The sequence below is a fragment of the Crinia signifera genome, chromosome 4 (genome assembly GCF_055691185.1).
Source record: "Crinia signifera chromosome 4, ASM5569118v1, whole genome shotgun sequence".
NCBI lineage: Eukaryota > Metazoa > Chordata > Amphibia > Anura > Myobatrachidae > Crinia > Crinia signifera.
In genome coordinates, this window is record NC_139220.1 from 87,286,614 (window position 1) to 87,422,262 (window position 135,649).

General features: G+C 46.1%; 1 protein-coding gene and 1 long non-coding RNA gene across 4 annotated transcripts; both read left to right on the forward strand.

The window, feature by feature from the left end:
* Positions 1 to 27,235: 27,235 nt before the first annotated feature.
* Positions 27,236 to 33,022, forward strand: LOC146074143 (uncharacterized). The gene is made up of 2 exons (XR_014473372.1): positions 27,236 to 27,488; positions 32,781 to 33,022. It is a non-coding gene; the product is annotated as an uncharacterized LOC146074143 (long non-coding RNA).
* A 30,099-nt stretch (positions 33,023 to 63,121) lies between these two features.
* CCNI2 (cyclin I family member 2) lies at positions 63,122 to 116,964 on the forward strand. 3 transcript variants are annotated; one of them, XM_083181943.1, is made up of 7 exons: positions 63,122 to 63,502; positions 65,938 to 66,096; positions 82,372 to 82,506; positions 82,922 to 82,996; positions 101,822 to 101,962; positions 104,661 to 104,891; positions 116,723 to 116,964. In XM_083181943.1, the coding sequence occupies exons 2-7, from the start codon at positions 65,983 to 65,985 to the stop codon at positions 116,786 to 116,788; spliced, it is 762 nt and encodes a 253-aa protein (XP_083038069.1). In that variant the 5' UTR covers positions 63,122 to 63,502; positions 65,938 to 65,982; the 3' UTR covers positions 116,789 to 116,964. The 3 variants fall into 3 exon arrangements, with proteins under 3 accessions (XP_083038069.1, XP_083038070.1, XP_083038068.1); XM_083181942.1 differs by lacking the exon at positions 116,723 to 116,964 and adding an exon at positions 114,783 to 115,048 and having other exon boundaries at positions 63,125 to 63,502; XM_083181944.1 differs by lacking the exons at positions 101,822 to 101,962; positions 116,723 to 116,964 and adding an exon at positions 114,783 to 115,048 and having other exon boundaries at positions 63,123 to 63,502.
* The last annotated feature ends 18,685 nt before the right edge of the window (positions 116,965 to 135,649 follow it).

Sequence of the window (135,649 nt, forward strand, 5' to 3'; positions counted from 1 at the left end):
TATCAGGTCCCTCTGCCCACTTGGATTTAGCCTACTTTTATAAAATGGGCTGGAATCAAGTGGCCTAAAGGACCTGGTCCTTTACACCAGATGCTCATAAAATATCAGGTCCCTCTGCCCACTTGGATTTAGCCTACTTATATAAAATGGGCTGGAATCAAGTGGCCTAAAGGACCTGGTCCTTTACACCAGATGATCATAAAATATCAGGTCCCTTTGCCCACTTGGATTTAGCCTACTTATATAAAATAGGCTATAATCAAGTGGCCTAAAGGACCTGGTCCTTTACACCAGATGATCATAAAATATCAGGTCCCTTTGCCCACTTGGATTTAGCCTACTTATATACAATGGGATATAATCAAGTGGCCTAAAGGACCTGGTCCTTTAGACCAGATGCTCATAAAATATTAGGTCCCTCTGCCCACTTGGATTTAGCCTACTTTTATAAAATGGGCTGGAATCAAGTGGCCTAAAGGACCTGGTCCTTTACACCAGATGCTCATAAAATATCAGGTCCCTCTGCCCACTTGGATTTAGCCTACTTATATAAAATGGGCTGGAATCAAGTGGCCTAAAGGACCTGGTCCTTTACACCAGATGCTCATAAAATATCGGGTCCCTTTGCCCACTTGGATTTAGCCTACTTATATAAAATGGGCTATAATCAAGTGGCCTACAGGACCTGGTCCTTTACACCAGATGCTCATAAAATATCGGGTCCCTTTGCCCACTTGGATTTAGCCTACTTATATAAAATGGGCTATAATCAAGTGGCCTACAGGACCTGGTCCTTTACACCAGATGCTCATAAAATATCGGGTCCCTCTGCCCACTTGGATTTAGCCTACTTATATAAAATGGGCTATAATCAAGTGGCCTACAGGACCTGGTCCTTTACACCAGATGCTCATAAAATATCGGGTCCCTTTGCCCACTTGGATTTAGCCTACTTATATAAAATGGGCTATAATCAAGTGGGCTGAAGGACCTGGTTCTTTAAGTGAGTCTTTTAGACCACTAGGACATAGCCTAATTTTATTGAATTGGCTAAATCAAAGTGGATAGAGGGACCGGTCCTTTATCCCACTAGGAAATAGCCTAACTTTAATGAATGGGTTAAATCAAAGTGGATAGAGGGACCAGGTCCTTTAACCCACTAAGAAATAGCCTAGTTTTATTGAGTAGGCTAAATCAGTGTGAACAGAAGGACCTGTCCTTTAGCCCACTAGGATATAGCCTATTTGTATTGAGTGGGCTAAATCGTAGTGCCTGGAGGGACAAGGTCCTTTAGCCCACTATAAAATAGACTCAACCGATTATTTTCTGGAAATTCCGTACTGGCGGGGGGCGGGGCCTGTGTGGGGGAGTCACAGCCGGCCACCGCGGTGTTATGGGTAGCAGTGACCAGCTCCTGTGCGTACAGACCGGAAGTCTGTGCATCAGGTCATCTGGCACTGCAGTCGGGGCTTCCCTGAGGCTGGGCCCGCCCCCACACTCAGCTCCGTGTTACACAGACCAGCAGCTCTTCCTGCCTCTCCGCCTCCCTCCCTCACCACATGGCTGGTTCCCTGCAAGTCCCTGACATGAGCCCTCAGCCAGGTGAGTGCTGTGTGCACTGAGGAAATGGGGGCTGGTGTATCATGTGTGTGTACTGCGTGTAATATGGGGCAGCTATGTATAATTGAATATGTTGTGTGCAATGTGCTGCATGTATTAGCTGTGTGTAATGTATTATGGTGTAATATGGGGGAGGGGGTGCTGTGTATATGTAAATACGTGTAATATGGGGGGGAATATGCATGTAATATACTATAGTGTTTTGTACAATGTGCTGTGTGTACTGTGCAGGGTGTAATATGGGGGAGGGGGTGCTGTATATATGGTAATATGGGGGGGGGAATCTGCATGTAAAATACTATAGTGTTTTGTGCAATGTGCTGTGTGTACTGTACAGGGTGTAATATGGGGGAGGGGGGTGCTGTGTATATGTAAATATGTGTAATATGGGGGAATCTGCATGTAATATACTATAGTGTTTTGTGCAATGTGCTGTGTGTACTGTGCAGGGTGTAATATGGGGGAGGGGGTGCTGTGTATATGGTAATATGGGGGAATCTGCATGTAATATACTATAGTGTTTTGTGCAATGTGCTTTATGTACTGTACAGGGTGTAATATGGGGGAGGGGGTGCTGTGTATATGGTAATATGGGGGAATCTGCATGTAATATACTATAGTGTTTTGTGCAATGTGCTTTGTGCTTTGTACAGGGTGAATATGGGGGAGGGGGGTGCTGTGTATATGTAATGGGTGTAATATGGGGGGAAGCTGCATGTGATATATTATGGTGTTTTGTAGAGTGTTATATATTATATGTGTACAGGGTGTAATATGGGAGGGGGGTGCTGTGTATAATGTACTATGATGTGTGACTGAGTACCCCGGTGGCCTGCAAATTGAAGCGCAGCTCCAGAAATACCCTTAGCCGCCTCCTTTCACAATCCGGACTGTGCATGCACAAAAAGAAGGCTGGTAGTACTGTGGGAAGGGACACAGCATGTGGCCCCAGCCCAAGCACCATGTCTGTCACCATGTAGCTGAGATATCAGTGTGTGTAGCCAGTACTGCACTTTGTACTTTACTTTTTACTTGCCACTGCAGGGCACACCCCTGAGTGACAGTAGACACGCCCATGGGTGGAGATAGACACGCCCTTTGGGTAAAATGTGGTACTCTCCCCCTCAACGGCACTCCATACGATGCCCTACAGTGTGATCTATAATCTCCCTGAAACTACTTTTCAAAAGTAGGCAAGTATGCAGACTCTGACCACGGAGACCAGGCCCCTGCTGCATGAATAGATGGTCAGAGATCACGCAGCTGAGCCTCCCCATCTCCAAGCACGCTCACAGTCACAGGCAGCCTTTGACCAGGGACACCTGGCGCGTCCGCTTCATGAGCAGAGACGCGGAGCAGTAGTTGAGGTGGGGATGCAGAGCCGCGCTGGGTCCTAGTGCCTGCCGGCTCTTGCTTGTCTATATGCAGCCCAAATAAAATGTTTCTTAGCAACAGGGGGGGAACGTGCCCGGGTGCCCCCCCCCCCTAAATCCACCACTGCATACATACTAGTTACCTGCCTGTCACAGAACTCCCAGCTTATTACATACAGTATATACTAGTTACCAGCCTGTCACATAACTCCCAGCCTATTACATATATACTAGTTACCAGCCTGTCACAGAACTCCCCCCTTATTACATACACACTAGTTACCAGCCTGACACAGAACTCCCAGCTTATTACATACATACTAGTTACCTGCCTGTCACATAACTCCCAGCCTTTCTCTTTCAATGGTCCTGGTGACACAGCTCAACACTGGGATGTAGGAGGGTCCGAAGGAGCCAGGCACCTATCCTAAAGTTTTAGAGGGTAGGCTCCTCCCCTACTGCATCCCTGGACTCTTCAGTTCGTGTTAGGTGCCCACTGGAGTGGGTGCTATTCTAAAGGGCTGCAGGAGCAGCCGAAGAATTAGAGTAGTTAGGGGATTTTTATTATTTTATTAACATTTTACCCTAGCTAGGTAGGCACAGTGTGAGGATTCTCATAGTGAATCCTCACACTGCTTGCGCAGCAGGAGCTGACAGAAGCGCGTCCTGTCAGCTCACTGTGCACAAGGGAGACACTGTCTGGTCCCCCTGTGCAGCGCTTATAGCCTTTTCTAAAAGGCTGCCTGGGCTCCGGAGTACCCTGAAACCGGCTCCACGTTTAGGTGGGGATCATGGGGGACAGGCGCTCCGTGATGGCGGCGGCCATTTTATGCGGAGCTTACACGCTGAGCTCCTAGATGAGAGGACAGCAGCGTTGTGACAGGCATGTTCCAAGTGATCCCCATTTGAGGGGGAGACACTGGAACTAGGAAATCCTACCTAAGGAGCGGCTTGCTGGGGGTGGTTGGCGCCAAAAGGTCACGGACCCCGCAGCAGCAGGGACCTGTGGTCTCTTCCTTCACTCTGACTTTGGCGCCTTTCAGAACGCTTGCAGCGGAGCTGAGCTGGCTTACTGATCCTGGCAGAGTGACTTGGATTTCCTGGGCATCGCTTCCCCGCAGTTGAAACCAACAGACAGATAAGTGATTGGGTGCATTGCCTCTGTATAAACGCTTGTACATTGTTTGCACTGTGTATACTGATAGATATACATTTATCACTTGCATCATGTCTGAGCATCAGGCTGCGGTTTTGGGGGAGGGAGCCCTTAATGCACTGAGCGCGTGCAATGTTTGCACACAAAAGTTGGTCCCTGAGCAGATGGCCAAGGGGGGCTTATGTATTACTTGCGCTGATGTGAGACCCATGGGCAGTGATCCCCATAGGGCAGAGCATATGGAACCTGCGTGGGCCAGGGCCCTAGGCAGGTCAGTAAACGCTTTGGTGCAGCTTTTGGACAGGCAGAGTGATGGGCTGGTAGAATCACAGAGACCTATGCCATCATCTCAGCAGTCGTCTGGCTCCTTGCCTCTTACCCAGGCAGATCCTGCACTTATCCAGGTGATGCAGGATACTGCAAAAGGGATTAACAGGTTCAGTGAAATGCTGGACAAAATGGACGATGTGGCAGGGACCCCTAGAAGGTCTTATGCTTTAACTACTGTGGTAGATGAAGAGGAAGGAGAGTATACTGACATCCCCTGGGATCAGGGTGATGATTTGGAAGAGAACTCTGCTGCTGGTATAGAGGATCTCATTGTAGCTGTGAAGCAGGCTTTAAAGCTGACTGTGGAGGATAAGACTCCTGTTAAAGGTGTTTTTAAGCGACAGCGAAAGGAGGCTGTTACTTTTCCTTCAGATGAGGGGTTACAGGAATTGTTAGAAGGGGCTTGGAAAACTCCTGATAAGAGGCTTCAGATGCCAAAACGATTCCTAAATCTGTACCCCATGCCAGAGTCTCATGCGGAGCTCTGGGAAAGGGTCCCAGTTGTGGACGCTTCAGTGGCACGTTTGTCCAAGGCTACTGTATTACCAGTACAGGGCGGTGCAGCTTTTAAAGATTCTGTGGATAAAAAGCTGGAGGGAAACCTCAAGGCTATCTTTGAAGGGGTGGGGTTTACCTTACGACCCCTTATTGCTTCAGCCTGGGTTTCTAAGGCCATGATAGAGTGGGCTGGTGAATTATGCACCATGCTGCAGGCTGACCCGGGTGCATTACTGCTTGCAGAAAAGATTAAGGCAGCAGCAGAATATGCAGTTGAAGCAGAGGAGGAAGCTATTAAAATGGCAACCCGAGTGTCCACAGTCTCCATTAATGCCAGGAGAGTGCTTTGGCTTAAAGCCTGGGAAGCAGACAATGAGTCCAAGAAGGCTCTGGAAACATTAGCCTTCAAAGGAAAGGTACTCTTTGGTACCGAATTAGAGGAGATTATAAAACAGGCCACAGGCGGCAAAAGTACATTCCTGCCGGCCTCCTCAGCAAAGCAGACGTCCAGATTTTCTGCTTTTAAGCCGTCCTTTCGGCCCTCCCCTAGAGGTGGTGCGTCCTTTCGAGGACAGTCTTTCAGGGGAAGGTTTCAGCCCTCTAGAGGCAAGACACAAAAGTCAAAATTTGGCTCTTTTCACAAGAAGCCTGCCAATAAAGGAGAGGATAAACCCTCTGCATGACTGTCAGGGGCTTTGCCCGACAGTGACAAAAGTGGGCGGGCGTCTCACACTCTTCAGGGACGCTTGGGCTTCTCTAGACCAGGATGCCTGGGTGCTAGACATCATAACACAGGGTTACAAAATCCCTTTCAGAGGGCCACCTCCGAAGAGGTTCATTCCCACATCCTTACCAAAGGAGGCACGGCTGCGTACAGCTCTTGTGAGAGCAGCGCACTCCCTTTTGGAAAAAGGGGTGGTGACACTAGTCCCCAAGACAGAGTGGAAGAAAGGCTTTTACTCCACGCTGTTCCTGGTGCCCAAACCAGACGGGTCTTTCAGACCAATACTAAATTTGAAGTCTCTAAATGTTCATTTATGGGTAGACCATTTCAAAATGGAGTCTCTACGGTCAGTACTTCTGAGTCTGGACCAGGGAGAATTTTTGGCGTCCATGGATGTCCAGGACGCATATTTGCACGTTCCTATACACCCGGAGCATCAGACCTTGTTGAGGTTTGCCATAGGAGACCTGCATTTACAATTCCGGGCGTTACCCTTTGGGCTAGCAACCGCGCCAAGGGTATTCACAAAGATAATGTCAGTAATGGCGGCGGTGCTGAGGCTCAGGGGAATCACAGTAATACCCTATTTGGACGATCTCCTGTTCAAAGCAGAGTCAGCAGCCATGCTGCAGAGTCACTTGGCAGAGGCCATCAGTTTTTTGCAGGCTCACGGCTGGATTTTAAATTTGCAAAAATCTCAGTTGGTACCGTCACAAAGGCTCCAATTCTTGGGAGTCATACTGGACACCCATCTTCATCGGGTATTCCTCCCGGAGGTAAAGGCCAGGGATCTGGTCACCCTAGTCCAGGAGATTCTCAGGGCTCAGAGCATTTCAGTATGGAGGTGCCTCAAGCTCCTGGGGAAGATGGTGGCGTCATTCGAGACGCTTCAATTTGCCAGGTTCCACTCTCGGAGGTTCCAATGGAACATTTTGTCAGCTTGGTCAGGAGACACTTTGACCATGAAATCCGAGATGATAGTGCTGTCTTCGGACACCCGAGAATCCTTGAAATGGTGGACAGAAGTAGATTCCCTTCAGTGGGGTCGGTCATTACAGACCTGGGACTGGTTGATAGTAACTACCGACGCCAGTCTCAGGGGCTGGGGGGCAATAGTCCTGGATCTCAGGCTTCAGGGCCTGTGGACGGCAGAGGAATCAGCGTTACCAATAAACATCTTGGAGCTGAGAGCTGTCTGGAAAGTCATTTCCTTGGCGGGAGACAGGTTACAGAACCTCCCTTTGAGGATTCAGACCGACAATGCCACAGCTGTGGCGTATCTGAATCACCAGGGAGGTACACGCAGCAAATTGGCCATGTGGGAGGTGTCCAGAATCCTCCTATGGGCGGAACAGAATGTTCCAGCTGTATCGGCTATATTCATCCCAGGAATAGAGAATATAGAAGCCGACTTCCTGAGCAGGGAGGAGCTCAAGGAAGGGGAATGGAGCTTACACCCTCAGGTGTTTCACCAAATCACTTCGATGTGGGGAACTCCGGATGTGGACCTGATGGCATCCAGGATCAACTGTCAAGTGCCCAGGTTCTATGCCAGAACAAGGGATCCACTAGCGGAGGCAGTGGATGCCATGACTATTCACTGGCAGGGAGATCTCCTTTATGCATTCCCACCAGTACCAATGTTGCCGAGACTTCTGAAGAAAATACAGGGGCAGAAGGTTCCAGTGATCTTAGTGGCCCCGGATTGGCCAAGGAGATCCTGGTACTCGAGGCTTCAGAGGCTGTCTGTGGACTCATGGCGTCTACCTCTGAGACCAGACCTTCTAAGACAAGGCCCATTCAATCACCTGGATTCAGATCGATTGATTTTGACGGCCTGGCTATTGAAACCACCATTTTGAAAAGAAAAGGGTTTTCTGAGGCAGTAGTACAGACTATGATAAAAGCCAGAAAAGCTGTATCTTCGGCAAATTATTATAGAGTCTGGAAGACTTACATTCGATGGTGTGAGAGAAGAAAGGCTCATACATCTCATTTTAAGTTATCAAGAATGATGGAATTCTTACAAGATGGTTTTTCATCGGGCCTAAGCCTTCAGTCACTGAAGGTGCAGATTTCGGCCTTGTCCATCTATTTCCAGAAAAAGATAGCCATTTTGCCGGAAATTCAAACCTTTTTACAAGGAGTATCCAGGTTGAAACCTCCATATAAGCAACCAGTAGCACCTTGGGATCTATCACTGGTTTTGGAATGCCTTCAAAAGGCACCTTTTGAACCTTTAAGGTCGGCTGACTTTAAGTTTCTCACGTGGAAGCTAGTGTTTTTGTTAGCAGTAGCATCTGCTAAAAGAGTGTCAGAATTGGGAGCTTTGTCATGTAAATCTCCCTTCTTAATTTTTCATGATGACAGGGCTGTTTTAAGAACAGTGCCTCAGTTTTTACCGAAGGTGGTATCTACCTTCCATTTAAATCAGGAGATAGTTCTACCTGTGTTTCAACCCCCAGAGGGTTCTAAGAAAAGGGACAAGTTGAGAACTTTGGATGTTGTGCGTGCCTTACGCATATATGTGGACAGAGTGAAGAGTGTCAGGAAGACTGACACATTGTTGGTATTGTACGACGTACACAAAATTGGTTGGCCTGCATCTAAGCAGACTATTGCTAGGTGGTTGCGGTCTGTGATAGCCTTTGCATACACCAAAGTGGGTAGACCAGTACCGGCCAAAATAAATGCGCATACCACCAGGTCAGTTGCCACCTCTTGGGCGGTTCGACATGGGGCCACAGCTGAGCAGGTTTGCAGAGCTGCCACTTGGTCATCTGTTCACACATTTGCCAAATTCTATAGATTCCATGAGTTCGCGTCGGAGGACGCATCATTCGGGCGAGCAGTGCTGAGAGCTGCAGACCTGAGCGTACCCTCCCAAAGGACCGGCTCTGGAACGTCCCAGTGTTGAGCTGTGTCACCAGGACCATTGAAAGAGAAAAAGGGATTTTTGTAAGAACTTACCGTTCGAATCCCTTTCTCTGATATGGTCCTGGTGACACAGCGATCCCTCCCTTACGCTCAGTAAGTATGCCAGAAGTTTCATGATGTTCATGTTAAAATGGTTAAAAGTTAACAGTTTTCTGTTATAAAATGTGCATATAATATGTGCAGGCGTTTGTACTGAGTTAATGTATTCCAGTGGCTTTGAAAGATGAACTGAAGAGTCCAGGGATGCAGTAGGGGAGGAGCCTACCCTCTAAAACTTTAGGATAGGTGCCTGGCTCCTTCGGACCCTCCTACATCCCAGTGTTGAGCTGTGTCACCAGGACCATATCAGAGAAAGGGATTCGAACGGTAAGTTCTTACAAAAATCCCTTTATTACATATATACTAGTTACCAGCCTGTCACAGAACTCCCCCCTTATTACATATATACTAGTTACCAGCCCGTAACAGAACTCCCAGCTTATTACATATATACTAGTTACCAGCCTGTAACAGAACTCCCAGCCTATCACATATATACTAGTTACCTGCCTGTCACAGAACTCCCAGCTTATTACATATACTAGTTACCTGCCTGTCACAGAACCCCTGGCTTATTACATACATACTAGTTACCAGCCTGTCACAATGACGGTACAACATAACGGTAATGTTGGCACCACCGGTGCGTGCGCCCGAACAAAGCAACACTAGAATAAGAAAAGTGATCAGTAACAAGCAGCCCATACATAGCACCTGGGGGAAACTTACCATCAAAGGGCAGGTAGGAGGCCACTTGCTCCGTGATGGCTGCTGATACTGCTGCTGCCACATTCGTCTCTTGGGCCAGCCTGGTGTCTGGCTTGGCTGGCACTTTGCCGGGCAAGGGGGGCCGCGCACTGGTGGGGGGCATATACATCAATCCCGAATAGCCACTGCTGCTGCTCACAGTATCATCTAAAAATGAGAGACAGAATCTGATTGATTGCTTTGGCAACATAACCTCTTTTCATTGTAGTATATGTACCCCGTACTGTCTATGGACTCTATGTAATAGGGTGTGAGTTCTGTGTGGAGGCGCAATCTCCTCTGTAGTGCTCCCGAACATAGCAACACTAGAATTAGAAAAGTGATCAGAAACAAGCAGCCCATACCTAACATCTGGGAGTAGCTTACCATCAATAGGGAAGTAGGATGCCACCACTTCATGTATGGCTGCTGCCACATATGCCTCTCGTGCCAGTTTAGCGTCCAACTTAGCTGGGAGATCACCAGACACATTGGCGCAGGGCACGGCAGGATGCACACTGGTGGGGGGATGCACGCAGGTCGGAGGCTGCACGCTGGTGAGGGGGTGCACGCAGGTCGGAGGCTGCACACTGGTGGGGGGGTGCACGCAGGTCGGAGGCTGCACGCTGGTGAGGGGGTGCACGCAGGTCGGAGGCTGCACGCTGGTGAGGGGGTGCACGCAGGTCGCAGGCTGCACACTGGTGGGGGGGTGCACGCAGGTTGGAGGCTGCACGCTGGTGCAGTGCATGGCCTCTCCATTAAGCCTCGCAGACTTGCTTGGCTGTAAGGAGCAGGGGAAGAGACATCATGAGCTGTGACTACAGAACTCTCCACAGTACAAGGACTTTCTACCATGGAAGCAATAGAACAGATCAGGGCAGTGGAACCAGCTGTAACGTCACCAGTGTGGCTTATAATTTATTGTTATAACTATTAGTACCGGCGTCAGCAGTTATAATAATATTATAGCAATGTATAGTGACTGAGAGAAGGTCCGCTCAGCTTTCTTACTGTATATTCACTAAGTTTCATATACTGTCAGTAATATATAACCATTGTTAGGGTAACACTCGCTGGAGGGACCAAGTGACCATGTCCCTTGGCACCAGGGGGTATGCACTAGCACACAAAGGGGGGTACCCAGTAACTAGCACTCCTCAGATTTTCCTTTAAACATCTGTGCTCACTTCGGCAATCAAAGTCCCGCCCATCACAGCATAATTTCATGAGTAGCGGGTCTGTGGTCATTATCCCCAATAGGACTCAAGGCACTTATCAGAACCCCTCCCACTGTGCAGGGGAGTGACTGTCATAGATTCAGAGCAGCAGTGCTAATTGGACGACCACTAGATGAATATGTATATATGTGTGTGTGTGTATATGTGTATATATATATATATATATAATGTAAATACCTTCCAACTTAGATCAGACAAATTGCTCTGTTTTTGGACTAGTTTAATTAGGTATGACCATCGGTGTGGTTGCCAACGATGGTGAAATTGCATGTGGTCATCAATGGTAGAAATCTACAGTATGTATTTGTGGTTTCAACAACCCATGGTCATCCCTTTTATGTGATTGATGGGCTCATGGACCAATCAGTACCACAGGAAGGGCATCACAGGTTTTGTGTTGCACCATCGATGAAGGCAAACCATTTGATTCTCCATCGATAGCAAAAATGTTCTATTCTAAATCAGCCATAAACCATCAATCACTATGAATCATCGATGGTGGTTGTCCATTCCTGCTCTTATTTTAGGATTACTATCACCTTTCTTAACAAGTAACAGCAAAGGGGACAGCAATCATAATATCAGAGAGAAGCCCAGGAACAGAGCATTGTGTCCCTCCTGGAATGGGTCATGTTGGGAGAAACCCCCCTCTTACATCCTGCGTTTCCCCTGGTATGAGGGTCACCAGCAGGGGTGCCAGATCATCCCGTTAATGAGCACACATATGAATTACACAGGTCCCAGGGGTCAGAGGTCATACCAACTGTCATTACATCTGATCAGCAGTCAAGATACTTTTAACACAGGTCTGGGGCTAAATTTGACTGCTAATTGGACATAATGAGAGTTGGTATGAACTCTGGGACCTGTGTATTTCATATGTGCGCTTATTACAGGGATGATCTGACAACCCTGGTCACCAGGGCGCATGGGCAGTTAGTGGCAGTTAGGGTCAGGCACGAGGAGAATGGGCAGGAGGCAGCTACTGGCAGGAGAAGGAGCACACTGCACACAGCCAAAAATGTGATAGGGGGTCTCCAGGGGGAACCTACATGTACAACCGCAGCAGAAGTGCTTGCAGAACTACAAAGCCCAGCAAGGTGGGGAGACGGACGCTTCAGTGCTAATAATGTGAGAGCTTGTGAGGCTAATGGTGAAACGTGAGTGTTATTACACAACATGCCCACATTATGTGACACTGCTGCCTGGGAATTGTGCAGGGGAGGGTACAGGAGAGGTACATAATGTCACCCACCCATGTACCCCGTAATGCTACATACAGGGAGCGTCACCCACCCATGTACCCCCTATTGCTACATACAGGGAGAGTCACCCATCCATGTACCCCCAATGCTACATACAGGGAGTACCCCTAATGTTACATAACAATAATGTTCCATCTAGTGGTCGTTGGCATGCAAAACACTTGAATTGACCCTATTTTTATTTACATGGATGTTCAATACATGTAAAAAAAAAAACAAGTAAAAGTGTGGAAATTTGTGCACATCGAGAATAACAATATAATACAATATTCCTATCCCCCCATCTAGGCTACAGAACTGGACAAATCACCCCCATATCTTGCCCAGATACACCCAATATTGCGTGAGCTCCCCCTATTGCGGCCTGTGATAATCCTCTATATGTAATGTACAACCCATAAATATAACAGCGCACTTACCTCCCTCCTGGGTGCAGGGATGCACATTTTGCTGCAAAGACAGCCCATAATATCACCTGTAACCGCCAAAATTTAAGCAAATAAGCAAGAGAGCATAAAATGCACGTCTTGTCCTGACATCTCCAGAGTCTCAGGTGATGAAGTCCCTGTGTCACAGAGCACTTGTGATGTCATAATGATATTGAAAAAAAAAAACTTAAAGCAAAAGAGTATCAAATTATGTTTAGGGATAAGTGGGGGCAGAACAGCGCACATCCCAACTGTCCTTATTCACAGGCCTCAAAGGGGAACAGGGAAATGTACAAATAATCACCTTTGCCTGCGATTTTACCTCCAAACCTATGGATTTATTATTCAGTGGTTTGGAGAGTAATTGGCGGGTGGATGAAGGGGATTTGTAACAATTTTAAGGAAAATGAGTTTTTATAATGGAGGAAAGTTTTATGGGTACTTATATGTTAGTTGGTCGCCCGTTACGTAGTTTGCGTAGTGGTGTATTGAGAATACCAATACACCACTATGCTGGCTACGTAAACTACGTAACTTACGCAAATTACGTAACTGGAGCCCTGCTAACACATAAAGAGGGAAATTTACCAAAATCGATTCGTAAAAAATAGGTGTATTCGTAGGCAGAAATACACCTATTTTTTACACATTTGTATTTTCGGGATTTACAATCCCGAAAATACAACAATTCGTATTCCTAAAGATGGAACATTCGTATTTGTATTTACAATCGATACACCATCGATAGAATACGACAGAAATCACCATTCAAAAGAATGGTGGTTCCTGATTTAGTAAGCAGCCGTATTGATAATACGGCTGCTAATTGGTGTAAAACAGGCACGCAAATACGACAGGAAAATACACCTTGCTTTCCCTGTCGTATTTGCTTTAAGCCTGCATGGATCAGTCAGATCCGTGCAGGCTTTAGTGTAAAAAAAATACATGTATGTATATATATATATGTATGTGTATGTATGTGTGTGTGCGCCATATTATCTGTGTAGGGAGGATCTATGTAATGTACTATATTGGGGGCCTATGTGCTGCACTATTTGAGTGGGGGGACCTATGTAATGTATGTTATTGGGGGCCTATGTGCTGTACTATTTGAGTGGGGGGACCTATGTAATGTATGTTATTGGGGCCTATGTGCTGCACTATTTGAGTGGGGGGACCCATGTATGTTATTGGGGGCCTATGTGCTGCACTATTTGAGTGGGGGGACCTATGTAATGTATGTTATTGGGGGCCTATGTGCTGTACTATTTGAGTGGGGAGACCTATGTAATGTATGTTATTGGGGGCCTATGTAATGTATTATATGGGGGGGGGGGGGCTATGTGCTGTATTATTTGAGTTGGTGGGACCTATGTAATGTGTTTTTATTGGGGGCCTATGTGCTGTACTATTATCTGAGTGGGGGACCTATGTAATGTATTATATGGGAGGGCTAAGGCGAATCTAAGGGGTGCACCAGACCACCTAGTCTTAAGGTGTGTACAGACGGCAGATATGCCGTGCTATGCGAGTCCCGATACGATCAGCTGGTATCCGGACTCGCATCGCACGGCATGCGGCAGGGACACAATTTAGACTATATAGTGCAGATCTGCCTGCCCTCACTATATCGCTGCAGATTTGTGCTCACTTGGGAGCATGTATCGGCAGCGCATCGGGCTCGTTAGCCCTAAAAAGCCACCAATCAACATGCGATATGGCTTCCGATGTTCACTAAATCGGGAACATCGGAATCCATATCGCCCCCGTGTGTACACACCATAAGGAATTGCTTGTTGCCAAGGAGGATGTCTCACGCCGCTGAATGCACCTAATTGAAATAAATGACATCCGGCAGAGAGCGCTGTGCGCTGCCCGGCTGTAGTCTAAGCAGTGGCATGGATATTTTCAGTTTTCCCTTTGGACCGCCGGCAGCCAATCATAGGTGGTATTGGTAGCTACTCCTGATTGGTGCCGGACCTCAGTGCGAGAACTAAAAATATCGATGTTACTGCTTAGACTACAGCCGGGCAGCGCACAGCGCTCTCTGCCCGGCTGTCATTTATTTCAATTAGGTGAGTCCAGCGGCGTGAGACATCCCCCTTGGCAACAAGCAATTCCTTAGATTAAACAGCCGGCTCTCTGCCCGGCTGTCATTTCTTTAGGTGCATCCAGTAGTATGACATCCTCCCTGGCAATTAGCAATTTCCTCCCCACCTTGGCAACGAGCAATTCCCTCCCCCAATGGGCATTACGTTGTGGTCTAAAGTGTAATACCACGCACAATTTTATGATGCCACGCCCCATTTTCGCTGCGCGGGTACGCCGCGCAAAGGTCCCCCTTACATGTGGGTTTGGATTTGGGAACAGCCATTACCATATTTCTACATTCACCTATTGGGGGGGGGGGGGGTGGCGTGCGCCCCTATGTGCTGTACTATTATCTGAGTGGGGGACCTATGTGCTGTATTATGTGTGGGGACCTACCTGTGTGTGGAGGACCTATGTGCTGTATTATATGTGGGGGGACATACGTGCTGTACTATTATCTGTGTGTGGAGGACCTATGTGTTGTAATATCTGGGGGGGTGGTATTTGCTGTATTATCTATGGGACCTATGTGCTTTATTATCAACGTGGGGGATTTATGGATCAAATGTCAAACACCTGTGATTTTGGGGCAATTTTGACCGATTATCGGCCCAAAGTGCAGAAATCGGATGAAATTGGCCCAAAATTCTATAGTGTATAGCCACTCCTCTCTGGTCAGATGACCACACCCCTTCAAAAAGACCACGCCCCTTGGTGGGCCCCTGTGAGTGCATTTCCCTGGTGGGCCCTTCGTGCCCCAGTCCGACACTGGGCACCGTGCGTCGCTATTGACAGAAGATGCAGATACTGCATGCAGTATAAATCAGGTCATCACCTGTGTTCTCTCTATTGAGAACATGGGCAGTGACAGATCGCTCAGCACACAGCACTGGTGCTGCGCTGTATGCTTAGCAATCAGTACTGAGCAATCTAGCATCGCTCAGATCACTGACAATATCGCTACGTGTGTGTAGGCCCCATAATTTACATGGCTTAATTTCTCCTGCTGTAGCATTTCTCCTATTACATTGTTACACTCATTAGTATAATGATATATACATGTAGGTCATACTAGTAGGATACCAGCCCATCAGCACTGTGTGTGAGAACTTGTATAACGCCCCAGCTGCAGCAGATATGGAGATACCGGTTCTACATCACAGCATGTGTGTAAGACAAGAGACCTGAAATCTACCCCAGCGACCAGAGCAGGGAGGACGCGCACATTGTGCCGGCAACCTACCCGGGAGAGGAGTCACTGCTCGCAAAAGAGCTGGTGTCAGCGCTATCAGGAGACGTTGTATCATCTGAAAATGAGAGACAGAATCCGATTGGTTGCTGTGTGCAACATCACCTCTTTTCATTGTAGTAAATGTACCCCGGTAATGTCTATGGGCCCTATGTAATAGGCTGTGAGTTCTGTGCGGAGGCGCAATCTCCGCTGTAGATATAAAGCCGTATAATGTATAAGGCAGAATCAGACTGGTGAGATAACAAGCTCCTGTCCCCTCACAGAACTCCCAGCCTATTACATATATCATGGGTCTTCAAACTGCGGCCCTCCAGATGTTGTGGAACTACATGTCCCAGCATGCATTGCCACATTTTTTCCTATAAGAGCATGCCAAAACTGTCAGGGCATGCTGGGACATGTCGTTCCACAACATCGGGAGGGCCGCAGTTTGAAGACCCATGACATATATACTAGTTACCAGCCTTTCACAGAACTCCCAGCTTATTACATACTGTACATACTAGTTACCTGCCTGTCACAGAACTCCCAGATTATTACATACTGTACATACTAGTTACCTGCCTGTCACAGAACTCCCAGCTTATTACATATACAGATGGAGCAGGCCTTATTCTTGCTGGCGAATTGCCAGCAGCATGCTGCTGGCGATCCGCCAGCAACACGGCGGCTCCATCTGACTGAGACGCTCGTGTGTCCCCCACGCATGCGCGTCTCAGTATCCGGGCGGCCGAGCGGCGAGGCGGATGCAATACTGTCCGCCTCCTGCTCGAGGGGGGCTGGGGGGACCCGGGGAGGCTGCGGGGGGGTGCGGTCGCCCGGTGTGGGCACCGGGCGAAGGAGGGCAGCACCGTCGGAAGGGGACGCGCGCGCACCTCGTGCGCGCGCTTCCCCTTCCGACACACAGATGGCGGCAGGGGATGGCGATGGCGACGCCATCGCCATCCCCTGCAAAGATGAATCCCGCTACATCTGTATACTAGTTACCTGCCTGTCACAGAACTCCCAGCCTATTACATATATACTAGTTACCAGCCTGTCACAGAACTCCCAGCTTATTACATATATACTAGTTTCCTGCCTGTCACAGAACTCCCAGCCTATTACATATATACTAGTTTCCTGCCTGTCACAGAACTCCCAGCCTATTACATATATACTAGTTTCCAGCCTGTCACAGAACTCCCAGCTTATTACATATATACTAGTTACCTGCCTGTCACAGAACTCCCAGCCTATTACATATATACTAGTTACCTGCCTGTCACAGAACTCCCAGCCTATTACATATATACTAGTTACCAGCCTGTCACAGAACTCCCAGCTTATTACATATATACTAGTTACCAGCCTGTCACAGAACTCCCAGCCTATTACATATACAGTATACTAGTTACCTGCCTGTCACAGAACTCCCAGCTTATTACATACAGTATATACTAGTTACCAGCCTGTCACAGAACTCCCAGCTTATTACATATATACTAGTTACCAGCCTGACACAGAACTCCCAGCCTATTACATACATACTAGTTACCAGCCTGACACAGAACTCCCAGCCTATTACATACACACTAGTTACCTGCCTGTCACTGAACTCCCAACTTATTACATACATACAGGGGCGGATTCAGGAAAATATGACAGGGGGGGGGCACCAAAAAAGGGACAGGGGGCGGGGGCAGGGTGCGCGCCGGAGGCGCGCAGCAAATTTTGGCGGCGTCTGCCAAAAAGTGGGCGTGGTCTATACTTGCAGCTCTTCTGCTGCTGTGGGGGCATGCCCAGCAGCTCTGTAAACTGCTGGCCAGACTCTCTGCCTGCAAGAATAGACGCTGTGTGCATCTCTCTCTACTGCCTCCCCCCACGCCGCGGGACACTGCCGGCCGCAGGAGGGACGCGGGAACGATTATAGGGACAGTTGGGAGGTATGCTATGCTGCAAGTTAATGAAAGCGGTACTTTAAGCGTGCCGAATGCGCATGTGCAAATAAAATAAAAAAAGAGATGTGGCCACTCAAAACGAGGGAGCGTCTGCATAATAAACTGCCCGTTTCTTGTCACCCGTAGCAATACTCAATATTCTTTTCCAAATACACCTTACCTAAATGTTGGTTTCACTGCAATGGGGAACCTCTAAAGACATGGATCCTCCCTGGGCAGACAGCATCTTCAGTCACAATTCACTATTCATGTAGGGGACATGCCTGTTTGTTCAGGAATATAACCAATGTCACCATCACACAAAGGTTCAACCAGACCAATGCATTGTGTCACCTCCTGCCTCCTTCAACCTCCAGCCACCCTATGTCCCTCAGCCTTCTCCTCTCATTTAGGGGCAGATTTATTAAGCTTGTAGAAGAGATAAACTGGAGATAAAGCGGAGAAAAGGTAAAAGGAGATAAAGCACCAGCCAATCAGCTGTGTTTGAAAAAGACAGTTGGCAGCTGATTGGCTGGTGCTTTATGTCCTTTCACCTTTTCTCCGCTTTATCTCCAGTTTATCTCTTCTACAAGCTTAATAAATCTGCCCCTCAGTCTCTCAGCTTCCCCCTCCCATTCCTGTGCCTCCAGGCCTCCCTCCCTTGTGTCTTCCAGCCTCCTCTGTCTCTCAGTCACACTGCCTTGTGTCTCTCAGCCACCCTCTTTTTCAGACTCCCTTCCCTGTGTTTTTCAGCCTCTTATATGTCTCTTGGCCTCCCTATCTACTCGCGTCCCTCCCTGTGTCTTTCATTCTGCCTCTGGGTCGGCCTCCCTTCCCTGTGCCTCCAAGCCTCCCTCCTTTGTGCCTTTCAGCCTCCCTGTGTCGTCTAGCCTCCTCTGTCACTCAGTCACCCTTCCGTGTGTCTCTCTGCCTCTCTGTCTTTCAGTCCCTCCCCTGTGTTTTTCAGCCTCCCTCTGTCAGCCTCCCCATGGCTTCCATCCTCCTCTGCCTCTCAGCCTTCCTCTCTTTCAGCCTTGCTCTGTCAGCCTCCCTCCCCTGTATTTTTAAGCCTCCTTGTGACTTTAGTTCCAGCCTCCATCTGTGTTAGCCTCCGTTCCTTGTGCTTTCCAGCCTCCCTCCCTTGTCTTTCAGCCTCCTCTGTCTCTTGACCTCCCTCTCTTTCAGTCCCTCCCATGTTTTTGAGCCCCCTCTTTTAGCCTCCCTCCCCTGTGTCTTTCAGCCTCCCCATGACTTCCAGCCTCCTCTATGTTCCTCAGCGTTCTGCTTTATCAGCCACCCTCCCCTGTGCCTCAGCCTCCATCTCTTTCAGTCCTTCCCCTGTGTTTATCAGCCTCCCTCCCCTGTATATTTCAGCCTCCCCATGACTTCCATCCTCATCTGTCTCTCAGCCTTCCTCTCTTTTAGCCTTGCTCTCTGCTCTCTGTCATCCTCCCTCCCGTGTGTCTTTCAGCCACCCTGTGACTTTCAACCTCCTTTATGTCTCTCAGCCTCCCCTCCCTGTGTCATTCAGGCTCCTTTTGTGTCAGACTCCCTTCCTTGTGCCTCTCAGCCTCTTTGTGTTCTTTAGCCTCTTCTGTCTCTCAGCCACCCTCACGTGTGTCTCAGCCTCCCTCTCTTTCAGTCCCTCCCTTTCTGTCAGCCTCTCTCCCCTGTGTCTTACAGCCTCCCCATAACTTCCAGCCTCCTCTACATCTCAGCCTCACTCTCTGTTAGTCTGTGTCCTCAGGCTGTAGCATTATCTTTAAATCTCTTAACATCCCCCTCGTCTGCACACACTAACCTACGGCCTCTGACCACGGAGACCCGGCCCCTGCTGCTTGAATAGCTAGTCACATCGTGCGGCTGAGTAATGTGAACATGCTCACCCAGTGCCGGACTGGAGCATTAAGGGCCCACCAGGGAAATGTAGCTGCAGGGGCCCACTGAAGGGGTGTGGTCAACCACTGGTAGGTGTGGTCATCAATGTGAAGGGCGTAACCACAAAGGACACATATTATGCATTCTCCGATTTAAGTACAATGCATACGCTGCTGCTCTCATTCATACATACATACATACACTGATGCTCCCATTTATACATACATACACTGATGCTCCCGTTCATACATACTGTACATGCACTGACGCTCCCATTTATACATACATGCACTGACGCTCCCATTCATTCATACATACACTGACGCTCCCATTCATTCATACATACACTGACGCTCCCATTCATTCATACATACACTGATGCTCCCATTTATACATACATGCACGGACGCTCCCGTTCATACATACATGCACGGACGCTCCCATTCATACATACATGCACTGACGCTCCCATTCATTCATACATACACTGACGCTCCCATTCATTCATACATACACTGATGCTCCCATTTATACATACATGCACGGACGCTCCCATTCATACATACATGCACGGACGCTCCCATTCATACATACATGCAGTGACGCTCCCATTTATACATACATGCACGGACGCTCCCATTCCTTCATACATACACTGACACTCCCATTCATTCATACATACACTGACGCTCCCATTTATACATACATACACTGACACTCCCATTCATTCATACATACACTGACGCTCCCATTTATACATACATGCACGGACGCTCCCACTCATGCATACATACATGGACGCTCCCATTCATACATACATGCAGTGACGCTCCCATTTATACATACATGCACGGACGCTCCCACTCATGCATTCATACATGGACGCTCCCATTCATACATACATACACTGACGCTCCCATTTCTACATACATGCACGGACGCTCCCACTCATGCATACATACACTGACGCTCCCATTCATACATACATGCAGTGACGCTCCCATTTATACATACATACACTGACACTCCCATTCATGCATACATACACTGACGCTCCCATTTATACATACATGCACGGACGCTCCCATTTATACATACATACACTGACGCTCCCATTTATACATACATGCACGGACGCTCCCACTCATGCATACATGCACGGACGCTCCCATTCATACATACATGCAGTGACGCTCCCATTTATACATACATACACTGACACTCCCATTCATTCATACATACACTGACACTCCCATTCATACATCCATACACTGACGCTTCCACTTATACATACATGCACGGATGCTCCCACTCATGCATACATACATGGACGCTCCCATTCATACATACATACACTGACGCTCCCATTCATACATACATACACTGACGCTCCCATTTATACATACATGCACTGACGCTCCCACTCATGCATACATACATGGACGCTCCCATTCATACATACATGCAGTGACGCTCCCATTCATACATACATGCACGGACGCTCCCATTTATACATACATGCACTGACGCTCCCACTCATGCATACATACATGGACGCTCCCATTCATACATACATGCAGTGACGCTCCCATTTATACATACATGCACTGACGCTCCCACTCATGCATACATACATGGACGCTCCCATTCATACATACATGCAGTGACGCTCCCATTCATACATACATGCACGGACGCTCCCATTTATACATACATGCACTGACGCTCCCACTCATGCATACATACATAGACGCTCCCATTCATACATACATGCAGTGACGCTCCCATTTATACATACATGCACTGACGCTCCCACTCATGCATACATACATGGACGCTCCCATTCATACATACATGCAGTGACGCTCCCATTTATACATACATGCACTGACGCTCCCACTCATGCATACATACATGGACGCTCCCATTCATACATACATGCAGTGACGCTCCCATTCATACATACATGCACGGACGCTCCCATTTATACATACATGCACTGACGCTCCCACTCATGCATACATACATGGACGCTCCCATTCATACATACATGCAGTGACGCTCCCATTTATACCTACATGCACTGACGCTCCCACTCATGCATACATACATGGACGCTCCCATTCATACATACATGCAGTGACGCTCCCATTTATACATACATGCACGGACGCTCCCACTCATGCATTCATACATGGACGCTCCCATTCATACATACATACACTGACGCTCCCATTTCTACAAACATGCACGGACGCTCCCACTCATGCATACATACACTGACGCTCCCATTCATACATACATGCAGTGACGCTCCCATTTATACATACATACACTGACACTCCCATTCATGCATACATACACTGACGCTCCCATTTATACATACATGCACGGACGCTCCCACTCATGCATACATGCACGGACGCTCCCATTCATACATACATGCAGTGACGCTCCCATTTATACATACATACACTGACACTCCCATTCATTCATACATACACTGACACTCCCATTCATACATCCATACACTGACGCTCCCATTTATACATACATGCACGGACGCTCCCACTCATGCATACATACATGGACGCTCCCATTCATACATACATACACTGACGCTCCCATTCATACATACATACACTGACGCTCCCATTTATACATACATGCACTGACGCTCCTACTCATGCATACATACATGGACGCTCCCATTCATACATACATGCAGTGACGCTCCCATTCATACATACATGCACGGACGCTCCCATTTATACATACATGCACTGACGCTCCCACTCATGCATACATACATGGACGCTCCCATTCATACATACATGCAGTGACGCTCCCATTTATACATACATGCACTGACGCTCCCACTCATGCATACATACATGGACGCTCCCATTTATACATACATGCACGGACGCTCCCATTCATACATACATGCAGTGACGCTCCAATTCATACATACATGCACTAATGCTCCCATTTATACATACTGTACATGCACTGACGCTTACATTCATACATACACTGTTTCCTTACATATACACATTCCACCCCACCCCTGCGCCAAGGCACACTAAAGGCCCCCCATCCACTAGCTAACTCACCCAATGGCTCCCTCTTCTATTGCCGGCTCATGGAGCCTTTGGTGTGCATGTGCAGCTTGCTGTTGGGAGGGGTACTGGTAAGTAATGACTTCACTTTGGTGCCACCAGCTCAGTGCTGTGCTGCTGCACCAGCTAGCAGGAAGTGAGAGTGTGTTGGACTCCATAGCAAGAGCACACCCTGCACACCATCATGATTTAGTTACACCACTGGTGATGACCACCAGGCTCCTTACATAATTAGGCCACGCCCCCTGCAGCAATTTACCGCGATTCGCGGGCCTGTGGGGAGGCGGAGCCAGGTTAATTCAATTAAAATTGCATCAAATCATGTTTGTCATCAACCCACAGGCCTGCGAATCGCGGTAAAATGCCGCAGGGGGCGGAGCTACGATCGCGGTAGAATTACAAAAAACCCTGTGGTCTATCAAGAGTACCTAGGTACTCATCAAACACACACCCCCTCCCTCCCCCACCCTGCGTGCGCTACTCACACATACATGCTGTGCTCAGACAGCCTGTTTCACGGCATCTCGGTGGCCCAGGCGGAGTCTGTGCTCACCCCCCTCGTCACTGTCAGCTCCCCCCTGCCCAAGTCCTAGTGAGCACACACTCACCTGCAGCCTCTGACCACGGAGACCAGGCCCCTGCTGCATGAATAGATGGTCAGAGATCACGCAGCTGAGCCTCCCCCATCTCCAAGCACGCTCACAGTCACAGGCAGCCTTTGACCAGGGACACCTGGCGCGTCCGCTTCATGAGCAGAGACGCGGAGCAGTAGTTGAGGTGGGGATGCAGAGCCGCGCTGGGTCCTAGTGCCTGCCGGCTCTTGCTCGTCTATATGCAGCCCAAATAAAATGTTTCTTAGCGACAGGGGGGGCACGTGCCCCCCCCCCTAAATCCGCCACTGCATACATACTAGTTACCTGCCTGGCTGTCACAGAACTCCCAGCTTATTACATACAGTATATACAAGTTACCAGCCTGTCACATAACTCCCAGCCTATTACATATATACTAGTTACCAGCCTGTCACAGAACTCCCCCCTTATTACATATATACTAGTTACCAGCCTGTCACAGAACTCCCCCCTTATTACATACACACTAGTTACCAGCCTGACACAGAACTCCCAGCCTATTACATACACACTAGTTACCTGCCTGTCACTGAACTCCCAGCTTATTACATACATACTAGTTACCTGCCTGTCACATAACTCCCAGCCTATTACATGGTACTTGTTTCCTATCTGGGCGCCCAGGTTTTCTACGTACGGCACCGTAATGAAATCGGATCGCATTGCATCGGATTCGGTACTCGATGATGTACGATGGTATACGATGCGATGCGATCCGATTTCCCATAGGAAACAATGTGAAATGGCTCAATTTAGCCAAATTATCATAGGAACAATAGTAAATGGGCCAAAAACACCCCTGAACATTGAAATGTCCCCCCAAAAGTAGTTGACGCCACCCCGCCATCAACGTGAACCCGAAGCGTGGCGAGCGCAGCGGTACGCGTCCTCCGACCTTTTCATGCCCTACTATCCACTAGGGCGTGGAGTGAGAATAGAATAGTGTGGCGAGCGCAGCGAGCAACCGAGCCCGAAGCGTGGCGAGCGCAGCGAGCCCCGCGAGGGGACGCGGATACCTTCACAGGTATACGCGTCCCCTCGCGGGCTTCCCAGGTGTCCATGGCGACGCGGACACCTGGGAAGCCCGCGAAGGGACGCGTTTACCTGTGAAGGTACCGCGTCCCCTCGCGGGGCGCGCTGCGCTCGCCACGCTTCGGGCTCGGTGGCTCGCTGCGCTCGCCACACTATTCTATTCTCACTCCACGCCCTAGTGGATAGTAGGGCATGAAAAGGTCGGAGGACGCGTACCGCTGCGCTCGCCACGCTTCGGGTTCACGTTGATAGCGGGGTGGCGTCAACTACTTTTGGGGGGACATTCCACTGCTCTGTGGTTTTTTTTGGGGTTTCTGGCCCATTTACCATTCTTCCCTATGCTGATTTGGGTAAATTGATCCATTTAACATTGTTTCCTATGGGGAATCGAATCGGATCGCATCGCATTGTTCAATATCGTGTATGTGTATTTGTGGTATCCGATGCGATGCGATCCGATTTTTATACGGAGAATAGCATGGTGCGCAATTAACTTAGCGGGCGCCCAGATAGGAAACAAGTACCTATTACATATATACTAGTTACCAGCCTGTCACAGAACTCCCCCCTTATTACATATATACTAGTTACCAGCCCGTAACAGAACTCCCAGCTTATTACATATATACTAGTTACCAGCCTGTAACAGAACTCCCAGCCTATCACATATATACTAGTTACCTGCCTGTCACAGAACTCCCAGCTTATTACATATACTAGTTACCAGCCTGTCACAGAACCCCCGGCTTATTACATACTAGTTACCAGCCTGTCACAATGACGGTACAACATAACGGTAATGTTGGCACCACCGGTGCGTGCGCCCGAACAAAGCAACACTAGAATAAGAAAAGTGATCAGTAACAAGCAGCCCATACATAGCACCTGGGGGAAACTTACCATCAAAGGGCAGGTAGGAGGCCACTCGCTCCGTGATGGCTGCTGATACTGCTGCTGCCACATTCGTCTCTTGGGCCAGCCTGGTGTCTGGCTTGGCTGGCACTTTGCCGGGCAAGGGGGGCCGCGCACTGGTGGGGGGCATATACATCAATCCCGAATAGCCACTGCTGCTGCTCACAGTGCTCACAGTATCATCTAAAAATGAGAGACAGAATCTGATTGATTGCTTTGGCAACATAACCTCTTTTCATTGTAGTATATGTACCCCGTACTGTCTATGGACTCTATGTAATAGGGTGTGAGTTCTGTGTGGAGGCGCAATCTCCTCTGCAGTGCTCCCGAACATAGCAACACTAGAATTAGAAAAGTGATCAGAAACAAGCAGCCCATACCTAACATCTGGGAGTAGCTTACCATCAATAGGGAAGTAGGATGCCACCACTTCATGTATGGCTGCTGCCACATATGCCTCTCGTGCCAGTTTAGCGTCCAACTTAGCTGGGAGATCACCGAACACATTGGCGCAGGGCACGGCAGACTGCACACTGGTGGGGGGGTGCACGCAGGTCGGAGGCTGCACGCTGGTGAGGGGGTGCATGCAGGTCGGAGGCTGCACACTGGTGGGGGGGTGCATGCAGGTTGGAGGCTGCATGCTGGTGCAGTGCGTGGCCTCTCCATTAAGCCTCGCAGACTTGCTTGGCTGTAAGGAGCAGGGGAAGAGACATCATGAGCTGTGACTACAGAACTCTCCACAGTACAAGCACTTTCTACAATGGAAGCAATAGAACAGATCAGGGCAGTGGAACCAGCTGTAACGTCACCATTGTGGCTTATAATTTATTGTTATAACTATTAGTACCGGCGTCAGCAGTTATAATAATATTATAGCAATGTATAGTGACTGAGAGAAGGTCCGCTCAGCTTTCTTACTGTATATTCACTAAGTTTCATATACTGTCAGTAATATATAACCATTGTTAGGGTAACACTCGCTGGAGGGACCAAGTGACCATGTCCCTTGGCACCAGGGGGTATGCACTAGCACACAAAGGGGGGGGGGTGGGGTACCCAGTAACTAGCACCCCCCAGATTTTCCTTTAAACATCTGTGCTCACTTCGGCAATCAAAGTCCTGCTCATCACAGCATAATTTCATGAGTAGCGGGTCTGTGGTCATTATCTCCAATAGGACTCAAGGCACTTATCAGAACCCCTCCCACTGTGCAGGGGAGTGACTGTCATAGATTCAGAGCAGCAGTGCTAATTGGACGACCACTAGATAAATATGTATGTGTGTGTGTGTGTGTGTGTGTGTATATATATATATATATATGTATGTATATATATATATATATATATATATATATATATATAATTTAAATACCTTCCAACTTAACTCAGACAAATTGCTCTGTTTTTGGACTAGTTTAATTAGGTATGACCATCGGTGTGGTTGCCAACGATGGTGATATTGCATGTGGTCATCAATGGTAGAAATCTACAGTATGTATTTGTGGTTTCAACAACCAATGGTCATCCCTTTTATGTGATTGATGGGCTCATGGACCAATCAGTACCACAGGAAGGGCATCACAGGTGTTGTGTTGCACCATCGATAAAGGCAAACCATTTGATTCTATATCGATAGCAAAAATGTTCTATTCTACATCAGCCATAAACCATCAATCACTATGAATCATCGATGGTGGTTGTCCATTCCTGCTCTTATTTTAGGATTACTATCACCTTTCTTAACAAGTAACAGCAAAGGGGACAGCAATCATAATATCAGAGAGAAGCCCAGGAACAGAGCATTGTGTCCCTCCTGGAATGGGACATGTTGGGAGAAACCCCCCTCTTACATCCTGTGTTTCCCCTGGTATGAGGATCACCAGCAGGGGTGCCAGATCATCCTGTTAATGAGCACACATATGAATTACACAGGTCCCAGGGGTCAGAGGTCATACCAACTGTCATTACATCTGATCAGCAGTCAAGATATTTTTAACACAGATTCTGGGGCTAAAATTGACTGCTCATTGGACATAATGAGAGTTGGTATGAACTCTGGGACCTGTGTATTTCATATGTGCGCTTATTACAGGGATGATCTGACAACCCTGGTCACCAGGGCGCATGGGCAGTTAGTGGCAGTTAGGGTCAGGCACGAGGAGAATGGGCAGGAGGCAGCTACTGGCAGGAGAAGGAGCACACTGCACACAGCCAAAAATGTGATAGGGGGTCTCCAGGGGGAACCTACATGTACAACAGCAGCAGAAGTGCTTGCAGAACTACAAAGCCCAGCAAGGTGGGGAGACGGACGCTTCAGTGCTGATAATGTGAGAGCTTGTGAGGCTAATGGTGAAACGTGAGTGTTATTACACAACATGCTCACGTTATGTGACACTGCTGCCTGGGAATTGTGCAGGGGAGGGTACAGGAGAGGTACATAATGTCACCCACCCATGTACCCCCTAATGCTACATACATGGAGCTCACCCAAACATGTACCCCCTATTGCTACATACAGGGAGAGTCACCCATCCATGTACCTCCAATGCTACATACAGGGAGTACCCCTAATGTTACATAACAATAATGTTCCATCTAGTGGTCGTTGGCATGCAAAACACTTGAATTGCCCTGATTTTTATTACATGGATGTTCAATACATGTAAAAAAAAAAACAAGTAAAAGTGTGGAAATTTGTGCACATCGAGAATAACAATATAATACAATATACCTATCCCCCCATCTAGGCTACAGAACAGGACAAATCACCCCCATATCTTGCCCAGATACACCCAATATTGCGTGAGCTCCCCCTATTGCGGCCTGTGATAATCCTCTATATGTAATGTACAACCCATAAATATAACAGTGCACTTACCTCCCTCCTGGGTGCAGGGATGCACATTTTGCTGCAAAAACAGCCCATAATATCACCTGTAACTGCCAAAATTTAAGCAAATAAGCAAGAGAGCATTAAATGCACGTCTTGTCCTGACAACTCCAGAGTCTCAGGTGATGAAGTCCCTGTGTCACAGAGCACTTGTGATGTCATAATGATATCATGGGGCAAGATGGCTGCCATAAAAAAAAAACTTAAAGCAAAAGAGTATCAAATTATGTTTAGGGATAAGTGGGGGCAGAACAGCACACATCCCAACTGTCCTGATTCACAGGCCTCAAAGGGGAACAGGGAAATGTACAAATAATCACCTTTGCCTGCGATTTTACCTCCAAATCTATGGCTTTACTATTCAGTGGTTTGGAGAGTAATTGGCGGGTGGATGAAGGGGATTCGTAACAATTTTAAGGAAAATTAGTTTTTATAATGGAGGAAAGTTTTATTGGTACTTAAATGTTAGTTGGTCGCCTGTTACGTAGTTTGCGTAGTGGTGTATTGAGAATACCAATACACCACTATGCTGGCTACGTAAACTACGTAACTTATGCAAATTACGTAACTGGAGCCCTGCTAACAAATAAAGGATCATATGGCCACTATCCACGTTATAACCCCAGTGTCAACGTGGCCGTGGAGTTAATTATATAAAGTGTGGCGAGCCACCGAGCCCGAAGCGTGGAGAGCGCACGCAGATACGCGTACGCTCGCCACGCTTCGGGCTCGGTGGCTCGCTGTGCTCGCCACCCTTTATAACATTAACTCCACGCCCACGTGGACACTTGGGTTATGACGTGGATAGTGGCCATATGATTGAGTAATGTGTGTGCATGATACTCACCATCCCGGCAGCTTCGACACTCGTCTCCCCGCAGTCCGGCATGCAGCTATGTACGCTATTAGCGTAGTCACTGCTGGGGGAGCTGGGAAACCATGTGATGCTCCCACAGCGGTGACTACGCTAAATCGCCGCCATTGCTCCCCGCCGCCTAGAGGTTTGGATGCCGCCTGGCTGCCGCTGATTCCCTGCCGCCGCCCCGCCACCAGGACAGGGTAAGTTTTTATGTTAGCAAAAACATAACATTGTCCCATAGCTATTTTTTGATAAACAATATGGTATTTGTGTAATTTCACGCCGGCAGCTTACGCCGTTAGCGTAAGCGTAGTGCATTGCGGAATCCTCTGCGTTAGTGCCGGGCACAACGCTGTCATACATGTCATTGGTCTGTGGTGTGAGGCGACAGCTTATGCAGAGCAGTCGGCAGTTACTCATGGGCACAGATAGGCCGAGCGACGGGCATCCCTTGTAGGTAACAGAGAGGATAAACGAGGAGGAGATGGCACTATTACTGGGGTACCCTGCTTAGCACCACAACATACAGCCGTGCCCACTCTGCAACACTAAATACTAATACGAAAAACTAGGTTTTTCATATTAGTAAATTTCCCCCCATGTGGCCACAGTTACCTGTTCCATACTTACATCGGCACAGTCTTATACTGACATCATATGATCACAGTTACCTGTTCCATACTTACATCAGCACGGTCTTGTACTGACATCATGTGACCACAGTTACCTGTTGCATACTAACATCGGCACAGTCTTGTACTGACATTGGATTGATCCCCATCAATCGCTGGCTGGCTTGTGCTCGGGAACTATATGATATGAGGTCATCCTGATCAGCAGTAACCTAATTGGTCAGTGTATATTGTCACATTCATGTGCAAAGCGTAGAGAGAGAGAGATAAAGTATTAGCCAGTCAGCTACTAACTCTCATTTCACAGTATCCCATTGATAGGTCGAGAGTGTCTGGATAGACAGTCAATAGATCCACATTGGCAATGGTCGACACATGAAAAATCCGACATGAATTTTTCCTGGGTCTTCTTTTCTTCATTTTTTGGCCTTTTTCATTCTTTATACGGCAAAGTGTGCTGAGCGCAGGGGTAATGGAGCAGGGTGAGGAGAGCGCTATACTAATGGGGATCCACACGATCAGGTATTGATATAAAAAAACCCCTGAAAACTCATGTCGATCTCTCCATGTGTCAACCTTTTCCATGTCAGCCTTGTTCATGTCTAACTTTTGTCACTGTTGACCTTGTGCATGATGTCAACCTTTTCCATGTGATCCTGGGTCCGGTGATCCTGGGTCCAGTGTCCGTAGAAATCCAGTGGGGACCTGTGGAAGATAATTCTACTTACCCAGGTCCTCTGGCAAAGATCGGTCCTCTGATGGAGAGGCACTGAAGTTTCATCTTCTCCTCCGAATGATTCTATTGGCCGCCTAGCAACCACTCAGGAGCCGAGAAATTTGTCGCCTTTTCATCAGTGGACACTTGAGGTTTGTTATTTTCTGAAGATCTCGGGGACTACGGCGGACCCAAGAGGACCCCAGGACACCTGACGCAGGGCTACCTACAGGCTCAAGAAAGGTAAGTATCAGTATGTGTGTGATTTTGATGTATTACATTTTTATTTTTCATGGGTATCAGTGTGTTTTTTTTTAACTACTTCTATTACTTTGGAGCAACAAGTGCAAGCAGGCCCTTTAATGTGGTTGTGGTTCTCCAAGTCCCAGCATGTGGGGGAGGCTTGCTGGGACTCAAAGTTCCACAGTTTTAGACAATAGTTTTTCATTCTAATTTTTACACTTTAATCAGCCTGGTACCCAACGCCTGGGGGTACCGGGGACAGCACCAGACTTCAGCCTGGCCAGGTAAGTCCTGGAGGGGGGGGCGCTTTATTGGGGGGGACCCCATGACTCCTGGCCAGGCTGACTGGTCAGTAGGGTTAATGCTTTGGCTGGGGAGACTTGTATAAAAAGTCTCCCCCCCGGCTGTGGCATTACCCCACTGGCTGGTTGGGCCTGGGGCTGGTTTAAAAAAAACAGCGGCACCCTATTAAAATGTTTCCCCGATTTTTTTTAAATCAGCCCGGCTCTTTGAGCATGGTGCTGGTTATGTCCGTAGGGGGGGACCCCACGCCGTTTTTTTTATAGATTTTTTTTTTCACACACTGCAGCCTGCATGGATCTGACTGATCCGTGCAGACTTCCTATACAAATTCGTATTAGCACCCGTATATACGGCCACTAATACAAATGAATATGAATGAATATGAATGAATAATATATCGGGGTTTACAAAGCAGTCGTATTTGACTGCTTTGTAAATTACCCTCCAGAACACGAATTTGCATACGGCTAAAACAGCCGTATACATTTGTATTAATTTGTATTAAGAACACGAAAACGAAATATCATATTCGTATTCTTAGTAAATTTCCCCCTTTATATCTCTTGCTTTTTTTTATAAATTATGTTTGGTTGTTGGGGCAGGTGTTCTGCTAGTACCGGGTCTAATTTAAGGATATGCCAGTTCTTACAAAGTACTTTTTTAATATCTCTTTCAGTGTCACTGTACTGGGTGATAAAAGGACAAAATAATGTTTTTTATTGTCCCTCTCCACCTTCTTATTATACGTCAAAAGATCTGACTTATGTATTAGCTTCTTTGGAATTATTTTGGGCTTCCAGGACTAACTTTTCTGGATATCCTTTTCATTGAATCCCTGTTGATATATTTTTGATTGTATTTCCACCATCTCTACATTATACATTAGTGCAGTTCCTGCGTAATCTCATGGACTGAGAGAGGGGAATATTTTGTTTCCATTTATTAAGATGGCAACTTTGGAAATCCAGGTAGCTATTACTGTCTACCTGTTTAAAGTGCGTTTGTATTTGTCCCAGCAGCTCGAAATCTTTTGTATTTATTACTAGATCTAGAAATTCTATGCTATTGGCACTTATATTATGTGTGAATTTTAGATTATAGTTATTCACATAAATATAATTCATTAATACTTCAAATTGATCATTACTTCCATTCCAAACTACAGATGGAGCGCCTGTGGTTCTTGCAGGGGCTGGTGGTCAGATCGCCAGCCGCCGGAAGGGGACGCACGTGCATCCACTTACTATGGAGCTCCCCGACGCTTCGCCGACAGTCCTCACCGCCCGATCCCACCTTCCTACTCCTACCCCTAACCCTGTCCAGAATCTGAAACCCACGCCACCCGGAAACTGGGACGCTCGCACGTATATAGGAAAAAGGGGTATACTCTGCGCAATCTCACATATATTCTACTAACAAAAAAACACTCTTTGCACCTGAGTTGGTTTTAAAAAATATAGAGAATTTATTTGTTTTATCAATTAATATAATAGATGTAGGAAAAAATGAATGCAATAATAGAACAAGTTATACTAATACCGGTATACACACTGGGGGTGGTGTGACAAAACAAGACAAACTTACATGGATGATAAGCAATGTCTCTTGCAGTTAGCTCGCACGTATATGTCAGATGGAGCGCCGTCTCACCAGAGGGGGCAATCTGGCGAGCCCCGGCGCTGGCTGACAGGCGCTCCATCTGTATAAGGACATCATCTATATAGCTTTAAATGTTATTAGTTTGTCTCCTCTCTCTCGCGCTCGCGCTCTCTCTCTCTATCAGTCTATCTATATATATATACTGTATATATATATACACACACACACTTTATTTCACATAATGATGTAATATTTCTATATCTAATTGCTATAATTATATTATCGGGAAACAAGTAAGAACCTTCACCTTGTATAAATGTAATCAAATAATCTGTTTTTCAATGCAGGATGACTTTGACCCCTTTAAGAGCACTGCGCCGTCCAGAAGAAACCGCCGATAGATCTGATTAGTCCTCAAGACTGTCATCGCATTGTCACAGCTACGGCAAGAAGACGGCCTGGGAGCGATGCGCTACTCTCCGTGTAGTCTTCTAGTTAGATGATGTCTGGGCCTTTACTTCAGAAGGAACTATTACCAGGAGAGCATATACTGTACCAGCGCACAGAAATAATAAATGTCTGCTCCATGGGTATTCATTTTATTCTTACAGCTCCACTCCTAGCTGTAAGTTTTGTTATTTTGCCTGGTAGTGCCCTGAGCTGAGCATCTTGTTATTGTAGAACTACCGGTCTTATCATTAACACCTGTGGAGCCCAAGTGCAGTACCCCCCTCACCCAGTGGGACGCACCCCACCTGCTTTTTAGTGGAAGCATCTGTGATTTCTTCTGCAGTGCAAAAGGTAGAAAAGGCTCCGGCACAATGCCATGCTGCTTACTACCACCCGCACCATCATTCCCAACAAATCACATGAAAAATGGCGCCTCCTGCAAAAGGTGGGGGGATGGTGTGTGTGTGTGGGCGGGGGGTCCTGCAGAATGCATACTGCTCTGCACCCATTTATCCATTATAACTTATATACTTGTAATACTGGTTTAATCTTTTATCTGTTTTTTTTTTTTTAGATTTTATTAAGCCTAAAATGATATCAAATGAAAACTATATCATAGGTGATTTTAGAATAAATAATGCTTGGTCTGAATTAAATTTTCCACATTGTACATAGAAAGCAAACATATGGAGGCGGCCATTTTGTGGGCTGAATTGATATACGTGAGGCTGCAACTTAGGCACAGTAGCAGAACGGGCGTTGGTTCACAAAATGGCCGCCATTGTATACACAGGTGTGAGTTCATTCTCCACATATACTAGTACAGAATATTCCTGTGAGAATATGCCATCCATTGTACTGTATGCCACAAGCAGGAATAATCTAGACAAACTATGCAAGTTACATAGAATTATTCCCAGAGTAATTGCTGAGCATACAATGTATTTCCCCCACAGCTCTGCTCTATGAAATGTTCCTTATAATTGTATGTGACTCATTCTGGTAAAGTGAATGGGTTATGTAACTGCAGTTATGTGTTGTTCATTGGTCTTACATTGTCTTGCCATCAGTCTGTATTTTGACCCGCTGCTGCTCTGTACCCAGCAGGACTTATTCTGAAGAATAGAGGATTTATTTATATAATGAGGAATCAAAGGGGGCTATTTTCTTCCACATTGTTGCTGGTTTAATGCATTTTTCATAATAAAAGTTTGTATCACACGTCTTGCATTACTTGTATTTTCTTACTTTATGAAATATAAATTGTAGTGAATGTTTCATATTACAGGCCTGGGGCTCAACCGGAGGTCTGCCAGCATGCACGCTCTGCCTGCCAGCTTGTTCTGTCTGCTAGCCTGCTCCCCCTGCACCCAGCCTGCTCCTCCTGCATCCTGCCTGCCCACCATGCCTGCCAGCCTGCTCCCCCTGCACCATGCCTGCCAGCCTGCTCACCGTGCCTTCCAGCCTGCTCCTCCTGCACCCTGTCTGCCAGCCTGCTCCCCCTGCGCCCTGCCTGCCAGCCTGCTCCCCCTGCACATAGGCGAATCTAGAATTATGGTAATGGGTGGTCCCAGATCTAGACACAATAGCAGGGGGACCTTTGCGCAATGTAGCCGTGCGGCAAAAGGGGGTGTGGACTCCAAAACTCTGTAATACCCATTATACATAAAGCCACACGCCGTAATGCCAATTACACATAAGGCCACACACCATAATGCCCATTACACATTGTGTCAGTGTGTATTTATTGTACTATTTTTATTACTGTGGAACTACAAGTGCCAGCGGGCCCTTTAATACCCCGAAGGCTGGGACTTGTGGTTCTCCAAGTCCCAGCTTGCGGGGGAGGCTTGCTGGGACTCCTAGTTCCACAGTTTTAAACAATAGTTTTTCATCTATTTTTTTACACTGAAATCAGGCCGGTGGCCACCGCACAGGGCCACCGGGGACAGCACCAGGCTTCCACTCCCCCAGGGCCCCTGGCCAGGCTGACTGGTCAGAGGGTTAATGCTTTGGCCGGGGGGACTTGTATAAAAAGTCTCCCCCGGCTGTGGCATTACCCTGCTGGCTGGTTTGGCCTGGGGCTGGTTCTTATAATACGGGGGACCCCTAGTCATTTTGTCCCCCGTATTTTGGGAACCAGCCCCAGACCTGGAGCCTGGGGCTGGTTGTAAAAAATCGGGGAACCCCTATTTGTCTGGTTCCCTAATTTTTTATTACCGGCCCCGCCTCTTTCAGCCTGGTGCTGGTTCTGTTTTTTTACACTAAAGCCTGCACAGATCTGACTGATCCGTGCAGGCTTAAAGCAAATACGTATTTTCGTGTCTTTTTTACACCAATTAGCAGGTGATTCCTGTCGTATTCTATCAATGGTGTAGACATTCGTATTTGTAAATACGAATGTCCCATCTTTAGGAATACGAATTGCTGTATTTTTGGGATAGTAAATCCCGAAAATACGAATGTGTAAAAAAAAAGTGTATTTCTGCCTACGAATACACCTATTTTTTACAAATTCATATTAGTAAATTTCCCCCAACATCTCTTCCACCTCCTACTTTACCGCTGCCCACTTAGAAAACACATCTTGGAGGCGCCTCATCAATTTCACCACTTCAGATTTCTGTCCAGGAGTAAGCATGACTTCAATGGGTACCTGGCATTCTGGAACCTTTTTAGCCACCAAAGAAGGCTGGCTGGCATTTTACTTCCAAGGGTAGAAGGAGGGAGGATACCTCCCTCCTACCCTCCTGACAGACCTTATAAATGACCAGACCCACCTCCTCTATGACCTCATAAGGCCCCCACCATTATGTATACATCTTACATTCTGTGGTGGGTACCAGCAATAACACTTTGTCTCCCGGGTTAAAGGACCAGTTGAATGAGGTAACGTCATACCTTTGTTCTGATGTTGTTGGTCCCTTTCCATGTGTTCGTTCAGGAGTGGTGCAATATGCCTTAGAGGGCCGTATAACTGGCACACAAACTGAATGACGTTAGGATCCTGGCATGGATGTTCTTCCCACCCTTCTTTCAAGAGATCCAGAATCCCTCTGGGCTGCCTCCCATAGAGGATCTCAAAGGGACTAAACCCTGTAGAGAATCGTTGTACCTTTCTGACTGCGAACATCAAGTAAGGAGCAAATCCCAATCCAATTTTTCTTGTTACACTGCCCTCTTTATCATTTGCTTAAGGGTTTGATTAAACCTTTCTACCAGTCCATCTGTTTGCGGGTGGTACACTGAGACCAGCATAAGTCCTTCATGAGTTTAGAAACAAAAGGGGTACCTTGATCCATTAAGACCTATTTTGGTATTCCCAAGCAGGTATACATGGTTAGTAGCTCTCTGGCAATGGTGCCAGATTTTATATTATGCAGGGGTATAGCCTCTGGATATCTGGTGACATAATCAACTACCACTAATATGTATTGGGGCCCTTGAACAGAATTTTCCACTGGCCCTATCAGATCCATACCAATCTGCTCAAAAGGCATGGAAGTGATAGGGAGGGTTACCAATGGAGCCCTAAACTCTGACCGTGGGGCTGTCTTCTGGCACACTGGGCACTCCTGACAATTAATGGGGGCATAGATCCCTGGGCCAAAAGAACCTTAACTGTACGTGTTGTAGTGTTTTCTCCTCTCCCAGATGGCCACCCCACAAATGTGTGTGCACAGCTTCTAATAACCAACCACTTCAGTTTTCGGGGAACTAATAGCTGATCTACTGTTTTCCTTTGTAAAGTAGCAACACAATATAGCAAATCATTTTTCTATACAAAATATGGCACACGTTCTGATGGTAAAGCATTAATTACTCTACCATTAAACACTTTTATAGTCTGAAAGGTGTGTACCAGATTGCTGTCATCATGTTGATCTTGCCCAAAGTCCTGCAGTGATATCATCTCACCAACTGGCTTCCATTGGGCCTCAGACAGTCTCAAGGAGTGGTTCAGGAACAGCAGTAGCTCTCCCGAATGCCAAGCTTTGGTAGTGTCTGGTCTCTTGCCCCTGAGTTGCTTCAGTGGCTGACAGGTTTGATTCTGTCATGCCAGGTAATCAGCTCCTGTAGCAATAAAAAGTCAAGGCCCAGGATCAACAGATAATGTGGTCTAGAGGTCACCACCGCTGCCACCTTTAATGGCTGGCCCTTGAATGAATATGGATAAGTATACATGTGGGCACTCCTCAACATTGCCATGGATACACAACCCCCTGACAGGTGGCAGGACCTTGTCAGCTCCTGGAGGAACCACATTGGTAGTGAAAAACAGTGAGTTTACTGCCAGTATCCATCAATGCCTTGATTTCCCGGCCTGTACCAGCACCCGGAACAGAGAGGACTCATGCTGACCACCGGCCCAGCTGCTTTGCCCGCAGCGCAATCCATCGGCTTACCCTGCTTTGGGCAGTCCCGCAGCACATGACCAGGCTTGCCGCATTCGAAGCACAACATGGGGGAGGCAGAGCCTTTGGTTTAAACACTCTGACCTGAGTTCTGGGCTTTCGTACTGGCACAAATCCTGACCTGGTTTTATTTAGTTTTCCCATAGTCAGGTGCCACTCAATCACCACTGCCAGCTCCTTAAATGTCTGGGGGTCCATCTGAAGGGCCCACTGCTGCCCCAGATGGTAAATAGCTGACCTGCTGGAGTTATTGTTTCTAGCCCACACAGAGGATTAATTGGGTACAAGTCCAATGATTTATATGAAGGTCCTAATGGAGAATTAAACAATATTACACTATGAAGCACCCCTTTGCCATTTTTACTGGATATATATTGTTGAGAGAGGTTGATGTCATATCCGTCATGCCATTGACAAAATGTGTCGACATGATAATGTTGAAATTTCATATGAGTGCTAGGATAAGCATTAGGGTTAACATTACGACAGAACTATAGACATGATTCAGACCTGCTCGCTGGGCTGAGAGTGTTTGGAGCCCAGCAAGCAGGTTAACTCTGCCCAGAATCAGGCCCGGCAACAGGGGGGTGAAGGGGGACAGCTGTGACGGGCCCCGCCGATCTGAGGGGCCCAAAGCGTCCCCCTTCCCCAGAGCTGGATTAAGGGGCTTGAAAGGGCCCCCCCGCCACAGATTGGATCGCTTACCAATCCGATCTGCGGTGCTGCTTCCCGGCCCGTGGCAATTGGCTTCCTGCTGCTGCCATGATTGACAGCCGCCGACGCCACACCACCTACTAGAACGGGGCAGCTGAGCGACGGCTCAGCTCTCCATTGGTGTTTTAAGCAGCAGCCTGCGGCTCAGTGATTGGCTGAGGATGCAGGCTCCAGGAAAGAAGGAGGTGGCATTGTGGATCTGTCACCTGCCTGCCGCAGGCCATGTGGAAAGCTATTGCTTCAGTGTGATAGTGCGCAGGCCGCAGGATGAGGGAGGGCCTCAGTGTGATAGAGTGCAGGCCATGTGGTAAGCTATTGCATCAGTGTGATAGTGTGCAGGCCGCAGGATGAGGGAGGGCCTCAGTGTGATAGAGTGAAGGCCATGTGGTAAGCTTTTGCATCAGTGTGATAGTGTGCAGGCCGCAGGATGAGGGAGGGCCTCAGTGTGATAGAGCGCAGGCCATGTGGTAAGCTTTTGCATCAGTGTGATAGTGTGCAGGCCGCAGGATGAGGGAGGGCCTCAGTGTGATAGAGCGCAGGCCATGTGGTAAGCTATTGCTTCAGTGTGATAGTGCGCAAGTCGCAGGATGAGGGAGGGCCTCTTTGTGATAGAGGGCAGGCCATGTGATAAGCTATTTCATCAGTGTGATAGTGCGCAGGCCGCAGGATGAAGGAGGGCCTCAGTGTAATAGAGCACAGGCCATGTGGTAAGCTATTGCGTCAGTGTGATAGAGCGCAGGCCGCAGGGTGAGGGAGAGTGTCAGTGTGATAGAGTGCAGGCCATGTGGTAAGCTATTGTTTGAGTGTGATAGTGCGCAGGCCCCAGGGTGAGGTAGAGCGTCACTGTGATAGAGTGCAGGCCACCGGATGAGGGTCAGCATTAGTGCGATAGAGCGCAGGTGCAGAAAATAGAATTGCTTCCTGAAATTTCCCAGGCTGATTTTCCATCCCAATCTAACTCTCCCTTCCTGCTCCCCAGCAATCCAATGGGCCCAGGGCGTTTCCAGTTTGTGTCGGCATGGGTGATGGGGGCCCGCACAGATTTTAGTGTATGGGGCCCCAAGATTTCTGTTGCCGGCCCTGCCCAGAATGCAGGCCTGCTGCCTCTGTGCATGGCTGTGAATGTGTACGCAGCCTTCGCTCGTGGCTTTTGGTTGGAAGGTTCAGTAGCCCAGAAAAGGGGTCTGCATAGGGCCCAGTATGTCAAATATAACATGGCATCAGTTTCAACATGCTGCAAGTCCACATGGTCAAAATTGTCATGAACATGTCAACATCCGTGTGTCAACATATTGAATGTTGACACTGTGATTCGCCAACACATATATCAAATCCTTCCCATAAAATGTTTGCTAAAGAAAAACAGTATTGGGCATATATTACAGATAAATATGGAGGAATTTAGATTTTGAGGTGTGTTCTCTAATACTTTAGTCATAGGCTCTGTAGGTGATGATTAGCAGGTGTGGACACACTTAATAACAAATACAGAATTCCATCATAACAATATTTGTGTCATTATTCACTCCCAGATCATCACACTGCATTGTTTGTCATTTCAGTGGTCAAATCCCCAGTGACCAGTTTCATAATAATTGTAGTTCTCTGTGTAGTGCTTGTTATGTGTGAGAACTGCTTCACAGAAGATGTTTCATGGTGGGTAGAGCTCCTGCCGTGTGCGGGGAGGTAAGTGTCATGCTGAAACTGATTTATTACAATGATTTGGTACAGTATACACAAGTATTTATTTGTATTGTGCATTTGTTGTAATATTTCTAGTGCTTGTTACTATGAGTTCAAAATGTATACAACATCTACTAAATGTACAGCATTAGGTCAGAATAATATTATGATGTTGACCTAGTGCATGTCGACCATTTTAGATGTTGACCTTACCGCTGTCAACCAATAGTGACTGTAGACCTAGACACTGTCGACCATTTATACCACAACCGTTGCTACATAGGGGACCTTACATACTTTGGCCTTGGGGACTGCAATATATCTAGTTAATCATGTGGACGTGCTCATTGTAATGTGGTATACAATGAACTTGAGGGCATTATGTTCAGTGGTTTAGCTAGGTGCCATGGTGCCCGGAGCAAGGGCATGTTTCGCGTGGCGAATAGGGGGCACGGCCTAACATTATACCACACACTGTAACACCCATTGCACATTTTAGCAAACTTTGTAATACCCATTACACATAAAGCCACATGATGTAATGCCCAATACACATAAGGCCACACATGATGCCCATTACATACTATATAACAAACCGTAATGCCCATCACATACTATATAACAAACCGTAAAGGTCATTACATACTATATAACAGACTGTAATACCCATTACACATCTGACACATAAGTGGTACTTACAGATGGAGCCGGCCTAGTTCTTGCAGGGGCTGGCAAAAGTATCACCAGCCCCTGCCAACGGCCGGCCCCCATGGCAATGGAGATTGCCCTGGGACCCTGCCGGTCCCCCTCGCCGCCCCGACCCCTGCCCCTCTCCCCATGATACTGGGACGCGCCTGCGCGCGAGACGCACTCGCATTCCAGTCCCTATCGCTGGCGCCCACCAGAGGTGAGGATCTGGCGGGCACCGGCGATGAATAAGGCCGGCTCCATCTGTACCTAAACTTCATGCTCGATGCCAGGGGCTTCATGATCAATGTCAAGGTGCTTCATGATCGATGCCAAGAGGCTTCATGCTCGATGCCAAGGGGCTTCATGCTCGATGTCAAGGGGGACTGAAATAGCTTGTTGCCAAGGGGGACTAAAATTGCTTGTTGCCAAGGGGGACTGAAATTGCTCATTGCCAAGGGGGACTAAAATAGCTTGTTGCCAAGGCACTGAAATTGCTTGTTGCCAAGGGGGACTGAAATTGCTCATTGCCAAGGGGGACTGAAATTGCTCGTTGCCAAGGGGGACTAATATTGCTCGTTGACAAGGGGGACTAAAATTGCTCATTGCCAAGGGCAAGGGAGCAGACTGTACGGCTCCAGCACCCTTTGATGTCTTGGTGCCCAGCTCTGCCCTCCCTAGGCCCTGCTTATGTTACATAATATGACCTGAGAAACTGTAATGTGGCACAATATGCAATGAAGGCACTATAGTGTTGTATACTATGAAATAGGGACACTGTTATGTGACATAATATGAAGTGGTTATATTGGACCGAATTGAGACCTGATCGTATGGCAAATTTGTTCTCAAAATGGGCAAAACCATGTGCACTGCAGGTGAGGTACATGTAACATGTGCAGTAAAGGGGTGTACACGGAGCCAGTAGCTGAGAGATTTTGACTAAGCAAATCGCAATTAGGGTTGCCAATCCCGGGGCATTTTTTCAATCCCGGAATTCGGGATTGAAAAATGCCCGATCCCGGGATTGGCTTCCCTAATACAAAAACCCGCCCCGGCCGCCCGCATATTTACTTACAGGTGCGGTGCGGCCGGGCGGGTGATGAGAATGCAGGCTGGGTGGGAAGGAGGGCGGGCGCCGGGAGGTCAGCGCAGGAGTGAGATGAGGAGGCGGCGGCTGTTGTGTGCCCTGCGCAGCGTGACCTCTGACGTCGTCACGCTGCGCAGAGCTGCACTGCCCGGGACGGGAGAAGCCGGGCAGCGTCTGAGCACTAGCTCAGACGCTGCCCGGCATTAGACTGCGCATGCGCAGTCTAATCCCGAAATCCCGGGATTGGAAACTCCAATCCCGGGATTGAAATCCCGGAGTTTTAGGGGCCAAATCCCGGGATCCCGCCGATCCCGATCCCGGGATTGGCCACCCTAATCGCAATGTTGCTGCCAGATATAACCCGAATGCCATCCCCTGCAGCAGCCCACGAGTACATTGAAATAGACACTGCAGCGTATTTTCAAAGTATTCTTGCCACTAGTGTCTATTTGGTTGGGCGATAGCAACGCTGTGTACACACGAGGCAATTCAGGGAAACCTTCTAAGTGATTTTGACATTGTGTACACCTCTTTAGAATTGATTTATTTTGTTTCTGTGCAGGGTAAATACTGGCTGCTGTATTTTTACACTGCAATTTGCAATTTTGATATCAGTTTGAACACACTTCACCTCACAAATCTAACTCGCTCTGCACATGTTACATTTGCCTCACCTGCAATGCAACATGGTTTTGTTCATTTGAAAACAAAATGTGCCCTGCGATCGGGTCTCAATTAGGGCCTATATGTATTGGGGATATTTTGTTTCATAATGTGTGCTTGCATAAATAATAAAATAATAAAATAAACGAGGGCACTGCTATGGTATATAAAATTAACAACTTTTGTGAAGAGGGGTCTCTTTGGAAGCACTGATACAGAGGCCCCTTCAAAATGTCGCTATGGGGCCCACAAAGTTTTTGCTACACAGGGCGGGCAGCTGATATCATGCGATGTCAGCCGCCCGTCCCGGCACACCTTGTCCAGCCCGCACTAACATGTGAACGCCCAGCGTTTTCAAGGGGATGCCCATGAAATGCTGGCAAGGCCCAACAGAGGCTATAATATCCGGCAATTAAGGAAGCTTAAAATGCCGCAGGAGCTTATCGTACTTCTCTGCCTCAGTTCACGACAGACACAGACTACAACACATTGGCCCTTATTCTGATTGATGCGTACTTTCCCGCATACTTTCGGATCGCGTCTTTACGGCGTCTGCGCATGCGTGGAGAACGCCACGCGCATGTGCCACGCCTTGACTCCGTACCTGTTCGGGCAAATCCCGTACAAAACTGGTCACCGCAATCATTCGGGAAATATGGGCGTATTATGGGCGTCATGCGGAATGACACATGGGCGTAGTTTCAAAGTGGGCAAAACGGGGCGGAAACATGGGCGGACACGGGGGAGTACACTTATGTTGGGGGGCGTGCATTCGGATAGCACTCCGAATGCACGCGAACAAAAAGGGAAGAAATGTGCGGTGTCCAAAAGGCCACTATTGCTTTGCGGACACCACTCGTTCCTGCGGGAGGCGAACGGACCGCCTAATGACTACAAGCATTAACACCTGAACCCAATAAAATCGACTCCTTTACTCATTAATCACTAATAGGACGCTTGTCAGTGCTTTAATTGAAACCATTGCTGCTTCAAGGAAACCTTACTCATCACCCACATATGCTGTACTTCTGACACACTTTAAACCTGCTAACAATGGACATGACTGAATATTAATACTAGCAATACACATGTGTATGCGACATGTACTAATTAAACCACACAATTGTTGTAAAGTAAAGCAATTTATTTATATAAATTTCACTGTCAATGCCACTGTGATGCAATGACAAAAAAATAAAAATACCAAAAAAAACAAACCATGGCAGGAATGTAACAAAATAAAGTATAATACAAAACAAATATAATTGCACACAGATGGACTCCAGCACCTCCTATGTGCCACTGCACATGCGGCCAGTGGGAAATGAGGAGGCTGCTGGCCCTTCTACAGCAGGCCAACCTGCACCTGACCATTCTACAGCAGGGCAACCTACACCTGGCCCTTCTGCAGCAGGCCAACCTGCAGCTGGCTCATATGCACCATCAGCAGAATCATTTGGAACACAACCGGGGACTTAGCAACATCACATCAAGTGCAGCTGACAGTAATGGCAGGCAAAAGAGGGCAACAGGGGAACCAAAAAGGACATTGGAAGCAAGGGCTCATCTGGTTACCCTCAGCACGTGATTGGACACAAGAAGCTGACACACACAGTACAATGGAAGATTTGGGATGAGATAACGGTGGAGATTAATGCAGCCACAAGTTCATTTTCGACCACGTTTGGCCTTGGTAGGCTCCTTGGCCTGTGCAGCAGCTCTTCGGCCACGGACAGATGCTGGGGCAGGTGGAGCAGATGCTGGTGAGGGGTTGGCTGGTCTACCCCTCCTGCCAGCAGGGAGTGTTGCTGGTGGTAATGCACCAGAAACGGATGACATTAGGACCCTGTTGCTGTTAACCAGCTCCACCATAAGCTCATTATGGTGGAGGAGGAGATCATTTTGGCGGGTGGCTTGCTCGGCCAGCACCTGAGCACTTGCAGCCATGGCCTGATGCGCCTCAGCCATGGCCTGCAGGCTCCCAGCAATGGCCTGCTGGGTGCTGACCAAGCTCGCCATGATCTCCTCGGTCCTATGCATCCGTTCTGATGCCAACTCTCCCTGCTGGTTTATGTCCCCAAGCATCTGGGCCAACCTGGCCAAATCGGCTTGGGCCGATGGCTGCTGCTGCACAGGCCTACCACTGGGGCCAGGTGGCACGGACTCCTCCACCTCCTGACCAGAGTCATCACCAAGCAGTGGGGTGTCTGTGGAAAATGATAAACACAATTAGGACACATTCTAAGATAATTACTTGCACAAGCTTATGGCATGACCAATATTTACCTTCCAGAAAAGACGCAAACACTTCAGCTGGGGCCTCGCTATCCATCGTGCTCACCCCCCTGACCTCCTCAACTGATATACAGCTCTCGGCCAGCAACTCCAGGGGGGTGAGCTCTAGCCCTGATGGCATGGGCCCGGCCCCAGATGTCTGGCTGTGTTCCCACCGCTTGGTCATCTTCCTCTTCAGGTTGGTTTTGAAGTCCTGCCACCTGCAATGTAAGTTGACATATTAATACATGTCACTCCAGATGTTTGCTGTTGCAGCCATTGCTCTGTGCTACATATTACGACATGTGCTTAATGTCCAAAAGATAACATTACATGCAACTATGATATCAACCGTTACAATACACATTCACAATCACCATACTCTAACTCTCAACTAAATAACATGGCAATAATGTCTGTGTATCGTAACAACCTCACGGGCCATTTGCAAAATCCATCTAAGCATGAATTCAATCATTACTTGTCTATTACTGGGCACATGTATCACAAAACAACTTGCCTCTTCTTCACATGGTCCGTCTCACGAACTTGTGGCGCTACTTCATTAATCTCTGCCGTTATCTGTTCCCAAATCTTCCATCTGCGTGTGTGTGTCAGCTTCTCCGATGGACACTCAATCCAATCACGTGCTCGGGGAACCAGGATGGCAAGCTCCTGTGCTTCATATGCCTTATTTCTTGTAGTTGGTTCCTCTGTTGCCCTCGCTCTCCCCTTGCCACGTCCATGGCCACGCCCCCTGGCACGTGTCGCTGCACTTGAAGTGCTGGCCATGGTACTATCTTGTGAAGTCCCCGGTTGTGTTCCAAAAGATTCTGCTGATGGTGCATATGAGCCAGCTGCAGGTTGGCCTGCTGCAGAAGGGCCAGGTGTAGGTTGCCCTGCTGTAGAATGGTCAGGTGCAGGTTGGCCTGCTGTAGAAGGGCCAGCAGCCTCCTCATTACCCACTGGCTGCATGTGCAGTGGCACATAGGTGGTGCTGGAGTCCATCTGGTCAAATAGTTGCTGCAGGTCTGGGTCCACCTCTGGTTGTGATCCAGACATGTTAGCAACAACATTGTCACCTTCTAATACACCTTTATATACTGTTTGTGTATCCTGTTTGGCGGACATCAGCGGCAGCTGCGTTCCGTGCACGAGCGTACGTCGCTGTTTTTTCGCGCCGCATACGGTGGCGGAAATTCCATTGTGTAAAACCTGGCGAAACTTCGACATGAAATACTGGTCACCAATTCTAACATTGCATAGAATCTTCTGCTACACCTGTGACTATCGCACAATACACATGCTATTTGCTAGCATGACATGACATTTGGTTCATGACTACTGTGGTATTGTGGCGTTTGATTGCAAGCTAAAAGTAGCCCAATCCCTTAGAAAATCCAGGCCACAAGTCATGCAATACTCATCACTACTGTTATAGACCACACATGTGACAGGCCTATAAATAGTGAATTGCTGCTAGAATCATTTGTCTCCAGATCTGGACTTGTCAGGGTCTAAGGTAAGCTCTTCCATGCTCCTTGTAGATATGTTATCCATTAACAATGTAAGTGTATGAATGTATGCACCATTGCCTCACTGACTACAGATTGTTGGGCCAGCAAAGTCTTTGTAGCATTATTGCAACATGTCACATGTTCACTATTTCACTCACAGGTCTGAAACCTGTGTGTGTTCATCTATTGCAGGACAACATGTCCCAGCAATAGCTGGAATGTCTCATAGTACATGATGTCGGCAACAAATGCAGACACCTTTGATACTCAAGTAGTGTTTAGTAGTTCGATGTTGTAAGCATCTGTGTGTTTAGGACGGTGTGTATTGAGTTCATATTATTGTTACATCATTATAGAGTCAAATGGATCTTCGGGATTTTACGGGGCGGCCATCTATTGTACGTATTGAAGCCTACAAATCTATTTGTAGTGGGATATGGCCATTATGTGCATAGGTGCATCAGTATTTATGTTCATTTCTTTATAGGTTGCTGAAGCAATGCTGCGGGACATGGAAAGGAGGCTAAGGGCACTTGCGGCTCTCCCCACTCGTCGCCCAAGGAGGCCAGGACGTGCTAGAATCTATCGCACACGGGTGACTCTGTTTGCTATGCCCGATGATGAGGTACTTACTAGGTACCGGTTACCGCCACATGTAATTCTGGATCTGCTCTCGTTAATTGAGAGTGATCTGGAACCTCTACACGGGATCACGACAGCAATTCCGCCTCACACACAGCTGCTGGCGGTGTTGCATTTCTGCGCCTCAGGATCATTCCAACAAGTAGTGGCAGTACTTGCTGGAATATCTCAGCCGGCCTTCTGCCGAATCCTGAGGCGTGTGACGTCGGCCATGTTCAGGCGCAAGGGGCACTTCATGGCCATGACATTTGCCACCGAGACCCTGCGCAGAAGCCAGCAGGCCTTCCATCAAATTGCTGGCTTCCCTAATGTGATAGGGGCTGTGGATGGCACCCATGTACCATTTGTGCCTCCATCTCGAAGTGAGAAGATATATAGGAACCGCAAATTGTTCCACTCACTGAACGTGATGGTGGTATGTGGCCCATCCATGGAGATTCTCGCCTTCAACTCGAAGTTTCCCGGAAGTGCCCATGACTCTCATGTCATCCGACAAACCGGGATATGGCAAAGACTACAAGAGCTGGAAGGCCGTGATGCGTGGGTTCTGGGTGACTCCGGTTACCCATGTACGCCCTGGCTACTTACGCCGTACAGCTACCCAGCACCGGGCCCACAGGAGGCATTCAATGTGGCGCATGTTGCCACCAGGCAAGTGGTGGAGCGCTCAATTGGCCTTTTAAAGGGTAGATTTAGAGTGCTCCACCGCACTGGTGGTGACTTACAGTATGCGCCTCAAATGGTGTCGAGGATCGTGGGCCTGTGTATATTTTTCCACAACATTGCTGTGCGGCGTGAGATACCCTTTGATGAGTGGGAGGTACCATCTGAGCCGCAAGATCCGCCCATGCGCCCATCCCGCGCCCCTGAATGCCGGAGGGGATACCAGCTGCGGGACTCTGTGGCGCAAAGATACTTCAGGTACATTTTATCTAGTTGACCAGAACACACCAATTGTTGTAAAAATCACCCCTTCAAATAAGTACAGTGTGGTAGTTGTCAGTGTTACAAAACGACAATTATCCAGCCTGCCCTCCTAATGGCAAAGAAATAGTAGATATTTATCATATGTGCTTAGTTTTGGGGGAAGTACAATATAGGTGCTCATTATTATACCTTCTACAAGGGATCTTATGTGTTTGTTATATCTTCATTATTGTAGTTGATACTATCCCTGATGACTGGTGAGTACATTGATTTATTCTCTAATGTGTTGGGGATTTTTTCCTGTGTTGATGTATGATTTGTTTGCAGATATATATATATATATATATATATATATGATATTTGAATTTATTAACATGTTTAAACATTTCAAGGAGCAGGCAGGCAGGCAGGCACCTAGGCAGGCAGCCAGCGCTGGTGTATAATGCTGGACTCAGGATACCTGCAAGTATGTGTATGTGTCTTTTAAACATAAATGTACGCATACACATAGATGCATAGAGTAAGTAATGCTAAGTACAGCTATGCGTTGCTAAGCTATAGCACGCGTTGCTTGGCGGAGCGAGGCGTCATTGGATTTGCTAAGTGCATACACACTGTGTTTTATATATATCAGATTTGTTCATTGCCATACATCAGCACTACTGTTTTGAAGGCATGCGAATTTGTCACCATTTGTGTTGGCGCAGAGACGCTGCTCATGTAAAGATGAACAATAAAGTTATTAACACAAATAACTGTGATAAACCAATGCCACCACCTGATTGGTTGATTGATGCCATTGTTAACATGGCGGAGACACGAAGGGCAGACCCGTTTTCTCCTGCGGAGCTGAGGGTTCTTGTCTCCGTCATGGAGACAAGGCTGGGCCGTGCTGGGCCCTTTATCAGCAACCGACATAAACGCCGGGCCTATGCTGCGGCAGGGCGCAGGATTTACGCCCGCACTCGGGTGCGGAGGACCATCGGGCAGCTCGAGAGGCGGTGGTCGGACCTCCGCAGGCGCCAGCCCCAGCTGTTACAGCAAATTAGGGGCGAAATAGCTGATTGTGAGTATTTTAGCTATGAAATTTCGCACTTACAACATAGCATATAGAAACAATAAAATGTGTCTCATGATAAGTGGGTGTCCATGGGTTTAAAAGTCCATAGACTGTTATGTGTGCTTCTTCCTGGTTAACATGCAGTCATGTGGCTTTTATATGTAATGACATAGCATTGATGATTCTGATGCATACAATGTGCCAGATCTAATATGTGTTACACATTGATAAATGCCAGGGTTGTAATGTTTGAACAAATTACTAACAATCACATAATATTTTAAATGTCACATTTTGGAGTCCATTAACAGTAAGGAGCTACTTTCCAGCATCGTTTGCCATCATTATCACCCTTCCATGTATGTCTTGTTATGGATTAATACATGTGCCCCAATGACCCGACATTGACCATGATTTTTTTTTCTACCACACAGCACGAGCCCGAGCCCGACAGGCACGTGAAGAGGCCGAGGCAGCCCTGGCCGAGGAGGAGGGGCAAGAGCCTGAGGAGGAGGTGGCGGCAAGGGTGGAGGAGGACCAAGTGGAGGAGGAGGAGGAAATGTTGGAGGAGCAAGTGGAGGAGATGGTGGAGGAGATGGTGGAGGAGGTGGTGGAGGAGGAGGTGCCTGAGGAGGTGGTGGTGGAGGAGGTGGAAGAGGAGTTGGTGGCAGAGGAGGAGGTGTTGGTGGCGGAGGAGGAGGTGGAGAAGGAGGTGGTGGTGGTGGAGGAGGAGGTGGAGGAGGAGGTGGTGGTGGTGGAGTTGGTTGTGGCGGAGGAGGTGGACGAGGTGATGGTGGCGGAGGAGCTGGCGGAGGAGGGGGCTGAGGAGGCCACGGTTGCCCCAGAGGTGTCCGATTCCGAGGGGGAGGAGGCGTGTCAGGCCCCGGAGTCCCATCTGATCGGTATGTTTACATAATGCATCATTCATGAAGTAGTTGTACTGGTATTTGTTATGTAGCACTGGCGATAAAAAATTTTGGTACAATACTATTAATACAGACCCCAAAGTGGGTAGCTACAGATACAGGTACGGGTTAGATGGGGTGTCCAAGGCATCCCTTTCATCCAGGACACCTCTCAATTACACAGGTTTGTGGGATGGCTTTGAGCTCCATTTTGACTGCCACATAACCGTTGTAGTTAAACAGGATCCTGGAGTAAAGGGATGAGTGGATCATTTGTGGATTAAATTCACCTGCTGCAAGCGTTGATTATGACCCATCAAATAGTGGAATCTATATTGTTGGTGAATGTTATTTATAAACTATAGGATGTATGCTATAAATGGAGTATGGCCCGGCCTACCTTGGAATGGAGTCACAAGTTGCCAGTGTCCCAGGAGCCTCCTCTACCTAAACACCCCCTGTAGTTCAGATTGTTTTTTTGCCCTCACAGAATTGTAGGTTGGTTTAGACAGAATTATGATTTTGAGGATGTGTACTGTGCATTCCTGACATTTGCATAACTCCCATGCCACGAACCATCACTGAACTTAGACTGAGGAGATTGTGACAAGTTCTTATTGACGGAGGCCATGACATGCTTGTCATTGGTTAGTCATGGGTGGGTTGTGACTGAGAAGAAACACTATGACTGTTATGTCTTCTGCAGAGTAAAGGGTAGAGGGAAAAAAACACAGTATGTAGTAAATAAGTTTGCATGTATGTATATATGTATGTGTCATATCTATTTATCTATGTGTGTCTCTATCTCTCTACATAGATATATATATATATATATATATATATACACACACATGTCACCTAGCATTTGTGCAATTTATGTAGCAGTATGTGAAATGTATGCATGAATATCATGACTAATTTTTGCCCCTTTGACATGCCCACAGATGACACCACACCGGCAGATGAGGGGGTTCGTGGGGCCCTCCTGCGGGCGGAGCACCATTTGAGGCTATTACTAGCCGATCTGCAGGACCTGCGAGATCTCCTAATCTAATTTATTATTGTATATTTTTTTATTTCAATGTTAATTTTTGATTCTAATAAATGTTTTATGCAAGTTCACAGTTGTTGGTTTTATTTGCACATTAAACAGTATATGTGTAGATTGTTTATAATCTTTTACACAGGGTCTAATACAAACCATTGCACTTAAATTGCTGTAAGGGTTAATGTGTGCAATGCATGTGTTAGGCATGCTTGTAAGGATATATTGGCATCTAATTGATTCCAATTCAAAATAAGCAGTTTTTTATGAGGATAGGTAATTGAATAAGTGGGTCATGTGATGTATTGCAGAAGATACATAATAGTGGGTTGTTTGGCGTAAATACTCCGCTTACGGGCGGTAGCACCGCTTGGCTCCCGTTCGGATGCGGTATTCCCGAGCATACTCTGTAATACTCTGTAATACCGTGCAGAATCTGAGTGTTTCTCCCGCACACGCATGGTTTGTATGTCGTCCGTAAACACGCCCTGTTCTTAAAGAGTGAGTCCGTCCGAATGCGGAGGACACGTGGGCGTTTCTACGGGCGATGGCCGCACGCGGCAGAACACCGTGGCGTGCGGACCGCTCCGTAAGAATGCGGGAATATCCGCACCGATCAGAATAAGGGCCATTGTGAGGTACTCTTTACTTAGAAGGGCGCCCATCTCGGCCATCTCGGGCATTGAATGCACTAAAAAATCAGGTGCGATGCGACAGACGAGATGCCCGAGATTTCCCATAGGGAACAATGTTAAATGTCTCAATTGACCCGATTTTCCTGTTCAATGCCTCAATTGACCCAATTGACCCACGATCAACGTCAACCCGAAGCGTGGCGAGCGGCGGCGGTACGCGTCCTACGACCTTTTCATACCCCCACTATCCACGTCGGCGTGGAGTTGAGAATAGAAAGTGTGGCGAGCGCACCGAGCCCGAAGCGTGGCGAGCGCAGCGAGCCCCGCGAGGGGACGCGGATACCTTCACAGGTATCCGCGTCCCCTCGCGGGCTTCACAGCTGTCCGCGTACCCTCGCGGGGCTCGCTGCGCTCGCCACGCTTCGGGCTCGGTGGCTCGCTGCGCTCGCCACACTTTCTATTCTCAACTCCACGCCGACGTGGATAGTGGGGGTATGAAAAGGTCGTAGGACGCGTACCGCCGCCGCTCGCCACGCATCGGGTTGACGTTGATCGTGGGGTGGCATAATTGGCCATCAGCGATCAGGTCTGTTTTAGGCCTTTAGTTTGGACTATTGACGCGTATCACACCTTGCATGGGGCTTCTTCAGGATATCCACATATACTGAAGAAGCCCCTTTAAAGGGTGAAACGCATTGATTGGAGGACAAGTCTGTTGGCAGACCTGTCATTTACAAGCAACCCTCTAGAAAAGGAATAAGTACGAGGAAAGTACAGGGCCGGCGCTACCACTACGCAGCTTGAGGCATTTGCCTATGGGTACTGGCCGCTAGGCACTGCATACTCCTGGTGAATGCTTCCTTTCATTTTCCTTTAGCTCCTCCTCTTCCTAAAGACACGAAGAGCAGGGATATTACAACAACCCCATGGCTGCCCTTGATGCATGCACTATAGTAAGTGTTAAGCAGTACCGCTGGGTGCTGGTGATAAGCGGCTCTGTGTGCTGCAGCACATTCCGCTCCTGTCTCTGCAATCGCCCCCTCCCCCATCCCCTCAGCGATAGCACCCGGCAACAGCCCTACACAGGCCCACTCAGCAAAGTAATGCAATACAGGGAGGCCCTGGGCATGAGAGGTGCTCTCCCTGCTCCATTACTTTGCTGCATGTTGCTGCCAGCACTACAGTGCTTACCAGTCAGCACCAGGACCGTGCCATGAGCATTGAGGGAGATGCCGGAGATTAGGGAGATGGCTACCATCGATGGCAATGGCAACGATGGCCATCCCGATCCGTCAGTGTCCCGCGGTGGGGGGGGACGACAGTTGGGAGTCCCCCCCTGTCACACATGAATAGACGCTGTGCGCTTATTCCTGCAGCCGGAGGGGCTGGGGGCATAACCAGCAGCTCACAGAGCTGCTGAGCATGCCCCCACAGAGGCAAAAATGGGGGAGTGACTTTGCGGCAGCGCCGTGAGTGCAGGCCATGCCCCTTTCCCTCTAGGCCATGCCCCCAAATTTTCGTTAAGCGCACTATCCCTCTTTGGACATTCACAAGTTGGGAGGTATGCCAGCATGTGACTTCCACACCATGTAACGTCGCAACACGTAATGTCACATAATGCTGCTACCCAGCACATCGTTCCATGGTGTCTTTGCTGGTTAAGGTCACAGTGACTATACATCCTCTGTCAGTTCTGTTATGCTGCTGTGGCTGGTGAGTCGCAGTATTGTTCCTGATGACTGCTGCAGTTTATAAACGTATAATCATACACATTTGATACCATAGAGGGTGGTATTCAATGAGGCTGATTCGCCATGTTTTTATGGCGATTTTGTGCTGTAAGGCGAATGTTTGACTAAAACGGTGAATCACCCTATTCAATGACCACATGGCGAATACATTTCAAGTTTTTTTTCGCCATGATTCACCGAGTAGCAATCGCTATCTTTTTATGGTTAAGTGGAATGTGAACTTTTAAAATAAAGTGTTTTGTTTTTTACATTTGGTGTCAAAAAATCAGGAATTTTATTCTGAGGAGGGGCATGCTATTTTTATTCATGTGCTGTAAGCAGGGGGCCGGAGCCGAGCCGCTCATTAGATATTCATATATTCACTGCACCCGATCATTACATATGCATGATCGGGTGTAGTGAATATACCCGGTCCCCTGCTGGCACCCCCGGGGGGGCAGCCTGTGCTGCCTGGCACCCGGGGAGCCCACCTCCCCCCCACAAACGTTCTGGGGCAGGCAGGGAGACTTCCATCTCCCTCCCTGCCTGCCACCGTCCTCGGGCTCCCTGCGGCATCGCCGCAGGAGTTAAAATTCGCCAGTCAGGGGCAGAGAGCCCCTGACTCGTTGAATACTGGAGTCGGCGAGGCTCCGGAACGCAGCGAGCAGTGGCGAATGTGCAGCGAACAGGATTCGCTGCACATCGCCAAAATGCTCATTGAATACTGCCCATTGTGTATATGTTTTTAGGGATGGGGTATGTGTACATGCAGAGGAATTTATATATGTATAGGTGTGTGGGAGATGTATTTTGGGGGTATTTGTATGTGTGTATATATATATATATATATATAGAGGAGGGGTGTATTTTGTACAGGAGGCTGTATATATGAAATAAAATACATACAGAAGACCAGCTGTTGGGATGTCGGCAGTCAGAAAGCCAACTGCAGCACCCCGACAGGTTAGGATCCCGACAGGGGCTGGGTAAGTATGCATACCCTCTCCCTCTAACACCCACAGCCTAACCCTACCAAATAGTATTTAACCCTCCCCCTTAGTTCCGATCCCTAGTCCCTCCATTTTAGTGCCTAACCCTAACCTTACCACCCCACAGCCTAACCCTAAACTTCCCCTCCCATCAGCCTAACCCTTAAAGTCCCCAACTACTGCATAATCCTATCCGTTCCCACCTTGGCCTACCACTAACTTGCACCGCATACTTCCAGTGTCAGCATCCTCATCAATGATGGAATTCCAACACCAAATTTGTGGCTGCAAATCAGCATGCTGGCATTGGTATTCTGGGTGCCAGCATTCTGTTCACTGGATATTAACCACATTGTGTTGAATGGGGTTTTTGCTGAATAAATTAATGCTTTTTTAGGAAGGTTATTTAATGATGAGATTGTATGTTTGTATTGCTGTACATGCTGTCAATCTTGTATGGTAGACACAGTAATACACAGTAATACACATTATTTTGTATAACAGTCAAAACATGCTCAGTATTGTGGGGCAATAGCTAACATGCTGTCAGTATTGTATGGTGGTCATAGTAATGCTCTCTGTGTTGTCTCATTCTAACGTAAATACTCTCTGTATCCTCTGGCGTGCACTTAAATGCTCTTTGTGTTGTCTGGCAGCCCCTAAAATGCTCTTCATATTATATGGTGAGCTATTAAAATGCTCTTAGTATCACATGGTGGTCCTACAGCCGTTATTAATAGTGGCATATATTTAGTTTTAATATTTTTAGATGTATTTTATAGTAATAGTTACATAAGTGAATTATGTATGTGAGCGGAGGGTATTTTGGGATGCAGGGGCGGTATTGCATAGCTTTGCCTACGGTGTCTAGAAACCTTGCACCAGGCCCTGGGAAGGTATCATATGACCCAATACCAAGTACTTTTTAAAACCACTTATACACCTTTCACACTGAAAATTTTATCCCGGGTTTTTGCACATGAACGCACATCAACCCGGTATTTAATAGGCAGAACTCTGAGAGGCAATGGAGTCATATGCCACCGGGCTCCTGCTCCCAAGGGGGCACCTCTCCTCCCTTTCAAGTTTGAATCAGTTAATTGAAAGCAGTTGATATTGCTAATGTGGCTGACTCCCCCTTTTAACATCATTTTTGCAAGTGTCACACCCTGTATTAGATCCAATGAACCTACTGGAAACAGACACCTTACTGAATGAGCTATTTGGGTGGGGGGGGGGGGCACCAGTACTTATCTTGCCTCCAGTCAACTGGGATGAACTTTACGCCACTGCTCAGTGTGAAAGGGTCTTGAAAGAATATCCCGGGATGAGCATTCCAGGATTTCTACCCTAACCTGGGTAGATTCTGGAATCAACACAATATGTGGTCAGTGTGAAGGGTCCCGTACCCGGAATTGGGTGCACAGGACTTTAAAAAAGCTTCTGATTGGAGCTTTATTGGGATCAAAAATGCTGATGTTATCTATCTGTTCCCTGTAAAGCAGAAGAGAAGCCCTGGACAGCGCAGTTCAGGGCAGACAGGCATCATGGCTACCTGGAATAACCAAGAAGTGAGAGAGCTTCTAAGCATAAGGGGTGAGGAGGAGATAAGACGCCAAATCACCAGCACAGTAAAATATGCAGTTGTTCATAAAAACATTGCAAAGCTGCTTGAAGCCAGAGGCATAACCCGGACACAGCAGCAAGTTGCCAATAAATTGAAGACCCTGGGAAAGAAGTTCATGAAGGTGCATGACAACAATCGTAAAAAGAGTGGGGCTGGCCGCATCGAGTGGGAATACTATGATATCTGTGCAAATGTCTTCGGGCACACAGCTCTCTTCAATCCTGAGAGTCTGTCTTCCAGTTCACAGTACATTGCTGCAGAAGCCAGTCAAGGCCCTGAAGATACACAGACAAGTAAAGTCTGCCAGTCATCACCACTGATAATTGAGGACACAACTGAGAGTAGTGAGCATGAAACTTCCACCCACCTGCCCATGCATATATATAGCCCTGATCACAGCATATCCGACACCTTTGAAGAGGCAGTGGAAGCTGCGTCCAGTGACAGTGGGTTTCTGCAAAGTGCCATCAACCCAACTTTGCAAAAAAACAGTAAGTCTTATTTTATATTTTATAGACACATAGCACACTATAGGGTTAGGTTGGGGGTGGGTGGGAGGTGGAGCATAGGTTAATGTGGGAGGTGGAGCATAGGTTAATTCAAGGCATGTCCAAATTGTGTTTCTCCAGCAGTTGTGGACAGAGCCGGACTGGCCATCTGGCACTTCTGGCAAATGCCAAAAGGGCCGATGGCCTTGTGGGACGATTTTTTGCCCCCGCTCACAGGACAGGACCATAGGCGAATATAGGGGGTGGTCCGGGGGTGCACCGGACCACCCATTAGCCAGTTTTGTAGCTGAGGGATGGGGCTTTCCAACTAGTCCAGCCCCATGTCTCTAGCCCCCTGGGAACCGGAGATACTGCCAGGCAAAGCTGGAACGTTTTCCCTATAGGATAACATGGGACCCGCTAATTCCGACCCCCACCCAGTTCAACGGCTGCCAGTTCCCCCTTCCGCATCACTGAAGCTCGAGGTTGATCTCAGTCGAACCCAAATCGCTGGGCCTTCAATCTAATACAGGCTGGATCCATATGGATTAATTGGTTCCAGGGATATTGAGGTTAAACTGGTTTTTTTTTTTCATTTGTTAAATGTAATTGCATGACTGTTTATGTTCTTTGAGGGCAGATTTCTCTGGAACCAAACACCCCAGTTTCACGGGACCAAAATCATTTGAAGCCAACTCAAAAGTTCTTCAATATGATACTGGTCTCATGTAAATGGGTCAGTTGGTTCCGAAGACATAACTGGTTGGTTAAAGGGGAGTAGGGAGAGGGGAGTGGTTGTCTCTCCCTCTCACACCAGAAAATGCAGGGACTAGGCTGGTGTATAAGGGGTCAGCCTGGGAATGTTCCTGCATGATCCTGGGACCATATTCCCGGGTAAATCCCTGCATTTTCTGTTGTGAAAGGGGTATTATTTCAAACAGCCGTGACCTGCAGTGCTCTGAATACAGCCGGGCAGCCCCCTGCTCTCTGCCCAGCGTTCAATGACTGTCACCCTTGCAGCTTCCGCTCCAATTCTTCTCCCCGCTTTCACCTCAGCCCGCCCCCCCTTTAATCATGTGGTGCCAGCGCACGGCGTGCTCCCCCGACGTCACACACAACAACAGCGCGCACAATATTTCAAATGTCCACTTGGCTAGAGGGGACACCAGGAGGGGAGTGGGAGCGTGCTCTGAGCTGTGCTCTGCTCCTCTCCCCATAGAAGCAGCTGCACCGCTCTCCATCTCTCCCTGCAGCAGCAGCAAAGGCTCATATAAAAATTTACAGTAAGTGGCACTTTTGGGGGCATTGCCTAAGGGACGCTACAAGTGGCGGTATGTGGGGGCATTACGCATAATGTGTGGCTTAATGTGTAAGGGGCATTACGGTGTGCAGCATCATGTGTAAGGGGCATTATGTGTGCAGCATCATGTGTAAGGGACATTATATGTGCAGCATCATGTGTAATGGGTACTATGGTGCGTGGCATCATGTGTAATGGGTATTATGGTGTGCGGCATCATGTGTAATGGGTACTATGGTGTGCGGCATCATATGTAATTTGTACTATGGTGTGCGGCATCATGTGTAATGGGTACTATGGTGCCATCAAGCAACATCCCCCTAGGAATGAGCACGTAGGTAAGCAGCACTGATGTGTGGCACAATGTGTAATGGGCATTATGGTGTGTGGCCTTATGTGTAATTGGCATTACGGCGTGTGGCTTTATGTGTAATGGGTATTACGGAGTTTGCTAAAATGTGTAATGGGCATTACTGTGTATGGTCTAAAGTGTAATACCACACCCCTTTTTGTGATGCTACGCCTCCTTCCCATGAGGCCATGCCGCCTTTTTGCAGTGCAAAGATCCCCCTGCTATTATGTCTAGATCTGGAACCATCCATTACCATAATTCTAGATTCCGCCTATGGACATGACACAGAGACAGATCCTAAAGGCCTGTCTCTGAACCTGTAGCAAACCACCTGACTGAGCTCAAAGCGCCCAGCGCTACCTGGAAGTGAGGATTCCGGGAGCACTGGGGTGCAGTGCTCATCCCTGCAAAATGATCAGGCAATTCCCCACTGGCAAAGATCAAACCCCCCCCCCCCTTTGGCAACAAGTATGAAACTACTGGAAACCAGCATGAAACAACATGCAAAGTGCCTGTAACCCCTGGCAACAAGCATGTAACCACTAATGTTGAGCAAGAAACTCCTGGCAACAAGAGTGAAACTCCTGGCAATGAGCATTTAGGTAAGAGGCAGTTGTGTGGAATTATATGTAATATATTACGGTGTGTTGTATAATGTAGAATTAATTATATTTCCGCCAATAAATAGTAGTTTCTAACCTGATATCTCTATTGCTGTTGAGAAGATGACAATCACTCCTACCTCTCAAGCTCGCTGCCTAGGTGTTATCCTTGACTCAGAACTTTCCTTTGTACCCCACATTCAATCTGTCTCAAAATCATGCCACATGCACCTAAAAAACATATTTAAAATCCGCCCTTACCTTACACAAGACACTGCAAAAACTCTAATCCATGCTCTCATCATCTCACGCATTGATTATTGCAATAGTCTCCTTATTAGCCTTCCCCAATACAGACTCTTACCACTACAGTCCATTATGAATGCAGCTGCAAGGCTAATCTTCCTAGCCAGACGTTCATTGTCTGCAAAGCTACTCTGTCAGTCACTTCATTGGTTATCTGTATTCTACCTAGGGAAGCCAATCCCGGAACATTTCTTCAATACCGGATCCCGGACACAGTTTTGTGTCGTAGGGGTCAGCACAAAACTGCGCATGCGCTGACCCCTCAGCTTCCGGGTTAGGGCTTCGCAGGGACTGGTTCCTTTCGGAGCCCTGTCCCTGCACCCTTAAAATTGATACCTCCCCCCGATATGATCGCATTTTACAATGCGATCCTGGGCGGTAATATTCCGCCCAGATCGCATTGTAAATGCGATCATGATAAATGGGCCTCTTAAAGTGCTTAGGCACCACTAGCGTTCATTCATTAACCTCAGTTTTTATACACCACTTGTGCATTTTGTTTTGCACATAAAGTGCTTAGGCACCAGATTCATTTACCTCAGTGTTTAAGCACCACTAGTGCATTTTGTTTTGCACTTAAAGTACTTAGGCACCACTAGTGCACTTCAATACCTCAAAGTGTTTATGCACCATTGTTTGGGCATTACGGTTTGCACTTCAAGTGTTTATGCACAAATGGTTGTGCATTAGGTTAGCTTGGAATGCTAAACTTCAAGCAATTCTTGTTTGGGATGGGGTGGTACGGGTGGACGAGGGTTTCTTTATTGTTTTATTTGTTATAGTGTCTATAAAACAAAGCAAAAATGTTATATTTTTTACTGTGAATTTTTTGGCAAATAAAAATTGCGCCTAAAATACAAAGGTGATAAACCAAATAAAAACAATGTAATTAAACACACTTGTGATCACTTTTTTATTAAAATTACCATTTCATATGGTATTTGCAGGAATTTCCCGGGATCAGTCTGAATGGGGCTGTTCTGGGTCAATCCCAGGTCTGAGTGCAGTGTGAAAGGGTACATTCCCGGGTAGTTTCCTGGGAACACATTGACCCGGCTCTGTGTGTGTGAAAGGGGTATTATCAAAATAATAACCAGGTGAGCAATGCACCAAGTGGTGTTCTCCCCAAAAGAGTCAGAAACAGCACCAACAAGCTATTTATATAGGAAGTAAAATGTTTGAAGCAAGTATGGTCCTATAAATACTTATGTTATATGTGTGTTAAGTGTATGTTTTGTTACAGAAATCTAAACCGGTATTAGACTTTTACAAATTTAAAACTGTGTACCCCATTTTAATGGTTTTATTTTTGGATAATTTAGAAAAATAGTGTTACATATTCTTAAAATAGCAATGGTATATAGGGCATGATTCAGACATTTTCAGTAGGCTGTGTATATTCGCAGACTAGTGAACAGTCACCTCGACCCCCACCGCTGCCCGAATCTAGGGGGAGTAATCATTGGATGGTCACCCACCACATCGAATGATTTCTTCCGCCTTCGCTAAGAACAGTCAGGTTGGACTGACTTTTCCAGTGCCCGCTATCTGCCAAATTGAGGGCGGGCGTTGATGTCATGTGACATCAGCCACCCACCCTGAGCAGGCATTGACACACCTGTGTACACAGGGATATACCCACAATTTTTGTGGGCACGCCCATGAAACACTGGCCGCTTGGGGGAGCAAACTTTATAGTTACGCCACTGGCCCCATACCAAAAAAATTTAAGGGCCCCCTATTTAGCAACTGATGGTGATAAATATATGTAAAACATATTACTTAGACAGTAAAGATGTCTAAACTCTGGGCCCCATAGCAGCTGCACCCCTTGCACCTATGCTAGTTACGTCATTGGGCAGGGTACTGCCCAATGAGCGGGTACCCATCCCCTACCAAATGGGTGCACCCCCCACTAAGTTGGAAACACCTCCCTCCCAACCTCTCTCTCTCTCTCTACAGCTCTTCTCAAAATTTCTATCAGCTCCCATCACACCCATATGTTGTGTTATACAACTAGGGCCACATCCATGACCAATCCTGCCAGCTGTGGGTCAGGCCTAAATACCAGAGGATCCCTCTCAATCTTACCAGGACCCTGCTACGTTACCTCTTCGATTCCTGCTGTCACCGCTCGAGGAATCATGCTCCCCACAACCTTCAGTGCGCACTCTGTTCCTCCAGTCGTCGATTCAATCCTCTACAGTTATGCGGGGGTTTTGTGACAGTATGTCACACAGGAGCGCTGATATTTTCAATATTTTTAATTTTTAATTGTTCTAGACAGGAGGACTTTATTCTAATCTGGGTTTAAGCTGCTGCCCCCTATATTCAGAGGTTTTTGTGATCCTCTGGTGGAAAACTTTTTGGGGGTAGAAAATTGGTGAATATCACCAACTTCTGTTTATAGGAGGCGCAGCTACACCCAGAACAATAAACACAATTGATGTATAATCAAAATATAAATTTATTTTCCATATGTATCATAAACAATTTATCGAAGTGCACTTCTAACATAATAGACATACAGGACAGACTACATATAACATAAAGCTAAAACCATAATGAGGCTATAATCAATGTATAATGAGGCTTTGGTAATTAAGGCTTTTGGATTATATGAGGCAATGGATATAGTTACCAGTCCCGCATTAAGAGAGTCAATCTCATCTGTGACCATATACTGTGGTTTTAGGAATACTCCTTCCTGGTGTGCTTTTGGCAGTCTTCTCTTTGTGGGGTATAAGTGCCCCCTTTAATTGTATCCAACTGGACTCCAGACTCCCAGGCTCAGATGTTACTCAGGTCCATATAACAATCACAGTCTCTGTCAGCCCAATATGCAGTGGGTTGTAGTTAACAGAGGTACTTGGCAATTGAATAGAGGCTCACATACGCGTTTCTCCGCCTCTGGTGTGTCGGAGGCTTCCTCAGATGCAGGTGCAGTGCACTTCGATAAATTGTTTTTTATGATACATATGGAAAATAAATTTATATTTTGATTATACATCAATTGTGTTTATTGTTCTGGGTGTAGCTGCGCCTCCTATAAACAGAAGTTGGTGATATTCACCAATTTTCTACCCCCAAAAAACTCTACAGTTATGCGGCACATGACTTATGTTGCAAAGTTCAATGCAGTAAAGCCGCCTCCACATGTCCGCATGGCTAGCATTCCCCACCTAATCTGTCCCAGCATCTATTTGCATGCCCATAGGCCACACCTCTTCCCATGCCACAGTCACATACACAACTGGAAGAGCTGACACTCCGCTCCCAGCAGTGTACTTGAGTGGCATGTCAGCACGGCGAGGGAGAGGCAGTGGCAGCTGGAAGAGCAGACAATGACAGCTGCAGACAGTCCTCAGCTGCACGCCTTCTGCAAATCTGGGGCAGCTGGGGCGAGCATGCGTTCCCTGGGGCTCGTCCAGCATATTTATGGGTGCGCCTACCGTTTTTGTGGGTTTTGGTGCTCTCTGTGGTTGATAGGGGCTCCAATAAGAGGGAGGCCACCCTTTTGAAAATAGTAAATAAAAGTATAGTTGGAGACCTGCGCTATGTACCTGAGTTGCACTGGCAGATTGAAAATAATGATGTAATGCAGAGCAATGTTTGTGTAAAACAAAGAGAATTTATTTAGATAACTACAATGCTTTAAAGTGTGGAACAAAAAGCTACTAAAAACCAGATATGCAAACAGGGATCACAGTGAACTGCACCCAGCAAACTGGTCCCAAAGAACAGAACACTGCTGCACCTAAAAAAGGTGTCAGCGGTCCGTTTGTCCTTATTGTCAAATTATGAGAAAATAAATGTACAGGCAAAGGAGACTTGCTGAATAGGTATGTGTGGCTCCAACACGTATCGACCTGTCTCAGGTCTTCTTCATGGTAAGGGATGGTCGGAAGGAGACTCAGGATAGAAGTAATGTAGATGAACCCCAAAGCAGTTAGTAAGAGTTACTATACTTGGTAAAGTAATGGGAAATGGCGCTGATGATTCAAGTTAAATGTATCTATTTCTAATTCCTTTTCCCCAAAAAAATTTAACAGTGTAATGTGGGCTAGGTGAAATGAGGGCGATTGGTAGACTAATGAGGGAGTGAGGGAGATTGCTGCTATTTCAGGGAGTCTCCTGCAGAATGCAGGAGGGTAGGCAACTATGCACCAGGTGTCCACCCCGGAACGCCCCCTGCCTGTCAATCAGGCAACAAGCACCTCGGTGATTGAAAATGTCACCGAAGGCGCTCGCTGTGGGGGTCTGAACATGTGCATTAGCGCCTATGCGCAGACACCCACCATCCACAGAGGGGCTGAATTCGCTGCCTCTTGGTGCCCTCTTGCTATGTCTTATTTCACAAAAAAATGGCTCCCTCTTATTGTGATTGTCTCCTAGAAATGCCACACTTTCCATCAACATGATTGTTTATCATTTTTAATGTGTAAACAATGTAGAGCTGGTGCGGACATGTGACCCAGTAATCCCGAACTCCTGAGTACCTACACACCTACACTACTCCTACTATATGCAATACGAGTCCCTAATTGTATTACACACAGCGGTGGGAGGCGGGGACGTTTGTCCGCCGTCACGTCTCAGGCGCCGCCCCGGGCGGGGGCTCCGTGCCCCTCACACCCCCTTTACGGCTTTACCCTCCTACTTATTATTACTTTAAGTTCCACAACTTGTGTAGGGTGTAAACAAAACGTATCTCCGGGGTCCTCCTCGGAGTCCCCTGCACGGCTCTCGGCCCTTACACCCGCTACCCCATTGATGAGCCCCGCAGCCTGTCCCTGTACCCGGTGTGTATGTGTGTGCCAGGGCGGCGGCGTACGGGGACTGGACGGGGTGCCTGGGCGGCCGCAGGCTGCGGTAACGGAGGGATGCGGGGCAGCTGCGGTAGCGCCATGTACTACGTGATCTGAGAGCCGCAGCAGGAAATCCCCATACAGCAACACCCCCGGAGAGGTGAGAGGCTCATATCCTACATACATACATACATACATAGTCATATGCATACATACATAGTCATATATGCATACATACATAGTCATATGCACAGTAGGCGCCCACTGAAGGAGCTCTGTCCCGCCCAAATACCCTCATATCAACGGCTGCGCTCCCGTCCCTCTATATATGTGTATATTATTACTGGCTGCTGCTACCTGTGTTTTCTCCTGAATACGGTTTAAATATTGAAAATTTCTGTGGCTTTAGACAAGCACAATTGTGTATATGTATATATGCAGCAGCCCTGAGACTTTTTGATCCAAAAACATGAATTAAAAACACACAAGTTTTGGGGAATGTACCACCGTAACCCCAAAACATTGGTATACTTGTATGTTTTTTGGATTAAAAAGCCTCTGAGTGCTGCTGTATTCTTTCGACACTGTACACTATACGTAGCTGAAGGCATCAGAGCAGCCGTTGGAGGTCCCAAGAGTACCAGACTGACGTCTACACACATATATAAGAATATACTGGATGGTGCTTCCAATGAGATATGTTTATATACTTAATGTAAATGGAATCCCAATTATTGGGTCCTCTAGTGGTTAGCATTACCTCCTCACAGCACTGAGGTTGTGGTTTTGATTCCCACCACAGCCCTTTGTGGGGTTTGCATATTTTCCTCATGCTTCTGTGTGTCCGAGTCCGAAAATATACTGACAAATAATGATCCCCCAGCTTGTTTATGTTAGGGAATTTTGCAGCCTTGCAAGTATTCAATAGAACCTGAGTTGTAGGTCTGCTTTTGAGTGCCTAATTCAGTTGTCCGCACTTTTACCTGCATCTAGTGGATTTCTCCTCCACCGTCCTAAGCTTTGAGCAGAAATCCAACTCAACTAGTACCTCTGGGCTAGTCACAGTCTTACCGAGTGTGCTGGCTTCATTGTCCCTGCATCTTACATCAGAAAATGCAGTTTAACCACAATTAAACCCCAGACATCAGTCGCAGGACTGATCATTTCCTGTCTGTAGCATTGAGCACGATGCGGACAATTAAATAGATCCAGACACTCATCCCCGGACTTAAACAAGTTTGCATTCAATTGAAATTCCCGCAAAATAAATTGCAAGCTCCAAAGATGCAGCAGCGATGCGAACTGCGTCAGCCTCTGAATCACCCCCATGTGACCTGTAGGAGTTGAGTCTTAACAGTGAGACTCTACTGTCGACTTTTCCTCATGTTGATCTAGTGAGTTATAACACACCTGATTTAAATACTTCAGGATCAATGCTCTGCGACTTACAAAGTGCTGGTGTACATTGATACAATTGCATTTGCTGCCTGCGCATTCTTATAAAAGAAAATAAATAGTGACTTTTTATTTCAATGTACGATTCCTACTGACTAAAAAGATGAATATTGCCTTGTGACGGCTGCATCTGTTTTTTTCCCCTTTGAAAAGCACCTTTTGAAGACTCCCTTTAGAAGAAAAAAAAAACGGTACTTGTTTCCTAGTACAGCGCCCGTCTGGTCCCATCGCATACCATAACTTTAGGTATGCGACGAGACCCGACCGACCCGATTTTCGGGCTTTAAAGACGTTTCCCGTACAATTAAAAAAATGGGTCGTATCGCCTGCCATTATAATGGCAAGCGATGCGATGCGACCAACCCAATGTTAAATGCCCCCCAGACCAGATTTTTAATTGTATACCCACCCTGATGGTTAATTATTATGTAAAATGCCCCCCCCCCCCCATTGTTAATGCAACGCCACGGTCATCGTCAACCCGAAGCGTGGCAAGCGCAGCGAGGGGCGGCGGTGCGCGTCCTCCGACCTTTTCATACCCCCACTATCCACGTCGGCGTGCCGTTGATTTTATATAGTTTGGCGAGCGGACGTGTAATACGTGTGAAGTAATGCACGTCCACTTGCCACACTTCGGGCTCGGTGGATCGCTGCGCTCGCCACTCTATATAAAATCAACTCCACGCCGACACTCAACATTCAGGTAACCTTACTACCAAACCACCTTATGCTCAGATAGAGCACTGATCTTAAGCAAAACTAAAAGTTCGTTTTTTTTTTTTTTTTTTTTTTTAAATACTGTGTTCCTTCGTGTCAAAACCAGAAAGACCATTACTTTTATAGAGCATTAATCACATTTTCTAGATATCCTTAAATTGGATATTTTCAGCGAGGTGGAAACAGCAGACCCGCTGCACTTGTGGTGAACCTCGCCGTTTAAGGGGATCCTCGCCATCCTTTGATGGTAAGGAGTTCTCCCAAACATTGAATATGGCAAGGAAGGTTTACGGCAAAGATGGCTTTTCCTAGCTGAAAAGAAGCCATCCTCGCCACCGCATTGAATATACCCCTATTTCTAGGCGTTGCTTGTCCCTTTTGAATATGGTAAATTTTCACTTTTTTGTTTTTCTAATCTTTTAGATATTTGTGCTTGGAATAGAGTTGGGTCTGACCGGAGCCACAGCAATGAAGTGTACCAGTCTCTCAGAGAGCCAACGCCTGGAGATATTGTTGGGCAATGCACTTCTTACAGAGAACTCAAAATGGAAGGGTCCATGTTTTCTGGACTCCACTATCAAGGTATGTGTATATCTGATAAAGTTATCTTTTCTATATAAATTGATATATTTTTTTTTGGCATTGTCTGTTGTGTTATGAAATATGTATATCAATTTGGCTTTTGACTGTTTGTTTGTTTGTGATCCCTATAGGCTTTGCAAAGATTAAAAAAATACATGCTTCATCAGCATAGATCTTACCAGCCTTCATAGGATTAAACAGAGAAGTTTATGGAGTTGACCTCAAAGGGACTCCCATTGAGGAATTGGCATAAACAGTTTGAGGAGTCAAGCAATCTGTCTGTGAAACTTGTTACTAGATTTTATGCTTGCCATGTCCTAATGAGCCGTGTGTCGCATGATGACCAAATTTGTTTTTGTAGAAAAAAATGCAGTAAATTCAAATCAAACATACAATTAAAGCCTCGACTAGGGGCACCAATGATCTAGTTAACTAAATCGGCAGTGCCACTGGTCAAACAATATTGAGTGTACACAGAGTGACATCTGTAAACAATATCTTCAGTGACATCATGGTGACCTCTTGAACATTCTGTCAACTAATATGGAAAAAATTGCCCTGGGTGTTCAGGTGACAGGAGTTGGGGGGCTCGTTAACGATGCGCGGTAGCCTGCACTGTTAACAATATGCAGTGTACACACTAGCAAATAAGATATATGTATTTCAAAGATATCCTTCAGAAGGGCTCTTCTGAATGATATCTGTTAAATTTTCTCTCTCGCAGTCTCCCCCACCAGACCACGGGAAATGTTGGCAATGGCCATTGTAATACTTGTAGTGGCTATGTCCCTGGTGGTTGCCGGAGTGGAGGACCGATTCTCCCATTAGCTCCTCCCCTACCCCTTGGTACGTTTCCTGTCTCTTTAGGGTTGAAAACCTCCTCTGTTCCAGATTATTAGCTACAGGTGTAAGTTGAAGCCCTAATCAACAGCAAATAGATCCATTATTCTGATTAAAATATTGGAAGGAAGCTGTAGCTGAATTCCCTTCCTCTACTTGGCTTAATATATTGCCCATTTGGTTCAGCCTACTACCCTTCTCTTCTTTCTTCTTTTTTTTTTTTTTTTTTATTGAAGCAGTACAAATCAATATAGCATAAGCACATTTGGCCTTATTCTAGTTCACTCTTTCTGACAAAATCCTTCTTCGATGGACAAAACCATGTGCACTGCAGGTGGAGCAGATGGAACGTGTGCAGAGAGAATTAGATTTGGGTGGGGTTTTACTTCAAAGTGAGATCTATATTGCAATGTAAGAATGAAGCAGCCAGTATTTACCCTGCACAGAAGAAAAATAACTCACCCAAATCTAATTCTCTCTGCACATGTTACATCTGCGCCCCCCCCCCCCCCCCCCCTGCAGTGCACATGGTTTTGTCCATCTAAGAAGGATTTTGTCAGAGAGTGAACTAGAATAAGGCCCATTGTGTACAGGAGGAAATACACAGATCATTGAAAACAAGTTGCTTGTCAAACGAGAAGAAGTGTATATGACATATTCCTTGTGCAATAGCATTCCATTGAAGAAGCCAAGGGGCATATAGAAATAAATTATGATAGAAAAATTATATACAAAGAATCATGAGAGGTCTGGGTCCGGGCCATAAGCATTGTCACGCCTGGAAGAGGGGAGTTCCAAATCAAATGGTATTCCATGAGATTGGGGGGTCCTGTGCACATATCCCTGTCTCGTACCATAATGTGTTTCTAAAGCAATTCCCAATCTGTTGTTTTAATGATAGTGTCTATGTAGCTCTCCCAAGGGGTCTGGGGGGGGGGGGGGGGGCTGTAGGGTGTAGCCAAAACTGAACAATACAATTCTTAGCAGCTGTGGATAGGTCAATCAGCAGTTTTCATAAGCCTTGCGAGACTCGAGTCACCTCTGGCATACTGCCAAATATTGCCCATTCAGAGGTTAAGGAGAAACGATACCAAGTGGTGAGTAGCATGCTTCCAAATTTGAGCCCAGAACCCACAAATTATTGGACACTCCCACATCAATGGTACAATTCTGCCCTTTGTGATCAATCTGTCCAATCAAATATCGATGATGTGGTGACAAAAATGTTTTGTGTAGTATACTTAAAAACAACTCTGTACAAGAAGTTGCAGTTTTTTGGTAGTTAAGTCATCCTATTGAATGGGGGTGCGAAGGAAATTATAAAGTACTGAAATTGCCTTGAACAAGGAGTTCTCCCTTTGCAATAGTGTATCTAAAATGGGGTACACACCAGGACAATTAGGCACAAAATGAGCCAATTTAGATTGTATGTAAATTGGCCATGTTTTTGGCCATTTCACTGGCATTCTGATGCAATCCCGATCCGATGCGCGGCCCCGTGGGTTGTTAGGTCTTCTCTGAGATCTTACCTGCAGCAGGTAGGATCTGAGAAACGACCACTGAAGTGGGTGCGGGTCGCAATCACATCAGATGCATTTTCTGAGCGGGTCGTAGTCTCCGTCTGCTCGTGAGCTGGTCGTACCTTCCTGTAACGACCCGCTCACGAGCTGCATCGTGCTGGTGTGTACCCAGCATAAAGGATTAGTTAAATCAGATAGGGAAAACTTCCTGAAGAGATCAGCCACATAATGTTGGGCCTGGGAGTATGCCAGAGGGAAGGACTGCAAGAAAGGGAATTTATCTATTGCTTGTGCGAATTTAAGTGACTTTCTTGTCTTAATATCGACAAGGTGTCTCACGTTGGTTATCCCGTGTTGCACCAATAGCGTGAAAGGGTAGCATGCATTACCCTTCTTAAACCAAAAACTGCTTCCCTTAAGTGTCTGGTGTGGATGCGGTCATTTGGTCTACTGCATGATGGTAGACAGTCATTATGTCGTCATGGTTCTAGGTCGTCAGGTCATTAGTTCGACAGTGTATAGGTCAACAGTCAAAAGGTCGACATGGGGTTTTTCAGTGTTTTTTGAGCCGACATGTGCCGACACACAGTATTTCATGCCCTACCATCCACTAGGGCATGGTGGGAGAATAAAATAGTGTGCTGGTCGTAGTGAGGGGGTGCGGTTCACTTTAAACTGTGTCAATGTCGACTGTGTTGACATTCAGGTAAAAAAACAGTGGAAAACCCCATGTCGACTGTATATGCTGTATAACAAATTATCCCAACCCGTCTGGTGTATAGGAATATTGAAAATTTAATTTAAAACAATATTTTCTAATTCAGGGGCATTTCTAACGTACTCATGGGTCATAAATCCATGGGATGTTGGGTGGACTCCATAGAGGTCAGTCTCTGCTCCTCTACTTGCAGGTCTGACTTTTTGTCTCTAATTGAGAGCCCACTGGCTTTTTACCTGATGCAGATTCCAAGAAGGCTATGAAGGCTCTTTCCTTCTCAGACAGCGTTCTGTTCAGTCCATAATTTTAGAAGTGGTGGCTAAAACTCCCTTCTGCGATAGCATGTAGGTTGGGAACTGAAAACTTTTAGCTCCTTTTGCCAGAAAGATAAGGTCAAGCGACAGTCTTTTTAAAAAGGGAAACCTATACAGATGACTGGCGGTCAGAATACCAATGTCCGCATCCTGAACCAGAGGATCCGGTAGGTATACTCACCCTACCACAGGTCCCCTAGCATTCACTTCTGATAGCCTGACCCTAACTGTCCCCACTAAGACTTAATCCTAGATAAATGTCCTTTAAGTCATGCTGATAAATGTCCTTTAAGTCATGCTTGTTGTGCGGGTAAATATATCCTGTTTTCTTTATGTTTATCTTTACCATGTATCTCTAATATTGTACAGGAAGGGTTCACTCTTCTACTGTAATTATGATGCCGCATCCTAGTTGTATTATTTAACGATTGTTGAGTCACTGCCCCAATCAGCCCATTTGTCCTTTATCCGGATTGGGGGGGGGGGGGTGCTTACAATAATATATAGATGTTAGTGTAGTTGGGTGGGTAGGATGGACGGGGAGTAGGCTAGGTTTCTCTGGTAGTTTGGCTATTATGTAGCTATAGACCACTAGCTTACTCCTATAGTCCATAGTAGGTAGAAACGGGTAGAGGGGTAGTAAAGTTGCAGGGCTCCAGGTACACCTAAGTTGGGGGTGGGTAGTACAGGGTGGGGGGGTTATGTGGGAGGTTTGCTTTGGGTTTTTGGGAGTTTTTCTTTTTTTTTTAATTAATGTTAGATGGTATTTAAGCACAGACAGTAGTGTTTCTTGCTAGCTGACTACTTTATGATGTAGACCAATGGTGCTTACTGATGCGCTATGCAATGTGTACAGGCGTGTGTGCCTCCTACCTCTTCACTTCCGGGAACCTGGATGGCGCCTTCAGGTTCTTAACTTAGCATATATTCATATCCTGTGTGGTGGCACTCCTCCTATTTATGGATCATATATGTTATGTGCATGTACACAAATAGTTGATTTTATATACTCCTGTGTATATTTTCTGTGTGCTGCTATATACTTTCTGTGTGCACCTACTGATCTTATTGATACACTGCTGCCTGTAACTCTGTCTTATTTTTTGTTTGTTGTTGTTTGTTTATTTTTTTTTTCTTTGCAAAACCAATAAAAATTACTCAATTTAAAAAAAAATACTTAATCCTAACCCCGCAGCGTTACCCTAAGCCCCCCCCCCCCTGCCGCATGCTAGCCCTCCCCTGTTACTTTCCGATCAGTATGCCGCCTGTCTAACTCATTGTTGGCATCCTGCTCATTTTCAAATATCTGGCCTCGGTGTTTAGATGGCAGTTGGGATGCCAGTGCTGGTACAGTGACTTCTGGGATGCTGACTATATCTCTTAATAGGTCTCAAGTCTCTTCATCTAAGACCTGAAAGTCCAGGGGTAAATAGACCTGGCCTGCAAGACACATCGGTTGATAAGCTATAGAAAACAATTCATCTCACTGAGAATGTGGGCGCTTATAAGTAGAACATGGTTACTCCCCTGATTGTCTGGTGGATGTTGGTGTCTCCTTCCAGGATGCTCTTGGACACTTGTGGAAAAAGGTGTAGTACTCCAGCACATCTGATTTGTCCACAATTCTTCTGGTGCATCCAAGGAAAGTAGAAGCTTGGAGAAGTATTTTGCTTCAAGGTTCCGCTTTGGGGCTGTCTGCACATTGGGCCCAATGCTGATCTGATTGCACGGCTGCTAATTGTTTGAGTCCAGCGATCCATTTGCAAGCCACTGATTTTTTTTCCACTTTGTGCAGTCTGCGCGTAACCCAGAGCTTGGTGACTGCAATACAAACAGGCCGTTTGGGGACGATGCTGACATCACACCCTTAAACGCCAGCTTCCTATCATCAAGCACCTTGCAAACGGCCAGCGTTTTAAAAATAAAATAAAAGTAGCAGGCTTTTATCACAGGACAGCCTTGCACATTCCTACTATGGGCCATACCTATACATAGTCCATTGGAAATAGCCCGACCTGCACATTTGCAGCTGTGCAGTCAGGTCTGAATTAGGCCCATTGACATGAAGAGATTGACAGATTTTCTGCAAGGTTAAATTGAAGGTGGCAAAGTGATCCTCTTTGCTTTGAAATTGGCTGAGTGGTGCTTGGATCTTCTAAATTTTTCCATCGATGCCCCCTGGTCTCTCCCTCTGTGGCCAAGATCTCCTGTCTGATGATCTGGGCCATTTTCGATGTAACGGGGCGGCTCTTGAGACATCCATACTAGGGCTAATGGCCCTTATTCTGCTTCACTTGCAAGGGCAAATTACTTCTCAAATGGACAAAACCATGTGCACTGCAGGTGGGGCAGATATAACATGTGCAGATAGAATTAGATTTGGGTGGGGTTTTTCTTCAAATTGAGATCTATATTGCAGTGTAAAATAAAGCAGTCAGTATTTTCCCTGCACAGAAACAAAATAACTCTCTGTACATGTTACATCTGCCCCCCTGCAGTGCACATGGTTTTGTCCATTTGAGAAGGATTTTGCCTTTGAGAACCAGAATAAGAGCTATGAGTTTTCTCTGTAAGGAAGTCTTCCTCAGCTCTGCTGTACCACCGGATTTGAAAACCTATTTAAATTGGTGTTCCGTTTAGGATTTAAATGCCAGGTCTTTGTATTTCTCCTGTCATATCTGGAATTGGGCCTCCACATTTCATTGCATAAAGGTCCTGATTCAGCAAGGCTCGCCATGCAGCGGTAGTTCGCTGCTTAGCAAACCTGAAACGGTGCCTGCCCGTATCCTCTCGGTGCCATGCGAGGGGATGTACATGAACACATCCCCTCGCATGCGGCCAAAGAGGTAAGAAACCAATCTCTCCCCTTCGGAAATTAGTCAGTCAGAACTTACTTATTTCCATCGGTGTCCACCAAAGAGGGGGAGGATGTTGACATCATGTCCGCCTCAGGAAAGCATCGGCTCGTCCGCATTACTATGGAAACAACCAGCATTTTCATGCGGATGCCTATAAAATGCTGGGCGTTCCCCTTCCTCCCCATGCAAACACCCTCCCCGTGCAATTGTAATAGTCGCCAAAGGCATTCATACAGTGGCCATTCATATGTGCAAATACGTGCCTGCGCAGAGTACGCTGGGAACCGATCGTCACTGAATAGCCCCCAAAGTACAGATTTTAGCACCTTCTCTCCTTTTCCAGCATAAGGTAGTGCTTGTGCCTGATGTGCAGACCTTTCTGCGTGGGGTTCTCCCATGTGCGACCTACTTTCCACTGGTGGTTCAATAGAACCAGGGCAGATTGGCCCGCCAAGAAACCGGGCCGTTTCCTGGTGGATCAGTCCAGATGTCCACCTGGCTGGGCCGCCGACCTGGCTACCAGGGCTGGCGACGGTTATCCTACTATGCGATCATCCTACCCCCGGGCAGTAGCATATTGGACAAACCCCCCCCGGGCTGCTTCAAGATGGTTCCCCGGACGGATTCGGTTGCCAATCCGCCCCTGCATAGAATTTATTATGGATCTTGAGGGCTTTACAGTCTGTCCATTTTGAAACCCCTGATTTTTGTTTTTTTGATGCCTTCGCTTCTCAAGGCCCGAGGCTAGGGGGAGAAGGAGCCTGTGCCACTGTGCCCAGGCTTAGCTCACCACCGATACCCATAGTGTTCCTTGTGTCCCCTATGGTCTCAGAGAAAAATATTTACAAGTAAGGACAAAAATTACCCCTTTTTTCCCCCATGCTTGCTAGTATATGTGTGTGGATCTGCATGTTCATAGGTTTATAACAGACTGGATGGGCCAATTGGTTCTTATCTGCTGTCAAAATGTATTTTTCTAAATTGCCCCAATACAAATAAGTTACAGCCTCCCGCCCTGCTCCTCTTCCTGCATCTTTCTAGTCATTGATGGTTGTTGTCGGTTAAAAGTAATAACTCAAGCGACCAGTTTCTAGGATACAATGTGTTTAACTATGAAGACTGATGGTGTGTACACACAGGGGCGATATGGCTTCCGATGTTGCCGATATAGTGCACATCGGAAACCATATCGCATACCGATTGTGTCGTTTTCAGGGCTTGCAAGCCCAGTGAGCTGCCGATGCGCGCTCCCGAGTGAGCGCAAATCTGCAGCGACATAGTGAGGGCAGGCAAGACTATATAGTGCAGATCTGCACTATATAGTCTTTGTGCCTAATACTCACTATAACTCCGGCGGCCAGAGGATCTTCTCCTGGGGAAGGGGCTGCACAGCAGGGATGATGACCCGGAAGTCCGCCTAAAGAGGAGGTCGGGGTGTGGCCTCTGATATCTGCACGGCGGGGGGAAGCTGTTGCTGTGGGTGTCGCAGCACGCTGCCATCTGTGCCCCTGCCCGGCACTTGGTGACAGGTACTGTCCTCTCCTCTTCACGCTGTACTGTCCTCTCCTCTTCACGCTGCTATCTGTGTCCCTGCCCAGCACTTGGTGACAGGTGTCCTCTCCTCTCTCTCCTTTATGCCGTGCGATGCGAGTCCCGATGCGAACAGATCGCATTGGGACTCGCATCGCACGGCATCATGTTGACTGTGTGTACACACTATGACACAGGACATTTCAAAGCAAAGAAACATTTATTTATGCTACAATAATAAAAACATGCTAATAATTAATTAATACTCAGCTTTTATCTCGGATGTTTTAAGATCTGTCCCAGATGGTTGTCAATAAGATAAGTAGTTTAAAGAATAAAAGTCCAGTCGTACTCAGGGTCCCTCTTAGTAACTCTACTGAGTTATTACACTGAGCTGGATTAGAAGTCTGTGTCCGCTGCATACAGACGTAGCTTCAGGAACTTCTCTCGCTATGTAAAAGTCTCTAGACTTTATACCCATTCTGTGAAGCTGGATGTAGCAGTCTGTGCACATGATATAAATTATCAAATTACATGATTCCCGTTCACATAGTTATGGACACGAGCCCATACAGCTTACTAGACCGTTTCCATCAGACATACTGATAGCAGGAACATATATTTATTATAATCAGTTTGCCTAAACACTGGCTACCCTTCCCACACACTATATCTTTCGCACCAGGTCAAGGGTAAAAACAGAATGGAACTATATTTCTAACTGGTGCCTATATGTCTGTAAAAACACTAATCCTAATGAAAAGTACATTTATATAGCAATGAAGTTATACAGATTCAAAATGGAGGTTATACATGACAAAATGGCGTCCAAAAAGTAGTTTAAAAATATCACCCAATACAATGGTTTCTAATAATGACATGGCACCACCACAGGCCTCCCATTGCCCTGCATTGCATTCCCTGGTGAGTAAAGCGTACAACTCCTCACACCCCACTCACTGAGCAAGTACTATAATTTGCATCAACAGAATCTGCCTCAGCTGGGGAGGGGGCTTATCAGCCTGACATCAGTCAATTATGGTGAAACAGAATCATAGTACCTCTGCAGCAAAGCTGGCCAAATTTGCAAGAGGGCAAGAGGCGCAGGGCCCGCAGCCACCCCCGGGGGACTCCGGGCAGAACTCTGGCAGCACAGCCGACTCTGAAGCCCCCCCTGATGATGCTTCACCTGCACCCCCCTCTCTCCAACAAATCCTGGAGGCCATTGCTGGCACTGAGAAACGTTTATCTGATAAAATGGAGAAGGTACAGTGCGATCTATCCCTCCTTAGGCAGGATGTGCAGCGCATCAGGGAGCGGGTGGGGGAGGTGGAGACCCGGGTTTCAACGGTTGAAGACGCAATTGACCCTATGAAAACCACAGTATCTACATTGACACAACAGGTCACAAGCATCCAGAATAAATTAATGGATATGGAGGGCCGTTTGAGGAGAAACAATGTCCGCTTCGTAGGCCTGCCAGAAAAGGAGGAGGGCACGGCGCCAGAGGCATTCTTGGAGGCCTGGCTCATTGAGACATTTGGCAGAGAATCCTTCACCTCCCAATTTGCTGTCGAAAGGGCACACAGAATCCCTACCCGCCCACTCCCTCCGGGTGCTCCACCCAGAACCCTTCTAGCCAAACTTCTACATTATAAGGACCGGGACACGATCCTGCGCCTGAACCGTACCAAAGGCCCTATGATTAGAAATGGCGCCACCATTTCCACATTTCCTGACTTTGCCATCGAGGTGCAGAAGGAGAGGGCCTCCTTTGTCCCCGTGAAGCGCAGACTGCGCAAATTGGACCTTCCATACTCCATGCTGTTCCCGGCCCGGCTGCGGGTGGTGGCGGAGGGAGAGACTAAATTCTTCAACAGCCCTCGTGAGGTGGCAGCATGGCTTGATAGATTTGCGCCTGGTGCCCGCCAGCTGGCCCTAGCCTGATACTCAAGAAAAAGATATCCAAGAGGGATATCAAGAAGTCTCCCGGGTGGGGCACAGCCTTCTGGTTTAACAGTAATATCACAGTTAAAACTGAATTTTAATATTTAAAAGAGGTGGTCTGTTTTTAGTCAGACCTAGACAGTGTAGGACAAAGACACAACAACATCAAACATATATTAAATTCCCACTGACTTTTAAGGTCAGTGGGAATTTAATATATGTTTGATGTTGTTGTGTCTTTGTCCTACGCTGTCTAGGTCTGACTAAAAACAGACCACCTCTTTTAAATATTAAAATTCAGTTTTAACTGTGATATTACTGTTAAACCAGAAGGCTGTGCCCCACCCGGGAGACTTCATGATATCCCTCTTGGATATCTTTTTCTTGCATATACTTACCCTACTCCCAGGGAGCACCTCCGCAACTCTACAACAAATTATTTAGCCACTTTTGTTGCACGGAGTATGCCTTCATAACCATTGATAAATTAAACCTGTGCCCTAGGCCCATCTCCTCTTCCCCCTTCTACCCAAACCATTATCAGTACCTAGCCTGATACTCTACAGCTGCCAGAAGCAGGACTTGATCCTCACTTACTTAGACACTTCCTTTTACTTCACATGAGCCCTTCAGGTGATCTCAAGTCATCCGAGTGGAGCCGATGTTGCTGATTACCGTGAATATGATTAGAACTGTGTTACAATCGATTTGACGTATTATGTCATATGCGGGGAAGGGGGGGGGGAGGGGGCATATTGATAAATAATGTGTACCTTTTTTCTGCATAAATGTTGTTATAGGCAAGTGAAGGCAATATACGGCCAGGGGGCCCCGGAGCTTGCATTGGTAGCTATTAACTGATTGCTCCCATAGTTTGGTAGTCTTTTTTCTTAGGTAATAGGTTTAGGGATACAAGTATGCCTAGGTTGGGGGAGGTATACAGGGAGGGGGTGTATTTTGTTGGGATTGTTTTTTCCATGTTTTCTTGCTCTTTTTCTTCCTTTCTTTCTACTAGTCATGCTAAATATTTTGACTTACTATGCATACAATTGGGGGGTGCGAGGTCTACTCAAGTGTTAGCTGTGGTTTACTCAGGTCCACATGGTGGCGGTGTTACCACCACAATTCCGTACAGCCCATACACGATACTCCAATATGACGCAACTTAATATTTTAGCCTGGAATGTCCGGGGGTTGAATGATAGAGTTAAACGCTCTCTAGTACTCAAAATGGTTAAGCAGTATGGATCGGACATCACCTGCCTGATTGAGACCCATCTTGAGGGAAATAAACTAATGTCACTACGCAGGCCCTGGGTGGGATGGGTATACCATAGCTCACATTCTACTCACTCTAGAGGGGTCTCAGTACTAATAAACAAGTCTGTACAATTTATGCTGCTAGATGTGAAGACTGACCCACTGGGCAGGTACGTCTTTCTCCAATGTAAACTATACTCCCAGCCCTTCTTTATCCTCGCGGTTTACGTCCCACCCCCTTTTAACTATGATGTCCTAAAACAAGCGGCTGCCTATGTGGCCCAATCCCCTGATACACCAGTCATATGTCTCGGGGATTTTAATAAGCTAATGAATCCAAGGCTAGACAGATGGTGGCCCCCTGACTCCGTCCCTACCGAAGACCGCCCCACAGGTTTTGCTAAATATGTAGAGTCAATTGGCTACAGAGATGCCTGGCGACTAAAGCACCCTGCGGTAACCCAGTACTCCTGCTTTTCTAAGACTCACCACTCCTTTTCGCGTATTGATCTGGCCCTCGTCACTCCCTCAGTACTGCCCAGACTCCAAAACATCTGCTATAAAGCGAGGGGCGTCTCAGACCACTCTCCCCTGTTGCTGACGGTGGAGATGGAATGCCAGAGGGGACAGTCCTTCTGGAAGTTACATCCCTCCTGGTTACTGCAATTTGGAGAATCCTCGGACCTCCGGTCCCTGTGGGACGGGTACTTTGACATAAATACAGGCACAGCCCCTGCCCCGATAGTGTGGGAAGCATTTAAGGCTTACCTACGGGGCACCCTTATATCTAAAATTGCCTCTATTAAACGAACACACAAAGCAAAGGGTATTGCATTGGAGGATGAATGTCGGAACACAGAGATTACTCACTTGGAGGAGGGATCGGAGGAGTCCAGGTTAAAATGGGAGCTAGCACAAAATGCCTGGGTCTCCCACTTGGAGGAGCGCAATGCTCGTAGTCTGTTATTTAAATCCCACAAACTGTACATGAATGCTGACAAAACAGGCAGCCTCTTGGCTCACCTGGTACACCTGGACCGCCCTGCAAACTCTGTGGCCCAAATATTTGACTCTGACGGGGTACTGAGGACATCCCCCCAAGGAAATAGCAGATTTATTTCTAGACTTCTATAGCGAGCTGTACCGTTCACGCCTAACATGCTCGCAGGAGGAACTCACTGAATACCTAGACCGCATTGATTTACCCACACTGTCTGAGGAGGCTAAATCTTCCCTCGAGGCACCTATCACAATTACTGAGATAGAGACCGCGATCCGGTCATTCCCCGGGGGTAAGGCCCCGGGGGTAGACGGGGTCCCAGTTGAGCTGTACAGGACACACCTGGACTCGTTTGCCCCTAAGCTTTTGAAGCTATTTAACGACCTTTTCGACCTTAATGTGTTACCGGACTCTATGTCCGAGGCTGTTATAGTAGTTATACCCAAGCCCGGGAAAGACCCTGAACACCCCGACTCATACAGACCTATCTCTCTGATTACCACAGATGTAAAGATCCTGGCGAAGGTCCTGGCTATTCGGCTAAATAGTGTAATATTGTCCATTATTCACCCGGATCAAACTGGCTTCATGCCAGGTATGTCCACCAGTATAAATTTAAGACGGCTGTTCACACATATCCAGGCCACCCATACTGAGGAAACGTATTCAGCCATTGTTTCATTCTACGCAAATAAGGCCTTCGACTCTGTTGAATGGCCTTATCTATGGCAGGTAATGAAACGCATGGGCTTCGGTCCACAATACTCAAGGTGGGTCCAGCTATTATACGTCCGCCCGATGGCCAGGGTCTCTGTCAATAGCCATGTCTCACCTCCCTTCGCGCTGGGAAGGGGCACTAGACAGGGATGCCCCCTTTCTCCTGGTCTTTTCGCCATAGCTGTCGAACCGCTTGCCTGCATTCTTAGGACACACAGAGATATAGTTGGGCTCCAACTGGGTCAGAGAACGGACACAGTGGCACTTTATGCTGACGACCTACTCCTTTTTTTGAAAGATTATAGACTGTCTGTACCGACTGCCTTGCAACTGATGGAGGACTTTGGCGGTTTCTCCGGACTTACGGTGAACTGGTCCAAATCCTCCATGATGCCCCTGAGAGGCCCACCACCGGTGACCCTGGGCGCCCCTCTTCCACTTAGCTGGGTTTCCCACTTCAAGTATCTGGGGATTATTATCACTAATACTAGTCAGGACTTTATACCTAGAAACCTAAACCCGCTGCTGTCCATGGTTAAAGACAAACTGTCGGTATGGTCCAAGTTGCCCCTAAATGTCATTGACAGAGTCAACTTGGTCAAAATGATCCTACAGCCTAAAATAACATATGTCCTAAATCAGTCCCCGGTGTACGTGCCTGCCTCCTTTTTCAGACACTTAAACAGCTTACTGTCTTCATTGATATGGGCCAATAAACGCCCCAGAATTAGTATCAGCACCCTTACTAGGCCACGGACAGATGGGGGCCTGGCTCTGCCACAATTCAGACTATACTACTACGCTGGCCAGTTCTCACACCTTAGGCACTGGGCGCAGGACACTGACCAAAGTTCGCTCCCGACCACATTCCTACACCAAATATGCCCCGACATCACACCCACACAGCTACTACTGGGTGGGAGGGTACCCCGGGGTGCCCCTCCCTTGGTGATCCAGGCCGTCAAGATATGGCAGGAAGCCCAATCCTTGATGGGATACACGGCTATAGATCCTGGAGCTCCCCTCTGGCATTCTACCAAATTACCTGAACTTGCCTGCTTGTCGGGTAGGAGTCTGTGGTCGTCTGGGGGAGTGGCGACGATTGGACAAATATATGAGGCAGCCGTGCTGAAGTCCTTCCAGCAGTTAAGGGAGGAGTTTGGGTTGCCCCGGGTGCACTTCTTTAGGTACCTGCAGCTACGCCACGCCCTAAATACCCAGTTTAACAACGGCCCCCCTGAGCTACTAGCCTCCCCAGCAAAAATATTCCTGGCCAATCTCGGACGGGTCAAAACCATCTCTCTAGCCTATTCATTTCTACTATCCTTTTTGCATAAAGACTCACTTCCCGCCCTAAAGGCCAAGTGGGAGAACGATGTTGGTACCTTTGAGTGGGAGGAGGCACTGGCCTCGTCACGACATGCCACAGTCTCCGCGAGGTTTCAACAAGTCCAGATATTTATCACGCACAGAACGTATCTGACTCCATCCACTCTGGTTAAATTCGGTGGACGGGCCTCTTCGGCCTGCCCAAAGTGTGGTTCCACGCTGGGGAACCTGTGGCACCTCCTCTAGGAATGTCCCCTGGTTAACTCATTTTGGGTGACGGTTAAGTCGGTCATTACATCTACTGGAATATCTGGGCAAGCCCTGACCCCCAAGATGTGTATTCTGGGTAGTAAAGCAAATACTTCACTAAACAACACAGAGGGACAGTACGTGACTAACTTGTGTTCCCTTGCCAAAGTCGTCATAGCTAGGCATTGGATGGCTAGCCTGGGACCCACGGTGATGGAATGGAGGGCTCTGGTTAATACCACAGTACAGCACGAAAAATATGTATACATGTCTCGGGGCACTCTTCCTAAATTTGAAAAGATATGGGGCAGGTGGCTGGAGTCCCCGCACTCCGCACACTCTTGATGATACAGGGCCAGTGTACAGTGTTGGAAGTGGACGCTGATAACCATAACGCTAATACCCATCTAAGAACTAGCTAACCTATGATACATACCGATTTGCCACCCTGAGTGGGACTGAACCCCCAATATGCGCACTTATTAGTGACTAAAGATTCTCTACCCTCCATCTATTTCTTTCTCCTTATCTTTTTCTTCTTCTCTTCTATTGTTTGTTTTCTTAATATATAATTCAAAATCAGCAAAAATTAATACTATTACTCAGTCAGAATAGAATGGCGATATCATCTTTCCTTTTAACCAATTGGTCTTTATTCTTTCTTTCACTTTATTGCATCCTGACATCTATGCAAAATGATGATACCGTATGTGAATACAATGTACACTCTGATACTATATGATTGATTTGGATCAACTGATTCACATGCACAATGTCTGATTCGCTGTTTTGTTCTGTATTTATGACCTGTAAAATAAAAAAAACTTTATTAAAAAAAAAAAAAAATAATGACATGGCACCATGCCAAGATTAAAACTTGATACCTAACTCCTCCATATAACTCCTCCATATATGATGTGGGGTGCCTCGAAAAACAATTTCCCTCCAATGGCTATGTAACATCGTTTTGGACTTGGCTGTTGTGGCACAGTGGGTATCCGTATGATCGGTCGACACTATATGTTAGACGTGTTCAAGGGGAACTTAGACGACATGAGCTTTTCACAATTCGTTTTTCTGGTACTGCTTTCCTAGCACGGCGCCCGTCTCATTGATTGTATGCCTTAAGTTTAAGGTACTATCCACGTCGGCGTGGAGTTGATTTTATATAGTGTAGCGAGCCACCGAGCCCGAAGCGTGACGAGCGGACGCGGACTACTTTACATGTATTCCGCGTCCCCTCGCCACGCTTCGGGCTCGCTGCGCTCGCCACACTATATAAAATCGACTCCACGCCGACGTGGATAGTGGGGGTATGAAAAAGTCGGAGGACGCGTACTGCTGTGCTCGCCACGCTTCGGGTTGGCATCAATAGTGGGGTGGCGTTAACAATGGGGGGGGGGGCATTTCACTCATGAGGGGGGGTTAGCAATTAAAATTGGGGTTTTAGGGACTTTTTACATTGATTCCAATGTAAAAATCTCGTTGATTGCATCATCTCATGGATCTTATGCCGCACAAACACATAAGATGCATGAGATGCTTGAGATATCAGCCCCACACATACAATCTAGATCGTGGGCGCCGTGCTAGGAAAGCAGTACCGTTTTTCTTAATATTTTTGGAGACCTTTTCATACTTATAATATCCACATGAACTGCAATTGGGAATGGTAATCCTGGCCCGAAAGATGGGAGGGTACAGCAATTACGGGTCCGGGTGCTCAGGGGTCTAAATGTTTGCAAAAAAAAAAGTTAAAACCTCATGTTGGCCTTTTTGCTTTTAACGACTTTTTCCAGGGGTCAACATAGACAGCAGTTACTGCCCACTCCGTGACCCACACCCAGTTCAGTGCACATAATGCAACAAAATATGTCTAGTAAATGCTATACAATGAATGTGGTTGGTTACTGTGGTTTTTAGTGCACCTACATTCATGCTTTGTAAATGAGTCCTTCTGTGTCGTAACACTGTAATCGTTTCCTTCACCCAGGGCACAGATATCTCTCCGATGCAATATGACCAAACCGTTCTATGGATGGAAGAATTAAAGTCACGCTTTCAGTTTTATCCTGAAACGTTTGGTTTGGCTGTCAGCATTCTTAACCGTATTTTGGCATCGGTGAAGGTGAATGTTCTTCTGTATTCACGCAGAACCCTTTTACCGCAACTTCCTGAACTCCTAGTCTGTGCAATTATCCATGCATAGTTAATAAAGTTGCATATCATCATTGCCATTTAGATGAACCACTTTATTACCTCCTGTTTTGTCCTGGAAAAGGCAAATTAAGATACACTTTAGCGAAACCTTTAAAAGAATCCTTCCCAATTATCTCCATTTTATTTGTCACGACTTAATGGAGCTTTCTTTTGTAAGAATACCCTGCTTGTACTGTTTCTCAATACTACAGTACATTAATTTGAATGAAAACTGGTTAAAACTAGAAAAATTTGGGAATAATCCCTATAACTATTTACTGCAGACTGTTTAGGCTTTATGAAATGAAAGTATATATTTTTTTTTTGTTTCTTGTTCCATCTAGGTTCAAGCGAAGTATCTCCAATGTATCGCTGTCACATGTTTATACCTTGCTGCCAAAACCAATGAAGAGGATGAGGTAGGACATTGCCCACTCTGCTTAGATGGTGTTGCTGCTAAGGGGACTTATTTGTAGTGACACCATAGTCTGACATTTTGTTACTTTGTCTGAAAGCCTAAACCAGTCACTCTGTTACACGACAGCTGTGCAACAAAGCTTAGGCGAAAGAAACATAATGTAACAAGTTGGTTTTATTACTGATATTCAAGCTGGAAAGCACTCTTTCTTTTGTAATAGTTGGAATTAACCGGGATTGGGTCGACAGGGCAAATAGGTTTACCTGGGCAAGGTCGACAGTGAAAAGGCAGACATGGGGTTTTTCACTTGTTTTTTTATCCCGATTGTCAACATGGACTTTAAAAAAAAAAAAAAAAGTTCATCGCTCGACACGCAATTTTAATTTCCCACCATGCCCTACTGCAGGGAGGAGGAACCTGTGACAATCCAGCATTCTGGGATTGTAGTTCAACAATAGCTGGAGGACCGAAGGTTCCCCATCCCTGCCCTAGTGAATGGTAGGGCATGAAATACCACTTGTTGGCACAAAAAAACTCATGTTGACCTTTTGACTGTCGACCTAATGCATGTGTCGACCTGATGTCCCTGTTCACCCAATGCATGTCAACCTTCCCCCTGTGGACCTAGTGACCGTATCCCAATTAACCAATACTTTGACATTGTTATTGTATGGTGGGCCTACACATTGTGATATTGCAGTGTGTATGGCCTAAAACTAATTTATGTGCTGTAACAATCTTGTGTGATATACAGTGTGCCCATGTACAGCTAGCCTCCTTTAGCATTAAACACTTGCACAGGGTGTCTGTTTTGCAACTTATTCTATTAAAATGAGTTGTATTCGCAGGACCCGAACATGATTAGGATGCACATGCAGCTTCTGCTTATTCAAATGATATGCATATACATTGTGCGGCAGTGGCTTTATCTGCATACAAAATCCTGTGTGACCGTGTTTTTCTATAAAACACGAACATTCCATTTCTTATACAGTCGTTTTGCGAATTAGACCAATTTTACCGGAAAAAGTTACACTCGACTCTACATTGCACCAAGTCACACAGAGCTCACACTTGTCATGATGGATGTATGACGTATAGATGTATGTGGACACCTCTGTAGGCTTGTTATAGGGTGCGGTTTTATATACGGTAAGACTGCACTTACTGGCCCCAATGACACCTGAGCCCTAATTCTGCATGGATCATTAATCTAGGAAGTTGCAGTTGACTGCGAGCAGTAAGCCGCTGCCCAAACAGCAGATTCATAAGCAACTCACGGAACATCGGAGAGTCTTTGCCGTCTGAGCAAGTGTGGGTAGGTACGAGGCTGCCACTAATCTGTGACTGATACAGGGTGAAAGTGGTCAGCGCTGACATCAGAGATCCGCCGTTAAAAAGGACTGGCCACACCTGCCTTTTATTCTGACAAATCCAGAAAATGCCATGTTTCTGCCCCCAAATGATGTTTTTTCTGTCCATAAAGCTGCGTTGCACCTACTATCTGTTCGTATTTTCAGTCGCTAACTCCGCTTGTGCATGCGCACTGCAAACGTGCGGTTGTTCCATAATCACTTGATTTTGTGAATTCGGACCCTGGTTTGTTAATACATCTAGGCTGTACTGGGGCAGTTCCCAGTTCTGTTGCAGTCAGGAGAAAGGGAATTGGAGAAATCCAACATGTTGCATTTCTCCAGTTCCCTATGTTCCTGTACATATGTCTGGAGTTGCTGATTATAAAATAGTCCACATTAGGCTGCCTACAAGTATGGCAATATTGGATATTAGATAATACCCCCAAAATGCTGTGTGAGTGGCATTCCAGCATGCATACGGAAAACTAAACGTTCTAGGAGGGGAACAATGATGCCAATCTCTGAGCATGCCCTGCAATAAGGTGATGGGACATGGCTATAGTGTGTGTGTGTGTGTGTTTAAATAAGGTGGTGAGGTCTATACTGGGGGGGGGGGGGGGGGGGGGTGTTATCATTTGGCATGAAGGATGATAGGGCCTGACCCATAAACTTTATCTATTTCATTTTTTTTAGTGTGTGTGTAGTTTATTTTTTGTAATGCAAACAACGTAAAAAATGTTTAGTCACAAGAACTCGTTGACTTCCCTTGTGTAACTTGAGATGTGTTTGCTCTGGGAGAGCTAGAAGTATGTCTACAACTTTGTTTTTTGAATATAAAGTGAAATCGTGTAGCGACTGGTTTTGTATATTGTTGAAGTTATTCTTGGGTACAAAAAAAAAAAAGGCGATCTATTAACAGCATACTGAAGTACTGCTTTTTGTTTTTTAAAACACTTTAAGTCTGTAACATTACAGTGTTGCAGCCATGTCCCATCATGTCTGTAATGTCATAATTTTAATGTGTTGCAAAAGGAAAGAACCATTATGTCAGAGACCGATCACCCTCAAATATATATATATATATATATATATATATATATATATATATATATATATATATATATATATATATATATATATATATATATATATATATATACAAACTCTAGGGTATAAGCAGCACTCCAGCCTTGAATAAAATAGTGTTTTAATCGGTCACAGCAACAACAGCAACGTTTCAATACAAAGTGTATTTTCCTCAGGCTAGTGAATCACACAAACTACTGACCTTAAATACCAAAGAACGCGTCTCATCAACAGCGTGGACGCCGGGACTCACTGACGCTAACCAGTGACGTCACTCACTACAGCCGCGCTGCGGCAGAAATTGTGTACAACGGTAGTCATGGTGATATTGAAGTTCCATAACGGAAGCATAATATACAAATATTTAAAGTGCTGATAGTGCGACATAAAACATATACTTAGACAATATACATGCACAATACATAGATACAATAAAAAGCTCACATTAAAGACTTACAGCAAAAATTACACTCATTGAGACCGGCGAAACATACATCAGAATATCAATAATGCTAACAGGATCCACCACCAGTATTGCGGATACCTTATTGAATGATATAAAACGAAACATGCTGGAACATTATGACAGACAACTCAGCCCAGATGATTCATTTAGACCCCGCGGGGACAATGTATCCAACCACATTATCCATTTACTCTCTCTCTGTAACAACCGTAATCCTCTATTACCACCCCTGATGGATTCCTCAATGTGGTCTATCATTCGGTATTTTAAACTTAGTAGGCTATGTCCCATCATAGCAAAATGACGGGCTACTGGTTGGGGACTGGACCCAGTTACCAGCGCTGCCTTTATGGCAGAGCGATGTGCGCCCATGCGTTCCTTTAACGCGCGTTCGGTTTTACCGATATAGGATTTCCCACACGGACAAATGATTTGATAAATCACAAATTTAGAATTACAACTTAACGTGTGTCTGATGTTGATAGGTTTCCCTGAATGAGGGTGATAAAATACCGCACCAGGGATCAAAAATTTACACGTAACACAGGTGCACCGTACACAGCCCAAAATTCTACGTTTGTTGGTAACTTCCCTATCTGCAGGGGTATAAGTTTTAACTAGTAGATCTCTGAGATTTTTAGATCGTCTGTAGCAGGGGAGGAGTTTAGTATCGGTTATTTTTAGATCGGGATCCGATCTGACTATATCCCAGTGGTTCTTCATCACCTTGGTGATTTCAGTACTGGAGTTAGTATATGTACTGACCCATGGTATGAATTTTTGTTGTTGTGACCCTTCACAGTTTTTAATTTTAGGGGTAAGTAAAAAATTTCTATCTAGTTGGTTTACTTGATCTTTAGTTTTATTAAGTAACTCCCTATTATATCCCCTTTTAGCAAACTTGTCGACCATCTCAGACATTTGTTTATCGGCTGTTACTGCGTTGGAATTAATTCTTTTAACCCTCATCAATTGGGATCTCGGTAGGCTGCACATGGTGCTCTTGGGGTGACAGCTGGATGCATATAACAAATTATTCCTGTCTGTTTCTTTTGCAAACAGGCAGGTGTTGATGAGCCCATCAACTAAATCAATCTTAACATCAAGAAAGTTTATCGAGGATCTACTTCTCACAAACGTGAACTTTATGGGGCTTGCACTATCATTATGGCCCCTGATGACCTCCTCCAATACATCCACTGGTCCCTGCCAGAAAAGAATCAAATCGTCTATATAGCGGGAAAAGAAAATAATCTTCCCCGCTATCTCAGGACGGCTAAAAAATACTTGGTGCTCAATTTGAAACATGAAAATATTTGCTAGGGATGGCGACACCGCCGATCCCATAGAGCAACCCATTTTCTGTAGAAAAAACATGTCCCTGTACAGAAAATTTTTTTTTTCCAGGATGAATTGGAGTAAAGACATCAGGAACCTCAACTCTGGGCCCGCATACAATACATGATTAGAAAGATAATTATACACTGCTTCCAAGCCCTCTTTGTGGGGTATTGCAGTGTAAAGGCTGTTCACATCAATTGTGAACAACCACACTTCACCCTCCATTTTTGGAAGAATTTTTAATCTGTTGAGCAATGATGTAGTGTCCAACAGGTAATTGGGGTGAGTCCTTATACAGGGCTGCAATAGACTGTCGACATAAACTGCAATACGGTGTGTCAGTGATTCCCTCGCCGCCACAATGGGTCGACCCGGAGGGTCCACCATCGATTTGTGGATTTTCGGGATGCAGTAAAAAGTCGCTACTAGCGGGAATGGAGGTAGAAGTTTGTCCATCAACTCTTTAGAAATAACCTTTCTATCCACAGCCGAAGAAAGAATATTACTCAATTCTTTGTGGAACTTTTGTGATGGGTCTGTCCTCAGTTGTAAATATGTGTGTTGATCCTGTAGATGTATCATCACTTGCTCATGATATTTGGAGGAGTCCTGTATAACCAGGGCCCCGCCTTTATCTGCCGTTCTAAAGGTGAGTAGCGGGTTATCAGCTAGATTTTTAATAATTTCGTGATCTATTTTACTGAAATTATTTCTGACTTGATTAGGCTTAGTCAGTATGGGGGTCACATCTTTCTCGACCATCCTCATATACGTTTTCACCGCCGGATTGAACGACTGGGGTTCAAATGTCGACTTGGGGAGAATCTTCAATAATTGGGCTGGTACAGGTGGTTGAATGGGTATTAGGGGTTGTACAGCAGTGGGTATTGGACTTTTGGCATAATGCTCCTTCAATTTTAAGAGTCTATGGAGTTTATGTTTCTCAATCCTCCATTGGTCATTCTTATGGGTGGTAGATGGTATAAAAGAGAGGCCTTTATTAAGGACTTCCTCTTCTCGAGGTGTCAGCGGGTATGTTGATAGATTGACAACTAGGCTATCTATTTGGCTGGTGGTTTTGTTGCTCTGCCTCTGCCTTTTGGCTTGACCGCCGCGCCTGGTACGGCTACGCCACCTCCTGCTATTTGTGCCCGTGTCCGTGCCCCTAAAGGGAGCCCTGCAGCTCTGGGACCCCCCGTGCCTCTGGCTCCTTCACTCTCACTGTTTGTAGAATAAAAGTCAGTGGATGAGTCCTGATCCCTTGGCAACCGATTTCTCTGTCGCCTAAAGAATGGTTTCCTCTGAGATGAATACTTCTGTGGATCAGTCCATCTATATACCAGATTTGTCTCATAATCTGCCACCACTTTAGATTTCTTCTCTTTTTTAAATTTCAACAGGTCGCGTTTATATGTTTGGATCTGATTGGTTAATTTTTCGTACCAATCCGTCTGTGTGTCTGCCAATAACGTATCCTTGTGTTCCGTTTCAAATGTTACAATTTTTTCTTTCACAGTGTTAATTTCTTTCGTACATTGTTCCACAATTAGGGTAATCAAATCGAATGAGCATTTATTAATAATGGCTACCCATTTCCTGCAGAATGCAGGGTCGGTTTTACCTATCGTGGGGCTGTTACGTACCCGTAAGCCACGGGGAATCATCTTACTCCTATGGTAATCACTCAAAGTAGAACCATGTAAAAAATAATCGGTCTGCCTTTTGTGCAGTTTCAACAATTCCTTGAACAACTCGTCACATGGCATAATTTCCACCGTATCAGAGGGAGTAAATAATGCTTTCTCCACCTCTACATCGGAGTAACTAAACATTTCTCCCCTAGGATAAACCGACTGCTGGAAGCCTAGACTCTCATCTCCTGTTGCCACAGGTGTCTCTAGCTCCGCCATAGTAACAATTAGAAAGTCCTTGCCGACTTAATGCAAACGTGCAATCAAGTGCTCAATAGTGTTTAGTGACAATGCACTGAATTTTTCACCAATATATTCCATACACCACTGTAGCAACACTTCCTAATAACCAATTGACACGACAGTCGACATAACACAAAAAGGTGACATCACCTGGCCTTCTTTAATCTCCTCTAGGGGTGCCTTGACTCTGGAAAATTTGTCGGAAAACGCCAAAAAGTCCAATATATAGATCGGGTGGGGGGTCCGGCAGCTCCACTTTAGAATTTCCTTGGCGGGTGCCCGCTTGCAGCTGTACGCCAGCTATATAGACAAACTCTAGGGTATAAGCAGCACTCCAGCCTTGAATAAAATAGTGTTTTAATCGGTCACAGCAACAACAGCAACGTTTCAATACAAAGTGTATTTTCCTCAGGCTAGTGAATCACACAAACTACTGACCTTAAATACCAAAGAACGCGTCTCATCAACAGCGTGGACGCCGGGACTCACTGACGCTAACCAGTGACGTCACTCACTACAGCCGCGCTGCGGCAGAAATTGTGTACAACGGTAGTCATGGTGATATTGAAGTTCCATAACGGAAGCATAATATACAAATATTTAAAGTGCTGATAGTGCGACATAAAACATATACTTAGACAATATACATGCACAATACATAGATACAATAAAAAGCTCACATTAAAGACTTACAGCAAAAATTACACTCATTGAGACCGGCGAAACATACATCAGAATATCAATAATGCTAACAGGATCCACCACCAGTATTGCGGATACCTTATTGAATGATATAAAACGAAACATGCTGGAACATTATGACAGACAACTCAGCCCAGATGATTCATTTAGACCCCGCGGGGACAATGTATCCAACCACATTATCCATTTACTCTCTCTCTGTAACAACCGTAATCCTCTATTACCACCCCTGATGGATTCCTCAATGTGGTCTATCATTCGGTATTTTAAACTTAGTAGGCTATGTCCCATCATAGCAAAATGACGGGCTACTGGTTGGGGACTGGACCCAGTTACCAGCGCTGCCTTTATGGCAGAGCGATGTGCGCCCATGCGTTCCTTGAACGCGCGTTCGGTTTTACCGATATAGGATTTCCCACACGGACAAATGATTTGATAAATCACAAATTTAGAATTACAACTTAACGTGTGTCTGATGTTGATAGGTTTCCCTGAATGAGGGTGATAAAATACCGCACCAGGGATCAAAAATTTACACGTAACACAGGTGCACCGTACACAGCCCAAAATTCTACGTTTGTTGGTAACTTCCCTATCTGCAGGGGTATAAGTTTTAACTAGTAGATCTCTGAGATTTTTAGATCGTCTGTAGCAGGGGAGGAGTTTAGTATCGGTTATTTTTAGATCGGGATCCGATCTGACTATATCCCAGTGGTTCTTCATCACCTTGGTGATTTCAGTACTGGAGTTAGTATATGTACTGACCCATGGTATGAATTTTTGTTGTTGTGACCCTTCACAGTTTTTAATTTTAGGGGTAAGTAAAAAATTTCTATCTAGTTGGTTTACTTGATCTTTAGTTTTATTAAGTAACTCCCTATTATATCCCCTTTTAGCAAACTTGTCGACCATCTCAGACATTTGTTTATCGGCTGTTACTGCGTTGGAATTAATTCTTTTAACCCTCATCAATTGGGATCTCGGTAGGCTGCACATGGTGCTCTTGGGGTGACAGCTGGATGCATATAACAAATTATTCCTGTCTGTTTCTTTTGCAAACAGGCAGGTGTTGATGAGCCCATCAACTAAATCAATCTTAACATCAAGAAAGTTTATCGAGGATCTACTTCTCACAAACGTGAACTTTATGGGGCTTGCACTATCATTATGGCCCCTGATGACCTCCTCCAATACATCCACTGGTCCCTGCCAGAAAAGAATCAAATCGTCTATATAGCGGGAAAAGAAAATAATCTTCCCCGCTATCTCAGGACGGCTAAAAAATACTTGGTGCTCAATTTGAAACATGAAAATATTTGCTAGGGATGGCGACACCGCCGATCCCATAGAGCAACCCATTTTCTGTAGAAAAAACATGTCCCTGTACAGAAAAATTTTTTTTTCCAGGATGAATTGGAGTAAAGACATCAGGAACCTCAACTCTGGGCCCGCATACAATACATGATTAGAAAGATAATTATACACCGCTTCCAAGCCCTCTTTGTGGGGTATTGCAGTGTAAAGGCTGTTCACATCAATTGTGAACAACCACACTTCACCCTCCATTTTTGGAAGAATTTTTAATCTGTTGAGCAATGATGTAGTGTCCAACAGGTAATTGGGGTGAGTCCTTATACAGGGCTGCAATAGACTGTCGACATAAACTGCAATACGGTGTGTCAGTGATTCCCTCGCCGCAACAATGGGTCGACCCGGAGGGTCCACCATCGATTTGTGGATTTTCGGGATGCAGTAAAAAGTCGCTACTAGCGGGAATGGAGGTAGAAGTTTGTCCATCAACTCTTTAGAAATAACCTTTCTATCCACAGCCGAAGAAAGAATATTACTCAATTCTTTGTGGAACTTTTGTGATGGGTCTGTCCTCAGTTGTAAATATGTGTGTTGATCCTGTAGATGTATCATCACTTGCTCATGATATTTGGAGGAGTCCTGTATAACCAGGGCCCCGCCTTTATCTGCCGTTCTAAAGGTGAGTAGCGGGTTATCAGCTAGATTTTTAATAATTTCGTGATCTATTTTACTGAAATTATTTCTGACTTGATTAGGCTTAGTCAGTATGGGGGTCACATCTTTCTCGACCATCCTCATATACGTTTTCACCGCCGGATTGAACGACTGGGGTTCAAATGTCGACTTGGGGAGAATCTTCAATAATTGGGCTGGTACAGGTGGTTGAATGGGTATTAGGGGTTGTACAGCAGTGGGTATTGGACTTTTGGCATAATGCTCCTTCAATTTTAAGAGTCTATGGAGTTTATGTTTCTCAATCCTCCATTGGTCATTCTTATGGGTGGTAGATGGTATAAAAGAGAGGCCTTTATTAAGGACTTCCTCTTCTCGAGGTGTCAGCGGGTATGTTGATAGATTGACAACTAGGCTATCTATTTGGCTGGTGGTTTTGTTGCTCTGCCAAATAGACCTATTAAATGTAATAAAACTGTTTGACCTATGGGGAAAAAAAGTACACCCAGACAGGGTCGCGAGATACAATTTAATGTTCACACCCCTAAATCACTTTTGTTGCCTCGGGCAGCTGGAATCATCCACCGGACCACATAACTGATGGCCGAGCTATCTATATATCGATCTTGCCATACACTCTTATTTAAATAAAAAAATAAAGATTTATTGTTAAGTGAGGTTTAGACCCGATAAATAGACTTGTTTCCTAGCACGGCGCCCACTAAGCAACTAGCTTAGTGGGCTATTCTGCGTAGGAAAAATCGCAATGCGTACCGTGTATAGTGCTGTGCGATGCAATGTCCATATTAAGTGCACAGGAGTGCTTATACAATGAAATATCCCATAGGATCGCATGGCACCAAATGCGATGCGATATTTCATTGTATAAGCACCCATGCCATGTGATGTGATGGGTGCTTACTATGCCATTGCGTCACCCCCAGTATCCACGCAACCCCGAAGTGTGGCGAGAGGCGGCGGAACGCGTCCTCCGACATTTTCATACCCCCACTATACACGTCGGCGTGGAGTTGATTTTATATAGTGTGGCGAGCCACCGAGCCCAAAGAGTGACATACTGTAAAGTAATGTGCGTCCCCTCGCGCTCACCACACTATATATAATCAACTCCATGCCGATGTGGCTAGTGGGGGTATGAAAAAGTTGGAGGACTTGTTCCGCCACCCCACGCGGGGCTAACCACGCTTCGGGGTGGGGTGTTTTAGGAACACATTCACACCAACCATATCCTACATCTGAAAATATTGCATGCAATGCGATTTCACTCCGTTAGCGTACGTAGAAAATCTAGGCGCCGTGCTAGGAAACAAGTACAATAGATTTTCTTATTGCCTGCAGTATACCCGACAGAAGTACATGAAGTGATTGAGGTTTGACAATACATACGTATACGGATGATCGGTGGACATGTACAAGGTTGACATTAGCAAAAGGCCGACACAACGGAAAGGATGACATGAGTTTTTCACGATTTGGTTTATATTTTGTTACTTTTTCATACGTTACCATCCACGTAGGCTCTGATTCGGAACAGTAAAGTGTGTTGAGCACAGAGGTAGTGAGGGGCACCAGACCTGAAGCATGCCGACTGTACGCAGTACACTAAGTGGGGGTTCAGGTTTTGACATGGATATAAAAAAAAAAAAAAACCTGAAAAACATGTTGACCTTTTCCATGTCAACCTTTTTGTCAATGCTAATCTTGTGCATATTGACTGTCGACCCTTTGATCCATAACCAATACACACAGCATTCCAAATGCATGGTGGCTGTACAATGGATACAAAGTATATACTGCATCTGTATTCTGTTCGGGATGCGGTTAATAGTAATTAGGTCGACCAATATCGGTCGATATGAGTTGTCACAAATTTTGTTTAAAAAAAAAAAAGTGGGTTTTCATTCTTTACTATCCAAGTGGGCATAGAGTGAGATTATAAAAGTGTCCCAAGCATAGTGTGGCACCGTGCCCGAAGCATGGCGAGCAAAGCATTACACATATGGTGTCCATGCTGCCAATCCTCTATGCCAGTGGTTCCCAACCTGGGGTACTAGTACCCCTGGGGGTACTCTGCAAACCAGTTGGGGTACTTGAAAATAATATTGGTAATGGCGGAAGAAGAAAGTCTCCCGATGGTAAAAGAAGTCTACCATTGCCATGGAGACGAACCACGTTGCGTCACTTCCGGTTCTATCTGCAGCGTCATCGGCGTCTCCTCGTGCTTTTGCCCAACCAGCAATCCACTGAAAGCTACCTGTGCTGCCCTCAGTGAACATCTGCCCTGTACTGACATGGGTGGAAGAAGCATTAATCCTACAGGCCTTAGCGGGAACTCTAAAGACCATACACAGCCAGCGGCCAGACACAGAGGGACCAGATTCCTGACAATTTACTAGTCCACGGCTACTCCTTAATTTTAGGACACGCATACCACTCATAAGTACTGTGTATGTTTTGAGAGGAGGGCTACTTTTATAAATTAAATGCCTAATCAAGGGGTACAGGAGAGAGAACAAGGTTGGGAACCACTGCTCTATGCCTATGCATCATATGGATTAGTGATCCCTACTGTTGGCTGCATTCATTCTGAGTTTGCCATGCATTGCCGAACACCTTCTTTTATAGCGTTTCATGTATTTAAACCTGTGGATATAGTGGCAGTGACAGGAAGGTGTAATTCATCGCACATTAATGTGTGTTGTAAATGTGAGGTTCAGTAATCCAGTTAGTTCCGCTCAGGCCTGGAGCATGTGCATCAATTTACCAAGCATAGCATTAGTGCTAGAATACAGTATAAGAAACAAGGGCCCCATGGCACATTCCCTGCATATTTTAATTGCCCATGGTAACCCACTTTAGCACAGCATGCTGCTGGGTGGTGATTCGCTGTTTCGCAGTAGAATGTTTTGCAGAAGGGAAGCGATGATTTCTGATGCTATTTGTTGGCAGATCAAAAGACTTTTATTCAAGTTTTTAGAACTTTAATGCAGCTCCGCCATTGACCGCTCTGTGACTACAGAATGTTGTTGCCATTGCGGAGCTGGGGTTAAACAGAAGCCTACCGGAAATAAATCAGGAAGTGCTGATGCCAGCTTATCTTTGTTGTCGGAAACTTGCAAACCCCATAATGACAGCGAACATGATCATTCCTGTCTAAAGTAGCAAAATGTTTCCTTAGCACCACCATATACACATTGCCCACATCTGCGAGGTGAACTTCAGGAGGGTAGGCACCAAAGTCTGTATATGCATTCCCTTCGTGGCTTAACCTTTCAGTTCATTACTGTGTTATTCTGCTTCTAGTTCAGTATGTTTAAAATATCCAGTTTCTCAAGATGCCCTATGCAATGGAAGGGTGGATGTTCAGTAAGTTAGATTGGGTTGTTTTTTGTTGTAAATACTTAACCTGCATTTTAAGTTTAATGACCACTTTAGTATGTCACGACCAAACACTTTTTAATCCCCATACCTAATTGTTAATTTTCATGCATTAAATTAAACTTTACCATTTACGTTATGACTGTTGCATGCAAAAACAGTAATGTAGTGGGGTTCTTTAATTTTTAATTTTTGTTTTAAAATAAGGATTAAAACAGGTTTTTCTTTTTTCATCCACTAGGGGGCACAAGTGCACTAGGCAGAACTTGGAGAGTCTGAGCACCTAATAGTTGCTATATTTTTCCAGCATTCTCAGTCTCCCTTTCCAAGATACAACACCCCCTGCTGCTGGCCAGCCAGTTTCAGTTTGGTGCTGGCAGGAGCGAGCACCTTTCTTTCGGGAACTACTCTTATGTGGTCCCTCCATTTTATTTAATAACTTTGATAGGAAGTCTGTGCAGACATCCTACACGATGCCCTCACAGCCACTTCAACACCCAGTGCTGGGGAAGCTGCATCGGCGGTAGGTGAATTCCACTTCAGGACTCCTGGAGAGAACGGCATATGGATCCTGCAGCCGGATATCCTGAGGATGTAAGAAATAGCTCTCTTTTCAGTCGTCCATCTCCTTCCATCACTTAAAGTACCAGCGGTAACTCTTGGGGAGTCTATTCGCTCCCTTCCAACCCAAGTTTTTTCAGCTTGGTTCCCCCGATGCTCAAGAGGTGTGGTTTTTCTATGCCACCTTCTTCCTGACTAATGGATCTTCCAGGACATCCTCATTCCGTAGGCCCGAAACGGGTACCTCAGGTAGTCCAGGTCCCACAGAGTCCTTTGCTTTGTCCTTTTGCCTGAAGTGACCGTCTCCATGGCTTAATTAGATTAAGGATATGCGAGCATCACTTCTTATTTATGGAATTACCTTATCAATGGTTCACGGCTCCTTGTGTTTCACTAAGGTCATGGCAGCTTCTCATCTGTACAGGCGTCCTGCTAATCCTGGCTCAAGTCACAAAGATGTCTTGAGGTGACACCTCCATCTCCCATCCCACAGAAGGATCATTAATTGGAAGCATTCCTCCTTGACTCAATCATAGAAGTTTTTACTTTTTAAACCTTGCTGGATTCCAGAGTTCATTGGGAGTTCATTCTGACAACAGACTTTGGATCTTGCTGACAAGTATTTGTCTATTCTGACTTAATCACTATTCACTATGTGTCATCACACAGGCTGGTTCCTGTAGCACTTTCTGGTTTTGTGATGGATCTTCAGAGCTCTCAGTTTAGCTTGACTACACCTAGCTCTGCTCCTCCTTCATCTTCTGGTCAACTACAGTCTAACATCGTGACTGAATTCACCATTCAGCTCCTAGTTATTGCTGTGATTCATCATACATTGAAAGTTAGTCTCAAGGCAACCATGGGCAATCTTGTGCCTTAGAGCTTTGGGCTCTCCTGGTACAAGGACTGTTCCCGCTCATATGCATCTATCCTCTGATCTCAGGGACCCTGCAGGGCTCTTGCAGGTTAAAATTGCTCAAATATGACTGTTAGTTCAAGAGAGAACAAAAAAGAAGAAAGAAAACTCAGTTTGGGGGCACCCTTGCGTCCCAAAATATTCTATGTACTGTGACTAATCTTTAATATTTAACTTTTATTTCATTCATTAAAATAATGGACCACCTCTTATCTGTTATCACACACCGCGAAAATTATGAATATTTTAAACTATCCATGTTTTAATACTCAGTCTACATTTGTGACAAAGTGCGGATCAGTACATTCACCAACATGAGAAATTGGAAAAATCTCAAGAAAGATGTAAAAAAATGACCATCATATATCCAGCCACTTCTTACCCATTAACTCGGGTTGGTTGTGTGGTTAAATCATCGGTCATTATTCTCATACCATCTCATTACGCAAGAACCCTGTTCCACTGCGTGATATTTTCTCAGGATTTTCGACAAAAAAGGAGAAAAAATAGTCAGCCCTCTCAGACTTGTATCACTTCTGCTGTTCACCCTTCATGCCAAGGGCGGCAGAGGAAAGGGAATGAGAGAGTTTATTGTCCCGGGGTTTCAGACTGAAATAGATAGCCAACCGTCATACCGATATGGTTACCCCTGGCAACCCTGTTGCCATATAAGGCATTGCAAGGTACTTCCAGTAGATCCCAATCGGCTTTTGGTTCGCTATGAAAAAAAGGGGAGTATTTTACTCTACAGGTAATAGTGGTCACCCCTGCCAGCGAGACTCCACCTCTGCTTTTCTCCCTCTTGTAACCCACAGAGGAGGGAAAATGAGAGAGTGGGGTCCACCCGGGTTTTGACCTAAATAGTCAGAAGACCAATTACAGTGCCGGCAAGTCCTGCAAGGTGCTCCTGATACTATATAAGCATTGCAGAATGCTTTTCTTGCTGGAGGTCGGCTCTCATATTGGTCATGAAACAGAGAAAAAAGTACAGTACAATTTTTAAGCATATAAGAAATGTAGGTCTCATCTACTTGCTGCCTTTTTTACATATTGTTCTCTTTTACATATTCAGTAATAAATTACCTCTATGTAATACCCTTATTCTTCTCCTCTTATCTAGTTTTATTATTTAATAACCTCTTAATCACCAATTATTGTCTAAATCCTATTGTAGATAAAGGTGGAATTAAATAGGGTATGCGTTACTATTATCAATGTTTAAAACATGTACCGCCACATAATAATCACATAACAGTCTCTGAAAAGACAGTAACCAGTATTATTTGCTTCTAGATACTGTAGTATCAATTAATTTCTGAATACAAAATTACCAGTGTCCATTTAGTACCAGACCACATCAATTAATTCCTAAATGGGCAATTGACAGCATTAATTCTGTCTCCAAAGGATACAAAATCATTAGCTTCCCAAATGGATTAATTATTTTCCTACCCAAAAGGAGCCATGTATCTATACATATTTAGGGCGCAGTTCAAGAGACAATAAACAGTGAAATGCTTAATTCAAACTGCAAGAGGAATTTATATCACTATTTCGGCACATCAATTGTGATATGTTACAAGGTATGCAGACAATTGCAATTGTGCTGTTCACACATCAAGTATATGACACAGTTGCAATGTCTGTTTGTCAAATCCTCATGTAACAATTAGCTTAGTTCAAACAATTTGAATGATACATTTCCCAACACCATATTTCAAATAATCAATGATGTCAGTGATATATTATTAGAACAATTCCTAAGGATCCCGCCTGATGTCAGGCAGCCTGTCCTTGTCTGAGCGTACTAACGTGGATAAATCCCCAGCGTCCGCACACTCTATCTCAGACAGTGCATGACAGCTGGGTGTCCCACTACCGCCTGTTAGTATACCGCTCCCCCCTGAGGGCATGTGTATGTGTCTCTCCGGCTTCTATTGGCGGGGCGCCAGTGTATACTCGCACTGCCGCGAGATGCTCCTGGCGTCCCCCCGTTACCTCTCCCGCCGGCAGGAACAGTTTACTCCGCTGCGTCTCTCTGCTGCGTCTGGCTCTGTGGGACTGGTGCGGTCTCTATCCCATTCCCCCTTTCCCTTCTTATACACAGGTTAAAATTGCTGTAATGCACAGTGCTTCTAGATTTTCTGCACATCTCCTTTGATACTCTTCTACGTATACCTCTACGACCAGATCTTCTATCTCAGGGTCTGTGCTTTCATTAAATCTGGACTCTTCCCTTTCATGGTGTGGCCCTTCAAACATTTGTCTTTTGAGCAAAGAGATTTTTTCAGAGGATTATTCATATAAGGTTCACTGCCTGGAAGCCTGCTTTGGCTAGAAATTATCACCGCATTTGGTGTACTATTTTTATAGCCTCTGTTTGTTTCTCCAGTAGTTCTATGGAACATGTCCTTTATTCTTCTGCCTCTCCAGTCCACTCCTTTTGGAGCCCTGGTATATGATGGACATTTGTGGCTGGTGTAGAGGACTGTGTTTGCAGCCATTGCATTGGCGCAGTGGGTATCCAACTTGAGAACCTTGTCGTGTCATCTTTTTTGTTTTTGATTCCTCCTTTCAGATTTGAGGCTTCTCAGGACTTGCTTGGATTACATACCAAGGTAGTACATCAATTTTGCGTTACTCAAAAGATAGTGGTACTGTCTTTCTGTTATCAGATATCTTCACTGGAAGTTACCTCTGTGGATGTATGAAGGCTCTCTGAGTTGGCGTGGACAGTACTAGGGTTGCCCTTACTTTGGATTTTCTTTAGTCTGGTTGGTCCGCTTCAGAACAACCTTTGGCCAGGTGGATCCCCTTGGCTATCTGCCAAGGTCTACTCTGCACTGGAACTTCCTTCCCCTGCTGTGGTGTCTGCTCATTTCATATGGTCAGTTTGGGCAGTTCCAGGTGGAGCTTCAGTGATACAGGTTTGCATTGTGTTCACATGATCCTCTGCCCACACTTTCACCCGCTTTTATACTTTTTAAACCTTTTTGTCTTCTGACGATGCCTTTTGGGTGTAGAGTTCTCAGAGTAGTTCAAGTTGTCCCTGCCTATAGGGGGACCGCTTTAAAATGCCCCTGTTCCTCCTAGTGGATGAAAGAAGAAAAGTTGATTTTATGTTTTTCTATATTCAATGCTTTACTTCGAGTCAATAGGGGGCACCAGACGGCCACCCTTCCACGCCAAGCTTGTGGTGGTTAGTTCTTAAGACAAAGATTCCCACACATGGTCCTCAAGGCACCCTATCGGCACAAGTTTTAAGTATATCCTTACATGGCCACAGGTGACTTTATTACTATCACAGTTTAATTAAACTATCTGTGCTGAGCCATGGATATACTTAAAAACCTGGACCTTTGGGGTGCCATGAGGATTGCGTCTGTGGTAAGGTGTTGGTTTGCATTTCCTGTGAGGTGTCTCTCTAGGTTTATACCAGTCTTTGTTATCCCTCTCGTTCTCCTTGCTCCTGTCCTGGGCTTGCTAACTTAGCTGGCTGGGGGTGGGTAGAAGGGGGAGTCTGATCATGCTGGGAAAATGTAGTAACTATTTGGTGCCCAGACTCTCCTCTTCAGGGTATACCCAGAGTCCCTGTTCCCACTATGGATTTAGGCAGGCAAAAACATAAGTTAGCTTCCAATACTGCTGCTTGGTACATAAATCCTCATTGCAAACTTAGAGAAGAGCTTTTTCTTTTCAGAGGGAAGACTTGTCCTGCATACAGTACCTGCCCAGCACCTCCTGTGGTGTCTTCTGTTAATATCAATGGTCTGAAATTTGCATCTTTTATGAGAAATGTATCCTTAGCCTCCAGGTCCTGCTGCATAGTGCATGTCTGGAAGTGACTTATTATGGATTTATTACATACTTAGGTACTTGTTTCCTAGCACGGCCACACCGATCAGAATCGCGTTCATCGGGGGTAAAATCGGGGCCATCGCGGGCATCGCGGCCGCTAAAAAAATCGGGTGCGATGGCCAGACGCGATGCCCGCGATTTCCCCATAGAGAACAATGTTAAATGCCTCAATTTACCCGCGATGACCACGATTTCCCATAGGAAACAATGTGAAATGGCTCAATTTAGCCAAATTATCATAGGGAACAATGGTAAATGGCCCAAAAACACCCCTGAACATTTAAATGTCCCCCCAAAAGTAATTGACGCCACCCCGCCATCAACGTGAACCCGAAGCGTGGCGAGCGGCGGCGGTACGCGTCCTCCGACCTTTTCATGCCCTACTATCCACTAGGGCGTGGAGTGAGAATAGAATAGTGTGGCGAGCGCAGCGAGCCACCGAGCCCGAAGCGTGGCGAGCGGACGCGGATACCTTCACAGTTATACGCGTCCCCTCGCGGGCTTCCCAGGTGTCCATGGCGACGCGGACACCTGGGAAGCCCGCGAAGGGACGCGTTTACCTGTGAAGGTATCCGCGGACCCTCGCGGGGCTCGCTGCGCTCGCCACGCTTCGGGCTCGGTGGCTCGCCACACTATTCTATTCTCACTCCACGCCCTAGTGGATAGTAGGGCATGAAAAGGTCGGAGGACGCGTACCGCCGCCCCTCGCGGGCTGGCTGCGTTCGCCACGCTTCGGGTTCACGTTGATGGCGGGGTGGCGTCAACTACTTTTGGGGGGACATTTCAATGTTCAGGGGTGTTTTTGGCCCATTTACTATTGTTCCTATGCTGATTTGGGTAAATTGATCCATTTAACATTGTTTCCTATGGGAAATCGTGGTCATCGTGGGTAAATTGAGGCATTTAACATTGTTCCCTATGGGGAAATCGGGGGCATCGCGTCTGGACCATTTAAGCATTTTTAGGTGCACACGACGCGACCGACCCGATTTTTCAATGGAAAAATCGGGGGCATCGCGTCGGTCGCGTCGCAGGCCACTCAAATTACCCCCGATGGCCAAGATATGTGGCCGTGCTAGGAAACAAGTACCCATACTTATTCAGAAAACCCTCCCATGTGCTTGTGGAAAAAAAAAATTACCAGACAAGCAATTTTTTTGATCTTTTTAATTTCCAACAAGGACATTGTAAACGTCTGGCTCAAATTTTGTTGAATATTTTACAGATAATACCATCCGTGAAGACGCTTGCAGTGCAGAGTGGATGCATGTACTCACCTGCAGAGATATTACGGATGGAAAGGATCATTCTGCATAAGCTGCAGTGGGATCTGTACATGGCCACACCAGTGGACTTCCTGAACACTGTAAGCATATATAACTCAAGAGTAGGATGTTACACAGGGGTATACAGTCGTTAGATTGACAACAGGAACGTCGACATGCATTGGGTCGACCACTGAAGGTCCACACACCTGAAGGTCAATATGGGGTTAGGTCAACGGGGTCATTAGGTTGACACCTGCATTAGGTCGATATGGAGTTTTTTCACTTTATTTTTTTTATGCCAACAGGTGGTATTTCATGCCCTACTATCCACTAGGGCGCATCGAGAGACTAAAATAGTGGGTACTTGTTTCCTAGCACGGCGCCCACGATTCCATCGTACAACAACTCATCGCATTGCACGCAATATTGCGGCATGCGATGCGATTCGATATTTATCTGTAAGAGCACACAGATGGGTGCTTACAATGTGATTCCATAATTTAGTGTCACCCCCAGTGTCAACGCCACCTGCACTATCAACGCCACCTGCACTATCAACGCCAACCCGAAGTGTGGCATGCGGCGGCGGTACGCATCCTCCGACCTTTTCACACCCCCTACTATCCACGTCGGCATGGAGTTGACTTTAGATAGTGTGGCGAGCCACCAAGCCCGAAGTGCGGCTAGTGGGCGCGTAATACGAGCCCGAAGCGTGGTGAGCGGCAACGGATTACTTTTACGTGTATTCCGCGTCCCCTCGCGGGGCTCGTATTCCGCGGCCGCTCACCACACTATATAAAATCAACTCCGCGCCGACGTGGATAATGGGGGTATGAAAAGGTCGGAGGACGCGTACCGCCGCCCCATGCGGGGCATGCTGCGCTCGCCACGCTTCAGGATGGTGTTGATACTGAAGGTTACATCTCATTGTAAGCACCCATCACATCTCATGGCATGGGTGCTTGTACAATGAAATATTGCATCGCATGCCATTTGCTGGCATGCGCTCCTATGCGATATTTCATTGTACAAGCACTCCTGTGCATTTAACATGGAGATCGCATCGCACATCACTAATAACGGTACGCAATGCCATGCGATGGTCGCCGTGCTAGGAAACAAGTACCAAATAATGTGCCAAGCGTATCAAGGACTGTGCCCGAAGCATTTTTTTTTTTGTGTCAATGTCAACATCCAGGATAAAAAAAGTGAAAAACCCATATCGACCTAACCCTATATTGACCTTCAGGTGTGTCGACCTTGATGCTTGTTGACCATCAGTGGTCGACCCAATGCACGCCAACCATAATCTTGTCGACCCTATGACCCATACCCTTACACAGGATTCACGTCTGCTACAGAAGTTCTATATCAGAAGCTAATGGCAAGTCACTGACTAAGTTGGACAAAAGTTCCTATTTTTTTTAATTAAAAAAAAAAAAACATTTAAAATACCTAAAACGATGATTTCTTAACATGTTGCAAAAATATTTCTGACTCTGCTTTTCAATCGAATAACACTGTACATAGAAAGCTGTCTGAATTTTTTGACACATTCTACACCTGTTGCCAAGAAAGCCTCAGGGTTTTATCAGACCTGATGCTAACGTATCGTTATACTGGCACTTATAACATCACATGACTGTGGAAAGCCAAAGTCTTGTGTCTTGTGATCTATACCCTGCTGGACCGCAGGTCTCACATTCTAACATAAATATTATTTACTTTGTTAAGGCAAAACTCTAGGAAGAGGGGCATGATGGGACCTGTCTTACATCATAAAACGAAGATCTGATTAGTGTTCCTATTTCCTGTACTACATTGCAGCAAAAGGCTAACTGCAATTCTACCTATCATGGGACATTAACCCTAATATATAACAAAATCATAAAGCTTTTAAATGTCCCCACTCTAGTTGTATTTTTCCTGTATATTTGTCTATGCTGTATACTTCTTAGGCTATTTCCCTTACTGTAATGTATCTTCTATGCTTAATCTATGTTCTTTGTGATTGTCATTGGTCACAATTATGGAACTCCTGTCCCACGTGTAGAGACTGCTGGGAACAGCTGATCATATTTCTAGAAAATGCCGCTATTCGGAAAAGGGTCGGATTGTAACACTTGTATTAAAATTAATGGTCTGTGGTCTATCATTTCACAACTAAACAGTTTGTGGCACATCCTAATGTGGGGCATTTGTCAAAGGAGTACCTGCAGACTTGTTTTTAATAAATATTTGAGTCAATTTTTTTTTTTTTTTTTGTAGATCTGTTCTAGATATTGCAATATTACCTATAAATCAAATGACAGTCAGGATATGTCACAAGTTAATGAAAATGACATCACATTTTCTGCAGTGTCGCACATCTGCTACAAGCATTTTAAATTCTATTTTTTTATTTTTTATTATTATATTTGGCTTTTAATTGCTACTCCATTGATAAATGTCCCTCGCTGCGCAATGCCCTTCTTGTTACAGCAGCAAGACAAGGATATTGTTTGTTTGGCCAAGGAATACGGTTAATTGATGGGATATTTGGAGCAGGAGCAAAGATCACTTAAGTAGCCAAGGGACAAAACACACACATAAATTATTGTAATGTGTTCAGCGAACACACTGTTACATTCAGTAGAAGCTCATTAGTCCGATGGATAAAGACAGCACATGTTGACACATAAAGAATGGCCACATTTTGGCCTTCCTGGTGTGAATTGCATTTTTGTTTTTCTGTCGTTTGGTCAACGTAAGTAAAAGATGGAGACAGTTGACCTAGACATGTTTCTCTTCCTGCAGTTCCACGCCATGGTGATGTCCAACTGGCCTCATCTCTTCGGTGGCTTTTCTCAGATGAATCCTTCCCTCCATGTTGCACTTTTAATTAAGCAGCTACAGCACTGCATGGCATGCCACCAGTTATTACAGTTCAGGGGTTCCACGTTGGCCTTGGCTATAATCGCCTTGGAGCTAGAGAGGATGGCAGCTGACTGGCTCCCCGTTATGACTGATCTGATGGAGAAAGCAAAAGTAGGCATAAAACATTGAATATTTCCTTCAACTAAATGTTATTTACATAATTTTTTTTATTTGGGGGTGTTGACATGTAAATACAGGAGGAAGTGAAATGCACAACAGGAGTGAGCCACATACAAATAGATGCGTTCTACTCCTCATTTTGGCTAGCATATATGATGCACCCAGTTTTTACAGCTTTTCTTTTCTAGCATTCTTCTTTTTGGTTTTGTGTCACTTACCTGGGCTTCAGTCTTTGTTCACCGGTTGATGATTTTTATGTCTTTCCTTCTTTGTCTTTCAAATATGGAGCAGATTCTTTGCTAAGCAAAGGGTAACACAGCGCTGGGGGTCTATGGGGAGGGTCACGTTCATAAAGAGAGAGATGAAGGAATGATTGAGAGAATTAATAAAATTGAAGCAGAATTTTTTTACAGCCCTTTTGGGCACGTTTTGAGTGAAGCGAACCAGTGTTGGGGTTTTGATTGGAGGCTTTTCCCCTACCTTCAAACATGTGCAATCAGCCTCATCCAGCGTTTTTCCGCAGCGGACTTCAATGACATCACCCGTCGGAACCTCGTGGTTGCTGTGCTGTGCTGTGCTGATGGCCACGGTCATTGAAGTCTGCCGCGGACAAACGCTGGAGACGCTGATTGCACATGTTGGAAGGTAGGGAAAGGATAGGTAAAAGCCTACAATCAAAACACCAAGTTACAACACTGGTTCGCTTCACTCAAAAGGTGACCAAAAGGGCTGTAAACAAATCCTGCTTCAATTTTTTTTATTTCTCTACCGTCCAATGGGATACTGGGCTTCACTACTATGGGGATTGAGACCTCCGCAGGAGAGACAGGCACATAAAAGAACTTTCAGTGTGGGTGCACTGGCTCCTCCCCTCAATCTCCCTCCACTAGTCAGTTTTGAAAAATGTGCCTCAGGAGAGGCAGTGCTTCTGGATGCTCCAGAGTTTTTTCCACATTTATTTTCAAGTTTGTTATTTTGGGGCGCTGTGGTGACCACACAGCTGTCCTGCTTCGTGGGTGTCAGGGGAAGGGTCAGTCCCCGACCTCTTCAGGTGCAGAGCTGACCCTGCTACAGGACAATCCAGTCCTGCGTGGGACTTGTCACCGCACAGCATTGCGCTGTAGCGAGCAAGTCCCCTAGCCGCCGCACACCCCTGACAGGTCTGAAGACATCGGTGGTGAGTACAGGCTGGGGGTCCCACAAGGGGTCCCCGCAGCCATTTCTGGTGCGGCAAAGACGACGGCTAGTAATGGCGGCTCTCCAGCAGGGACCGCGTGAACACCGCGTCTGATAACTGGCATAGGGGTGCTGCCGCTGGACCACCAGGGACACCCCTCAGGGTATAATGTATGATATATATTTTACACCTTTAATAATGTCAGTATAAATATATATGTAAGCGCCAGCTCCGTGTAAGGGGGCGGGGCTTCACTCAGAGCGGGACCAAGCTCTGCTGGGCGCGCGCTGTCACTTCCTGCTTCTTCACACGCTGCCAGACTCCATTACAAGGGCTCCTCACTGGCGTGGTGGATCCGGGTACTTGCAGCACGGCAGAGACAGCAGGTTTTTATAGCGATTTAGCGCTGCTGCGCTATCTAGCTTAGTCAGACACTGTGTTGTTTATATCACTGTGTTTAGCGTTACCAGCTCACCCAGATCTGTGAGTTCAGGTTAAGGGTGCACTTGGCTCCCCAATTGCTCTGTTTTTTCCCCACTGATTAGTTACAGACACAGCATAAAGCTAGCACATAGTCTGTTTTCACTCAGAGGAAACACATCCAGCAGTGTGTGCACGTGTGTGACTGCGTGGGGGTTGTGTTTGTTACTACAGACATTGTAGTACTATCTCATCATGGTGAAAAAGTTCACTTGTATGGTGTGTAGCACCAAGTTTGTGCCCAAGTCACAGTCCCAGGTTACTTGTGAGGCTTGTATGTCACCACAGCCCAGTAGTGCTGACACCCAGATCAGTGGGGTTCCCCCACAGCTTGCGGGGCAGTCGCAGGCAGACGAGCAGGAACCTGCGTGGGCCTCCAACATAAAGACCTTGTTGGATTCTGTGGCTTCACAGCTTTCCACTAACACTCAGCAAACGCAGAGGGTTCAGAGGGAATTGTCCATATTAGCTGCCAGGGTGGATATTCTTCAGACCCAAAATGTACCTCCTCCTCCCGCACAGCCTCAAAAGAGGCAGGCTACTGCTATGGATCCTGACACAGATGAGGACGATGAGGACATATTGGAGGAGGGTGAGGAGCAGGGTCTGCAGGAACCAGCTCCGGAGGCGGCAGTGCATGGTCCCGAGCCCCTTATCAGGGCCATTAGGGATGTTTTAGATCTCCCAGTAGAGGCATCTACAGAAGGTGATCCTTTCTTCATGACTCAGAAGAAACAGCCAGTGTACTTCCCTGAGCAGGCAGAGTTAGAAACTGCTTTCAGGGCTGCATGGCAAAACCCTGATAAGAGGTTTACTCTTTCAAAAAGGTTCACAAATGCATATCCTTTTGAACCTTTGGGCAGAAAGAAATGGGAGGAGCCACCGGTAGTGGACTCCTCTGTTTCACGCCTCTCTAAAAAGGTGTTGTTACCAGTCCCAGGGGTATCCACCCTTAAGGATGGGGCGGACAGAAGGCTGGAAGCTACCCTCAAGTCCATATATACGGCTAGTGGGGCATCCCAGCGCCCAGTTTTAGCCAGCTGCTGGATGGCTAAGGCAATTCATACATGGGCAACCCAGATTCAGGAGGGGTTGTTGGGTGACATGACTGTGGCCCAGATAGGTGACAGTCTGCGTCACATTCAGGATACCGCTAAGATCCTGTGCGAGGCGCAAAAGGAATTGGGCGCTATAAACGCGCGCAATTCAGCCATGGCGGTTTCAGCCAGACGGGCCTTGTGGCTACGTCAGTGGTCTGCAGACGTAGACTCAAAGAAAAGTGTGGAGGGTATTCCCTTTACAGGAGAATGGCTGTTTGGGAGTGAATTAGACGGTTGGATTTCCAAAGCCACGGCAGGAAAATCTACCTTCCTTCCATCAGCTCCCACGGCTGCAAAGCGTACCTTCACAGGTGCTTCCCAGCAGTCCTTTCGTGGGAACAGGTTTCGCCCCAAGGCCAGGGGCGCCTCCAATGCCATCAGGGGCACGAGAGGCAAGTTTAGGAAGCCTAGCTCCTCCAACACCCAGGACCGTCCAAATGCCGCGGCTTCCTCTAAGCCTGCAGCATGACGGGGTTTTCCCGCCACGAGACTCTCTCGCGGTGGGAGCGCGATTGTTGCATTTCAGCCATGTGTGGGACGCATCGGGTCTGGATTCCTGGGCCAGGGGTCTCATTTCTCTAGGTTACAGGCTGGAATTCGACAAACCTCCTCCCAGACGATATTTCAGGTCGGCACTCCCAGCATCCCAGGAAGATCAGGTGCTCCTTCAAGGGGCCATTACCAGGCTGCTTCAGTCTCAGGTAATTGTACCGGTGCCAGACTCGGAGCAGGGCCAGGGATATTATTCCAACTTATTCCTGGTCCCGAAGCCAGACGGCTCAGTAAGGCCCATCCTGAATCTAAAGTCACTGAACCCCTTCCTGCGTGTGTTCAAGTTCAGGATGGAGTCCTTGCGCTCTGTGATCGCCAGTCTGGAGAAAGGGGAGTTCTTGGCCTCTATAGACGTCAAAGACGCCTATCTACACATTCCTGTTTGGCCCCCACACCAAATCTATCTCAGGTTTGCCTTGGGGAACGACCATTACCAATTCCGGGCGTTACCCTTCGGCCTGTCGACAGCCCCGCGGGTTTTCACAAAGGTAATGGCGGAAATGATGTCACTACTCAGGCTCCGAAGGGTCAATGTAGTGCCATACCTGGACGACCTGCTAATAAAGGCAGGGTCGGCGGAGGCTTTAAGCAGTGCTCTCAAACTGTCCATACAGGTTCTAAGAGACCACGGGTGGATCCTGAACATGCCCAAATCATCGCTGGTTCCGACCCAGAGGATGGTTTTCTTGGGCATGATCCTGGATACATCGGAACAAAAGGTCTTTCTGCCGTTGGAAAAGGTCACTGCAATACAACAACTGGTCAGGGAGGTCCTACAGTCACCTCTGGTACAGATCCATCTTTGCCTCCGGCTTCTAGGCAAGATGGTGGCTTCATTCGAAGCAATACAATTTGGCCGCTTCCATTCCAGGACTTTTCAATTGGACATTCTGACAAAATGGTCCGGCTCCCCCCTGCAGATGCGCAGAAGGATTGGCCTTGCAACAAGAACCAGGATCTCGCTACAGTGGTGGCTAGATTCATCCAATCTGTTGGCAGGCAGACGGTTCCAGATCCAGGACTGGATTCTGGTAACCACGGACGCCAGCTTGAGGGGCTGGGGAGCTGTGACACAGGGAGTCCGCCTACAGGGTCGATGGTCCCCACTGGAGTCGGGCCTTCATATCAACAAGCTGGAGTTGAGGGCGGTTTACTATGCCCTGTTACAGGCAGCTCCATTGTTACAGGGCAAGGCGATCCAGGTCCAGTCGGACAATGCCACCACTGTGGCCTACATAAATCGGCAGGGTGGTACCAAGAGCATGCCTTGCATGAGAGAAGCGTCAAAGATTCTGTCTTGGGCGGAGCAGAATGTCCTGGCCCTGTCTGCCATTTTTATCCCGGGGGTCGACAATTGGGAGGCGGATTTCTTGAGTCGCCACGTTCTTCACCCGGGGGAGTGGGGCCTTCACACACAAGTGTTCAATGCCATAGTGGATCTGTGGGGGCTCCCTCAGATCGACCTGATGGCTTCACGTTTGAACCACAAGGTAGCAAGGTACTGTGCACGGACCAGAGACCCAGGGGCCATAGCGGTGGACGCTCTCACCTGGACCTGGGAATTCCAATTGGTGTACCTGTTCCCACCTCTCCCATTGTTGGCTCGGGTGCTAAAGCGGCTCCGGCATCAGGGGACGGAGGCCATACTGGTGGCGCCAGATTGGCCAAGAAGGGCCTGGTACGGGGACATTCAGGCCATGCTGGTGGAAGATCCGTGGCGTCTGCCCCTAAGAAAAGACCTGCTCCTCCAGGGCCCGTTCGTCTTCCAGGACTTACAGCGGCTACGTTTAACGGCCTGGAGGTTGAGCGGCAGATCTTAGTCCACAAGGGTCTCCATCCCTCTGTCGTCACTACAATGATAAAAGCCAGGAAGCCGGTGACGGCGTCTCATTATCATGTAATATGGCGCAGATCTATTGCCTGGTGTGAGAAGAATGACTTGCCTTCGGCCAGTTTTCGATTAAACAACCTGCTACGTTTCCTTCAGGCTGGTTTGGATAAGGGTCTCAGATTGGGTTCCTTAAAGGTCCAAATCTCTGCGCTGTCTGTGTTTTTTCAGAAAAAGATTGCGGCCTTGCCGGAAGTCCAAACCTTCTTACAGGGGGTGCTGAGGATTCAGCCCCCCTTTGTGCCTCCCACTGCACCATGGGATTTGGAAGTTCTTACTTTCTTAAAATCAGCCCGGTTTGTTCCACTGGAGGAGTCTGAGCTGCGACACCTCACTTGGAAGACTGTTGTTCTGCTGGCTCTAGCTTCGGCCAGGAGGGTGTCCGAGCTCGGGGCTTTATCTTGTCGGAGCCCTTACCTTGTGTTCCACAACGATAGGGCGGAACTCAGGACTAAACCACAATTCCTTCCAAAGGTGGTGTCAGGGTTCCACCTAAACCAACCGATTGTGGTTCCTTCTAGCGCGACACACCCAGATATACCAGATACCTTGGATGTGGTCCTCACCCTTAAGGGGTATGTCAAGCGCACAGCTGGGATCCGTAAGACGGACAGCCTGTTTGTGCTTTATGATGCGCAGAAGAAGGGTTTACCTGCTTCAACGCGTACCATTGCCAGGTGGATAAGATGTACTATCCAGCAGGCTTATGCATCAGCTGGTTTGTCGCTTCCTTTTTCAGTAAAGGCTCATTCAACCAGGTCTGTAGGTACCTCTTGGGCGGCTGCTCGAGGGGTGTCGGCAATGCAGCTATGCAGGGCCGCAACTTGGTCAGGGCAACACACATTTGTGAAGTTCTACAAGTTTGACACCCTGGCCAGGGAGGATTCCCAGTTCGGGAATGCGGTTCTACAGCAGAATCCGCACGTTCCCACCCGTTCTGGTAGCTTTGGGACCTCCCCATAGTAGTGAAGCCCAGTATCCCATTGGACGGTAGAGAAAATAGGATTTTGGGTACCTACCGGTAAATCCTTTTCTCGTAGTCCATATGGGATACTGGGAGCCCGCCTCAGTGCGGCTTTTCTGCTGTCAGTTTCTACTTCATGTTAGGCTTATTGCCTTGTTTTCTATAGCATAGACAGGTCTATAGCCTTGTTTACAGTTACAGGTGTCCTCAAAAGTTGTTAGGATTCACCTCTTTTTTATATGTTTTTGTTCGTTTGGGTGTGCTGGATGAATCTCACCACAATACATTATCACATACTCCTCACATGCTCTCCTTCGGCACAGTTTTTGCATTAACTGACTAGTGGAGGGAGATTGAGGGGAGGAGCCAGTGCACCCACACTGAAAGTTCTTTTATGTGCCTGTCTCTCCTGCGGAGGTCTCAATCCCCATAGTAGTGAAGCCCAGTATCCCATATGGACTACGAGAAAAGGATTTACCGGTAGGTACCCAAAATCCTATTTTATTTTTTACTTTTAATTTTACTTTTATTTTATTCATTCTCTCTTATTCTCACAATTATTCCTTCATCTCTCTTTTTTTATGAAGGAATAATTGAGAGAATAAGAGAGTGCTGTTACCCTTCACTTAGCAAATAATCTGGTTATTTGGAAGAGGCGGGTAAGTGTCTCTTTTAGATTTTGTGGCAGAAAACACCAGTTATCAAGCAGTGCATCATCTTGTACCTACAGTCTGCTGGAAGGTCTCGGGGAAACTTCTAGAAGCATTGAGGGAAATGTATTAAACCTTCTGACAGGTGCAGAAGTTTTCTGTAACAACCAATTATCTTCTACTGATTATTAACTAGAAGCAAATTGGTTGCTGTGGTGATCTTCTCCACTCTTTAGAAGGTTTAATACATTTCCCCCCAAAGTCTCTTCCTGCAGCGTCAGATTAGATAAGGAAGCATCTGCTCTATAGTTACTTCTGCTTCAGCTCTAGACCATTTGCCATTGCTTCTACGACTATCTAAATCTGTGTGGCCAAATAGAGAACTTAAGGCCCCCATACACTATAAGATTTATCTGACCTGTAAAATTGCATCTGATTTCCCTTGAACTTCCCCAGCAGCTTCCCAGGAGGCCTACATACAATTTGACACTTGATGTGCCATTTTTTACATCCAATTTGCATCAGATAAATCACATGTGATTTATCTGACCCAAATTGGATGTGCCATGAGATTTATCTAATGGGATGGCTCTAGGGAGTGGCCTGAACAGTGCTATATAAATGTAATATTGTCTAAAAGGTAAAAACTCATAAAAAATTATCCCCATCCTCCCATTCCCAAGCATAACTCATTGAGCAAGTCCTGGTTCTGGAAATATGGTTAAAAAATTATGTGGGTACTTGTGTATTAGCATATAAGAAATGGGTGCATAAATGTGTTGTCCGGTGTGCTGTATTTGTAGTATGACGGGCACCCTCCAAAATATTGTAGTTAGTGGCTGTGTTGATAGATAGATATATATATATATATATATATATACACACACACACACACACACACACACACACACACACACACACACACACACACACACACACACACACACTCTCTCTCTCTCTCTCTCTCTCTCTCTCTCTCTCTCTCTCTCTCTCTCTCTCTCTCTCTCTCTCTCTCTCTCTCTCTCTCTCTCTCTCTCTCTCTCTCTCTCTCTCTCTCTCTCTCTCTCTCTCTCTCTCTCTCTCTCTCTCAGCATAAATAATATCCTCAGACACAGCTGAATGTAGGCAACGTTTCAATGCCCTGCATGGATGCAGAGACCGGCAGTCCATCTCCCCGAGCAGGCACCATCACACAGTGCCCTCTTGCGCTCACGCACATAGTGTCACCATCACTATCAAGTGGGCATATAATATTCCTTACTAGGCAAAATTTGCCTAGTAAGGAATATTTGATGCCCACCTGATAGTCAATTTTAAAATGCATGTTGTCTTTGTTTATTGTTGTTGTTAGTTGTCATGGTGATAGTGACACTATGCACGAGCGCGGGAGGGCACTGCGTGATGACATCACACGGCATCTGCTCAGGGAGATGGACCCCCGGTCTCTGCGTCCCTGTCTACATAATAGTGTATAAAAGGTATGTCATTTCTATATATTTGAGCATTACGAAAAAATGCCAAATAATTGAATTGTTTCCTACATTCAGCGGTCTGAGGATATTATTTATACTGAGAGTGCCACGCTTCCCTCCTGCAGTGTGTGTGTGTGTGTGTGTGTGTGTATATATATATATATATATATATATATATATATATATATATATATATATATAATATATATATATATATATATATATATATATATATATATATATATATATATATATATATATATATATGTCAGCGGCGGTACAAGCAGCGGCACTCCAAGGATTTAAAAATATGCTTTAATGGTGCTCCGACGTTTCGGGGTTGCGTGAAAGCACATTTTATAATCCTTGGAGTGCCGCTGACATATATATATATATATATATATATATATATATATATATATATATACCTACATATACATACATATATTGATGAATGCAACTATACAAGGCTATGGCAGTAGGGACTCTGTTTCCTATACTATACTGCGATTACAAAGCACACAGCATAGGGAGTACACAGAAGACTCCCCTACCCCAGTACACTGTATGCACCACAGTGGAACTCCACTCCAGGAGCAGGGGAAAGGGGGGTCGGGCTGCACTGCCCGAGCTGACAGTAAACTCCAGCAGCAGGGGAGGGAGGATGGGGCTGTCGGGCTGTGCAACCCGAGCTGACAGTAAACTCCGGCAGAAGGGGAGAGGGCTGCGCTGCCCGGGCTGTTAGTAAACTCCAGCAGCAGGGGAGGGGAGGAGGGGGCTGTCGGGCTGTGCAAACCGAGCTGACGGTAAACTCCGGCAGCAGGGGAGAGGGCTGCGCTGCACGGGCTGTCAGTGAACTCCGGCAGCAGGGGAGAGGGGGGGTCGGGCTGCGCTAGACTGCAGTGCCCGGGCAGACAATTGTTTCCTCTTCCCGTCCACTGCCCGCCTGCCCCTTCCGGTGACGTGTGTTCTACTGGGGGTCCGGGAGCACCAGAACTAGGTACACAGATATATCGGATCTGAAACATCGTGGGTGCTAAAAAGCACCCACGATGTGCCCATGATGGGTCAGATTCCCGATATATCTGACGTTCAGCAGGTCCGACGCCCTGATCCGATCTGATGCGCACGGGAACGCGCATCAGATCAGATGTCAAACACATGCGATTTTCGGCCGATTTCATCCGATTTATCGGCCCAAAGGGCCGAAATCGGATGAAATCGGCCGAAAATCGCATAGTGTATGGGGCCTTAAGGTGTAGTCACAGAAGATAGCTGCATTAATGGGGTAACTACTGTACATATACTGTTTCAGACCCAAATGAGTTGTGTGCTGAATATGGTAAAATATGAAGCCCAATATTTATATCAAATCTGTTCGCTACTAGAAATGTAACCTATTGTAGACATGGGTTTAAAATAAAGAGTAGATGTCCATAAACACTATCCAGAGTTTCTCATACTTAGTCAGAGCCAGGATAAAAGTAAACTGGGTCTCTTTACTATTTACCTTTTTTTTGACCATTGTGGGGCATGCAAAAGAAAAAATCTAATACATAGGTACTTCATGAAATGAGAATACAAATATTTATTTTACAGGTTGACCGTGCCAAGTTCATCTGCTGTAAAGAATTGGTTGAACGGTGCCTTGAAACACCGTCCAATCCAGTGTACATTTTTGATGTCTGCCAGAAAAGACATTCCAGACTCCCTCCATAAGGAACAACAAGTGGCTTACTGTGTTCCTTCAGCAGGCTATACTCCGCCATTACACTGTGTAACAATGACCACAAAGCAGCCCATCTCTGGAGCCTTCTCCCTTCATGCAGAGCACACTCCTGGAAATGTCATGGATGAGTTTTTTGATGGATTTCGGCATCTGTATAATGAGGACTGTATTTCAGGACAGAGGAGGAATGTCTAAGGTTAAGTCCCACAACATGGAAGCAAGCAGCAATCCATGCCCCCCTCCCTTACAGTCACCAAGTCCAGACTAATGGGTAACAAGTGTCAGTGGTGCCAAAAGCAATAGTGTTTATATTTTATTTTTCCCCCAGTCATAACACGACTGGCTTTTTAGCTCCTCAGCTGCCAAATAATAAGAACATATCATTGACTCATCTGAGTTTTGCACCATTATTTTACAGGGATTTCTGCATAATCTGCGCCATTCTATGCCTTAGACCAAATGCCAACGCTGCATCTTTTGCCATCCCGCTCATCATGCAGCGGGAGAAACTTTGGAGTGCGCTACTGGAAATAAGGGAACCTTTCACTTCAAAGCCTGGCGTAGCTTTCCAAGAGCCTGTTCTGGGAACAAGTCATGGTGTAAATGGACAACGGTCTCCTTCAGTGTGTGGTCCTGTAAAATAATATTTCTGTATTGAGGTACAATTGTTTACATGCATACAAATGAATGCCACAATAAAAACGTAAGTAGGAACAAACTAAGGGCCCGATTCAGATCTGTATGCAAGCTTGCTTCAAGTACAAATCTGGATGATGGGGGCTGCATCCAATGGTGATCTGATGCTGAGTTTTGGATGTAGCGGTCGGTGATTATTTCCTATAGATGCCTCCCACTTCATTTGTATTTTAATGCACAGCCTCTTCCCTGCTGCCATGCAACACCATACAAATAAGAATCTGGTCCTAAATCAGGAGTTTAACCCACAGATGGGTCTTAATTGTGGCTTACTGCAATCTAAAACGGTTTCTAATTGTGTGTACACACGGTACAATTCAGCATACAATTTTGACTGTATAGTAAAAATCGAATCGGGATAGCATGCAGATTGTACAGGTTATTTAACCTTGCAATCCCGATGTGCACTCCCGCACAGCACAAATCGAAGCCAGATAGACAGGGCTGCAATGACTATATAGTACAGATCTGTACTATATAGTCAAAATTGCTGGGGTGTCTCTGGGGTGACACTCAGGGACATCCTACTGTTTTTGGGACCAATTCATGTTGTAAAGCATCCTCTGCATGTCCATGCAGTATTACACCATGCCAAACCAGAAACCCCCACTTCCCACAGAATAAAGAAACAATTAGTAATGGTGCTGTTCTGGAAATATCTTGCTGGGAAAATTATACTTTTAGACATTCACACTAAAAACATAGTATTACAGATTTAAATATCTAAAATATTTCCTCTTACTGTATGTTAGTATAGGTGTGGGCAAATAAGCCCAGGTTAAACATACTGTGTTTTTGTTTTATGATGACATTTTGTTGATTTATCAATGGTGATGTCTTTTTATAGTATGGCTAGTTTACTTTGAGTATGTTTAACCATATGTTGTGAAGTTTGTCTGGATATGAAAGCATATTGCAGAAAGAAAGCTCCGGGGCCACTCTTTAAAGTGATGATTTCTTTTTGGAGTTCTTCTTTAAGTTCGTAACCTAATTTAGACCAAAGGGTCAAAGTCCGGTCCAACAAGACAGGAGTCGCCTGTTACAAGCTGTGAATGTTGTTGACAAATGTACAGTACATATTTTTGGTTTAATATACTTCTTTAAAATGTTTCAGGTTATACAAATGAAACAAACCCAAGTAAGGCAAGTTTTCAGCTTTATGTCCTATGTTTGTACATAAGTATTTATTTGCGTTTTCTGTTTTGTCTTTTTGGCTGCACTTTTATGTGCAGTTTTCTCAAACTGTGAGTTGTTTGACTTCTGAAATATAAATACTGATGTTCTATGTTCATTTTAAACTAAATGCTAATTGCATTGTCTTATTTCATTTAAAAAAAAAATTGCTGCCAAACAAACATACAAAAAGTTTTTGTATTTTATTGTATCACTACTAGGGAAGACCTTATCAACAGTAAGTATGGTTTGGGAGGATCCTTCAAAGGGCCTGATTCAGACCTGAGCGCACAGCTGTGAATTAGCAGGCCAGGTGATTATTGATAGACTGCTCAAGCAAACAGCCCATTGTACTCATGCATGAGGCCATCCTGCGATAAAAGCCTGTTTTTTTTTTTTTCTTAAGTAAATGGCCATGTGCAAGGTGATTGACAGGATACCAGCATTTGAGGGTAGTAATCGGCCATTTACTTGGAGTGTCAGGGAAAACGCAAGCTTCCCCATGCATTTTAGGGGAAGTCATGTGATGGCAACTATGGCCCCGATCAGCCGGTTTCTATCGCGGCCACTGAGTAAGTCTTGACCTACGTACATCCGGCACAAACTTACTCATTCGAGGTTGAGCGGCTTGCGAATGGATTTGCAGCTATTCGTAGGCCTGTGATATATTCACAAGCCTTGCTAAGCAATTCCCAAGGCTTGCACGGGACAGGATTTCACTCTGGCGGTGAGGCATATACCTGATCACTGGGCTCAGAAAATTAGCAGCCGTGCAATCAAGTGTTAATCAGGCCCCCGACAACGCTCATCTTTTACAGACCGCAGCCATGCTGTGGCCCTTATCAGTATTCACATCAAACAAATGGTACACAAACAATACATGTACATACTCTGATTGAAATTACTGGGACTTCTGGGTCAATCTCATAGGGAACAAGTTCTATCAATAGATAAACATTTGTCAAACAAAATAATTAGCAATGCTTCTGTAGAACACTGGTCATATGGATATATATATAGATAGATAGATAGATAGATAGATATAATTCTCCAATATACAATCTCACTCCGATCCAATAATTGTACAGATTACTGGGGGTGTCACCCTTGATAACCCCAAAAGGGGAGATCCAATTATATAAACATGTTGAAGAGGCACTCACCAGGGCTTTTTGTCAAGCAGTATTTATTCAGGCATCCAAAGTATTTACAAACTTTCGGTCCCTTTTAAGGGCCTTCTTCAGGTAAATTTGGTGGACAGGGACGCTGTACTATGGAATATGTGTGACCTTTTTCATATATAATATATATGACTTCTTATGTAGATTTAAAGATGGGCGTCGTCATAGATGGATATAATATTGATTGATTGATATCCACAATTTCCCTCAACGCGCTACCAGATAATACAAAAATATATAAAAACGTGCTATTTATTTATCCAACATGTTTCGGACATGTGTCGCCCGTCCTCAGGGATCAACAATAGTGATACAGTGTCAAGCATAAATACCAAAGCAAGTGAAAAAACCCTCCCCCCTGCGCTGTGCGGTTGCCCGCCCCTCTTGCCTGCGTCCTCCATCAGTCAGTCCTGCTTCCGCTTCGCCTCTGCCGGTGACACCCTGTCCGGCGCCATTTGGGAGGTTGTTGATCTGCCCAGCTTCCAAACACTCCCTGTGACGTCATCAGGCGTCTCACTGCGCCGCGGCTCAGCTGGACAACCAGACCTTGTTCTGGATTCAGAAGGGGCGGGCAACCGCACAGCGCAGGGGGGAGGGTTTTTTCACTTGCTTTGGTATTTATGCTTGACACTGTATCACTATTGTTGATCCCTGAGGACGGGCGACACATGCCCGAAACATGTTGGATAAATAAATAGCACGTTTTTCACGCTTTTCCAAATCCGAGAGTGCCGCTCATTTCTGCTATATATAGATATAGTCTGGGTGTGTATTCCAGCTGCTGGTTCTCACAAGAGGGAGGGTCCTCCCCTCTGGGAAATGGATGCAAAAAACAGGTTTGGAGGACCTGCGCTACGGAATACAGCTGATATGGCTGTAAGTGATGTGGATGATATAGGCAAGTGTTGTTTGCGGACCCCCGCCCCCTACCGCTAATCACGGATCACCGCACACACCCCCCCTCCCACAATTTGCAGACCCCCTTCTGGCAATTCCACCCCCCCCCCCCCCCCCCCCCCCAGCGGACCCCCGCTCCCGCATTTCACGTACCCAATGGGGGATCCTGTACCGCCACAAGCAGGTACCGCCCCTAGGTGGGAAATCCGTCCCTGGCTGCAGGTTCCCCCACTGCCAGAAGTGACCCCACGGTCCTCTGCACCGCAACTTTTATCAATGTCTTGCCCACATACCACTATTATACAGCCTCCTGCTCTCATGCACGCTTACTCCCTCCCAGTGGGAGGAGACGCTCACCCACTGCCGGGAGCTGCATACTGTCCCCCACCCTCCTCCAGTTCTAGGGATGCCCATCGACCATCAATGATTTAAAAAAATCGATGGTTTATGGCCGATGTTGAATACATTTGCTATCGATGTGGGAGGACCAGATGGTTTCCCTACATCGATGGCAAAGGAGAACCGATCAAGTTAAAAAAAATTTTTAAGGTGCCTGGACACGGAGCATAGCTCCGCCCCCCCCCCCCCCCCACCCAGAAGTCCCGCCACCAAGTTCTGATTGACCCACGACCTATTGAGTTAGATATAATGGATTACTATCGATAGCTACAACAATCGATGGTTATCAAAGTAATATGTTACTACTAGAGATGTGCGGCGGCCACTTTTTCGGGTTTTGGATCTGGATCTCCCTTTGTGTTTTGGATCTGGATTGGTTTTGGCAAAACCACCCTTGTGGGTTTTGGTTTTGGATCTTGATTTTTATGAAAAAAATGCTAAAAATGGCTAAAATAACAGAATTTGGGCCTGTTTTTGCCCCTAAAGTATTATTAACCTCAATAACATTAGTTTCCACTCATTTCTAGTCAATTTTGATCACTTCACAGCTTACAAAATTGTTTTCATTAACTGCAGTTGGGCCAAAAGGGTATACCGAGGTAGCTGGATGACTAAGCTAAGCGAAGCAGTGGGCATCACATACATGTGGACCTTACACTTCCAACCTGGCAGAGCGGCACTGCAGGGGCAGACAGGGTGGCAGTTTAATAAACTATCCCAAAAAAAAGAGAAATGTTCCAAACAGCAAATACAAAGAGGTATCGGCCTTGTCATGACTGGTGGTAGCAGCTTCAGCACTCCCACTATGTTCTCCTCCATCATCCTCCAAAAATGTGTTTTTATTTTATTTATTACTTTTATTTATTTTTCTTACTTTACACTGGACACAGCCTGTCCCACTGGACACTGGACACAGCCTGTCACCCTGGACACAGCCCCTGGACAATGGACACAGCCTCTGGACACAGCTCCTGTACACTGGACACCGCCCCTGGACACCGCCCCTGGACACAGCTCCTGTACACTGGACAATGGATATATGTCACACTGGCCACTGGATATATGTCGTCACACTGGACACAGGATATATGTCGTCACACTGGACACAGGATATATGTCGTCACACTGGAGACTGGAAATATGTTGTCACACTGGACACAGGATATGTCGTCAGTCGTCACACAGGACAGGACACAGGATATATGTCGTGAGTGACTCGTGACACTGGACAATGGATAAGATATAGGCCGTCACACTGGACACAGCCCCTTAATGCTGCCCCTGTACACAGTGTACTACTCAGCAGCACTGCAGCCCCTGCGTGTGAGCACTGCAGCACTGAGTTAGTTAAATCACAAAAAAAGCACAGGGTTCAGGGCTAAATAAAATAAATCACAACACAGGGCTTAGGGCTAAATAAATCACATCAGGGCACGGGCCACAGGACAGCCCCTGGACAGTGGACACTGCAGCCCCTGCGTGTGAGCACTGCAGCACCTAGTTAGTTAAATCACACTACAGGGCTCAGGCCACAAGTCTACAACACAGGGCAGTGAGGGCAGGTCACGGAGCGGAGCACAGCACAGGGCAGTGAGGGCAGGTCACGGAGCACAGCATGGAGCACATGGCACGGAGCACACGGAGCTTCCCAACCACCCTCTTCCCTCTCGAAGATTGGAGTGAAGATGGCGGGCGCGCGTGCGTCTTTTATAAGATCCCGCGAGAATCCGACAGCGTGATGATGACGTTCGGCCTCGTTATTGGTCCGGAATTCAGGCGGGAACACCCGAGCTGGCCCGGATCCTCGATATTCGGATCTCGGGGATCCGGACCCGCTCATCTCTAGTTACTACTATCGATGGCAGGGTGCAAAATAGCCATCAAGGTCAACCAGCGATGGCGTCTGCACCAATGCTTATCCCTACTCAGCAACAGCCAAAAACCTTTACTACCCCACATGCCCACACACCTCTCTCACTGCCCTGCCTCCTGTTCTCCTGCCCCGTAACTTCCGCCAGTGGGGACCCGCTCACCCTGTGTTGCCCACATTCCCCTATCATGCTTTATCACCCAGCCTCCTGCTCTCATGCACCCTAACTCCCACCCAGTAGGAGGAGACACTGACTCAGGGCCACCGTCCTGTACTCCTGTGCTGCCACGCTGGACCCTCACCCACTGGCAGAAGCTGCACAGTGTCCCCCACCCTCCTCTTTAGTCCCCCTTATGCCCACACACCCCTATCACTACCCAGCCTCCTGTGTTGTGACCTCTGCCAGTGGGGAGCCACTGACTCAAAAACACCCTACTATACTATTGCGCGCACGCACACCTCCCAACACCCACAAATGTCACTGTACCATCCACACTATCAATGTACATCTTACTCTGTAACCGCTTTTTAATTAAACACACCCCCTTCCAAATCATATGCTCGCTATTTAACACGTTTTACCTATAACTCAAGTTGCAATACAGAGCATCTTTCATACAATTCCGGTGTGAAGAGCGCCCGTAGGGCGCGATGAATCACCTAGTGTATAATACTATGTAATGTTTGAATAGTGCACCTACATTTCTGTGTGTGGGTGTGTGGCACTGTCTGATTCATTCTGGGTCTAAGAACTACAAATACTTACCATATAAATCTTTTCGAGTCCATCTGGGGGGATGCTGCTTGACCAGAGGGTTTGGGAGCTCGCACTTAATTGATTAATGTCTAATATAAAGCTCATCCCCTCCACCGATTTACTCAGTTTACCCACCCTGGTCTGGACCAGATTTCTACAATACTACTCTTCTACAGCATCTGGGACTATTCTTAGCTGCTGGTCTCATTTCCTTGCTTGGTTGCGGTCTCCCAACTTCACATCAACAGGAGTAAAGCTTGCACAACATCCGGCCACCAGCAACACAACTTGGATTACCAATTCGCCCTACCTACGGCCATATCAACTCTGAGAACACTTGCTGCTATGCTATCCCAAGGGATTGGAATCCTCTAGCGGCGTCGGGTAATTATCAGCCCAATTGGACATCACTGACATTATCACAGTATCCATCAATAAGTCATTTCCATCAGTTGCTAAGATTGGATATTCATCCCCTCCCACTTTTTCATGCCCAAATCTGATCCAGACACACCCATTACAGTGCTCATTGCACCTATGCACTTCATTGTGTTCAGTCTATTATTTTACATTTTGTATGTGTAATTGTATGTATTGATTTTTAATTATTACATTTACTGATTTATTCTTACATCAAATAAGCGCCACTTCCTTTCTCTTTTTTTCTTCTTGTATATATGGGACTGACAACCCCATTACCAAGTGGCAGCTATTAGCAGAACACCCCTGGTAGCGCCTGCTTGTGCACCCTACGGAGCACATCCCCCTCTTTTTTAACTTCTTTATTAGGGGCTGAAATTGCAAAATTTTATATTACAATGGACATCGGCTGATTGCTCTAGTTCTGTAAAATCTTAAAGAATAGGGATTTTGACAGACATCTAAACAAAGTGGAAACTTCCTCTTATAGGGACCCCAGCTGCGATATTAGACCACAATATTGTATATCAAAAATATCGGTACTTGTGTAATATCTGGGCGCCCGATTTTTTTCATTGTATTGCATCGCACTACTTAAGGCATGCAATGCAATGCGATGCGATTTTTCATTGTAAAGACCTGATTTTTAATTGTATAGTCACCCATGGGTGATTTTATACCCCCACTATCCAACTATGCATGGAGTTGATTTTATATTGTGTGGCGAGCGCAGCGAGGCGACGCAGAATACATGTAAAGTAATCCGCGTCCGCTCGCCACACTATATAAAATCAACTCCATGCGGAGTTGGATAGTGGGGGTATGAAATCACCCATGGGCGACTATACAATTAAATATCGGGCCTTTACAATGAAAAATCGCATTGCATGCCTTAAGTAGTGGCATGCAATGAAAAAATTGGGCGCCCAGATAAAACACTGCCAAAATATCTCCTATGTGCTTTGCAATGTATATGCCTCATACAAATGATACATTTTTTTTTATCTCCTTTGTAAACAGTTCCCTGATCTCCCTGTATCTACATAGAAAAACCACTCAAAACTGCTGCTCATCTGCCAAAAAATGTATATAAATGACCTGATCCGTCCTATCAATCATTGACAGACACCCTTGTAGATCTTTTAATGTTATACATACCAACTATCTAATACCCCTTTTACACCGCCGAAAAATCCGGGTCAGCAGCGGGTCAGACCCGGATCTTCGGCGGTGTAAATCCCTAACGCCATGCCCCGTGGGTAGAACACGGCTAGGACCTGGGTAGAGGGCGGTGTAAATGGGAACGCCGGGTCGGATGACCCGGCTCCCATTTACATGAATGGGGAACGTCCAACCTGCGGACCGCAGCGTCCGCAGGTTGGACGGGTTGTCAGCCTGACACTGACAGCCGGCGCTGCTGTCTGCCATACCCTGCAGACAGCAGCGGGGGAGGTGAACGGATGCCTGTGTGCGGCATCCATTCACCTCCTGTGCGACGGCGGGGAAGGGGTGCGCGCGGGGACTGGGGGCAGCCTAGCAGCTTACCTTAGTGCTGGGCTGCCCCCAGCAGCGTTCCGGTCCGGCGGCGGTGATTGGCACTTGGAGATGACATCGCGCATCTTATGTGCTGCCCTGCCAAGTTCTTCAAATCCTTCACCTGTCTTCAGTTGTGCATTAGTCAATTAACTTCTTCCAAGCTATTTTAATTTAATTTAGGTATTAAGGGGGTGTTTTTGTGTGTGTGTGTCTCACAAATAATCTCAGCAATTCAATCTCTCCAATCATAGCTTCTATGTCCTCCTTGGATGTGGAGTAAGCATTTGACCTGGTCTCATGGAATCACCACTATGAATCACTTATTCACTTTGCCTCAGATTTTAACGATGTCCTTCAAACTTCATACTGCGATACTAACTCACCAGTTACCTGCACCTGTCCTGTATTATTTGCAATAACATTGAAACTGCTAGCAACTGGGCTATGCCAATCCCCTACATCTTGGAGAATCCAAGTGGGTTGGATTTAGTTAAAAATAGCACTATGTGCAATTGTGACTAATTCATGTTTGCAAGGGATTGCATTCCCACAAAGTAGTACCTGCAGTTCTGTGCAGCAGAAAGCATCTGTTGCGGGTATAAAATGCCTGAGTGCTACTTCTGAAGTCCCAACCTTGGATCACCACCGCAGCCATCAGTTGGGATTTCACGGTTTTTAGGCACCAGCCAGACTGAGTAAGCTGAAACGGAATCGGTATATCTATCAGAATGAACTTAGGTCTACAGTCATTAGGTTGACCCCACTAGGTCGACTGGCAGGAAGGTCGACATGGACCAAGGTCGACATGACTTAATGTCAAATTTGCATAAAGGTCGACATGAGGAAGGTCGACTGGTCATAAGGTCGACATGGGTTTTTCACTGTTTTTTTTATCCGAATGTCAACATGGACACAGTTGGCAATGAGAATCGGACGCTCGCTATGCTTCGGGCACGGTGGCTCGCTTCGCTCGACACAGCTTTAATAACCTCCACCACGCCCTAGTGGATGGTAGGGCATGAAATACCGCCTGTCGGCACATGTCGGCTCAAAAAACAGTGAAAAACCCCATGTCGACCTTATGACCAGTCGACCTTCCTCATGTCGACCTTTATGCAAATTCGACCTTAAATCATGTCGACCTTGGCCCATGTCAACCTTCCTGCCAGTCGACCTAGTGGGGTCGACCTAATGACTGTAGACCTAAGTTCATTCTAATAGATGACTGCTTCCCGCTGAAACTTAGTCATGCTGGCTGTGGGATCCGAATACCTTGTTGCAGAAAGGCTGCGTCTGTTGATGCAGCTCATGGGCCCAACACCTCCCCACCATTTTGTAGAAAGGTGATGTGTAGCCGCACCCCGAGGCTAAGAAAATTGTGAAACAACCACAAAATTCAGTAGATTGTGCTTGTCCTTCAAGCCAGTAATATCATGAGACAGGATTTGCTTCTGTTTGTACACATATTTTATGGGGGACAGCTATCAGCACTGGTTTTCTATATTATATTTACTGTAAAATAATTTAAATTGGTCCTGGACCAATAACCCGAGGCAAACCGTTTGAAAACCAGTTCCCTATTAAGAAGTTTCATTAAATAGTATGGGACATAGTATTACGAGCTGTGCTAAGGACATTTCTGTACTTATGTATTATCTGGGCTCCCATGTTAAATGCACCCCATTTTTTCATACCCCTACTATCCAACAACGCATGGAGTTGATTTTATACAGTGTGGCGAGCGGACGCGGTCTCATAAGAAAAACGGGAGCCCAGATATTACATAAGTACCGACATTTCTTATGGTTTTATACTGCTTCATTTTGAACCTACTGCAAAAAAACCTTTGGTTGGTATGCTCTAGAACAGTGGTACTCAACCTCGGTCCTCAGGGACCCCCAACAGTGCATGTTTTCCAGGTCTTCTCACAAAAGCACAGGTGAAATAATTAGCTCCACCTGTGAGCTTTTAAAATGTGCCAGTGAGTAATTAGTGCACCTGTGCATCTGTGAGGTGACCTGGAAAACGTGCACCGTTGGGGGTCCCTGGAGACCGAGGTTGAGAACCACTGCTCTAGAACAGTGGTAGCCAACTCGAGTCCTCGAGAGCTACCAAAAGTTCATTTTCCAGACAACCTAGCTGCTGCACAGGTGCACTCATTATACACTATCACATTTTAAAAGATCCACAGGTGTGATTCTGGGGTAGATTTATTAAGCTCGGTGAAGTGATAAAGTGTCTGGTTTTTAATCACCAGCCAATCAGCTCCTACCTGTCCTTTTTCAAACCAAGGCTGAGCTGATTGGCCTGTGATAAAAAAAAACACAGACACTTTATCAAGCTTAATAAATCTGCCGCTCTGTGAGGAGATCTGGAAAACCCACACTGTTAATGAACACTGCTGCCTGGGCCAGGATATCTGCTTGGGATACGGTCATTGGGTCTCCAGCATGTTGGTCAACAAGCATTGGGTCGACACAGTTATGTCGCCATGGGTTTAAGTCAACACAAGCATTAGGTCGACAGTGAAAAGGTCAACATGGGGTCTTTCACTGTTTTTTGAGCGGACAGGTGGTATTTCATGCCCTACTATCCACTAGGGCATGGTGGGAGAATAAAATTGTGTGCTGAGCGCAGCGAGGCACTGTGCCCGAAGCATCGCGAGCGAAGCAAGGGAATGCGGTGCACTGGAAACTGTGTCCATGTTGACTGTAAAACCCCATGTCGACCTAGACACTGTTGACCTAATGCTTGTATCGACTCAATCCCATGTCGACCAACATTCTGTAGATCAAAGGATCCCAACCCATCTGCTTTGCAGGATGCAGACCTTGGTTTCTGCACATGTACAAAACTGCCCATTCCGCACTATCAAATGGTTTATGAGAATATGCAAATGTCATCATATCCACTTATCTGCGCATGTGCTGTACTGATCCTACGCATACACATCAGTAGCCAAGAGCAGAAGTTTGTGAAACAAAGTAGCTTCTCTTAACTCATTCTCTACTACCGTATATAAGATCACCTAGCACTTGTGTGACAAGAATGAATGAAATCTGTATCTAACCCAGGCCACTTTATGGAAATTTTTGGGTGATACACCTACCTTGTTTTACCCAAGGCGGTCTCTCATGATATGGCTATGTATAGGTTTTCTCATTCCCCAGCTTTGTAACGCCAACCCATAACATACAGACAACATATTGCAATATTCAAATAGAAAGTGTCACAGCAATCATGACTATTTTCAGATTTCTACTGTTAGATTTGTATCTTTCAGTTTTGCATCTTTATTCTGATACGTACTTCCTGTTGTTTAAATGAAGAAATAAATCATTTCCTTCTGTTTTTATTGGGTTTACTTCTATAATATTTACATTGTAGTCTATGGCTTCAATTGTTTTGTATTTTGTTGCTCAGAAACCTTGTATCAAATGTTTTTCTTTCTATTATACCCATCAGTTTAACTAGTCCAAATAAGGGAGAATCATTATAAACAAAAATTGAACCTGACCTCTCTGGCGCTCCTTCCTGAAAATGGGTGTATCTGGGGTCTCCCCCGTAAATCAATGGAGTATAGGGAAAAGAGGAAAAAATGCCAATGGTGAAGCACGTTTTACACAATTTCCCTCTTCCTTTAATTTCATACAAATATGCTAAAAACATCAATTTCATAAAATACAATTACATAAAAAATGCACGAATAATACATGTGAATACAGGATAAAGTGCTATGTGCGGTGGTGGACGTTTTCTGTTATATCCAATAGGACCAAGTCTGATAATTACCGGATTCGTTGGGAACTGGGGATCAGTCAGTTCCAATATAGGTATAACACACTTATGCAGTAGTGTTAACACTGTTAACTCCTCCGGCCTCAGCGGCTTGCAGGGTCCTCCGTCCTCCGTCTGTTCACAGCACAATTTCCATAAGTCTGCCAAACACTTTCACCAACGCGTTTCGTCCACTATATGGGACTTTTTCAAGGTGTGCAGACATTGAATAACAGGTCCGTTTAAATACCCTACCTCTGTATGCCATTATACAGAGGTAGGGTATTTAAACGGACCTGTTATTCAATGTCTGCACACCTTGAAAAAGTCCCATATAGTGGACGAAACGCGTTGGTGAAAGTGTTTGGCAGACTTATGGAAATTGTGCTGTGAACAGACGGAGGACGGAGGACCCTGCAAGCCGCTGAGGCCGGAGGAGTTAACAGTGTTAACACTACTGCATAAGTGTGTTATACCTATATTGGAACTGACTGATCCCCAGTTCCCAACGAATCCGGTAATTATCAGACTTGGTCCTATTGGATATAACAGAAAACGTCCACCACCGCACATAGCACTTTATCCTGTATTCACATGTATTATTCGTGCATTTTTTATGTAATTGTATTTTATGAAATTGATGTTTTTAGCATATTTGTATGAAATTAAAGGAAGAGGGAAATTGTGTAAAACTTGCTTCACCATTGGCATTTTTTCCTCTTTTCCCTATACTCCATTGATTTACGGGGGAGACCCCAGATACACCCATTTTCAGGAAGGAGCGCCAGAGAGGTCAGGTTCAATTTTTGTTTATAAGGTGTTGGTGACGGGGTGTGAGGGACCCTTAGAACCAAGACCACTGGGCAGCTCCCGAGTTGCGCCATTGGACCATTCTGTTCATATTTTTGTGTCTGTATTGAAGGGAGAATCATTGTTGTTTTTTTTTTTTTTTTTAAATGAGTCACTGTCTATTACGGTCACTGATGAGTTTCAAGACATTATATATGGTTATTAAATAGAACCAAATACCCCTTTTGCACTAGAAAAAGTTTCTTGCTAGTGGAAACGTAAAATCTGACCCCAAACTGGGTAGTGACCTGGGTTGAACCCAGGATGCTCCCGGGTTCAGGGGCAGTGGAAACTGGTAACCCGGGTCGTTTCGATCTGGGTCCTGCTCACTGCAAAACAGAAGCTGCTGTTGTGAGATACTAGTCTCCCAGTGCCGACCCCACCTCACGGTGACGTCACCTGCTCGGCTTTATGACGTGTCGGAACAGTGGGAAAGTGTTTGCAAGCCGGGTCGCACCAGAGTACAAAAATCCAGGGTGCGACCCGGCTTGCAAGTGGAAAAGGGGAACAAGTGATATCACTAAACTGATTGAGCATCTGCCAGTACATAGGTCTGTTGTAAGAGGCAGAGGGGAGCTAACATTCGGAGGTGGTGCTGGTCCCATAAATGCCACATGGAGTATTATGGGGTTGCTCTAGGTAGGCAGCTCTTTAGTATAGAGGCACATGATAATAGCTCTTACTTAAATATACATATTTAACTATAGGACCCACACTGGGGTTAACATGGGTTTGGGGAGCAGTGTCCCTGGATCGGTGTGGCTTGATGACTCTGAGGTAGCACACTAACACATGGATCACTTTTCGTGCAAGCTCTGGCTTCTTATGGACACCTTTGTTTTCCACTGGCATGCTGCTCTGAGTTGTCTGGCTTATGCTGATCTATTAGGGTGCAACATCCCGAACCTAGACATAGCAATAGGAACCCACAATACACAGAAGCCTTGAGGCCTGGCTTGGGGCTTACCTATGTATTAGCAAATATATGCAACCAAGATCTCTGAATCTACCATCATGTGGTTTTTAAGATCTGGTTACAGATATTCAGTGTGCTGGGAGATTATTATTTTGGTACTTATGTACTAACTGGGCTGCCGATTTTGAAATCGGGTCCATCGCATCCGATGGACCCGATTTTTCCATAGGATTCAATGTTAAAATGGACTGAGTCCATTTTAACATGGAATTCAATGGGAAAAGGGGTCCTTTTCATACCCCTACTATCCAAGTGGGCATGGAGTTGGATATAAACCTGTGGCGAGCGTAGCGAGCCACCGAGCCCGAAGCGTGGCGAGCCCCGAGAGGGGACACAGAATACCGTCGCATCGCATCTGATTGTATGCCTTAAGTTAAGGCATACAATCAAAAAATCGGCAGCCCAGATAATACATAAGTACCATTATTTTTTTTACAGATGGTGTACGGACACGCTAAGTTAATATGCGTTAAGGATGTTAGTTGAAAAAGGGAGAGTGGTAGGCTTTAACGCACATTTGCTATTCTGAGATTCCTTCCCTAGCTGATTTTTCAGAGCATTTTATTTTCACTTTAGATCAAAACTGGATGCATTTTTGGCCACTAAGGGAATCCTATAGATATGCCTTACTCAAGTCAGTAGTTACAAGTTAGATAGGTTGAACTCGATGGACTAACCTCTTTTTTTCAGCCTAAAATTACTATGTAAATTGTATACAATTAAAAGTATGCTCCTCAGTAGGCAATATTTACATTAAGTGGAATGCCAACAACGGGCTCATCCTAGCAGTCTGCTTAAAAAGAGGGTACTTTTTTAGTTTCACGGCGGCCGAGATATCGGATGTGAGATTTTTTACAAGTTCATAACCCCACTATCCACTACGCATGGAGTGGAGTTTATATAGTGTGGCGAGCGCAGCGAGGGGACGCAGATTACTGCACTCGCCACACTATATAAAATAAACTCCATGCATAGTGGGGTTATGAACAGGTAAAAAAAAAAAAAAATCGCATCGGCTGATATCGCATCCGATGCATCGGCCGCCGTGAAACTAAACAAGTACCAAAAAGAGTAATTATCTTATTTTGAATTCTCAGCTATTAGTTTCCACTTTCAATTAAAAAAACACTACAAAAAGTTATTCTGGTCTTGCATGAAAATGTGCCTCATTTTGTAAAAAAATAAAATAAAAAAATTTATCACATTGGATGAAGATGCTGGGATGGATTATGAAAACAGACAACAACCACCACACCCCCCCCCCCCTTCCCCCGTAAGGCCCCCATCCATTAGGGCATGGTATTGCACACGATACCCCACCAACTCACCCAGTGGCAGGATATACAGGCCTTTTGCATACAATGTATCTTATGTGATCCTAGCAGGGGCTACAGCAAATATTCATGGTAGTCTGTAGGATCTGCGGCTGCGATGCGCACAGAAACGCCCCTCACATCGCAATCATATGCAATGAGTCACTTTTTATGCAAATTTGTTGCAGCAATGCGTCGGAATTGTATAAAAAGTGGGCAAATCGCACTAGTGGATGGGGGCCTTTACTTATGCACATAAAAGTAGATGTTCACAACTTAAAAAATATAATGTATACCTACATAAAAGTAAAGTGTAGTAACCTAGCTAATACCCCTTTCACACCGCTGCAAAACCCGGGTCCTCGGCGGGTCAGTGGCAGTGTAAATGGGACACGCCGTGTCCCTTTACACGGGACTTCTACCCAGGTCCTGACCTGGTTAGAACATGGGTAGGACCTGGGTAGAGGGTGATGTAAATGGGTATGCCGGGTCATCCGACCCGGCTCCCATTTACATCAATGGGGGACAAACAACCTGCGGACCGCAGCGTCCGCAGGTTGGATGGGGGGCACACACAGCCTGCGCTGCTGTCTGCGATACTCTGCAGACAGCAGCGGCGGAGGAGGTGAATGGATGCGGCATCCATTCACCTCCCGGACAAGATCTGGGGGGGGGGGGGGGTGCTCGGGGGCAGCCCAGCAGATTAGCTTTTTGCTGGGCTTGCCCCCAGCGCCGATCGGCACTTGGAGAGGAAGTTATTTCCAAGCGGTGGGAGGGGTCTGTAGGCGGTGTAAAATGTAGCAAACGCCGGGTCGCACCAGGCTTGAAGCAGGGATCAAAAACCCGGGTGCGACCCTGCGTTTTTGGTGTAAAAGGGATATAAAGTAAATGTAGTACAAAAACATTCAAATGATCATTGTAAGTTAGCCCCGGTCTTGAGACAATAAACACATCTTGCTATAAAGAGGCAACTAGCGATAAACTTCTACATGAAGTGCAATGGAAATAAAACACAAAACACAATGTAAAATAAAAAGTGAAATTTAATAAAAACAAAATACAAAGTGAAAAAAGGCCTGAAACAAAGTTTGAAAACAGAATCTATAAAATCAATGTCGAAGACCGGAAAGAAAAAACATGTTTATGTACTTTCAAAGAAGGGATGTAGTTTGGCCATAGTAAGACAGTCGTAGCATTAGAATACATAGCAATACAAATTAAGAACAAAAAATTGTTACATCAGTGAAAGCATTAACCATTTGTAACAGAAGTACCACATGTTGCAGCGCACATATGCAGGAGCCATTGCAGCAGACGCTTATCTTACATATCTCACTGGACACTACATACAGACACGGATTATACATATTTGTGGAGAACAATTGGGATCCTGAGGCATCTTTTCTACTATTACTTGTAACGGAACATATACCATAGGTATTATTGACAAGCTCTGTTTTGATTTACAGTACAAGGAGAGTCTCCCATATCTGAATTGCTTATGAACCAGAAGTATGCCTATTTAAAATACCATAAAAAATAATCTTGGAGGCGGCACCCAAATGTATGTGTGTCATATACACACACACACACACACACACACACACACACACACACACACACACACCGCCTGAGGGCAATTCTACATCATTTTGTGCATAACACAAACTGCGTATACTGAGACACCAAAAAGAATGTATTTGATAATCTGATTCAAATGTTTGGTGCACAGCAGATAAGGGATACTATCTGTATCTGAGTGTGCAGTATGGTATTCAACCTCCTGTAACATCAACCTTGTGATCAAGCTGCAAAGCTCACCTGTGCCTTCTTCAGCCCCTCAGAGAATAATAATGTTAGATCTAGATAAACGGCAATAATCACTAAGCAACCAACAGGTTAGAATTCCTTGTACATTTCATATCCACTTCTATCCCATACTCTGAAAGGTAAATGTTAACTTAGTGGAGAGCCCTTTATTAATGGGCATTCCGAATTTGGAGCGTCAGATATGGATATCTGACAGACATGCTTGAGGCGATAGCAGGAATCTAGGCAATGTTGGGAAGCCAGGTATAGAGCAGCCATTCCTTATGAAGCTAGCATTACATTGTAGTTCTGTAAAAAGGTCAGCGGAACCCCAACTCATCTCTGATATTAAACCGCTTCTTAGAGAACCGTACTGAATCCTGCAAGCACATCCTGATCTTAAGCTATGTACACACGGTGCAATTTGGCCAGGGGATTTTGACTAGTCAGTGTCACCTAGGTTAGCCAGAATCAACCTGTGTGTGCACTGCGGGCGATAGCAATCCGCCATTTCCCAGCCAAAACACTGTGCAGGCAAGTAAATTTTGACTAGCCGCTGTACATACGGGCTAAGTGGTCCTGGATGGCCGCAGTCTACTTACGAAAGCTTAACCCTTTTGAATGCGCAAAATATCTGCTAAAAATGCCAACATCTGTGAGATGCGGCAAAACGTGTCAACATCTGTGAGAAATGTGCAAGATATCCGCTAAAGATGCCAGCGGCGCTCACATTTTTTATATAAATGCATATAAAAAAGGTACACTTTACAGGTCATTATGATGAATAAAAAAGGTTGGTACTTGTTTCCTATCTGGGCGCCCAGGTTTTCTACGTACGGCACCGTAATGAAATCGGATCGCATCGCATCGTACACATACACGATATTGAACGATGCGATGCGATTTCCCATAGGAAACAATGTGAAATGGCTCAATTTAGCCAAATTCTCATAGGAACAATAGTAAATGGGCCAAAAACACCCCTGAACATTGAAATGTCCCCCCAAAAGTAGTTTACGCCACCCCGCCATCAACGTGAACCCGAAGCGTGGCGAGCGCAGCGAGCCCGCGAGGGGCAGCGGTACGCGTCCTCCGACCTTTTCATGCCCTACTATCCACTAGGGCGTGGAGTGAGAATAGAATAGTGTGGCGAGCGCAGCGAGCCCCGCGAGGGGACGCGGATACCTACACAGTTATACGCGTCCCCTCGCGGGCGACGCGGACACCTGGGAAGCCCGCGAAGGGCCGCGTTTACCTGTGAAGGTATCCGCGGCCGCTCGCCACGCTTCGGGCTCGGTGGCTCGCTGCGCTCGCCACACTATTCTATTCTCACTCCACGCCGACGTGGATAGTAGGGCATGAAAAGGTCGGAGGACGCGTACCGCCGCCCCTCGCGGGCTCGCTGCGCTCGCCACGCTTCGGGTTCACGTTGATGGCGGGGTGGCGTCAACTACTTTTGGGGGGACATTTCAATGTTCAGGGGTGTTTTTGGCCCATTTACTATTGTTCCTATGATAATTTGGCTAAATTGAGCCATTTAACATTGTTTCCTATGGGAAATCGAATCGCATTTCTCTACGGAGAATAGCATGGTGCGCAATTAACTTAGTGGGCGCCCAGATAGGAAACAAGTACCAAAAGGTTTGCTTGGCAATTTTCACACCAATTTTTGACAAATTCACTTGACACTCAAAAGGCAGGGCTGGGCAACACCGGCCCTCCAGATGTTAGTAAACTACACATCCCAGGATGCAAAGCATCCTGGGATGTGTAGTTCACTAACATCTGGAGGGCTGGTGTTGCCCATCCCTGCTCAAAGGGTTAACTACATCATGATTTTGACCAAGTCGAATCGCTTAGTCAAAAATTGCCCAGCCCGAGCCCGTGTGTACACCGCTTTAGTGGGGGAAAAAACATATGTGCTTTATTTGATAAATTACAGACTAGCAGATTTACAAATGGGACAGCAGTAAATCAAAAGCAGGGCGGGGGTTGGTATACAACATTAATACCATATGTTTGCCTTTGATGCCTTGTAATTATTACCTATAGTACTCCGATTCGGACCAGTGATGTCAGTCTGTGCTGTACCTGACTTTGGAAAAAACTTTATAAAAATGAATCAGAAAAATTGGGACTTGATGGTGAACACTGGTACTGCTATGACCATTAGAGACTATGTAAATAGATTAATAAATGATAGATCAAAAATCCCCTATAGCTGACAAGTATGCTGGAACATCACAGCAGTGTCTGCAGAGGGTCACAATAAGACAGCATTACAGCTGTGCTCAATAGAGGCAATGTGCTTCTGTCCCCATATGGTTGCAAAGAACATGCTGTTTTTCAAATGAGTAAAACGGATTCGGTATGAAACCCCCGACGGTCAAAATCCCGACATATAGAATGTACAGGTGAAACAGTCAACATGATTTTCTGTCGACAGGTCGACATGGGTTTTTTTCTTTAACCGAATGTCGACACGGTTGACATGGACACAGTTGGAAGTGAACCGCAGCTTCGCAACTCCCTATGCTTCGGGCACGGTGCCTCGCTGCGCTTCGCACACTGTTTTATTTTCCACCACGCCCTAGTGCAGTGGTTCCCAAACTGTGTGCCTAGGCACCCTGGGGTGCCTCATGACACTTGCAGAGGTGCCTTGGGTTGGTGGACAAGGATTAATTCAGATTATTTATGGTCAATGTACCAGGCAAAACCAGTGCTTGTGGCTGCCAATCATAATATATGTGGACAAACAGAAGCAAATCCTGTCCCTCAGCAGATAACTGTGACATATAAACTCAATGCACTTCATTTAATATTTTTTTTCTGAATTTCTCGATAAGAAGCATTTAGCCTAGGGGTGCCTTAAAAATATTTTGATGCTCTAGGGTGCCGTGATTCAAAAAAGTTTGGGAACCCCTGCCCTAGTGGATGGGAGGGCATGAAATACCGCCTGTCTGCACATGTCGGGTCAAAAAAGAGTGAAAAAACCCCATGTCGACCTCGCGACCTGTCGACAGAAAGTCATGTTGACTGTTTCACCTGTACATTCTATATGTCGGGATTTTGACTGCATCCCAG

What these genes read in the sequence shown, in the direction of transcription:
- CCNI2 (XM_083181942.1), top strand. Translation starts at nt 65,983, where the DNA reads ATGAAGTGTACCAGTCTCTCAGAGAGCCAACGCCTGGAGATATTGTTG. An exon ending in TTCTGGACTCCACTATCAAG is followed by an intron (nt 66,097 to 82,371) that starts GTATGTGTATAT and finishes TCCTTCACCCAG; the next exon opens with GGCACAGATATCTCTCCGAT. An exon ending in ATCTGATGGAGAAAGCAAAA is followed by an intron (nt 104,892 to 114,782) that starts GTAGGCATAAAA and finishes TTTATTTTACAG; the next exon opens with GTTGACCGTGCCAAGTTCAT.